At 38.0% G+C, this 117,460-nt stretch overlaps 5 protein-coding genes, 1 long non-coding RNA gene and 1 pseudogene across 14 annotated transcripts; 4 read left to right on the top strand and 3 right to left on the bottom strand.

Annotated features, from left to right (window-relative positions):
- The first annotated feature begins 10,376 nt into the window (after positions 1 to 10,376).
- LOC121263295 (pyrophosphate--fructose 6-phosphate 1-phosphotransferase subunit alpha-like) lies at positions 10,377 to 17,761 on the top strand. The gene is made up of 19 exons (XM_041166104.1): positions 10,377 to 10,566; positions 11,090 to 11,262; positions 11,356 to 11,468; positions 12,293 to 12,367; positions 12,461 to 12,574; positions 12,660 to 12,727; positions 12,917 to 13,000; positions 13,381 to 13,434; positions 13,636 to 13,716; positions 13,834 to 13,927; positions 14,012 to 14,085; positions 14,226 to 14,336; positions 14,438 to 14,482; positions 14,561 to 14,617; positions 15,271 to 15,375; positions 15,469 to 15,585; positions 15,769 to 15,872; positions 16,148 to 16,313; positions 17,365 to 17,761. The coding sequence occupies exons 1-19, from the start codon at positions 10,477 to 10,479 to the stop codon at positions 17,485 to 17,487; spliced, it is 1,848 nt and encodes a 615-aa protein (XP_041022038.1). The 5' UTR covers positions 10,377 to 10,476; the 3' UTR covers positions 17,488 to 17,761.
- Positions 17,762 to 26,238: 8,477 nt separating this feature from the next.
- Positions 26,239 to 28,576, top strand: LOC121262301 (UDP-glycosyltransferase 74E2-like). The gene is made up of 2 exons (XM_041164707.1): positions 26,239 to 26,970; positions 27,667 to 28,576. The coding sequence occupies exons 1-2, from the start codon at positions 26,326 to 26,328 to the stop codon at positions 28,393 to 28,395; spliced, it is 1,374 nt and encodes a 457-aa protein (XP_041020641.1). The 5' UTR covers positions 26,239 to 26,325; the 3' UTR covers positions 28,396 to 28,576.
- Positions 28,577 to 30,852: 2,276 nt separating this feature from the next.
- Positions 30,853 to 68,255, top strand: LOC121262244 (annotated as a pseudogene).
- LOC121262245 lies at positions 41,659 to 43,281 on the top strand. Its single transcript, XR_005940071.1, has 2 exons — positions 41,659 to 41,759; positions 43,154 to 43,281. It is a non-coding gene; the product is annotated as an uncharacterized LOC121262245 (long non-coding RNA).
- A 4,691-nt stretch (positions 68,256 to 72,946) lies between the features above and the next one.
- Positions 72,947 to 78,571, bottom strand: LOC121263531 (protein PIN-LIKES 3-like). 9 transcript variants are annotated; one of them, XM_041166474.1, is made up of 11 exons: positions 78,436 to 78,571; positions 77,703 to 77,868; positions 77,532 to 77,611; positions 77,126 to 77,250; positions 76,373 to 76,494; positions 75,637 to 75,897; positions 74,897 to 74,989; positions 74,253 to 74,353; positions 73,740 to 73,792; positions 73,449 to 73,634; positions 72,947 to 73,268 (listed from the first exon to the last, which is right to left on the bottom strand). In XM_041166474.1, exons 2-11 carry the CDS (start codon positions 77,835 to 77,837, stop codon positions 73,144 to 73,146), a joined length of 1,281 nt encoding a protein of 426 aa, XP_041022408.1. In that variant the 5' UTR covers positions 77,838 to 77,868; positions 78,436 to 78,571; the 3' UTR covers positions 72,947 to 73,143. The 9 variants fall into 9 exon arrangements, with proteins under 9 accessions (XP_041022408.1, XP_041022409.1, XP_041022406.1 ...); XM_041166475.1 differs by having other exon boundaries at positions 77,703 to 77,873; positions 78,465 to 78,547; XM_041166472.1 differs by having other exon boundaries at positions 77,703 to 77,873; positions 78,436 to 78,545.
- A 9,012-nt stretch (positions 78,572 to 87,583) lies between these two features.
- On the bottom strand, positions 87,584 to 92,350 carry LOC121263530 (DEAD-box ATP-dependent RNA helicase 42-like). Its single transcript, XM_041166466.1, is given in 3 exon segments — positions 87,584 to 87,931; positions 88,642 to 88,834; positions 88,837 to 92,350. Coding segments are annotated over 2 exon segments (3,453 nt in total). The 5' UTR covers positions 92,099 to 92,350; the 3' UTR covers positions 87,584 to 87,931; positions 88,642 to 88,643.
- Positions 92,351 to 96,248: 3,898 nt separating this feature from the next.
- Positions 96,249 to 97,950, bottom strand: LOC121263533 (AT-hook motif nuclear-localized protein 25-like). Its single transcript, XM_041166477.1, has one exon. It carries the CDS (start codon positions 97,313 to 97,315, stop codon positions 96,425 to 96,427), a length of 891 nt encoding a protein of 296 aa, XP_041022411.1. The 5' UTR covers positions 97,316 to 97,950; the 3' UTR covers positions 96,249 to 96,424.
- Positions 97,951 to 117,460: the final 19,510 nt, after the last annotated feature.

The following is a 117,460-nucleotide window of genomic DNA, read 5'->3' as shown; positions in this document are numbered from 1 at the left end:
TTGATGCTACCGTTTGGACCAATTACGCCTTATCCTCCATCGAGTAATCAAGAAGAGTTCATATGAGTTCAAGATACTATTCATGTAGTATGTTATTATGTTTTAAAAATACTTCATGTACGTGCGTGCTTCTAAAGTCTTTCTAACACAGTGGGTAATTTCAGCATCCAACGATGCCATTGTTTGGATCAACAATGCCCTACCATCCGTCAAATAATTTGGAGGAGTTCAAGATACAATCCCGCTAGTATGTTATTATGTTAAAAATGTTTTCCTATATGTGCATGCATTCACACTTATGTTTTAAAAATATTTTCCTAACACAATGGGTAAATGTAGCATTCGAGGATGCCACCCTGCAGACCAACTATGCCCTAACCTCCGTCGAGTGCTCCAAAGGAGTTCAAATGAGGTGAAGATACGATCGAGGTAGTATGTTTTGATATTGTGGAAAAATATTGATGTTAGTATGTGCGTGCATTATGTTTAATTCTAACATAATGCGTAATTGCAGGATCCGACAATGACACCTTACGGACCAACTATGCCCTACCCACACCGCCCAAGTGATTCATCAATTATGCCATTTAGTGCTGAAAGAGATAAGAATGTTGGAGGTACGACACACACAGCTGATCAAACTTTGTCATATTACTAATGTAAATATAATAGAAATGCTAATCCCAATGTAAATATTATTGTTCGAAACTTCATTCGACGTAAATATAGAGCTGGATGGGGAGGGGACGAATGAAATATACTCTGATGATGATGAACAAGTTGAGCCTCCAAAATTTGGTATGGTGTTTGCCACTGATAAAAAGGTTCTAGCCTATTATAAACGATATGCCAAGCAAGAGGGTTTTGGTGTTATCACAAAGAGGATGAAGAGAGAGGTAGATGGGAGTGCGAAGTATGTGACGATTCTGTCATGGATGTGGAAGACGAGTGCAGAGTCAGAAATGTGTTTTGGGCTATGCAAGAAGTCAAGTGGACATACGAGTAGTTCAGAGATATTATTACATTCGATACGACATATCTAACAAATAGGTATGTGATGCGTTTTGCTCCATTTGTTTGTGTAAACCATTATGGACAGTCCATACTATTAGGGCAGACTTGATTTCAAGTAAGGATACAAGTACTTTTGTGTGGTTGTTTGAAACATAGTTGCAATGCATAAATGGACGGGTACCCAAATGCATCATAACAAACCAAGACCGGATAATGAAGAGTTCTGTTGTCATTATATTCCCAAACAGTCATCATAGATATTGTATATGACATATAATGAGGAAACTGCCCGAGAACTTGGGATCGCACTTGGAATTTAAAGTTATAACCCTAATGAAGTTTGGCATCTTTAACCTTCCATTATTATATTTTGAGCACTTTGTCTATGAAAAAATTGTGAAAAGACTTCTGAGCGAAAAAACCCACTAGAAAACACCGTGGTATGATTTTGTTGTTACTTGTTCAGAATGACAACCAATTAATAATTGTTCTCTCTATCAAAAAATGCCAATGGAAACCTAAAAGGAAACAATACGCATCCAAGAAGAGTCACAAATGGAGATACATCAACACATCATTTTTCTCTGATTAGAAGACAAAGATCGAGTCATTAACTACATATTTTTTATTCTTTTTTGGGGTCTAAAGCAATAGTTCAAGATATATATATATATATATATATATATATATATATATATATATATGAAGTATGTGAAAAACAATAGATATTTAGCTCAATAAAGTATTTGGGAAATGCATGCAGTTTATTATCTCACAGGAAATATTGATATCTATTACTTTTATATGCTAACAAAACTAGCATATAGTATTTAAGTAGTTGAAATACTATATATTTTCATTTAACATATTGCACTGTTAGGACCTTCTCATGACCATGGCCTTTGACTACACCCTTAGCCCACTTCATCTAACCATTTGGGCATGAAATATAGTGCAGCTAGCACACAAGTACTACAAACCCACATCTCATTATGAACGCACTTTAGTACTATATTAGTTATTTAATTACGCATGTCAAAACACACTTGATTGCCTGCACACTTCCATTATCCAGCCCAAAAAGTTAACAAAATCAGTGTTTAACAGTCGAAGTTAACTAAATCAGTATAAGAACAACAAAATAAAACCAAATCAGTATATAACAGCCAAAGTTAACCAAATCAGTGTATAACAATGAAACCAAATCAATGTATAAGAGCAACAAAATAAAATAAAATCAGTGTATAACAACCAAAGTTAACCAAATCAGTGTATAAGAGCATTCCCATTGGGTTCCCCATATCTACTCTATCCCTATAATTTAGGAAAAATTTTAGGGTTTTGAAGAAAAACATCTCTCCATCCCAATCCCCATTTTCTGGTTTGGATTTACGGTGTGTACAGTCGTTCCTCATATATGGGGAATGATTGTACATCCCATTGCATTCGGTTTGGCCTTCATCCCGCATCTTCTTCTCTCTCGGTTGGCCCCTTCTTCGCAACACCAACGATCGCAGCCCCTCTCCATTGGTAATTTTTGCAAGTTTGATTTCAGTTTCTTCAAAATCGTTACCGTTTCTCTCTTTCCTCATTTTCTTGTACTTTTCTTGGAATATTTCTCTCCTTATCTGTTTCTCTCTTCTCTTTTTTCTTCCTCCCGACGCCATAATCAAGGTAAGTATGCGATGGAGAGCACACAACTCTCTCTCTGCGTTGGCGATGTCTTCGTTGTTTGGCTGCCGAGAAAGCTTACAATGCTTTCACCAACTTCATGTTTTTTTTGTCACTCTCGTTTAGATTTTTTATTTTGGGCTTTGTTTGAGGAAATCACTTCTCATTTTTTCTTATATTGCCATTGATTTGTCTGTATTATTTTGGCTGTGTTGACTGTTTGGCTGGCGAGAAAGTGATGATGCTTTTATACTATTTTTTTAATTACTCTATTTCTCTCATTGCTGTCAACTGTTTTTCTTGATCGATCCATTCATTTAGGCTTGGGATTGTAAATTTTTGAGGATGATCTACGTTGAATTTTTGACTGTGTTGACTGTTTGGCTGCCAAGAAAGTGATGAGCAATTTCACAAGGATTTCTTTTTTTAAATCTGTTTCTCTCATTGCTGTCCAATCAATTTTCTTGATCGATTGTTTGTGGTTTGCGATTGTGGTTTTTTGAGGATACTCTGCGGTGGATTTTTGGCTATGTATGTGGTTGGCTGTGTTGACTGTTTGGCTGCCGAGAAATTGATGATGCTATCACACATATTTTTTTTATCTGTTTCTCTCATTGCTATCCAACTATTTTTCTTGCATGAGGAGAATTTGGTAGAGTCTGTGGTTATGAAATTTGTGGGGTTTTTGAGAAGAATTTAATGGAGTTTGTGGTTATGAAATTTGTGGGGTTTTTGGTTTTGAGGAGAATTTGGTGGAGTTTGTGGTTATAGAATGTGATTTATCATTGTCTGTGGTTATCAATGTCCATTCATTAAGTTTGTCTGTATGTTTTTGGCTGTGTTGGATGAATTTATTGCTTCCCAGCATTGGTTTTTTGATATCCAAAAAATGCATAGTCAATTCCTTAAACCAATTCAGTTTCATTGCTCTTTTCATGGGTAATTTGTTTTGTATTGTTGGGTCATTTGCAATGTTTTGTATCTCTCGGGGGAGGGGATTGTTATTAGGCTGTGATGATGGTATTATAGTGCTGGTTAAGTCACAAGTGTTAATAGGGCCCCATTGATATGGTGGGGTAATCCTCACATGGATGACCATATTATAGTTTGTGGTACTTTCCAGGAAAAGGCAATGGACGTTCGGGTGGGGTTTTGCAGCCACTCGATGTGAATGGCTCCTTGCTTACGCATGCTATCAATATTTCCACCATTCTGAACCCCATTTATTTATACATTCGATATAAATGCACTAGATGAGAATGCTATTTAACTTTATGGTGATTTGCATTGTTGTTTGGTTGTTGTTTTGTGTGAATATGTGAATTGGTCAGTTCTGTTACATTGCTTTCTATTGTATCATTGTTTGATAAAGTTATGTTGTGATAGAAAAGTAATGTGTAAATTAAACCCCCTCGGCTGTGATGATGACAAAGCCTGGTGGGAATACAAAAAATTTATAGTCATTTTCTCAATGGCTAGGTAACCCAGGCGACCAACAAGTAGTGGCAACCGGTTGTTACAGTAATGAGAGGGTGGCTAAATTTCGTAGATGTCACCATTTGGTTCCTGCGCCGGAAATGGAAAAACTCCAAACTTCATAGTTACATGTCTAACATTTCAATGCATTTTTAGAGATAGATTCACAAGACCCTGAACATATGTACTTCATCAACCTCCTAAGTGAAAATCATCAACTAGATCCCACTTATGGTGGGCAAAGTGGAAACTCTCCTATGATTGTTAATGACTCTCCACCCCTACCTCATAACGATCCTATCGGCATTAGGAAATCAATCAGGGGTGCGAATTTCACTCCCGAAGAAGACAAGTTACTTGTCTCCACATGGCTTAATTGTAGCCTTGATGTCGTCCAAGGAACAGACAAAAAACACTCCAAACTTTGGAAAATTTCTTTTGAATACTTCCAGCAATTTAAAGAAACCACAAATAACTGGACCATAAAGTCTTTAATACATCGGTGGTCGGTTATTCAAAAGGCGACAAACAAATTTTGTGCGAAACTAGCCTAGGTTGAAGAGTTGAATCAAACTGGCATGACCGAGCAAGACAATGTAGAATATCCATACTCTTACTTGTTTTATGAATAATTAATTTTTTTATACATTGGTTTAACATAAAGTTTTTTGCTTACATGCAAGTTTGACAAGGCCAAGGTTATATATCAATCGATAAAGAAATGCTCCTTCCAATTCGAGCATTGTTGGCACCTGTTAAAGGACCAACCTAAATGGATTTGGCGTTCAACAAAGGAGAATCCAAAGCGAAGGAAGACGATGTCCCTGTTCTCGACTGGATATTCGGGCGCTACAGTGGATTCAATTTTTGATCTCGAGGCAAATAATGTGATAGATAATGACGTGATCGAATTGGACCGACCAATGGGAAGGAAAGCTGAGAAAGGGAAATGAAAGGCCCAAGGCACGTCAACATAGGAGATTGTTGAGCTCAGCAAGCCAAAGTATACGCTTTTGGAGGAGTCACGTGCTCAGAAGAAAGAGTATTTTCGCCTCAAGGCTGAAAAGATTGAGTGTGAAAAGGAGAAAGAGCTAAATTTCATCCATCTTGAGGATGAAAGACTGATGTTAGACGCCGAGAAGATGGAAAATGAGAAAGAAAAAGAGTTAAATAAAATCTGTCAAGAGGACGAAAGATTTAGGTTGAAGGCGAAGAAACTAGAGCTCGCTAAAAAGAAAGCGGATTAGCACATTATAATGATGGACGTAAGTGCCATGCCGGGACTGCAACGGTTATATTTCCAGGAAATACTAAGGTTTATTTCTTTATTTTTTGTTTCAGACAATGATGGATGACAATATTATTGATACTAAGACAATTTAATTTTTATTTGAATTGTGTAAATTGATATTTTGAAATAAGGAAATTGGCTATTACAAGTTCAAAAACTATTATAGATTACCTCAAATATAGTCACTACTAACATGAAGGAAATACAAATATAAATTTAATTAACTCAAATATAGTTTATACTAACACGAAGGAAATACGAATAGAAATTTAATTAACTCAAATACAGTTTATACTAATATGAAGGAAATACAAATTGAAATTTGATTATCTCACATATAGTCACTATAACATGAAGGAAATACCAATCAATTATGCAACATGTCTACTGTTGGGAATATAATAACTATTGATGTTCAATTAGATTTGCTTGGAGCTGATGATGTGCTGAGCTGTCTCTAATATGATGATGACGCTAGATGAAGTTTGTAAGCTCAGTTGTATGATTGCACGACAGTTGTGGGACTTCATCATTAAGTTGATCATACTCAATGTTCGGACCCTCACTATTATTACGTTAGTCTTCAATGATCATATTATGTAGAATAACACATGCCTTCATTATATTTGTTAGTTCATTGACTTTGAACATTCAGGAAGGTTCACGAACTATTGCAAATCATTGTTGAAGTACCCTGAATGCACGCTCGACATATTTTCTTGCGGATTCTTGTGCTTTCACAAAATTTTTCTTTTTATTTCTTTGCGGTGATGGAATCGTTTTCACAAAAGTTCGCCACTTGGGATAAATACCATTCGCAAGGTAATACCCCATCTAGTAATGGTTGTCATTGATTATGTACTTGACTGGAGGAGCATGCTCTTGAGCAAGTTCGGTGAAAATAGAAGATCTCTCTAGCACATTAATGTTGTTATGTGAACTGGACATATCAAAAAATGCATGCCATATTCAGAGATCATATAAAGCAATTGCTTCTAAAATAATAATTGGTTTACAAATGTGGCCGGAGTACATAACTTTCTAAGCTGTGAGATAATTTTTTCACTTCCAATGCATGCAGTCAATGCTTCCCAGCATTTCTGGGAATCCTCGTTGTTTACTAACCGCAAGTAATCGAGCAATATTATTGGCATTTGGAGACCACAAATATTCATTTGAAAAAATACTTACTATTGTCTTAGAGAATTTTTTAAGACTCCATTGGGGTGCTTTCACCAATACATATGTATTCATCCATAAAATCTCCAGTAACTTCGTACGCCAGCATTCTAAGTGCTGCGGATATCTTTTGCATAGAAGATAAATTGAGTCTTCCAGCATTATCTCTTCTCTGGATGAAGTACGGCTCGTAAGACTCTATCTCATTTAGAATACGGAGAAATAGGGAACGACTCATCCAAATATCATTCGAAATAGATTCGAGGGATATACTGGATTTTCTGCGAAATAATCGCGAACTAGGCGCTCATGCCCTTGAATATGATCACGCCGAATAAAATTACGGCGTTGGCAATAGCCACGATACCTCGATGACTGTCCATCAGCCTCATTATTAAGAACAACATCTAATTCATCTTCAGAGGGTGAGTATGTGAGCAATTTGTGAAAGAATGTACAAGCCATTTGATGAAGGGAGTGGGAGATCAGGGGAGATAGTTAAATTTCGGTTCAAATGAGACTTGAGATAGTGAGAATGTGAATAAAAGGCAGAATGCGTATTTATAGAGGAAAAAGTTACCGTTACATATAGGACAAAAAATGTTACCGTTTGAGACTGGAGAAAAAAAGTTTCTATTGGAGAAAAGACAAAGAATGTTACCGTTGGAGGTAGGAGTTCAAAATGTTACCGTTTGATAAAGTCTTCAAAATCTTATCGTTAGAGAAAAGAGAAAAAATGTTACTGTTGCAGAAATGACAATTTTTTTTTTATCACCAATAAGTGGTATTACCATTAGAGAAACTGATAAATAGTAGATATTAAAAAAGACAATCACGTTAGAAAATGCACATATTAAAAAAATTTACTATTTTTATAATTCGGATTTCGGTTTGAAAAATAATACTGTATCCAGTAGTCAAAATCATATAAGTATTTAGTATAATGTGATATTTGAAAAGAAAATAATAAGACAAAAGAGTTAGTAGTTAAGATTGTAAATTGAAGTGAGAGAAAAAAGTAATAAAAAAAATTAGAGAAATATTATTTAATAGAATAGAGATAAAGATGAAGAATGAGATGTATGAGATTTTTAAAAGATGAATAAAATTTATGAAAACTTTTTAGAAAATGTGATTTTTAGTTAAATTATATGAAATTTATGGAGAATCTAATGTGAATGATCCAACAGAAACAAAATTAAACCAAATACAACAAAAAAATTTAACCAAATTTGTCTTAGCACGGGATCCTTACAAGGCTCGGTGAGAGAGAGAGAGAGGGGCTTGAAGGGGTTGAGGGAGGGGCTTGAAGCACTGAAGGGGGTGAGGGAGATAGTAATGGGGTCATCTAGGGTTTCAGAGTTAAAGACTAAATGGACTAGGTGAGGGTGGGGGGCTTCGTGCTTTGCAGAGAAGGGAGAGTGATGGGTTCTCGGCTTTGGGTTTCGTTTGAGTGAGAGAGAAAGACAAAACCATGACATGGGAGACGGACTGAGTTTGCCACGTCAGGTGTGTTGTGCAATAGGCAGATCGAAAGTTTAGTAGAGTTTTTGTAAAATTTAAGATGAACGATTAGTCTTCTAAAACAGAATCAGTAAAAAACATGAAAGTTTACTAGAAAATAACCTCATAAAGAGTGGGAGCCAAATTTATATGTATTTTCTTTTATTCATTTCTTTATGAATTGCTGTGTGTGTATATATATATATATATATATATATATATATATATATAATTATATAAAACAGGATTTACGACTTGTAGTTCAAAGTTGAAGGTGGAACGTTTGGTGAGGGATACGTGAAGTGTTTTTAAAGTTTACGCAGTCAAGTCAATTAGTTTGTTAAGTCCGTGGTCTTAGATTGGATTTACAAAGAACAATGTGCTTTGGAAATAGGAATAGGAAAACTACGTCCCTTCGAATCTTCTCCTTTCATTTTTTTTTTTTTTCCTTCCAGAAGTTTTCATCTTTCTTAATTGCTCTTACGATTTTTGGATTATTAAATTAATATATATCACATCATTTTAACGTGATTAAAGACGATAAAATTTCTCTCTCTCACTCAACAACCAAAAAAAAAAAAATAAAAAATAAAAAATCTCCAGATCTAAATTTTCTTCCCACCTTTCCCCTCCTCTTCCTCCATTTTATTCCCTCATTTCTTAATTTATTTTTCTTTGTTCAAGGTTAGAAAAGTCAGATTTATAATTTTTTCACAACTCTCGAAAGACACGCACAACACAAGAAGATTCTCAAGCCACAAATCGTTTGGAGAATAATGACAGTTTTGCAGAAATCACCGCGCGTGGTCCTCACACGCCATCCTTTCGGACAACTCTTCCCATCACACATGCTGGATCACTGGAATCACCACCACCAAATCTTTCAGATTTAACTTTTGTGACTGAAAATAGACAAATTTGTTACCTTCACGTGCCGTCAAAGTCTATCAAAATTAGTCAAAAACTATATCCATCCTTTTTCGTTCATATTTTCCTTTTTTATAGTAAAAATAAAAAATGAATTTGTCTTTTAGATCGTTTGTCCATAAAAGTTGAGTCATTCCTTTTTATAAAAGGTTAGTTGAATCTTTGTTTAGGTAGTATTGTCTTTTAGACGTTTGGTTGTAGATAACATCAACAACAGTAAAGTTCAGTCTAGTCCAGTAATGTACTAGTTGAGTACCAAATGGTTGATATGAGGATATCCTTGTATATATCCAATCATATATGTAAGTTTTTCTTGATGAATAATGATGATATTTTTCATCAAAGAAAAAAAAAAAAAAAAAAGAAAAATTTTGAAAATAACGAATAAAATTACTCTTACGTTAATACAACAAGTTTGAATATTTATTTCAACGAGTTGAATAAAGAAAGAAAAGTGCTGTTTGCTAGAGAATCTTGAATATTCTGTAATGGAAAGTAATTCTAATTTTTCAACCGTTCAATGCTTTATTTCAACAGGTTTAACGCGGTTGAACCGTTGAATGTTCAACCAACAGCATTAAAATGTTTCACACCTTTATGGCTTTATCTCTTTGTTCATTGGGATTTTATCATTATAATTTAAATAAATATCTGACAAAATGTTCTTCAAATCTAAACCCACAAGCATACTTATGCTATGATCGATAAGAAATAATAATATGAAATAAATAGTAATCCATCCACACCATTCTTCACCTCTTAACTTTGATTTGCTTCGGATAATTAAATTTAAGTAAATAAATATATTAAGAATTTTATTCGAGTGATTACAAAAAAAGGTAGGAGATGGTACTTTGAAGTAATTTTTCCATTCTAGAAATTCAAATCGAATTTGAATGAGACAAGTTCTATAATAACAAATAAATTTCATAAAAATAAACTTACAGACTTACATAATTTTATATGATATGTTAAATTTACTTTATAATAAAAGTAATTTTATAATAAAAGTAATTTACTTTATAATAAAAATAATTTTATAATTTAATATATTATATTAAGTCATGTGAAATTGTATGTTTATTCAACTTTCATCTCATCTTGTGTAACCAAATGAGGCCTAAAACTCTAATCTTACTAAAATATTTAATAAATTTTTAGATGATTATTAATTATATGATATGAACCCATATTAAATTGGAACTCAAATGAACAATTTTTTTTTTAAAAAAAAAAAAAACAAGAAAAGTCAAACAGTTAGTTATATCGTCCGAATGACCTTTACACCGCCCCTATAAAAACGGTCGTCTTCGAAGCACCTACCAACCTCACCCAAACCACTTTCAGTACCGTGTCGCTTCTGTTTCAGCAACAACTCCTACTCCACCAACACAGAGCCCCCTGAGCGTTTCTCCATGGATTCCGACTACGGCATTCCAAGAGAACTCTCCGAACTTCAAAAACTCCGATCTCTCTACCAACCCCAACTCCCTCCTTGTCTCCAGGTCTCCTCGCTTCGCTTCCCCCTATTAATACCTCTACACTTTAGACTTTTTTTTTTTTTTTTTTTTTTTTTTTTTTTTTTTTTTTTTTCTTGCGTTATCTTCGATTGATTTTCCGCAAATCTTGGTGAATGAATTTGAAATATTTTCTTTGTTCTTTGTGTCTTCCTCATCGTGTTCGACAAAACCTGTGTTCTGATTGCTGTCTAGATAGGCTATCGTTTCAAAGAACCGATGGAACTGCTCGATTGGATATATTGTTGTTAACTGCCACTCTGTTTTGGCTCCGTATTGTTTGCTTGTTAATCTGTTTGTATTTATTCATGAAATCCTCTTTTGATATCTTGATGCAAAAGAGGAGTTTTTAAGAAATAAAAAAACATCTTGTTGCTTGCTACTCAGTTAATATTTTTCACGCAATTAAGAATTTTTTTCTTTAAAATAAAAATACATGCTGTCGCTTGGGCATGGCTCATAAACGGGGTGGAAAATATTGCTGATGTAATCATGCATTGCCGTTGTACAGGGAACTACTGTCAGGGTTGAATTCGGCGATGCAACTACCGCGGTTGACCCCAGTGACTTCCAATGCATAAGCCGATGTTTTCCCCACACTTATGGTCAGCCAATTGCTCACTTTCTCAGGGCAACTGCAAAAGTCCCAGATGCTCAGATTATAACTGAGCACCCGACTATTAGGTCCATCTGACGATCATTTCGAAGACATCTCAGTTGTATAGTTTCTTATATTACAATTACATCTTACCTGTCAAATGCATTGTCTTCTAACAGGGTGGGAGTAGTCTTTTGTGGGAGACAATCTCCTGGAGGACATAATGTTATATGGGGTCTTCACAATGCTCTTAAAATCCACAACCCCAAGAGTACCTTACTTGGATTTCTTGGTAAGTTGAGTTTTCTATTAAGATCCCACTATCTATTTCTTTTGTTATATGAGTTCTTATGTGTGTTTTTGCGATACCCCATATGATAAGGCTAAGGGTAGGTGGTTTATGGGATCCTACATTGCTTGGGAAGGAGAAGTTCTTGCTCTTTATAAGGTTCCAATAGGGCTCCAATTGTATCATTAACTAGTTTTTTGGAGTATAGGCCATGTGGTTTGGGCCTCTATTGTGGCATTACAGATGGTATCAGAGCTTATCCCAACCAGAAATGTGGGACTTGAGCCATGCCACCTACGACAGATTGGCTTGACGAGGATGTCGGTAATTTAAGGAGGGTAGATTGTGATATCTCATATGATAAGACTAAGGGAAGGTGATGTATAAGATTTCACATTGCTTGGGAATGATAAGTTCTTGCTCTTTATAAGGTTCCAATGAGGCTCCAATTATATCATTGACTAGTCTTTTTAAAGTATAGGCCATGTGGTTTGGGTCTTCCATTGGAGCATTACAGTTTCCATTTTGTCAATGTATGTATTTTATAAACATGCATATACCTAGACGTGTATTTTATATACGCACACACATACACATATATCAACAGATAATTTAATCCGGCTCGATATACTTCATTTTCGTTCATTCTCTATGAATTTTTTATATGTTTGGTTGTGCAAGTGCTTCATACTAAAAATCTGTCTCAGAAAGCTGCATTCTATAAGATGTTTCTTTGTCATTTTGGTTGGCATATGAAAGGATGGTGTTTGGATTTCACAGCAAAATATGTTATTTACTTCAGCCAATTCCTTTTCAACTGCAAACAGGTGGTTCAGAAGGTTTATTTGCAAAGAAAACTCTAGAGATAACAGATGAAGTTCTTTCAACCTACAAAAATCAAGGTAGGTGGTCATATTAGGAAATTTTCGTGTAGCAATATTAAACTATCATGCATTAAAGCTTAAGAACTATTTGATTTGGTTGTGCTTCACTAGGTGGTTATGATTTGCTGGGACGAACAAAAGATCAAATTAGAACAACTGAGCAAGTTAATGCTGCCCTAATTTCTTGCAAAGATTTGAAATTGGATGGCCTTGTTATTGTTGGAGGTACAATGGACATGGTGGGGTTAAAGTTGGCAGGCATATATTTTTGATTTGAAATTATTGAACATGATATCTGGTGTTTTTGAAGGGGTTACATCAAACACAGATGCTGCTCAGCTTGCAGAAACATTTGCTGAAGAAAAATGCGCAACAAAGGTATTCTGCATGTAAATTTTCTATGATAGAATTATGAAATCCTCCAGTTGTATTTATAGGTGGTTTTCTAAAGATAATTGATTTTTCTTAAGCTTATGTTGTGATTCTATTGTGCATCTTGTGTAAATTTACTTAACTATAATTTTGAGCTACTGCAGTCTATAATTTTAAATCTTTTGGATTTTGCAGGTGGTTGGCGTTCCTGTTACTCTGAATGGAGATCTTAAAAACCAGTTTGTCGAAACTAATGTTGGTTTTGACACAATAACTAAGGTATCTGCTGAATGATGCTGATTGCGTACTTGTACGCTCAAGAAATTACTCCTATGTTCTTGGAGGAAGTCCCCTTATGTGTCAGCAGTCTAGAGATATTGTGCATGAAAATTTGATACTCACAGAAGATCAAGCCTATTACCTTTTCTTTTTGGTTTTGGTTCTTATTATGTTGATCACATGCAACTAGTGGCTGGGACGTGGTGTGTGTGCGCACATGCATGTCAACTTGGTTCATGTTAATAAAATTAGCATATCAATGTTTTTGTTTTGCCAACATCTGGGTACCATACGCTACTATACACTTGGCTACTAAATCATGTCATGAGATCATTTGTAATGGAAGAATCTTGATGTTGAGAATTAAATGCTCTTTTCAGGTCAATTCCCAGCTCATCAGTAATGTTTGCACTGATGCGCTCTCTGCAGAGAAGGTAATGGATTAATTCCCATAATTTGATTCCCTGTGAAACAGATGCTATTTTCAGTCTATGATTGTTGACCTTGCTGTTCCATAGTCCTCTTCTTCTTGGTTATAAATCTTTGGTATCTGTTTTCTTCCTTGTTCTTTTTCTTTTTTATTTTATTTTATCTTGTTCAATTGACAAGGCTACTTAACTTATTTTCTGTTCCAGTATTATTATTTTATTCGACTCATGGGTCGGAAGGCATCGCATGTTGCGCTGGAGTGCACCCTCCAGTCCCATCCAAACATGGTTGGTATTTGTTTTATTATATTATTTAATTTGATGTTCCAACTATGGACTTTTCAACATAGCTTCTACATTTTTATCAATCTCTTTTCTACGTGTAATCTGATACACTCTTTGCAGGTAATTCTTGGGGAGGAGGTAGCTGCATCAAAGCTTACACTTTTCGATATCACAAAGCAAATTTGTGATGCAGTCCAAGCGAGAGCAGGACAAGGTATCAAATAGTTTTAAATTTTTTTTTATGCCCTTGTTGGTGATAATTACCATCGTTATTATCTGATCTAGTCTAATATACCAGACAAGTACCATGGAGTTATCTTACTACCAGAAGGACTTATAGAAAGCATTCCTGAAGTTTATGCACTTTTGAAGGTAACTTAGGCAGTTTAATAATAATTCCTTTGAAAGAACCACTGTTGTGGTTGCTTTTATATTTCTTTTTGTATTTTCATGTGATATTAATGAGTAATCAATTCGCATTAATGCTCTAATATTTACATTTTGTGCCTCAGGAAATTCATGTTTTGCTCAGGCAAGGTGTTTCTGCTGATAACATTTATCCTCAACTTTCACCTTGGGCATCTGCTTTGTTTGAATTTTTGCCACCCTTTATTAAGAAACAGGTTCCAATTTTCCATAGAATTCTCCCTTCCAAAGACACATTCCTTTTAATCTAACTTTATGTATTATAGGGCCCATATAATTGAGATTTTGAATGTTACAGCTGCTCCTTTACCCTGAGTCAGATGACTCTGCACAATTATCCCAGGTAATGGGCTTTAGATACTTCCATTATGAAAAGAAACATTAAACTTTGAGATCTATAAGATACTACTTCATTTTGCAGATTGAGACAGAGAAACTTTTTGCACATCTTGTGGAGACTGAAATGAACAAGCGTCTGGTACACAGTTCTTCTTCGTATGCTGTTTCCTTTTTTTCGTAGTTTTTTCATGATTTTTTCTAAAGATGATGGTAATGGGATTTGTTTCTCTTTTTCTCAAATATTTTTCTGGGTGGGAAATCTCAGATGATGTTCCCTCTGTGTTTTTCTTTTTTGGTACATCAATATCTACTTAACATTAAAGGAAATTCTAATCACTTGTAAAGAGGAAAGTTATTTTTTTTCTTTAGGGCAAGGATAACTGATAAAAAAATCTTTAAGGCAAGGTTTTGGAATCCAGTTGGCCCAACCACTCCCCACAAAATCCGAAATTCAATTGAGTGCATTAGTTTTTTGCTGCTTGTCTCTTTTCTTTTACTCTAGTATGACATTTTGCTGTTATTCCTCAGAATTTTAATCCTTACTGAAGTCTACATTGTGTAATCATTAAATATGCCTCAGACTTCTTGCTTGCCTCTTGTTTTTTTTTTTTTTTTTTTAGTTTTGTTTTTTTTCCAATGAGTTTTAATTATGATTCTTGGCTAGAAGCTAATTGCTTTTCGGATAAGAAATTATAACCTACTAAGAATTGGTTTCACAGTTAACTAAGTAGGTTTAGTTATCTTTAATGCGACAAGAGCCTTAGCTTCTGATACCTTTCATGTTCTAAACAGAAAGAAGGCACATACAAAGGGAAGAAATTTAATGCTATCTGCCACTTCTTCGGTTATCAGGCTCGAGGATCCTTAGTGTCAAAGTTTGACTGTGACTATGCCTATGTATGTAAACACTAGGCTTTGCTTTGTTTCCTCATCCTTTTTTTGCTACTAATATTCTCCTCTTGTGTTAATACTGAGACGATGTTCATGCAGGTTCTTGGGCATATCTGCTATCATATTTTAGCAGCTGGTTTGAATGGTTACATGGCAACTGTAACTAACCTGAAACATCCTGTGAAGAATTGGCGTTGTGGTGCTGCTCCGATTACCGTAGGGGTTTCTCTCTTTAAATATTTTTATAGCCTTTCTACTCCATAAAACCTGGAAAATATTGATTTTAAAATTTTTTTAATGTCTTATTTTTCAAAGTATTGTCCAGAGATTTTCATTCATTGATAATGCTTGCAGTTGTGGAGAATGTTGACTCCATTGATTGTATTTGATGAACATTAGGCAATGATGACTGTGAAGCATTGGTCTCAAAATCCAGGGGCCTTATCAATAGGAAAACCTGCCATTCACCCAGCTACCGTGGACTTGAGGGGAAAAGCATATGAGTAAGTCTCCCAGCGATTGCATTTGAGTTGCCTCAATGATATGGTGTTGTGATTTTGGATAAAGGAAGCGAAGAACAGAATAAAAAATATAGAAGAAAATGTGACTAGCTTTGAATTGAGTTATTTTATTTTACATTTTTGGATGGGGCAATTATTTTTCTCTCTCTCTTCTCAATTTTGGCCCCCACAACTTTGCTTGAATAAAGCATTGAGTTTTGCTTCATGAGATCTTATTGTTATTCTGGTTCTGAACTGGTGGATAATTTTGGTTGTAGTCTGTTGAGGCACAATGCAGCAAAATTTTTGTTGGACGACATTTACAGAAATCCAGGACCCCTTCAGTTTGATGGTCCTGGAGCAGATTCTAAGGCTGTAACTCTCTGCATTGAAGATCAGGATTACATGGGCCGCATCAAGAAATTGCAGGAATACCTTGATAAGGTGCTTACAATTCTATTATCTCAATATTTTAGTTTTACTCAAATGTGTACTATGAACCTTGCTGTGAAAAAGAAGAAACACAGATAAAGACTCAGTTTCAAGGTTTTGTAATCCATCACTTCCTCCTGATGGATTTCTTCCTGTGGGATGTTCAAATGTGATGGCTAATGTTTTTTCATCGCAATCTACATTCTCATGCAATGCAATAATTCCTGATTTAATATAACCTATATTCCATTTATTCTCAATTTAATCTGTAATTTGATAATTTGGGGTCACATCACAGACTTGTTTTAACTTATACCTTCTATGCATCACATATTAGGCTTGTGTCGCGCAAACTGACACCGTAATAGCTGAAAATATTTTCCCTTTCTTTTTTCTTCATTCGATTGAAAGAATCACATCCATATACAATGACCACTACTTTCCCTAGTTATGATTGGTCTCAAAACTTCTTATATGGGAAATATCGCAACTTGACCTTTGGTGACAACAGAAATTCTGAAACTACATCAACACACCCCTAACAAGTTGAAGTTGTGCAACCATAAATAATACAAAACTGGCTTCTATTTTTGTAAAACACTGAAACTTTATAGAAAGACTCGAGAACCAATGAGCGTAGCCTATGGTGGATCTGGTCTAAACCTCATTCCATTTAACACCCTGCCAAGTCCCACATTGGATGGGTGAAGAATTATAGAAGTGAATGAGCAACATAAATTTCGGGCAAAAAAGAAAAAAGAATGAGCAAGATAAATGTGCATTGAGTGTCAAGTCTCACATTAGTTCCTTACTAGATAGAACTGGGTTTTATTATGGTTTCAATGAGTTCCAACTGTAACGTCAAGTAGTCCTTTTGGATTATAAGCTCATATGTAGGTAGAGCTTTCCTTAGGTCATTACATGCCCATTCCATAGCCTATCCCTTCTCTAGTTTGCACTTTTGCCAATCAATATCTTGTGGTTCAAATGAATATACTTATTTTTTTGCTTGCAATTTTCTTCATTTGTGAATTCGCTTATTGAATTCTTTTTTTCTTCCCAGGTACGAACCATCGTAAAGCCTGGATGTTCACAGGATGTTCTCAAAGCAGCTTTGAGTGTTATGGCTTCTGTGACAGAAGTTCTCTCTGTGATGGCGTCGCCTTCATCCAACTCATCTATCTAAATATAGTTATTCGCATCCAGATCTAATGACCATGATACTCGGATTCCAAAATATTAATATCCTGAAATTGTGGGTGTGCAACAGAGTTTGACTTTTTTATTCTAACATCTGCCAAATAATCAGGATTGTATTTCAAGCTCTGGAAGAGATGAAATTTTGTTTATGGTACGATATACGCTATGTTTTTTTGTAGTTTGAGGCGTCCACGGAGCAATGACATTGAGGCATTCTACAGAGTTTAATGCAGTTTCATGTGTCTGCAAATTGCATTGTTTGATGATTGCTAATTTGCTACATAGTTTATGTGCCTTACAGGTGCCATTGAAGCAACTGCATGCCTTTCTTAACTACACCTGCATTGTGCATTTGTGCTGGTGCAAAAGTTTTTCATGAATATGATATAAAATCTAACCCTTTTTCCACATATAGTTCAATAGCATCCTTGAGAAAGTTGGCGTGATTGATAAGAACTAATTTAATGGACCAGAAGCCGGTATATTACTTAGAGAAGTGCTACAGCCACAAAACGTTAGTTTGTGGGATTATTTTTGTAGAATTTCTTTGTTGCTAAAGCATTTCTCTATTAATAACAATCGCTAAAACAAACGAGTAAAAAAGAATCGCTAAAAAATCCAAAATCCGAATATTCGTTTAGCATTAAACAGGTTTGGAATCAAGTCAGCAAACATCTTTCAGCTTTTTATACCAGTGGCTACGAATGAACTGGTAAATTTTCAAGTCCATCCTTTTTAATACAATGAAAATCATTTTCTTAGACCAAACAAATGTAAAATATAGCATCATCAGGCATAATATCTAGGCTCGTTTAAAGCCTAAAAAGGGATCATCAAGGCACCAATTTCTATGCGTATCAGGGTGCGAGAGTGAGGGATCAGGAGATTCAGGACAGTTGGCTTGGCCGGCAAGTGGGTGCAGCAGCGGATTTTAGAAGCCAAATAAATACAAATATATAGACAACAGATTTATTATACGTGAAGCATAAGATAAGTGAATGCGTGGGGAATAAATCCAAGCTGAGTTAATACACGAAACTACATTCAAATGGCCGAGACCTCCTTTTACCTGTAATATTATGGCTGCTTTCTGCGCTGTAGTTTATGACAGGTTCCAAGTTCCAACTGGCCGCTGTGCCTGCTTTTTCAATGCCAAGACTTCCAAACTTGCCAGCACTTGGTTCAGATAAAGGTCGCTATCCTCCTCCTATGATCAGCAACATTGATAAGGCAGATTGGTTTCCTTTTCAAATTTCAACCCATGAGAGGTGAGTTTAGTTTTCATTTTTTTTGTGAATCTTCTCCTCTATTTCTTGGCATTGTCTCAGTCATTTCTATGGACTGGATCTGATCTGCACAAGCATGTATATATATGAAAAGCATTCAATTATTTATAAGTCCAATGATGTGTTATTAAATGATATAAGGTTCCATTAAATTGATATTAGATGCAATGAGTTAAAAGTTGATAAATGTTGTCAAAATTTAAATTGCTACATAAATATCTATCTATCCTAAATTCAATCTATTCGCATACCTAAGTTTTACATTCAAGTTTTATTATTGTCACTGTGTATTATCTTATGATTGTAAAAGGCATAGAGACAAAATTTAAATTTAGAAAGAAAACTCTGCTCTTATAGTATGTTAAATTATTCCTCGTTTTATAAAATTAAGTTAACCGGAATTTTCTAAACTATATTCTAACTACGGTTACCTTTACCTAGTGTATTATATAAAAATAATGTTAAATACAATTATGAGTTGTGAAAATGCCGCACACTCTTTTTGAAAAACAGTGAAGTCTACTATTAAAAAATTATTTTTTTATCCCATATTTACTTATTCTATGACTACAAATATCATTTTCATTATATAAACCATTCCCTACAACTTCTCATAATATTCTACCGTTCTTGAATCAAAACTATGCCAAATCTTCCCCTTAAGCAGTGTCTACTTGAGCATTTTACCAGATGAGTAAACAGAGAAACGCATGCAGTACCAATGTTTTGAATACCGTACCGGAAGCCGTACCGGTCAAGGTACTGGAACGAAATATTTCGGTATCGATACTGTTTCGTGTATCATTTCGAGATAGTCGATATATAAATAAATTATATATATAAATATATATAAATTATATTCCAAAATAATAGTCTATATATGAATAAATTATATATAAATACATATATATAAAAATTATAAATAGCTTAATCTAAATTGGGGGTCAAAAAATAAGTTTGTAGTTTGAAAAAAAAAAAAAAAAATAAAGGCCGAAATATCGGCCAGTACCGGCCGAAATTGAAGCCGGTACCAGCCGGTATTTGGGCCGGTACAAAACGTACATGGTACCTGTACCGGCCCAGCGGCCGGTATGGCAAATATCGACCGTATGGGCCGGTACGGTACAAAATTTCAAATAGTGTGCAGTACTCAAGGCACAGGTACGATATATAATCACATTATTGCAAATTCGAAATGATTGAATGATTGAATGGATTTTCCAATCAATTTAAGCCTTCATATAAAAGTAAAAAGAAAAATTTTACTTATAATCCCTATATCATACATCACACATAATTTTTTTATCATTTTTATTTCTTTTTCTTAGTAAATATGTAGTGCAGGGATGATGAGTAGAATACTCAATTAGTTTAGCAGTAATAAAATAATAAAAAAATAAAATAAAATACAAGTAAGTGTGGTGTGTGGAATGATGAATAGCAAAGCTCAAGCAAAAAACAAAGCTATGAATTACAATTGGGAAAAAAAAGAATAGTGCTACATGTACTTACATAGGGGTGTATAGGAACCGACCAAACTGGTCGTAACAGACTGGAATCGACCGGAATTGGTGAAGAACCGGCCTGCGTGCGGCAAATATTTACTCAAACCAAAGTTGGCCGATTCGGTCCCGATTTGAACCACTATCAAACCACCGAACCTGCCAATGGTATATGTAAGTTTCAGTTTTATATATGAAATGATGCAGTTCCACTTAAGTTTAAGTGAAACGGCATCGTTTATGCCTGTAGTTGTGTTTTAAATACAACTGAAACGACGCCGTTTGATTTGAAACCAAACGGCGTCGTTTTGATATTATATCGTCTTCTTCCTTCCCTTCTTCTTCCCCGATTGATTTTCAGTTTCTCTCATCCTTTTTCTCTCCTTTGAAACTCTCTATCTCTACTCTCTCAGACCACCATCGCCGCTAGCTTAAACTGAGAACCGACCGTGAACCGCTAGAGTTGATACGGCCGATTTTTATTCTCTCCATCAACCGGTTATGGTCAATTGCTCCTCCTTATTTCCTCTCGTCAGTCGGCGTTGATTTTGCCCAAAAATTGCACCGAAGGCGTTGGTTTTCACCCTTATATTTATATTTTTACTTACACGAGGATATGGCAAGAGGATGAAGGTCTTTGGTTGGGATTAAGTGAATTTAGGGATTTGATTTAGACGATGAGACGAGAATTCTTAAAATATAGGAATTTTCTTGTGGGACTCTAAGGTTTCTGCTAGGGCTAATTTGAATGAAGGGTGGTTAATTTTGGAAAGTGAAAATTATGGGAAATATGGGATTGGAAAGATGGAGGCTTAGGATGTGTTTGATATGCGAGAAAATATATGAACAAACTAGAAAATATAAGAACAACTCTGGATAATTTGGATATTGAATAGAGAATGGAAAATATGCAAAAGATAGATAAATGAATCAATACATATTCATGAATTGCAAGGTGATGAAACAAATATAGATAAATGGATAAATAAATGGAACAACACATATTCACGAATTGTAAGGTGATGATCCTCTCCTTGAGATTTATGAATTGCATCCACGTAGTCCAAGTGTAAAAGCACCGAAAGTGATCTCAACAACAAACAAACTGTCCACAAAGGAGAGTTGGCTAACTATCCACAAGACCGGTGTCCCTAACTGTCCACTAAGGCCCCCTTGTAAAATAGGTCTTGGGTGGATCCCATGATAGCCCGTGTCGCATGGTTGACATGGCTGGCATGGCTGCTAGCGTGTGGCTGGCATGACCCAGGCAAGGGGCTTGGGCGTTGGGGCTGCATGCTGGGGCTGCTGATGGCATAGCCCAGGCAAGATCCCTGGGCGCTGGGCGTGCGCTCTACTGGCCTGGTCACTATGTTAGGGATACCGGTCTTATCCCTAACACTAAAGATCACGAGCTTGCCTTGGTAAGGATGATGATGAGTGACCATGCCAACTTGCTTGGCCTTCCACAAAGGGTTGGTGTTTGGGTGATTGAATGATGAAAATGATGATGAACTTCGGTAGGCTAAGTGTTTAGGGAGGGCAAATAAATGTGGGCGGCTTGGGACTTGTCCTTGAGTGTGGCGCCAAGATGATGGGCTAGTGTTGGATAAGTGAGGTGAGGATAGGGTTTTAGATGATTTAAGTGATGATTATGAGTGTTTGAGGCAATGTGGACGGCTTGAAGGGTACCCTTGATGTTTGGGCCACTTGGATGGTAATTAGGATTTGTATAGTGAAGTGTAGCTAGGGTTGATTTCGAGATTGGGAAGAGTTGGCTTAGGGTTGAATTTTAGGATGATGCTAGGGTTTGAGAATGAGATGGAAGAGTAGGAAATTAGGGTTTTGGGTGTAAGGCAACTAGGGTTGCCGAAATGGGTATGGTAGGATTAGGGTTGACGTGGTCTTTGGAAGGTTGGCTAGATTTGAAAGTGGATATAGAATGTTTGCAAGACGGAGGGAATCTTTAAGAGAAAATGGGAATTTGAATTTGGACTAGGATGACAAATCAATAGTTGACTAGAGAGATTTTAAAATGAGTGATTTAAGGGATTGAATGTGATTGTCAATTTCTTAACTTAAGGGATTTGAAATGAGATTTGAAATTGAATGTGAGGAAGTCAAGACTCCTAAAAGGAATGAGTTACCTTATAGGGCTTGAGGTGGGTGGTTAGGATTTTGTGGAGGGAAGGATTTATGATGTCGCCAAATATAGATGGAAGCCAGATATGGGAAGTGGACTTTGGCTAGGGCAAGTTGGATGATAGGAAGAATTTATGGAAAGCGGCAAACACTTTAGTGGTCGAGAATGAGGGTATGAGAGGATCAAATGAGCAATGGAAGAATGAACACTAAGAACACAAAGATGAACACTCAAGAACAAAGTAAAATACTTAAGAACTTGAATGAACAAAAGGTAACAAATCAACTAATGATTCACGGATTGCACAATAGTTAAAATAAATCTCATGAATTGATAACTTGATAAAAACAAAGATAACAACAACTTGGATTCATGAATTGCACCAAGTTGCAAGAATAAGATAAATGAATCACACCTATTCACGAATTGCAAGGTGTGATTCTCTCTTTGAGATTCACGAATTGCACCCAAAAATCCCAAGTGCCTAACACCGATTGTTGATCTCTTAAACAAAATAATCATTCTCTAGGGAATTTGCCAAAAGATGTAAATGCAAAGACTGAAGGTCCTATTTATAAGGATTACAACTTGAAAACCCCTAATAGGTTCATTGGAAAATAAAAAATTAAATTAAAATAAACAATAAGCAATAACATAGTGAGCATGAGCCAAGTTGACCCATGGCATGCATGACCCCATGGGTAGGCTAGGCTGGCCCATTGGAGCCATAGGCATGGTTGACATTGCTGGCAAGATTGCTGGCATATGGCTGACATGGCTAGTGTCTTGGCCATGGGCCACAAAACATGGGGCCCTACCACACTAGCCTCGCTGCGCGTCCTGGATGTGCCATGGCATGCTTTCGGGGCTGTCATGGGCGTGCCATCGCGCTGCTAGCCTAGTCACTAGTCTCGTTGCGCGTCCGGGTTGTGCCATGGCATGCTTTCAGGGCTGTCATGGGCATGCCATGGCCCTATGGGCCTGTCCTGGGCATGTCATGGCAAGGGCCCTGTGGGGTTATCAAGGCATGTCAGCGACAGTGTCAAGGGCTGTCAAGACTTGTCAGCAACAGTGTCGAGGCTTGGCCTGTGTGGCTGTTGGGGCATGTCAGCGGCAATGTCGAGGCATAGGTCGTGCGGCTGTCTAGCCTTGTCAATGACAATGTCAGGGCATCAGCCATGACCCATCAAGGCTTGTCATGGCATGGTTGGCAACTTGGTTGTGGGCCACAAAACATGAGGTTTTGACAGGCTTGCTAGGGGTCACAGAGGGGACGACACAGGTTGGGGGGGGGGGAGAGAGAAAGAGAGAGATTATGATTTTTATCTCAAAACTACGTAGTTTAGAGTCTTTCCCTTTGGAGAGAAACTTATTGCCGCTGTAAAAGCTTAAAAATTGCCGCAATAAGTTTCGGCGACAATTCTATCACTGCAAAATTTGTTGTTATTTTTCGTCCCTTACCCAGCGGGTTCTGTGCAGCGACAAAAAATTGTCACAAAAAGTCGAATTTGTGGTGTTTTCCCTCTATCGTCGGAAAGAAAACACCACTATAGTAAAATTCACTTTTTGCGACTAAATTTCCATCTCCAGAAATGAATTTAGTCGCAAATACACTAAAATCGTCATAAAAGATCAAAATATCGACTCAAAAAGTTTGGGAGTTGTTTACAACGAAATAAAAACCAAATTTGCTATGGTGACTTTGCTTGCGCCGCAATAAAGTACTATTAACAATTATTTCTATTACGATGAATATGAAATCGCTAGAATAAACCTTATTTCTTGTAGTGAAAAAATATTACAAATTTGAGTTTTAAATGTTGTAGCGGTGTAAACACGTTGGAAATAAGAAAATGGTGGATACGGACTTACAATGTATCTCAAAGTTGGTATTTCATGCAACAAAATGGTGTACACATCCCACTCAACTTGGACCGAGTTGAGAGGGGTAGCCCGCAAGAAAATGATAAACCTTTTACAATTATTTTATCATTCTACTTAGAATGAAGGTAATTATGTAAAATTAAAATTAACTTTTTAATGAAGTATCATAATTATGGTAAAAGAATTGTACGTATATATATCCCGCCCTATATCTGAGTTTGCTCTACAACTAAAAGGGATGACAAATCACTCATATAAAGGAAAAATTATTCCAAAAATTAGAAAGGGTCAAGTCACAAGCGTCGCCCCAAACTCTCCTAAAGGAGCCACACCACTGTTTTTTAATTTTTTATATTATAAAATAATTATAAAAATTATAAATATATTATAAAAAATTCTATTTATTATCCTGCCCAAAATGGGATGACACAGCCACCATATAAAGGGAAAATTATTTCAAAAATTGGAAAGGGTCAAGACACAAGCGTCGCCCGCTCAACTCTCGGCCTCAAGGTGCCTCACCACCGTTTATTAGGGAGGGGCACTGCCCTCCACCTTCCACATCTGCCGGGAGGCCGGGGGACCCCACGACCCCTGCTTGGATATATGTTGAGGCTTTCTCGTGTGGGAGGGGCAACCCTTCTCCATATATCCTTCATATATATAAATAATATTTGATTTTTTTTAATTACGTAAGAGAGTGCCAGAAAAACAACAAAAAAATGACGTAAGAGGCTGCTGAAAATTCCTTCGTGGGGGGTGGTTGTGGGCAATAATATTATACGATCATGTATGCATAATAGATAATTCAATATTGGAATTAAGATGATGATCGTGTGGGGAGTTTCGTCGATGGCGATGGGAGCGTGGACTTTTTGGACTTTCAACAATATCCTCGTATATCATTCCGAAAATTAAAATGTCTTTTTTTTTTTTTTTTTGTGTATTTGTTATGGTAGATCTTGTTGCTTGTATTACATGCTTCGCTTTTATTTGTTGAAAGGGTTGGATATTCGTAGGGTGACAGGAATAATTCGCAGTAAATTCTAAATCTTAGGTCGTCACGGCATCTTGTATGATGGAATACATGAATGATAGAATGTTGATGTGCCGTGTCTCTCACTAATGGGGGTAATGATATATTTTTTTAACAAGAGGGACGCACTCTTACTTTTATTGTTAATTCTTTTTTATGACGGATAAATATTTTTTATAAAGAAAAAAAGAGTTTTAAAAATTATATAAAGAGTAATATTAAATACAGTTTTAGAGTATGTAAATTTCACTTACTCCCTTCAAAAAAGTAGAACTCACCATAAAAAATAATTATGGAGTAATGCTACTCATCAGAAATGAAGAATTATGAGTTCTAGAGAACCATAATTTATGGCTTTTAAATTTTGTTGGAATCAAAGACATTTTAAGAATTTTTTAAATTTCATTTTTATTTATTTATTTTTTAAATTTTGATAATTTTTCTAAAAATGGTTCGCCCTTAGAGGCTTGCCTCTATCATATAGAGAGAATCCAAAGAGGCCACTTCATTGATTCACACGACTGTATAAATGAAAATGAGTTGTACAGGTAGGTATTTTATGCATTACTCTTCTCATAAATTATTGTAAGGGAATCCTGGGGTCCAATGTATTGGTCGTTTTTGTACGTTAATCATACATTGTTATCGGACCAGATTACAGAATCGTGAAGATTGCAGTAATTAAAACGGAAAACACATGCACGCGCGGCCAGAAAGAGGAAAACAAAGTTCAGATTATTCTCTCTGGACTCGGTATTGTCGGAGTCGGATATGGCTCCGTTTTTCTCTTTTTTACTGACAGACAATCGCCCGCCCGAATATCTGGAATCTTAGAAGATCAATCCAAACCAACAGAAACGCTTAAAAACGGCATTTTTTTTTTTTATCCCTTCCTGTTCATTAATCGTTGTCTTGACAATCTTAAGCAGCTTAGGAAACAAAGGCAAGGAAAAGAACCTGAAAGTGTTGAAAACAAATGGAGGAAAAGAAATGCTACAGTTCTCACGTCGTGGTTCTTCCGTTTCCTGGACAAGGCCATATAAATCCAATGCTCCAATTTTCTAAACGTTTGGCCTCTAAAGGGATCAAAATCACGGTATCCACGACACTTTCTAGCGTCAAGTCCTTGCAATCTCGAGCTGAGTCAATTACACTAGAATCAATATATGATGACAACACTGAAGGAGGGATCACAGGACCAGCAGCGTTGATGGGGTTCCTCGAGAAGTTTGAAGTTGTTGGCGCACGTTGCTTAGGAGAACTCTTGAAGAAGCTAGAGAATTCTGAGTGCCCTGTGAAGGGACTGGTTTATGATGCTAATTTACCGTGGGCTCTGAACATAGCTAAGCAACTGGGTGTTGTCAGTGCTGCATTTTTCACTCAATCATGTGCTGCAATTGCCTGCTACTACCCCTTGTACGTGGAGATGTGTGGCAAACCACTATCGGTGCCTGCCTTTTCAATGCCTGGATTGCGACAGCCTGCACTTCCAAACCCTGCATCCTTTGGTTCGGAGACAGAACACTTTCCCCCCTTAATCAAACACATATTAAACCAATTCAGCAACATTGAGAAGGCCGATTGGATCCTGTTTAACTCATTCTATAAGTTGGAAGAGGAGGTGAACTTAGGTTTTTTTTTTTGCATTATATCTGTTCTTTTTTTCTATTATCAATTTCTTTTTCCTTTGGTTGTTCAATCTTTATGATTATTGCTATCACTTTTGTGAATTGGCACGACACAAGTTGAACCAAACATAGTAAGTAAACTTACTAGAGATTCATATATGGAAGTGGAAATAATGACACCAAGCATTAATCCGTGTTGCTGGCCAACCCTATCCTGTGTTTGTTTGCATTAAAAAAATGTGTAGGCATGTCGATATGTTTTATGGGTATGATATAGGTGTTATAATGGATGTAATGTATAGTACTGGTACATGGGGATATCGACAAAATAGAGAAAATTTCTCTGATTTAATTGCAGGCTCAAGTTTGAAAAGTTATAAAAAATTTGATTCTGCCCAAAATTTGAACTGTTTGCATATATAGCTAAGTTTTACATTCTCAGGTCATTTTCAATAGAGTAATGCTAGGGATTATTCCAAATGCTCAAATTTTACGAAAGTTGTTTTTGTAAAAAAGTGGTTCCACCATGAAAAAATGAGTTTTTTCACACTTTTTTTTGTAATGGAGCGACTTTTTTTTATAAAATATACATATGCAAAATTTATATATTTGAAATTTGTATATATCATTATTCTTGTCAACATTTAATCATACAATGGGTGACAAAGGTAAATGTGGCTAAGATGTAGGTTCTAAAGTGGATGACCAATCTCTACTCTACAGTTAGAACTATCGGACCAACTTTGCCATCTGTTTACCTCGACAAGAGGCTGGAAGATGACAAAGATTACGGTTTCAATCTCTATAAGCCAATCAGCGAGACATGCATGCAATGGCTAAACTCAAAGGAACCTGGTTCAGTGGTATATGTTTCATTTGGCAGTGCTGCAGCTTTGAGTGCTCCACAAATGACAGAAATGGCGCACGCCCTGAGACAAACCAGCAGCAACTTCTTGTGGGTGGTGAAGGCAACCGAAGAGAGCAATCTCCCCAACAAATTTGTGGAGGAGACGTCAGGGAAAGGATTGGTCGTGGCATGGAGCCCGCAGCTGGAGGTGCTGGCCCATCAAGCCATCGGATGCTTCATAACACATTGTGGATGGAACTCGACGGTGGAAGGAGTAAGCTTGGGAGTGCCAATGGTGGGAATGCCACAGTTTCTAGACCAAATGACGAATGCGTATTTACTGGAGAAAGTTTGGGAAGTGGGAGTTCAGCCAAAAGTAGACGAAAAAGGTCTTGCTAGTGGGGAAGAAATCGAGAGATGCATCAGCCAAGTCATGCAGGCCGGAGAAAGAGGGCAGGAGTTTAAGAAGAGAGCCATGCAGTGGAAACAGTTTGCAAAGGAGGCAGTGAATGAGGGTGGAAGTTCAGATAAGTGTATAGATGAGATTATTGCTCAACTAGTCTGCACCTAAAATTTTGTCTAGTTTTGGGAATGGGCTTCCAACTACTGTAAGAACTAAGAAGAAACCTCAACAACGGTTATTTCTTCCTAAAACTGCAGCAAATTCCTTCGTTGATTCTCGATTTGCAATGATGTTGTTTTGTTTTCTATACTTTTTTACATCATTGCGATTTATTAATAAAAAATTATATTTTTAAATCGATGTGCAGAGTACAGTTAGATTGTATTTGTATATTGAATTGAATTGATCAGTTGATTTGAGTTGAATTTTTTTATAAATAATAGTAAATTGAGATTGTGCAAAGAGTTATGTGAATGTTAAGATGTGTTTAAATATTAAGATAAATTTAAATATATTTATAAGAAATTAAAAAAGATCATAGATCCCACGTGTAAAGAGGTGTTCAGTTGAAATGAATTTAATAATTTAAAAATTAAGTGTTTGGATGTTAGAAAAAGTCTAAATTTGAATCAAACTCGACTCGGTTAAGGAATCAAACGCAACTTAAATAGCTTATATTGCATAATTTAATTTAAAAAATAAATCTTAAAATTTAAATATTACTAATCAAATTTTAATAAAATAATTTCTTATTAATTAAGAGGAAATAATAGATATTTGAAATGTTTCTGCTCATGGAACTGTGCCCCTCTTCTTGCATTAATTTATGATTCAACGAAACATTTTGCGTGTTTCGAATCCATGTATATAACATACGATCGATCAAGAAAAATGTGGGGTACGGACAATGTCACTTATTTTTACTATTTTTCTTTTTTTACAATTCTTTTGACAACTCTAATAAAATAAAAGATAACTATATATACAAAATCTAAAATTTAACTCAGATGAAGAATTTAAGAATTCAAAAACGAAATTAATAATTTTGATGAAGTATGTTATAAAATGAGTTATTATATAATTCTATCCACATTATTATTTGTAAATATTATTATATATAATATTCGAGTAATATTAGATATAGTTATGGGTTCTGCAAGCGTCACGATTCTTTTTGAATAAGAATGAGGTCCACTACTAAAAAATTAATTTTTATAGATGAGTTCTATATTTACTCATTTTTATAAATAAAAAAAGTACACGACATTGGAATAGTCTATGACAGTAAATATTATTTCTCATTTATAGAACATTAAAAATTTAGTAAAAATCATAAAGCCAAAATGATCATTTTGAAAGTAAATGTCTAAGTTTTACATAATTGACATTCACTTCATCAAATATTATAGAGTAATGTTACATTTAGTCATAATTTTATATATAAGACTCATTTTGTCATTTTTTTAAAAATTCAAATTTCATAACTTTCAATATATCAATAGTTGAAACGTGGAAAAATAAATTTTTTGTAAATCTTTTTAAGTACAAATAGCATTTTTCAATATTAACTCATTTCATCTCTCATTTTAAGTCTTAAATCTAAACTAGGTTTTTAGAAAATCTTGATCCTTCTTTTCTTTATTATTTCAATATGTAAGGATATTATCTTATTGTATTTATTTATATATTCTTTGCACAAGACTTTGGTATAAGAGAAATGTTTTAACCACAAAGAGATTTCATAAAAATAAATTTACAACTAACGTAGTTTGATGTGGTATGTTAGATTATAAAATAGATATAACTTATCATATGAAATCATGTCAGTTTGTGAACTTATTTTTATGAAATTTTTTTATGGTAATAACACTTCTATTCGTCCAATAGATAAAATTGCTATCATCAACAATTTTTGGATATTATATTTTTAAATAGAATATCATGTCATGACAATTGATCATCACAGGCTTTGGGCCAACAAGAACAAAATGAAATTAAGGCTGAATGTTATGAAAAATGATATTTGTTGTAACAAAATTCTAGCAACTGGACTAATTTGATTTTTTTTAAAAAAAGAAAGTTAAAGGTTTATTTAAAAAATATAGAGATTGTCTTTGCAAACATAAGTATGGTTTTTATATTAATTAAATGCAAACTCAATATCCAAATTTTTCCGTTTTACAAATTGATGCGTAGATTTTTAATTTTTAATTTTTACAGAATTAATATATAAACTTTAAAAAAATTTGTAATTAGTTGAAAACTTTATCAATTTTTTTAATAAGAGATTAATGTAATTAATTAATTTTGATTTTCTTAGAATTTAAATATTAATTTTATAAAAGTTGAAAATCTAGATTTTAATTTGTAAAAATACACACACACACACACATATATATAAAATCCGGGCACAATTAAACTTTTTTATTTTTTATTTACCTCTGGCATGAATTTGAATTTTAAATTCTTAGTCGTTGCCTCAACGGTAACAAAGAGCGGCTCTCGCCTACTCCCCGAGTCTTGTGTTTATTTCTCATTTTGGATTCATACCATCTTGCACACGACTAGCCATTTGAAAGAGAAACGGGAGAGAAAATGGAGGGAGTAGGAGGGGTAAGGACTGTAGTGTCTGCCATGGATGCATAACAGAAGCTAGAGAAGGTAGGAGAAGGGACGTACGGGAAGGTGTACAGGGCGAACGAGAAGGCGACCGGGAATATCGTGGCCCTGAAGAAGACTCGCCTCCACGAGGACGAGGAAGGCGTCCCTCCCACTACTCTCCGCGAGATTTCCATCCTCCGCATGCTCTCCCGCGATCCCCATGTCGCCAGGTATACTCTGTTTGTTTCTCCATTTTTTGACAATCCCGCTTCTCGGTTCCCTTTCAATCAATTCTTAATATATGGTTAATGTTAACTTTTTAAGTCCTGAGTTTTATTTCTGTGGTTCGTAAAATTGTTTATTATGATGGGGTTTCTAGCTGGTATCTAGCTTTTCATTTCCATGGAGATTTGATTGTTTTTAGGGGGTTTATTTCGTCAGTTAATTCTTTGGCTTGCAACTTCTTTGTTGCTGTGATTTGATCCTCTCTTCTTTGGGTTGTGTTTCCAAAATAGTTGTACCTGTTTCGTGTTGGTTTTCTAAAGTCGATCTTCTTTCTTGAGCATGGTCCTTGTAGCTTTTTACTCTTTTGTGCAAATATGTATAGACTTTTCCTCTTCCAATCTTATGTATCTTGAGCTTATTGTCTGTTTATTGATTTGTAATGGGTGTAGTCTAGAATTAGATTTATTTTTCTTATGCTATACAGGATCGGGTTCTTTCCAAATTACATTTTTTTTTTTTAATCTCTCTTCCATTTCTTTCTATTGCTTAAGAGGTCTTAGTTTTTGTTGAATGGAGGGGCGCCCACGTGGGGCTGACCCCCTCATCTCCTGTATATAACTTCCCTCAATTGTTTTTTAGAATTATCTAAAATACATAAAAGTATTCTCTCTTTTTGTTTTTTCTTGATAAGATATTTAGATTGTGAATTTATTAAGTATTACTCTAGTTTTATGTACTATTTATCAATCTGGAGAAACTTGTGTAGCAACTTTATAAGCTGAGGTTGATGTATTTTTCTGTTGTGTTTTCTTACATTGGTATCAGAACTTTTATAACTGCTTTCGGTTTATATATATTTTTTTCTTGCATATGCTTGAAATCTAGGTGCCATTTTTGTTGTCTTCTATTTTTTTTAAATTCCAGAAAAATTGTTTTATGAGTGCGTAGAGGTGTTGCTGAGTTTTTTTATTTTTTAAACCAATTTGGGACACCATGCGAGCACCACCGCAAGGTGCGGCACGCACCAACACAGTGGTGCTGTGGGCACCAACGCTGTGGACAGCACCATCGGGAGGTGCTACGCGCACCGTGGTGGCGCTGTAAGCACCGCTGAGGTGCTGTGCACACCAGTACCAATGTTGTGCCCACCAAGAAGGTGGTGCGAGTGTGGCGGCTTGTGGTGGTCTCTATCGGCGGCTGCATTTGCTAGTGCGTTAAGGCTACTGTTTTCACATAAACAGTAGCCATCTAGAGAAAGAAGATGACTTCTAAGTCATTTGGGTTTGGTTGGGCCCTTCGGCCCATTAGTTTTTTAAAAGAAAAAAAACAATGGGCTTGGGTCGAATAGGCCATTCTGTTAAAAAAAAAAAAAAATCAAAAGTCTATTTTTTACAGAACAACATTGTTTAAGCCCATTTTTTTTAACACAAATAAAAGGGGACAAAAAAGTGGCACACTTGGGTTTTGAAACCTGAACCACCTACAAATCCAAGGAGCGGGGCACACTAATGGGCTGCGAGTTTCCTTTGGTTTCGGTGTGGATTTTAAATGAATTTATTATACATTTATTTTCTTTTATAAAAAAAGAATTGCATGATCTTTTATTACATGTGATCTTTTATTTAATATTTTAGATTAAATGTGATTACAAGTGAATATATGGTTATATTCATGATTTTTTTTCCTAATTCCATAATTTTATATTACATGTAATCTTTTATTTAATATTTTAGATTAAATGTGATTACATGTATGTGTGAATTGAACACGTGGATATGTAATTATTTTATCATCCATGAATGCTAGGCTTGAATGTTTAGACATTAGTCTTCATTTCTTTTAATGATGAAATAGAAAAATTTCCACTAAGTAGTCTTAGTTAGAATTGTCAGTGTAAATGATAGGCTGAAAGAATTGCAGTGACCCTAGTAAAAACTGTAAATGCACTGTATAGCCAAAAGACCATGGTGGCCCCAGTAAGAACTGTAAATGCACTGATGGAACAAGAAAAATGGACTGTAATGGTCTTATATGAACTATCTTTGTAGACTGGCCCAACAGGTTACTATGGTTGGAGTAGCTGTCCTTCTAGACTAGCCTAAAAGGTTATTGCAATTTTAGTAAGATCTATCTTTACGCGTGACTAGGTAGGTGACTACTTAAGATAGTTGTAGTATGGTTGAGATTTATGGTGAATAATTCTCCCATATTTGTTTTAAATTTGCGCGGGAATTAGATTAGAAATTTAATAATTGGATATTGTGGCGCAAGAGATGATTCTGAAGCCTAGCTATTTTTCGATCTTGCGACATGTCTAAATTGTTCTTTTTCTAGCTTGGATGGACGCGGCTGAGTGTGTGTGTGTGTAATATCCATTCTTAGCGTGTTGTAGTGAAATGATATCCAAAAGTATAGTTGCCGATTTAAATAAATGGGAGAAATTGGATGAAGAGAACTACGACATTTGGTATCACAAGATCCAATATGTCTTAGATGAGCTAGAGAGGTATTAGAGACCTTATCTCACTCCCTTACTGGGCTCGGGGAAGAGGACTCAGAACAACACAAGATAGATCATCTAGCCTATACTCAATGAGCTAAGAAAAATCGTTGTGTGTGCATTATCATGTTAAGTAGGATGCACAATGATCTAATGTGTGAGTTCGAAACCTACGACACTACCCAAAGCATGTAGCAAGCTATGAAGATGAAGTTTGGGAGAACTTCAGCCAATAGGTTGCGTGGATTAACTATGAGGTTTGACTCATATAAAATGCGCTTTGACCACACGATGAAGCAGCATCTAAGGGCTATGTCGAACATGATCCGCGAGCTTAAGTCGGCAGGAAACAACCTGACTATTGAACAACAAGTCCAAGCAGTGATAAGATCACTATCGAATTCTTGGGAAAATATGAGTTAGAACCTGACGCATAACGAGAATATCAAAGACTTTGATGATGTCTCGCTGATGATGTCTCGCGTCACTTGGAATTGGAGGCCTAAGCCCAATCATATGTGATTGATTCTGGTTCGTGCAAGGCATCAAGGCCTAAGCGCAAGAAGTCCAACAATGAGATAGCTACTGGACAAATAAAGAATGTGTCAGAAACTTCTCAGTACAACAAGAGGGGCAAGTGCAGAGAGAATAAGTCAAAATTAGAGTGCTTTAATTGCGGAAAGAATGACCACTTCGCTCGTGACTGCACTGAACCGAAAAAGAAACACTTTGACTTTTCTCGCATTTTTTTTTAACTAGCCATGTAATGGTTGCTCACTCATATCTTGTGTGGACTGTTGATTCAGGAGCGACTGAACACATAGCGCGAGACATAGTCGGATTTGTGGAGTATTGCCTGATTTCAGCTGGGAGCCGTGATATCAAGGTAGGGAATGGAGTTAGCGTGGAGGTAATACTTGGTACCTACAATAGGAAGCTTTGAGAAGCTCGCCCGCCTCTTCATGATGCAATTCTTGGCCAGTCATAAGAGGAGGTGCCTGACAGCTTACCTCCTTATTGTCAAACAACAGGGCAGTGAGAGTCTGAAGTTGTATCTCTCACGGTTCAATCGAGAGCGCATGACCACAGACGACCAAGACGAAAAGATCACGTTAGCAGCACTCCTAGGAGGAATTTGGCCACTGAATCCGTTTATGTCCGAGATAGCATGAAAGACTTCTACCACTAAGGGATTTCATGGATCGGGCGGATGAGTTCATTAATGCTGAAGACACCCTCGAGGCCCTGACTGCCCTGCGAAGATCTGAGGTAGAGCAGGCTAGCCTGAAGCCGTCAGGGCAGCGACTTAAGCACGACCAAGGAGGTGAAAAGAAGGGAGCGTCGGACACTAAGAAAAAGAGAGAGGCGCCAGCTCGACCCCAAGGAGGGGGGCCATACCTATACAAACTTGGCAGTAGAAGGGAACCAACACTAGAGCCCCAAAAAGCAACAAACTCGAGAGGTGGAAAACCGTCCGTACTGTGAGTACCACATGAATAACCGACACATCACTTGGGACTACTATGCCCTGAAGAGAATAAAGGAAGAAGAGTAGAAGAATCGGGCGCACTGATCGGCGGATCAAACGGGCTGATGTGGAGGTAGACGAAGAAGCCCCTAAGTAGAGGACATACCGCTCGGGGAGATTAGTACAATCGTCAGAGAATAAGCGGGAGGTGGAGCCACGTCGTCGGCCTGAAAGGCACACGCCCGGAGGGCGCGCTACAAGGAAGTGTTCAGCATCGAAAGGGGTGCAGGCAGGGCGTCGTGCTGGAAGCACCGCGATAACCTTTGACAACAGGGATGAAGAAGGTGTCCTCCACCCACATAACAACCTTCGAGAATCCTGATCAACAAAGATTGTTCGACCAACATCCTATTTTGGGATGCCTTTGTCAAGATGGGCATCGACCTAGAGCGACTGCGCCAGGCTCTAATGCCACTCAAGGGCTTCACGGGAGACGTTGTCCAACTGATGGGGGTCATTACTCTCTCAGTCCTAGCAGGGAAGGCACCCAAGATCGCAACCACCATGACTGACTTCTTAGTCGTCAAGGCTCCATCCTCGTACTATGCCATACTAGGACGCCCACCGTGAACAGCTTTAAGACGGTGATGTCCACTTACCACCTCAAAATCAAGTTTCCCACGGACTCTGGGGTAGGCGAAATCTGCGATGAGCAGATCCTGGCACGGGAATGTTACGACTGGGAATTGAGGCACGAAGTCAAAGTTGTAGCATCAATAAAAAGGCCGGAAGAAACACTCAAGCCGAGTGCACCCCCCCCCGGCCCTGACCCAATGGGACAGAGAGTTTCGTGATGAACAGGCCCTCCGGCAGGCTGCACCCAACGAGCCTTTGGAACTGGCAACTGTCAATGAACAGGAACCAAGACGACAAGTCCGGATTGGGACTAAGCTAGACCCAGAAATGAGAGCAGCCCTGATATCTCTCCTCATCGAACACCGAGATGTATTTGCCTGGAGCCACGAGGACATGCTCGGGATCGACAATTCCATCATCGAGCACCGGTTCTGCGTCGACCCAACAACGAGGAAAGTTAAGTAGAAATGGCGTAGTTTCAATGTTGAGAAGTATGGGGTGACAGTCGAAGAGATAGATCGCCTCCTAGCGGCAGTGTTAATGTAGTTTTGGTAAAGAAGGCCAACGGGAAGTGATAGATGTGTGTCGACTTCACCGATCTGAATAAAGCATGCCCAAAAGTTAGCTTCCCTTTACCGCACATCGACCTAATAGTGGATTAGACGGCGGGGCATCCCCTGCTTAGCATTATGGACGCTTATTCCGGATAAAACCAGATTAGGATGAATCCGGACAATGAAGAAAAGATAGCGTTCATAACAGACTGAGGGCTCTACTGCTACAAAGCGACGCCATTCGGCCTGAAGAATGCAGGGGCCACCTACCAACGGTTAGTCACAACCGAATATTCAAACAGCAGATCGGTCGAAATATAGAAGTATACATAGTCAATCTATTGGTAAAAAGCAAATAGTTTGGAACACACTTAACAGATCTACGAGAAGCGTTCTCCATCCTCCGACAATATCGGATGAAGCTCAACCCGTTGAAATGCGTGTTTACTGTGGAGACAGGTAAGTTCCTGGGGTACATGGTCTCGGAGAGAGGGATCGAAGCGAATCCTTAGAAGGTAGAAGCAGTGATGGGAATGCCTTCCTCTGGTAACCTTCATGAAGTCTAGAGGCTGGCCAGACAAGTGGCAGCCTTGAACCAGTTCATCATTGGATCGATCAACCAACCAGTGCCTACCTTTCTTCAAAGCCCTGAGGAAGGCCCAAAATTGGGATGAGACTTGCGAAAAGGCCTTCACTGATTTGAAGTTGTACCTGAGTCACCCCCATTGCTAAGCAAGACGAGACTAGATGAGACCTTGACTATGTACTTGGCAGTGTCCCCACACGCTATATCAGTCGTACTGGACCGGGAAACGAAAGGATAGCAGCCCATTTACAACGTGAGCCGAGCTTTTCGAGGTGCAGAGGCAAGGTACCCCCCGAACGAAAATGCTGGTGTTCCCCCTGATTGTCGCAGCAAGGAGATTAAGGCCGTATTTTCAGGCCCACCCGATGAAAGTGCTTACCGACCTCCCCGTCAAGAAGGTGCTACAAAAACTGGACACATCGGGACGGCTCGCCAAATAGGCAATTGAGCTTAGCAAATTCGACAAGGAGTACCAGCCCCGAGCCACGATCAAAGGACAAGTATTAGCAGATTTCGTCGTCGAGTTCACTAGCTTCTTGGAGGAAGTACTGGATGCTTTCCAGGGAAAGCCCTGGTAGGTCTATGTGGATGGCTTGTCTTGTCGGGTTGGCAGAGGAGCCGAGGTGCACATCGTCACCGAGCAAAGATAAAAGCACAACTAGCGATCAAGCTAGCCTTTAAGGTAACAAACAAAGAAGCCGAGTATGAAGTGCTCTTAAAGGGGATGTTGATCGCGTGGGCACCAGGGGCTAAGGAAATAGAGGTGTGGGCTGATTCCCAAATTGAAGTCAGCCAGGAACTAGGGAAATTCGACACAGAAGGAGAAAGACTGAAGAGGTACCTCTAACTGGCTTGCAACGAGCGCGACCGCTTCCGCTACTTTAGCATTCAACAGGTGCCGAGGGAGGGAAATCAAAAGGTAGATCGCCTAGCGAGGGCTACGTGGGGGCTGGAGGAGGTCCCACTTCCAGAACACACCATGGTCCCGATGGTTGATGCCCCGTCCATTAGGGAGGAAGTGTCTGTTGCAGTTGCAGCACCTTCTGAATGGGCGATAGACATCCAGAGGATCTTGTAGAAAGGACAACTACCCAGTGACCCTGAAGAAGGACGGAAAGTCAGGAATAGGGCGGCATGGTTCACCCTGCTGGAAGGAGTGCTGTATAAAAGAGGTTTCTCTGAGCCGCTCCTTAGGTGCCTCTCACCGGAAGAAACCTACGTGCTAGCATAAATCCACGAAAGAATTTGCCAAAGCCACTTAGGAGGAAGGGCCTTAATTGCGAGAGTAACCTGGGTTGGATACTACTGGCCCCGTTCCCTTAGAGATGCGAAAGAATTCACCAAGAAATGCCCAAGATGTACGGAGCACAGACTGATTTCGCACTACCCGGCAGATGAGCTGACCTCAATCATGGCCCCATGACCTTTCTCCCAATGGGGCCTAGACCTGATTAGCCCCTTTCTGGTGTAGCCAGGGGGGAGCCAAGTTTGTCATGGTTACGGTTGATTACTTCACGAAGTGGGTTGAAGCAGAGGCACTCATGAGCATCACCTCTTGAACCTCACGAAGTTCCAGTGGAAGTCGATAGTCTGCCAATTTGGCATACCACAGAGTTTCGTATTAGACAACATGAGACATTTTGACTGCATGCACTGCCGGCAATGGTGCATAGAGCTCAAAATTAAGATAAAGTATTCATCGCTAGGACATCTTCAAGGTAATGGGAAGGTCAAGGCCACCATCAAAACCCTCCTCTCCATCGTCAAGAAAAAGATCAGGGCTCACAAAGGGGCATGGGTTGAAGAACTCTCGAGTGTGCTGTGGGCATACCGACCCACTGTCCGAACCCCACCGGTGAGACGCCTTTTGCTCTCACTTACAGGAGCAAAGCGGTAATTCCCATAAAAGTTGGAATGCCCACATTCTGTATCCAACACTTCAGCCCGGACACAAACTACGAAAGGCTAGTCAAGAACTTGGACATCTTGGAGGAAAGAAGGGAGGAAGTAGCGGCGAGTAACAAGTGTAAGGCAGAGCAATACGTTAACAAACGAGTCAGGCCACGATCCTTCAAGATAGGCGACATGGTGTTGCGACAGACGTGAATAACTACCCCGAAGGAAGGAAAGTTGGGGCCATGATGGGAAGGACCTTATGTAGTCACCACAAGCAACCGACTGCTCCTATCGCCACAAGGACAGCCAAGGACATGAGCTACCCCACCCTTGGAATGCCGAACACTTAACAAAGTACTATGTGCAGAAGCATAAGGCAGCAATTTGTATGGACAATTTGTACATCAGGATGTTTTTCTCAAATCTCCCACCGTCTCAACGAAACAAAGTCGAGTCCTTAGAAGATGAGTCTCTTGACTCGCAGCGTGATAAGGTTTCATGTCCCTAGACTCAGAACCGACCCCCCTCGATAAAAATCACACAGTGGGGTAAGGTTCCATGTCCTCGGACTCGGAACTGACCCCCTTGATAAAAGTTGAGTCCCAACACTCGCAAGAAGACATGACCCTTGACTTGATAAAAGTCAAGTCCCTACACTCGCAAGAAGACGGGTCACTTGACTTGATAAAACTCGTGCTGCAGGGTAAGGTTTCAAGTCCCAGAACTCAGAATCGACCCGCCATCCAATGAAGTCGAGTCCTAACACTCGCAAGAAGACGGGTCCATTGACTCGTTAAAAGTCGAGTCCTTACACTCGCAAGAACATGGGTCCCTCGATTCGATAAAAGTCGAGTCCTAACACTCTCGCAAGAAGACGGGTCCCTTGACTCGATAAAAGTTGCGCTGTGGGCTAAGGTTCCAAGTCCCAGAACTCGAAGGGGGAATCATGTACTTGAGCGGAACGCCCGAAGGTCAGTGCCGGACAAAGAGGAAACCCAATGTTTCCCACCAAAGTGTGAAGGAGCGAGGTCAGTTTTTGGAGCCATCGTAACAGTGGGAAAAACGACGCAAACTCAAATTAAAAAGAGCGCTACCGGAAGAGGAGTGGTCAGAGTAAAACGGTGGTCGAGAAACAAAAAGGACTCGAAGAGGAGAGAGTGCTGTCGAAAGAGGAACTCGAAGGAAACTGTAAGATACTAGAAGGAAGATTGTAAGAGAGGAAGAAAGGGGAGGAATGGGCTTTAAATAGCGGGGAAGGTTGGGCGGCGCATGAGAAATGAAGTAACACTGACAGTGATGATGCTGGCAAGGGCCACGCGGATAGCAGCAGCTGAGATGACGACCCGAAAGGTAGCCGTCCCAATAGGCGTGTGGGGGGCATGAACCAATGAAACCACAGGGGGCGTGAAGAGGGATGCAGACGGCACGTCCATTCAACCATCGGGAGATGGAGCGATCGCAGGGAACGAGGAGAAAATTTATTAAGCGTGTGAGTGGCATCGGAAAGTCCAATAGACAGGAACCGAATCAGCAGAAACCAAAAAGAGGGGGAAGCCACAAGAAACTTGAAGCCGAACGGACAAGCGTGATAGGAATTAACTTGCGCATAAAGGAGTGGTTCCGCAAGTTCTTCTTCGTGTAGGCCCAGACTGGGAATATCTTAAGGGGAAGCTGGCTCACAAGGAGTTCCTCATTCAGACGTGCTGGCGGTACCCCCCCCCCCCCAGTCTGTCGGGAGCCTGGAGCATACCCTCAATCGGAGGGAAGAGGCTTGGTACGAGTTGTCACAGCTTGGGTGAGGGCCCACTCGTACAAGTCGAAGATTGACATGGTTCCTTTTTATGAGAACATTCGTGACTACCAGACGACGCCAGACCAAAATTTCTTGGGTAGCGTGCCACCTCCCAAGGCCCGATCCCTCTCGCCGAAAATGCACCCCCAGCCTTCTACCCACCCGATCTAGAGACTGAAGGTACGCAACGATTCTCTCCCGCAAAGTGGTGAGGTCGGGTGTAATACACTAGTCTTGGATTTAGGGTATATAAGTAAATTTCCTAGTAAAACTTTTTATATTATTATTATGATTATAGTTTTATCAGATTTTTATATTCATTATTTTAATAATTTCTATTATAATTTTATTTGAATTTACTAGAGTTTTGTTTTAATAATTATTACTAAATTGTATCAGATTACGTTCACTAGAGTTTGGTTTGAATTTAAAGTTTATTTCTCCCTATCTCCACCGAACCTCATCTCTCGATTTTAGCCTCTATTTACACACTTTAAACCTCAAAACATGTACGTTTCTCAGTGTTAGTTGTTAACATTCTAGTGAAAACCGACTCTGTTGATGAGTAATTTTCTCCACTCCGCACATCTCCACTCCATGCACATGCACGTCTCTACTCCTGTAGGTTTCTTTTATTTTTTATTTTTATCTTCTACACTTATAAATTGTGCTTACCCCGTATTCGAGAGGAGAAACTCAAAGCTGTGAGCCATCCCACTGGAACTTCTCCATACAGTGAGCTTTCCCCCACTAGTAGTGCCGTCAACCTCGTTAGGCCAAGAGAAAGCACTACCCACCACACAATACATTAGCATTAGTGTTGCTCCTCCCTTTGCAGTAGCACCACCATCACCCACGTTCCTCCGCAGCGAATCCACGCTGCTCAGAACACACCGACGCCACCACCAGCCACCTTAGAAGACACCGGACCATCCCCAGCCACGAAGGCACGCCGCAGCAGCCACGGACGTGAAGGCCGAAGCCTCTATTTCGCTTCCACGGTAGCCACCTAGAGGGGCGTCGAACCACCTCCCGACCACCACAGAAAGTGCTGACCAGCCCAACCCCATCGTACCCACTCCCTTCTGATAAGACCTCGACCGCCGCCAGCCTCCTCTTGTTTTCGATAGTTTTTGGTTTAACAGATTTCTCTCTCGAACCCTCGCTTTCTCTCCCTCGGCGTTGAAACTCCTTACCCAGAGGACCACCCTGTCGCGCCGCCGTGACCCTTGCCAGCCACCCTGAGCCGTCGCAGTGGCCTTCTCCCTCTCTCGGTGAGTCCATCGCAGATCCTCTCCCTCTCTCTCCAACTCTGTATTTTTTTTGTTTGGCCGTGTATTATGTTTCTAGAAGAATCCTTAGGTTCTTAATGGGCCCTTGGGCCCTAGGCCCTTATGTGCGTGTGATGGGCTTATTTTGTTGGGCTCATGTAGTAATAATATTATGTTATGGGCCACATTGCGACTCTTACAAATTCTAATGATCTTTAAATAGACTTGTATTTTAAATTGGATTTAATCTTATTTTATTTCAACAACAGTTTTATTAATTTTATTTGGCTTAACATTTTAAAAGTCAGTTTTCTTAAAGGCTATTTTATAAGGTTATTTGTTAATATTCCTTTGTCTATTTAGTAAAATTTAATAAAATTATTATGTTAAGAATATTTAATAGAATTTATTTGATTTCTTATAAGATTTAATAATTATGTTAAGAAATGAAACTTAATTTAAGAATTTAAGTTTTATGAATTATTTTAAAATAGCTCGAGTATTCTATTAAATTATAGATTGGTATTTAAGTAATTTAGATACTAGGATTTATTGATTATAGTGTTAAACAAAAGATTTGTTTGATTATCTTTTAGATTGTGAATTTAATTAAGTAAGATATTAGTACTTATTTATTTCCAAACAAATTTAGTGATAGTTATTATTGCATATAGGTGTCAAGTTACAAAGTGTTATTCAAGAAGAAACGCAGCGAGGTAAGTAATTTGATTACAAATTAGGATCATCACAGTTCAGCTTATAAATAAGTATTATTCAAGCCAGTTCATTTTCAGCCAATTATTTTTGCACCACTTATGTCATATGAAAACATGTCATCCAGCACAGCATACGATTTTGTCATTCCGCATCATATTTAAATTCAGAAATTATGATTATGTATGTAATATGTCATGCATCTCATGTGTATAAGACACATAAGCCATCTTAAATTCAAGTGTAAGTAATAAGATCAGATTAGTCAATAAGATGGCTATTCAGATGCATGGAACCAATGCAGTTCAGTTTCAGGGTGGATGTGCAAGCCACAAACTCAGTCGTGGTCCACCATAGTATGCCACAATACTATGCCATAATACTATCAACGACTCCCCTTGTTGCAGCAGGACGTGGGGCCGGTGCACAACCTCGCACACAGGGTTAAGTGTGTTGGCCAGTCAGATAAATCAGTTAAATAAAATAAAACAGTCAGATCAATCAGTTAATTCAGTTAAATCAGTAATATATAACATAAGTATTAGTATGAACAATCATGAATTTAAACTCTCAGCATGAAATTTTTTTATGAAAACCTTATGTTTATTATGTTTACATTGTGATGGATTTCTTGCGGAGTCTTCGACTCATTTTAGTTTGTTTTCATGTTTTTAACCACTCAGGTGAGGATGATGAATACGAGTAGGCAGGCCAGGAATAGAAGGAACAGTTAATTTTTAGTTTAGACTTTCTAAAATAAAACATGCTTTTATGACGTGAATTTATTTAGTTTATTCATTTAATGTTTTTGAAAGACATTTTATTAGACATTTTTCTATAAAATAAATTTCTAATTTCATTTATGAAATTTGAGATCTTTTGCCGGATTTATTTTTATGAAAAATACGTGACACTCATTGCCTAAGGGAATGGGGTGTTACACCGGGGGCTCTACCTCTTCTGGTGTCTAGCCGGGGGATTTGGAAGTCGTTCCCAAAGGCCTCGAGTCCCCGTGGGTGTAGAGATTCCGATTTCCTCGACATGGGGGACGACGACGTCATTTCCTAGTGGTTCTGACCCTGTCAGTCCTCCCACTTTGACCAGTTCTCGGCCCGCCGAACCTTTCCAGGACCCAATGTTTCCTTCGACAGAGGAATTATAAGCTTATGATCTTCAAGCAACATTTTTCGCCTCACTGGCACACTCCTTCTCTCACGAGCCCTTCACTTCTTTTGTGGATACTCTTCAGGAGGAGACTGTCGGAAGGGTTGCACAAGCAGGTTCGTCAATAGGGCTCCGAGGTGCTGGACAACCCCTTTCGTCGATAGGGCTCTGAGGTGCTGAGGGCAAGCAAGGCAAGACAACTCCGGAGCACGGGTCCTAGGAGGAAGAGTCTTGCCCTTCCCGAGCCTCGACTCATGGAGACATCGGGACGACACCCGAGCCAAGCCCCTTTCTAGCCTCAAGTCACGGAGATGCTCATAGAGACACTATGGGCGATCGCTTGTCCCTCAACTTCCTCCAAGGCGGAGTGGATGGCGCCCCTGGCCTCGGCTCTGGACAAAGCTCAGGCTGATGCCATGGGTAACCTGGAGCTCGATACCTTGGGGAGGTTTGGGTATTTTAAATTAAAGCAGGTGGCCCGAAAGATAAAGGACCTAAAGACTGAGGGAAGGAATTGATCAATGAGATGGTATTCCTAAAGAAGCAAAACCAGCACCTGGAGATGGTCGTCGCGAGGCGTAAAGAGAAGAAGAAGGACTCTCAAGGACCTCTTAAGCAACGCCAATCAGGACTTTTTCCATTTAAAGAGGAAGTAGCTCGAAGAGGCTCACATTGCTTCCGAGTGGAGCTTGGTCACTCGGGAAGCAAAGCTGAGGGCCGCTCAGTTGCAGTTGGAGTCTGTTCAGGAGGAGTTGCAGAAGTCTAGGGAAGAGACGGAGTCTGCCCGAAGGGAGTTAGAGGAATCTTGACGGGGTCAGGCCCTAGCAGCTGGGTAGCGTTCGAGGCTGTTGTTTGGGAACTTTAGGCACTCTCTCATGAGGCCCAACACTTACAAGAACAACTACAGCTGGCGAAGGCGTGCATCGGTGAGCTCTCGCAGTCGGGGGTCAAAAAGAACATTGACCTCATGTCCCGTAACATGGAGATTGCAAATTTGAAGTCTCCTCGGACCAAGTTTTTCGAGGAGGTCCGATCCTGGATTGCGAACGCCAACGCCATCCAAGATGCGGCCTGGTCATACGGTTATAGTGGCGATCTCAAGATCTCCTTTCCCTCCAAGAGCGCCTTCTCGGGCTCCTTTCCCGCCTTCTTGCGTCCCTTCCTCCTGGTCTTGAGGAGCAGGCTTTTATAAAGAATTTCGAGAAGCCTGGGTACCCTCCCTTCCCTCCAAGAGCTCCTTCCCCTCCTTTGTCCCAGTGATAGGCTCGGGCCTCTACCCTTTCTTTTCTCTTTGGCATAACACCTTGTAATTTATATGTAAGGACTCAAATTGAATGAAAGTTTGTTTCTGGTGACCGTTGTGTTTTTTTTTTCTTTTCCCTTTTTCTCTCTTCCATCTCCCTCTTCTTTTGCGTGGTTCTGGCGAAGGCTTGGGGCCAGATGCCGAGCCCGAGACCTTACTTCTTTGGACGAGGGTTGGGACCAACTCCCTAGGCTTGGGCTTGTGTCCTTGTGAGTGTAAGGGCTCTCGAATTTGTTGGATGGGGGGTCGGTTCTGAGTTCTAGGACTTGGAACTTTACCCCCCCAGCGCAACGTTTATTGAGTCAAAGGACCCGTCTTCTTGCGAGTGTTATGACTCGACTTTTATTGAGTCAAGGGACCTGTCTTCTTGCAACTGTTAGGGCTCAACTTCATTGGATGGGGGTCGATTCCGAGTTCTTGCGAGGCTCTATTTTTATAGAGTTGAGGGACCCGTCTTCTTACGAGTTAGGACTCGATTTCGTTGCATGGGGGTCGGTTTCGAGTTCTGGGACTTTGAACCTTACCCCGTAGCGTGACTTTTATCGAAGTCAAGGGACCCGTCTTCTTGTGAGTGTAAGGGCTCGACTTTTATTGAGTTAAGGGACCCGTCTTCTTGCGAGAGTTAGGACTCGACTTTTATCAAGGGGTTGGTTCCATGTTCAGAAATATGAAGACGGGTGGTTCGGACAGTGGTTCGGTATGCCCACAGCACACTCGGGAGTTCTTCAACCCATGCCCCGCGTTCCTATCTTTTCCCTGAGGGTGGAGATGAGGGTTTTGTTGGTGACATCGGCTTGCCCATTAGCTTGAGGATGTCCTGGGAAAGAATACTTTACCTTAATTTCGAGCTCTGCACACCATTCCCGATAATGCGTGCAGTCAAACTGTCTCCCATTATCTAATACGAAGCTTAGTAATCTGTAGACTACCGACTTCCATAGGAACTTCATGATGGTTCGGGAGATGAAGCTCGCGAGTGCCTCCGCTTCGACCTAGTTGGTGAAGTAATCGACCACAACCATAACAAACTTGGCTCCTCCCCTGGCTACCAAAAATGGGCCAATCAGGTTTAGGCCAAAAGGTTTGATTGAGGTTAACTCCTCTGCAGGGCAGTGCGGAATCGGTCTATGCTCCCTACATCTTAAGCATTTCTTGGCAAATTCTTCCGCATCTTTGAGGGAACAAGGCCAGTAGTATCCGGCTCGGGTTACTCTCGCAGCTAAGGCCCTTCCTCCTAAGTGGCTTCTGCAAATTCCTTCGTGGATTTCTGCTAGCACGTACTGGGTTTCGTCCGGTGAGAAGCACCTAAAGAGCAGTTCGAAGAAACCTCTTTTATACAGCACTCCTTCTGCAGGGTGAACTGTGCCGCCCTATTCCTTACTTTCTATCCTTCTTCCGGGTCGCTGGGTAGTTGTCCTTCCTGCAACTTGTGGGGACACGGCCAAGTACACAGTCAAGGTCTCATTGGTCTCGTCTGGCTTAGCAATAGAGGGTGACTTAGCTACAACTTCAGATTGGTGAAGGCCTTTTCGCAAGTCTTATCCCAATTTTGGGCCTTCATCAAGGCTTTGAAGAAGGGTATAGGCATCGATTGTTTGATCAGACGATGAATCGGTCCAGGGCTGCCAGTTGTCTGGCCAGCCTTTGGACTTCATGAAGGTTACGAGAGGAAGACATTCCCATCACTGCATCTACCTTATCGAGATTCGCTTCGATCCCTCTCTCCGAGACCATGTACCCCATGAACTTACCTATCTCCACACTAAACGTGCATTTCAATGGATTGAGTTTCATCCGATATTCCCGGAGGATGAAAAACGCTTCTCGTAGATCTGTTAAGTGCTTTTCGGACTCTTTGCTTTTTACCAATAGATCGTTTACGTATAATTCCATATTTCGACTGATCTGCTATTTTAACATTCGGTTGACTAACCGTTGGTAGGTGGCCCCTGCATTCTTCATGCCGAATGGCATCGCTTTGTAGCAGTAGAGCCCTCAGTCTGTTATGAACGCTTTCTTTTGTTCGTTGTCGGAATAAGCATCCATAATGCTAAGCAGGGGATGCCCCGCCGTCGAATCCACTATTAGGTCAATGCGCGGTAAGGGGAAGCTGTCTTTTGGGCATGTTTTATTCAGATTGGTGAAGTCAACACACATCCGCCACTTCCTATTGGCCTTCTTTACCAAAACTACATTAGACAGTCATTCCAGGAAATGGACCTCCCAGATGAATCCTGCCACTAGGAGGCGATCTATCTTTACGGCTATCGCCCCATACTTCTAAGTGCTGAAACTACGTCGTTTCTACTTAACTTTCAATGCCGTTGGGTCGATGTAGAGTCGGTGCTCGATGATGTAATTTTCGATCTTGGGCATGTCCACGTGGCTCCAGGTGAATACATTTTGGTATTCGATGAGGAGAGATATCAGGGCTACTCTCATTTCTGGGACTAGTTAGTCCCAATTCGGACCTGTCGTCCTGGTTCCTGTTGATCAGCAATCGCTAGTTCCAAAGGCTCATTGGGTGCGACCTACTGGAGGGCCTGTTCATCACGGACTTCTCCATCCCATTCGGTCAAGGCTGAGGGTGAACCCGGCTTGAGTGCTTCTTCCAGCCTTTCGATCGATGCTACGACTTTGACTTTGTGCCTTAATTCCCGGTCGTAGCATTCCAGTGCCAGGACTTGCTCGCCGTAGATTTTGCCCACCCCGGAGTCGGTGGGAAACTTCATTTTGAGGTGGTAAGTGGACGTCACCACCTTCAAGCCGTTCAGGGTGGAGCGTCCTAGTATGGCATTGTACGAGGATGGAGCCTTGACGACTAAGAAGTCGGTCATGGTGGTCACGGTCCTGGGTGCCTTCCCTGATAGGATTGAGAGAGTAATGGCCCCCATCGGTTGGACAACATCTCCCATGAAGCCCTTGAGCAACATTAGAGTCGGGAGCAGTCTCTGGGTCGATGCCCTTCTTGACAAAAGCTTCCCAAAATAGGATATCAGCCGAACTGCCGTTGTTGATCAGGATCCTCTGTGTTCTGAAGTTTGCCACTTGCATCATTACCGCCAATGCATTGTCATGTGGGTGGAGGGTCTTCATCCCTGTTGTCGAAGGTTATCGCGGTGCACTACACTAGTCTAGTGCACTGTGACGACCTGCCTGCACCTCTTTTGACGTTGAACACTTCCTTGTAGCGTGCCCTCCGAGTGTGGCTCCACCTCTCACGTATCCTCCGACGATTGTGCTGATCTCCCCAAGCGGTCTGTCTTCTGCTGGGGGGCTTCTTCGCCTTCTGTCCTTAGCTTCCCGCCTTCTCGGGCTCCCTTCCTGCCGGAAGCCCAAGCGCCTACCTCCACATCGGTTTGTTTGATCTTTTGATCAGCGCGCCCGATTCTTCTGCTCTTCTTCCTTTATTCTCTTCAGGGCATAGCAGTCCTGAGTGCTATGTCGGTTAGTTATGTGGTACTCACAGTACGGACGGTTTTCCACCTCTCGAGTTTGTTCCTTTATGGGGCTCGAGTGTCGGTTCCCCTCTACTGCCAAGTTTGTGTAGGTGTGGCCCCCCCTCCTTGGGGCCGAGCTAGTGTCTCTCTCTTTTTCTTCGCATCCGACACTCCCCTCCTTTCCCCTCCTCGGTCGTGGTTGAGTCGCTGCCCTGACGGCTTCAGGCTGACCTGCTCTACCCCGGATCGTCGCGGGGCAGTCAGAGCCATGAGGGTGTCTTCAGCATTAATGAATTCGCCTGATCCATGAACTCCCTTAGAGTGGTAGGAGTCTTTCGTGCTATCTCGGATATAAACGGATTCAATGGCCAAATTCTTCCCGGGAGTGCTGCCAACGTGATCTTTTTCGTGTAGGTCGTCTATGGTCATGTGCTCTCGGTTGAACTGTGAGAAATAGGACTTCAGACTCTCGTTGTCCTGTTATTTAACAGTAAAGAGGTAAGCTGCCAGGCGACAATAACAACCCGAACCAGGTCCGAGCGGCTCCCTTCAGAGTTAGTGGGAAGGCTTGGCAGACAACCACTCTTGGGAAACCATGCAAGGTCATGTGGGCCTTGAATGTTTCTAGATGCTCTAGCGGATCTTTGGATCCGTCACAAGTTTTCATCTGGGGGACTTTGAACTTGGGGGGAAGCAGCACGACCATGACTTCCACGTTATACTAGAGGTCGGAGCTAACGAGTAGATAGTTTACGATTGATGGGGTATCTATCTTCTTCTCCATTTGTGCGTATTTGTCCCCTAGCTCTCGAATTTTGAGGTGCATCTCGTGCCTCCCTTCTTTCACCGCAGTGTCTGTCGGGGCCTTTCGCAAACCCTCATGCTCGATAGTGCTCGGTTCTGCTTCCCCCACTACTCCTCGTTGACAAACCTGAGGGCTACATTCTCCTGGCAGAGCGTCCCCGCTTCCTCCGTTAGTTTTCTTATGGTCTCCTCCATGCTCGCGAGTCGTGGTTCCATTCTTTATTCCTTGTGATCTTCCCTTCTTGTAGTATGGGACCGCGTCGCTGCCGACATGCGAAGTGTGAGGTCCCTATTTTTCATGGGTTTTTTAATTATTTGTTTGAATATGTTATTGTGTTATTTTATTTATGTTATTTTTAAGTGTGTTATTTTATTGTTATTTATTTTGGTATGTTGGGTTTTTATTTCCTTATTTATTATTTTTATATGTGTTATTATTTTTGTGTAATTTTATTTGTAGTGATTATTTATTTGTGGGCTATGTGTGAGTGTGTGTTTGTTTTTTGGGCCGTGTATTGTGTGAAGCCTGAATCCAGCCTTGTGATTGATCCAACCCGTGTGCATTAAAGGGCCCAGCCCGTGCGTTTTATGTGTAACCCAGCCCAGCCCCTTTTTATTTGAAACGTCGCCGTTTTGGGAGAGAATTTCTAGGGTTCTATCTTCTTCTTCCTTCGCCGCCCAATTCCTTTCTTCTTCTTCTTTCTTTCTTCTTCTTCTTCCTTCCAGCAGGTTCCTCTTCCTCCACGCAGCAGCTGCCGACGCCAACCGGACCTTAGTCACGCATTTCAGCCGTTTGTCGCCACCTCCATCTTGCTTCTTCCTCTCTGTGTCGTTCGATGGAGGCTCCGAAGCCTTGCTGTCAAGCTGTGACTTCACACGGCCACCACCACCTTCCACCTCGAGCTTCCATGGCTTCGCCGTGTCCATCATTCGTCTGCTATCAACTTGCACTGCCACGCACGGCTTGAGTTGCCGTTTTCTTTTCTTCCACCCGTGTGACATGCGGCCCCTCCAACCGCCCCCTCCAACCGCCACACTTGGCCTATTTAAAGGCCATGGCTTCTGCAGATTTAAGCCTGCCGAGTTCTTCATCTTCCCTCTCTCGTATAAACCCTTTTTCCTCTCTTGTGTTTAGTGTATTGTTCTAGGAAATTTGGTTGTTTAAAAACCCGAAAGCTAGTAGTTTGGCCGTGCCTGGTTTTGTTCTAAAAATGTATATTGCAATCGGTTTGGGTAAAATGTTGGTAATTGCCGCGAGTTGTTTTCCATCCTTTTTCATAAACTGAATTTTTCCTTGAGAGAAACTCACCCAAAAAGCCACCGTCTTATTCTTGAATCACTATTGCCGCCGTTGTGCCGCCACCTTAAGCAATGCCACTTTCGCACGATCTTCCAGATTTATTTCCTTTTTCCTTGTATGTAATTTTCCATCACGACTCAAGTGATTTAATTGGCATTATAACTTTTGTTTAAATTATAAACTACTGAAATGCATATTTATTATTTTTTATAAATTGTGCTGTGAAGTCACGTTGTCTGTTTGGAATTGAGACTGTTGTTATTAATCTTGTTAGTGTGTGTGTATTACGACCCCAAGCCGAGATGGGGCATTATCTCGGTGAAACTCCTCTAGTCACTCAAGAGCGTAACAGACTGACGTGACATCCCCTGAGTTATCGCAGGGCGACGACGGGAATGGAAGAGACGGTAACGTTCTCGTACCGATTCCGTGGCCTTTTTGCTAGCGGAACTGAGCATCGCTCGTTACGAAATTTCATGCACGAACGTTACCCGTGGTGTGACAATGAGAGTCAGGGTGTGCGGACGGTCCATAGGGGAGACCGTGGTGCATGCATAATAAAATAATGGTTATGATTGGGCCAAAAATTTTGGCGTGAGTGATTAAAAGTGCAATTTTGGAAAAAAAAAATGAAATGAGGTTTGGTTTTCTGCATATTTGTCCGTGTGGGGACGTGTGATTATATTAATGTATTTTAAATCTCTTGGATGTTGTTTTAATTAATTACTTGCTGAGATGTCATAATCTCATTGTGGTGTTTTACCCTACGGTTCTGTCTTATGGTGCCGTAGAGTTTGACGCAGAGCCCAAGTTTGAACCTGAGAGATCAGCTCCGCCGGAGGTTTGAGTTGCTGAGACGTTGATCAACGTTATGAGATTTTTTCCCTTATGTTATTTCTTGTCTTTAATTTATGTCGGATGACTGTAAAATTCTTGTAAAGTTATTTTACTTCTTTTTGAACAATTCTGGTACTTAATAAAGAAAGACCTTTTTATTTTCTCCGCTGCGAATATTATTGTGTACATTTATTACATGTTGTACACACTGTGAGCACTGATTGTTGGGGTGCATGATCCGTGTGGTCATCATCCCTATGTCACGAACTCCACAAAAATAATACGTGGGGGTTGAGGGCGCCACACGAAGTACACATTTTTATGGAAAAAAGAATCCCACAGACGCTGCCATATTTGATGTCATGTTTCGCAGCCTGAGCAATACCACGATGCTTAAGCTCCAAGTCACCTGCAACTAAGTGCAAGCTCTAGTGAATCTGGGATCACTCCAATGCCTAAGTCAGTGAAGAATTCTATGAAGAAAATACAGAATGATGGTAAGGGTTATCGGACAGAGAGCGAGAGAGATCCCTGTCGAAGGAATATCCCTTATTTACACCTGATCTTGGTTCCACTGTCAAGGGAGATCGTGGTGCGTCAGGTGACAGACCCGCCACCACCTACGTTTCTGTCACCCCAGTGGGTCGGTCCTTGGCCTAGCAGGAGATCGTGCCGTGTCAACCGTGTTGGGTTTGTCCCATAGCCACCTCCCTGCCAGGACAGTGTGTCAGGTCGTGGGCGAGCTGTCCTTTTAGGGCATGCTGTTACGTGTCGGGATCGTTAACACAGGCACAACTCACGACTTGCCCTCTGGGTCTATCGAATTTGCGATCGGGCATGTGCTGTCGTTCGCTTGCAGTTGGGCATCATGTCTGGTGCTTAGTGATAGGGTTCGGCAAGTTACCAAGCCCCGAGACGTTCCCTTGGCACCTCCGAACTTGGCGTCACTAGGCCTTCCTGGATGTGCCCTCCCTCATACTGATCCTTTGGCCTGGTGTTCCCAACTTCCTTCCTTGGGCTTAGGGCTCTACAACCCGATCTTCTTGGGCTCGAGCCCTTCCGAGATGGGCCCTCCCTCACATTGTGGAGTAAAAGGATGTGGCCACCTTGCAAGTCCAGCTTGTAGGTACCAAGTTCCAGTACATCCACGCTAACTCCATTCCATACCTTGATATCACGGCTTCCAGCTGGAATCCGGCGATACTCTACAAATCCGACTCTCGCGCTATGTGTTCAGTCGCTCCTGAATCAATAGTCTACATAGGATATGAGTGAGCAACCATTACATGGCTAGTTAAAAAAACAATGCGAGAAAAGTCAAAGTATACCTTCTTCGGCTCAGTGCAGTCACAAGCGAAGTGGCCATTCTTTTTGCAGTTGAAGCACTCTAATTTTGACTTTTTCTTCTCGTACTTGCCCCTCTTGCTGCCTAAAAAGTTCCTGACACATTCTTTATTTGTCCAGCAGTTATCCCATTGTTGGACTTCTTGCGCCTAGGCCTTGATGTCTTGTGCAAACCAGAATCAACCACATATGATTGGGCTTAGCCTACAATTCCAAGTGACGCGAGACATCATCAAAGTCTTTGATATTCTCGTTATGCGTCAGGTTCTAACTCATATTTTTCCAAGAATTCGATAGTGATCTTATCACTGCTTGGACTTGCTGTTCAATAGTCAGGTTGTTTCCTGCCGACTTAAGCTCGCGGATCATGTTCAACATAGCCCTTAGATACTGCTTCATCGTGTGGTCAGAGCGCATTTTATATGAGTCAAACCTCATAGTTAATCCACGTAACCTATTGGCTGAAGTTCCCCCAAATTTCATCTTCAAAGCTTGCTAGATGCTTTGGACAGTGTTGTAGGTTTCGAACTCACACATTAGATCATTGTGCATGCTACTTAACATGAAAATGCGCACACAACGATTTTTCTTAGCCCATTGAGTATAGGCTAAATGATCTATCTTGTGTTGTTCCGAGTCCTGGGCCCAATAAGGGAGTGAGATAAGGTCTCCAATACCTCTCTAGCTCATCTAAGATATATTGAATCTTGTGATACCAAATGTTGTAGTTCTCCCCATCCAATTTCTCCCCTTTGTTTAAATCGACAACTTTACTTTTGGATATCATTTCACTACAACACGCTAAGAATGGATATTACACACACACTCTGCCGCGTCCATCCAAGCTAGAAAAAGAATAATTTAGACACGTTGCAAGATTAAAAAATCGCTAGGCTTTAGAATCATCTCTTGCGCCACAATATCCAATTATTAAATTTTTAATCTAATTCCCGCACAAATTTAAAACAAATATGGGAGAATTAATCATCATAAATCTCAACTATACTACCACTATCTTAAGTAGTCACCTACCTAGTCACGTGTAAAGATAGATCCTACTAAAATTGCAATAACCTTTTGGGGTAGTCTAGAAGGACAGCTACTCCAACCATAGTAACATGTTGGGCCAGTCTACAAAGATAGTTCATATAAGACCATTACAGTCTATTTTTCTTGTTCCATCAGTGCATTTACAGTTCTTACTGGGGCCACCATGGTCTTTTGGCTATACAGTACATTTACAGTTTTTACTAGGGTCACTCCAATTTCTCCCATTTATTTAAATCGGTAACTATACTTTTGGATAACATTTCACTACAACACGCTAAGAATGGATATTACACACACACTCTGCCGCGTCCATCCAAGCTAGAAAAAAAATAATTTAGACATGACGCAAGATCGAAAAATAGCTATGCTTCAGAATCATCTCTTGCGCCACAATATGCAATTATTAAATTTCTAATCTAATTTCCGCGCAAATTCAAAACAAATATGAGAGAATTAATCATTATAAATCTCAACCATCAAGCGTAAAGATAGATCCTACTAAAATTGCAATAACCTTTTGGACTAGTCTAGAAGGACAGCTACACCAACCATAGTAACCTGTTGGGCCAGTCTACAAAGATAGTTCATATAAGACCATTACAGTCCATTTTTCTTGTTCCATCAGTGCATTTACAGTTCTTACTGGGGCCACCATGGTCTTTTGGCTATACAGTACATTTACAGTTTTTACTAGGGTCACTCCAATTTCTCCCATTTATTTAAATCGGTAACTATACTTTTGGATAACATTTCACTACAACACGCTAAGAATGGATATTACACACACACTCTGCCGCGTCCATCCAAGCTAGAAAAAAAATAATTTAGACATGACGCAAGATCGAAAAATAGCTATGCTTCAGAATCATATCTTGCGCCACAATATCCAATTATTAAATTTTTAATCTAATTCCAGCGCAAATTTAAAACAAATATGGGAGAATTAATCATCATAAATCTCAACCATACTACCATTATCTTAAGTAGTCACCTACCTAGTCACGAGTAAAGATAGATCCTACTAAAATTGTAATAACCTTTTGGGTTAGTCTAGAAGGACAGCTACTCCAACCATAGTAACCTGTTGGGCCAGTCTACAAAGATAGTTCATATAAGACCATTACAGTCCATTTTTCTTGTTCCATCAGTGCATTTACAGTTCTTACTGGGGCCACCATGGTCTTTTGGCTATACAGTGCATTTACAGTTTTTACTAGGGTCATTCCAATTTCTCCCATTTATTTAAATCGGTAACTATACTTTTGGATATCATTTCACTACAACACGCTAAGAATAGATATTACACACACACTCTGCCGCATCCATCCAAGCTAGAAAAAGAATAATTTAGACACGTTGCAAGATCGAAAAATCTCTAGGCTTCAGAATCATCTCTTGCGCCACAATATCCAATTATTAAATTTCTAATCTAATTTCCGCGCAAATTCAAAATAAATATGAGAGAATTAGTCATCATAAATCTCAACCATACTACCACTATCTTAAGTAGTCACCTACCTAGTCACGCGTAAAGATAGATCATACTAAAATTGCAATAACCTTTTGGGCTAGTCTAGAAAGACAGCTACTCCAACCATAGTAACCTGTTGGGCCAGTCTACAAAGATAGTTCATATAAGACCATTACAGTCCATTTTTCTTGTTCCATCAGTGCATTTACAGTTCTTACTGGGGCCACCATGGTCTTTTGGCTATACAGTGCATTTACAGTTTTTACTAGGGTCACTCCAATTTCTCCCATTTATTTAAATCGGTAACTATACTTTTGGATATCATTTCACAACAGCACGCTAAGAATGGATATTACACACACACTCTGTCGTGTCCATCCAAGGTAGAAAAAGAATAATTTAGACATGTCGTAAGATCAAAAAATAGCTAGGTTTCAAAATCATCTCTTGCGCCACAATATCCAATTATTAAATTTCTAATCTAATTTCCGCACAAATTTAAAACAAATATGGGAGAATTAATCATCATAAATCTCAATCATACTACCACTATCTTAAGTAGTCACCTTCCTAGTCACATGTAAAGATAGATCCTACTAAAATTGCAATAACCTTTTGGGCTAGTCTTGAAGGACAGCTACTCCAACCATAGTAACCTGTTGGGCCAGTCTACAAAGATAGTTCATATAAGACTATTACAGTCCATTTTTCTTGTTCCATCAGTGCATTTACAGTTCTTACTGGGGCTACCATGGTCTTTTGGCTATACAGTGCATTTACAGTTTTTACTAGGGTCACTCCAATTTCTCCCATTTATTTAAATCGGTAACTATACTTTTGGATATCATTTCAGTACAACACGCCAAGAATGGATATTACACACACACTCTGCCGCGTCCATCCAAGCTAGAAAAAGAATAATTTAGACATGTCGCAAGATCGAAAAATAGCTAGGTTTCAGAATGATCTCTTGCGCCACAATATCCAATTATTAAATTTTTAATCTAATTTCCGCACAAATTTAAAACAAATATGAGAGAATTAATCATCATAAATCTCAACCATACTACCGCTATCTTAAGTAGTCACCTACCTAGTCACGCGTAAAGATAGATCCTACTAAAATTACTATAACCTTTTGGGCTAGTCTAAAAGGACAGCTACTCCAACCATAGTAACCTGTTGGGCCAGTCTACAAAGATAGTTCATATAAGACCATTACAGTCTATTTTTCTTGTTCCATCAGTGCATTTACAGTTCTTACTGGGGCCACCATGGTCTTTTGGCTATACAGTGCATTTACAGCTTTTACTAGGGTCACTGCAATTCTTTCAGCCTATCATTTACACTGACAATTCTAGCTAAGACTACTTAGTGAGAATTTTTCTATTTCATCATTAAAAGAAATGAAGACTAATCTCTAAACATTCAAGCCTAGCATTCATGGATGATAAAATAATCACATATCCACATGTTCAATTCACATATACATGTAATCACATTTAATTTAAAATATTAAATAAAAGATTGCATGTAATATAAAATTATGGAATTAGAAAAAAAAAATCATGAATATAACCATATATTCACTTGTAATCACACTTAATCTAAAATATTAAATAAAAATCACATGTAATATAACAATGTATCTAAGCATATATTAAATCATGCAATTCATTTTTTTATAAAACAAAATAAATGTATAATAAATTCATTTAAAATCCACACCGAAACCAAAGGAAACTCGCAGCCCATTAGTGTGCCCCGCTCCTTGGATTTGTAGGTGGTTCAGGTTTCAAAACCCAAGTGTGCCACTTTTTTGTCCCCTTTTATTTGTGTTAAAAAAAATGGGCTTAAACAATGTTGTTCTGTAAAAAATGGACCTTTGAATTTTTTTTTTTTTTTTTTAACAGAATGGCCTATTCGACCCAAGCCCATTGTTTTTTTTCTTTTAAAAAACTAATGGGCCAAAGGGCCCAACCAAACCCAAATGACTTAGAAGTCATCTTCTTTCTCTAGATGGCTACTGTTCATGTGAAAATAGTAGCCTTAACGCACTAGCAAATGCAGCCGCCGATAGAGACCACCACAAGCCGCCACACTCGCATCTTCTTCCACACTCGCACCACCTTCTTAGTGGGCACAACATTGGTACTGGTGTGCACAGCACCTCAGCGGCGCTTACAGCGCCACCACGGTGCGCGTAGCACCTCCCGATGGTGCTGTCCACAGCGTTGGTGCCCACAGCACCACTGTGTTGGTGCGTGCCGCACCTTGCGGTGGTGCTCGCATGGTGTCCCAAATTGGTTTAAAAAATAAAAAAACTCAGCAACACCTCTACGCACTCATAAAACAATTTTTCTGGGATTTAAAAAAAAAAATAGAGGACAACAAAAATGGCACCCAGATTTCAAGCATATGCAAGAAAAAAATATATATAAACTGAAAGCAGTTATAAAAGCTCTAATACCAATGTAAGAAAACACAACAGAAAAATACCTCAACCTCAGCTTATAAAGTTGCTACACAAGTTTCTCCAGATTGATAAATAGTACATAAAACTAGAGTAACACTTAACAAATTCACAATCTAAATATCTTATCAAGAAAGAACAAAAAGAGAGAATACTTTTATGTATTTTAGATAATTCTAAAAAACAATTGAGGGAAGTTATATACAGGAGAGGAGGGGGTCAGCCCCACGTGGGCGCCCCTCCATTCAACAAAAACTAAGACCTCTTAAGCAATAGAAAGAAATGGAAGAGAGATTAAAAAAAAAAAATGTAATTTGGAAAGAACCCGATCCCGTATAGCATAAGAAAAATAAATCTAATTCTAGACTACACCCATTAGAAATCAATAAACAGACAATAAGCTCAAGATACATAAGATTGGAAGAGGAAAAGTCTATACATATTTGCACAAAAGAGTAAAAAGCTACAAGGACCATGCTCAAGAAAGAAGATCGACTTTAGAAAACCAACACGAAACAGGTACAACTATTTTGGAAACACAACCCAAAGAAGAGAGGATCAAATCACAGAAACAAAGAAGTTGCAAGCCAAAGAATTAACTGACGAAATAAACCCCCTAAAAACAATCAAATCTCCATGGAAATGAAAAGCTAGATACCAGCTAGAACCCCCATCATAATAAACAATTTTACGAACCACAGAAATAAAACTCAGGACTTAAAAAGTTAACATTAAACATATATTAAGAATTGATTGAAAGGGAACCGAGAAGCGGGATTGTCAAAAAATGGAGAAACAAACAGAGTATACCTGGCGACATGGGGATCGCGGGAGAGCATGCGGAGGATGGAAATCTCGCGGAGAGTAGTGGGAGGGACGCCTTCCTCGTCCTCGTGGAGGCGAGTCTTCTTCAGGGCCACGATATTCCCGGTCGCCTTCTCGTTCGCCCTGTACACCTTCCCGTACGTCCCTTCTCCTACCTTCTCTAGCTTCTGTTATGCATCCATGGCAGACACTACAGTCCTTACCCCTCCTACTCCCTCCATTTTCTCTCCCGTTTCTCTTTCAAATGGCTAGTCGTGTGCAAGAAGGTATGAATCCAAAATGAGAAATAAACACGAGACTCGGGGAGTAGGCGAGAGCCGCTCTTTGTTACCGTTGAGGCAACGACTAAGAATTTAAAATTCAAATTCATGCCAGAGGTAAATAAAAAATAAAAAAGTTTAATTGTGCCCGGATTTTATATATATATGTATATATATATGTGTGTGTGTGTGTGTGTGTGTATTTTTACAAATTAAAATCTAGATTTTCAACTTTTATAAAATTAATATTTAAATTCTAAGAAAATCAAAATTAATTAATTACATTAATCTCTTATTAAAAAAATTGATAAAGTTTTCAACTAATTACAAATTTTTTTAAAGTTTATATATTAATTTTGTAAAAATTAAAAATTAAAAATCTACGCATCAATTTGTAAAACGGAAAAATTTGGATATTGAGTTTGCATCTAATTAATATAAAAACCATACTTATGTTTGCAAAGACAATCTCTATATTTTTTAAATAAACCTTTAACTTTCTTTTTTTAAAAAAAATCAAATTAGTCCAGTTGCTAGAATTTTGTTACAACAAATATCATTTTTCATAACATTCAGCCTTAATTTCATTTTGTTCTTGTTGGCCCAAAGCCTGTGATGATCAATTGTCATGACATGATATTCTATTTAAAAATATAATATCCAAAAATTGTTGATGATAGCAATTTTATCTATTGGACGAATAGAAGTGTTATTACCATAAAAAAATTTCATAAAAATAAGTTCACAAACTAACATGATTTCATATGATAAGTTAAATCTATTTTATAATCTAACATACCACATCAAACTACGTTAATTGTAAATTTATTTTTATGGAATCTCTTTGTGGTTAAAACATTTCTCTTATACCAAAGTCTTGTGCAAAGAATATATAAATAAATACAATAAGATAATATCCTTACATATCGAAATAATAAAAAAAAAGAAGGATCAAGATTTTCTAAAAACCTAGTTTAGATTTAAGACTTAAAATGAGAGATGAAATGAGTTAATATTGAAAAATGCTATTTGTACTTAAAAAGTATTTGCAAAAAATTTATTTTTCCACGTGTTACTATTGAAATGTTGAAAGTTATGAAATTTGAATTTAAAAAAAAAAAAAACTAACAAAATGAGTTTTATATTTAAAATTATAACTGCATGCTGCATTACTCTATAATATTTGATGAAGTGAATGTCAATTATGTAAGATGAAATGAATGTCAATTATGTAAAACTTAAACATTTACTTTCAAAATGATCATTTTCGCTTTATGATTTTTACTAAATTTTTAATGTTCTATATATGAGAAATAATACTTACAGTCATAGAATGCGCAAATGCTGTGTATTTTTTTTTTTTTATCAAAGTGAGTAAATATAGAACCCATCTAAAATTAATTAATTTTTTAATAGTGGACATCACTCTTAATCAAAAAAATTACGTGACGCTTGCAAAATACATAACTATATCTAATATTACTTGAATGTGATATACAATCATATTTACAAATAGTAATGTGGATATAATTATATAATAACTCATTTTATAGCATACTTCATCAAAATTATTAATTTCGATTTCGAATTCTTAAATTCTTCATCTGATTTAAATTTTAGATTTTGTATATATAACTTTCTTTTATTTTAATAGAGTTGTTAAAAATAAAAAATAAAAAGGGCTAGGGCCTGATAGGCCATTCTGTTAAACAAAAAATCAAAGGACCATGTTTTGTGGCCGTTTAAACCTATTTTTTTTTTTAACACAAATAAAAGGAGACAAAAAAGTGTGCCTATAACTCATTTTATAACATACTTCATCAAAATTATTAATTTCAATTTTGAATTCTTAAATTCTTCATCTTATTTAAATTTTAGATTTTGTATATATAACTTTCTTTTATTTTAATAGAGTTGTAAAAAAAATAAAATTAAAATTAAAAATGGGCTAGGGCCGAATAGGCCATTCTGTTAAAAAAAAAATCAAAGGGCCATGTTTTGCAGCCCAATACTGTTTAAGCCCTTTTTTTAACACAAATAAAAGGGGACAAAAAAGTGGCACACTTGGGTTTTAAACCCGGACCACCTACTAAATCAAGGACTGAGGTGCACCAATGGACTACGAGTTTCCTTTGGTTTAGGTGGGACTTTTAAATGTATTTATTATACATTTATTTTCTTTTATAATAAAAATAAAATAAAATAAAATTTGCATGATTTAATATATACTTAGATATATTGTTATATTACATGTAATCTTTTATTTAATATTTTAGATTAAATGTGATTACATGTAAATATATGGTTATATTCATGCTATTCTTTTTTTTTTTTAATTTTGTAATTTTATATTACATGTGATCTTTTATTTAATATTTTAGATTAAATGTGATTACATGTATGTGTGAATTAAACATGTGGATATGTGATTATTTTATCATCCATGAATGTTAGGATTGAATGTTTAGACATTAGTCTTCATTTCTTTTAATGATGAAATAGAAAAATTCTCATTAAGTAGTCTTAGTTAAAATTGTCAGTGTAAATGATAGGCTAAAAGAATTGCAGTGACCCTAGTAAGAACTATAAATGCATTGTATAGCCAAAAGACCATGGTAGCCCCAGTAAGAACTGTAAATGCACTGAAGGAACAAGAAAAATGGACTGTAATAGTCTTATATGAACCATCTTTGTAGACTGGCCCAACAGGTTACTATGATTGGAGTAGCTATCCTTGTAGACTGGCCCAAAAGGTTATTTCGATTTTAGTAGGATCTGTCTTTACGCATGACTAGATAGGTGACTACTTAAGATAGTGAGAATATGGTTGAGATTTATGATGATTAATTCTCCCATATTTATTTTAAATTTATGCGAGAATTAGACTAGAAATTTAATAATTGGATATTGTAGCGCAATAGATGATTTTGAAGTCTAACGATTTTTCGATCTTGCGACATGTCTAAATTATTCTTTTTCTAGCTTGAATAGACGCGATAGATTTCTTAGGTGTGTGTGTAATATCCTTTCTTTGCGTGTTGTAGTGAAATGGAATCCAAGAGTATAATTGCTGATTTAAACAAAGTGGAGAGGACTCGAAATAACACAAGATAAATCATCTAGCCTATACTCAATAAGTTAAGAAAAATCGGTGCCCACGCGTAATAATGTTAAGCAGCATGCACAATGTCTAATGTATGAGTTTGAAACCTACGACACTGCCTAAAGCATGTAGCAAGCTTTGAAGATGAAGTTTGGGGGGAACTTCAACCACTAGGTTGCGTGGATTAACTATGAGGTTTGACTCCTATAAAATGCGCTCTGACCACACAATGAAGCTGTATCTTAGGGCTATGTCGATCATGATCTGCGAACTTAAGTCGGCAGAAAGCAACCTGACTGATGAATAGCAAGTCCAAGCAGTGATAAGATCACTACCAAATTCTTGAGAAAATATGAGCCAGAACCTGATGCATAACGAGAATATCAAACATTTTGATGATGTCTCGTGTCACTTGGATTGGAGGCTAAGCGCCTAAAGGCTACTAAGCCCAATCATACAGCTTATGTGGCTGATTCTATTTGGCGCAAGGCATCAAGGCCTAAGCGCAATAAGTCCAAGAATGGGGTAGCTGCTGGACAAATTAAGAAGATGTCAGGAACTTCTCAACTCAGCAAGAGGGGCAAGTGCAGGAAGAACAAGTCAAAATTAAAGTGTTTCAACTGCGGAAAGAATGACCACTTCGCTCTTGACTGCACTGAGCCGAAGAAGGTACACTTTGACTTTTCTCGCATTGTTTTTGTAACTTGTATCCTGTGTGGGCTGTTGATTCAAGAGCGACCAAACACATAGCGTGAGACAGAGTTAGATTTGTGGAGTATCACCGGATTCCAGCTGGGAGTCGTGATATCAAGGTGGGGAATGGAGCTAGCGTGGAAGTACCGGGACTTGGTACCTACAAGCTGGACTTGCAGGGTAGCCGCACTCTTTTCCTCCACAATGTGTTATACGCTCCTACGATCCAATAAGACTTACTTTCTGTAATTACTCTATTAAAACTTGGTTTTTGGATTGTATTTGAAAACAATTATGTTTTCTTTTATTTGGGTCATGTGTTTTATGGTAATACTTTTCTTCATGACGGTTTCATGATATTGGATTTGGATTATTCAAATATGAATAAGTCTATTACTTTTCTTTCTACATCTGATAATTTGGATTTATATAAATGGCATACTAGGCTTGGCCATATAAAGCAAGATAGAGTGCCTTGGTTAGCTAGAGAAGGCCTGATAGACAATCTCGATAAGTTCATCTTGCCCATATGTGAACATTGTCTAATGGGAAAAGTTAAGAAAAAACTATTTAAAAAAGCCACTAGGGCATCTTTTCCACTGTAGTTAGTCCACACAGACATCTGTGGTCCATTGAGTGTGAGGGCAAGACACAGAGGTGTCTACTTTATCACATTTATAGATGGTTTTTCACGTTACTGTTATGTCTACTTAATCTTCCATAAGTCTGAAGCATTTGAGTGTTTTAGGAGATATTTAAGAATGGTTGAGAATTAGTTAGACAAGAGTTTAAAAACTCTAAGAACTGATTGAGGATGAGAATCTCTTTAAGCAATTTAAAAGGCTCTGTAATGAAAAATGAATCAAAAAACAGTTGACGATGCCGAGTACGCTGCAACAAAATGGCGTGGCGGAAATGATAAATCGAACACTGCTTGAGATGGTTAGGTTAATGATGGCGCAAGCAAACATACTAATTGTTTTTTGGGGAGATGCACTTTTGATTCCTGCCTACATTATTAACCGACCGCCCTCCAAATCAGCAACTTCCACCCCATATGAATTATGGACCGACGAGAAATCCAAATTGAGTAACTTGCGACCATGGGGTTCAACGGGTTTTGTTCACGATCTTTCTCATAAGTATGGGAAGTTAGGCCCTAGAGGAAAGAAGTGAATCTTTATAAACTACTCAGAACACTCAAAAGGGTATATACTAATAGATGAACAATCTGATGGAACTATTATTGAGGATGAGTTTCCATCTAGGGGTGAGCCTGATAGAAGTTTGGAAATCCAATAGATTGTGGGTCGAGAGGAATGCGTTCCAAGTGGCTCAAGCTCCTACAAATTGTGAGAATGACTTGTCTCCGAGTAGGAGCACACCACTTGTGAACCATAACAGCCTCAGCTGTGAAGAAACACACATGAAAGTGTTCCCCATCATCGTTTTGAGATTTAAGGAGAAGCTTTTATGGTAGCTCCACAAGATGATGATAAGCCTAGAACAATTTAAGAGACCCTATCGTCTTCTACTAAAGATGAGTGGATGAAAGCATTAAAAGATGAGATAGAGTCTATAAGGACAAATCAGGTATGGGATCTGGTAGATCTACTGTCAGGACGCAAGGCTATTGGAAACAAATGGGTTTTAAATGTCAAGCGCAAGTCGGATGGATCAATAGAAAGGTACAAAGCTCACTTAGTGGAAAAAAGATATACCCAACAGGAGGGTATAGACTATGATGAAACTTTTTTACCAGTGGTGAGGTTTGCTTCAATTCGCCTGATTCTAGCTATAGTAACAAACATGGATTTGGAACTCTAACAGATGGACGTTAAGACAACATTTCTTAATGGAGAATTAGATGAGAAGATCTATATGGATCAACCAATGGGTTTTGTGGTCAAAGGTCAATAGCGTAAAGTGTGCAAGTTCAAACGATCTATATATGACCTAAAGCAATCATCTAGACAATGGTACCCCAGATTCCATCGAGCCATTCTCTTGAATGGGTTTACGATAATCATAGAGGATCATTGTGTTTATGTTAAAAGGTCCAAGAAGAGTTTCATTATGTTGTCAACATAACCATTCTTTTGTGGCGACTATCAACCCTTTATCATTTTCAGCTAGTATGGGTGAGACAGAATACATTCTAGGAGTTAAGATCTACAAAGATTACTCAAAGAGACTTTTGTGTTTCTCTCAACAAACTTACATAAATAAAGTTCTCGAGCGCTTCCTAATGAGTGGATGTAAACCCATTAACACCCATGTTGCAAGAAGCGAGAACTTGTCCAAAGAGTTGTGTCCTACGACTCAAAGAGAAAAGGAAAAGATGGCTCATGTCCCTTATGCTAATGTTGTGGGTAGTCTGATATACGCAATGATATGTACTTGACCTGACATATGCTATGCAATTGGCTCAGTGAGTAGATTCTAATCTAATCCCGGACTGGCTCACTGGAAATCAGTCAAGAGGATTATACGATATCTCAAGGCAACCGCGGACTATGTGCTGTGCTATCAGGGTTCAAATTTGTAGCTAAGAGGTTACAGTGATGCCGATTGGGGCAGTGACCTAGGTGAGCGCAAATCAACTATTGGATATGTCTTTCTGCTCAACAAAGGCGCCATTACATAGAGCAGCAAGAAACAACCATGTTTAACTTTATCCACCATTGAGGCAGAATGCATAACTTGTTCTGTAGCAGTTCAAGAAACTGTTTGATTACGGAGGTTCCTCAAGCATTTAGACATTGGCATGGATATTTCAGATCCGGTGATGATATTCTGCGATAGCATGGTAGCTCTCGCATATGCTAAGGACTCAAAGTATCATGGAAAAACCAAACACATAAATATCAGATATTACTACATCAGATACATGGTAGCGCAAAAGGAAATGGTTCTAAAACACATTTCTTCGAGTCGCATGGTTGCTTATCCCTTAATGAAACCTATAGTAAGAGATATCTTTTAGGCTCATGTTAGGAGTCTAGTACTGCATAAACTTAAATGTAATTTGTGTTTCAAATGACATTGAGATGTAACCTTTCATTTGGGATATTAATACAATATGATTTAATCCTTGTCTTTATCATATTATTTTTTCTAATGCACACAGACAAGATACGTCAACAGGCTTAGATCGGCTCACTCACACTAGCGATCACCTCTAGCGCTTGAGTAGCAAGTAGAAATGAGACATTGTGTCCCTAGGTACTTGTTCAAAGGGATAAGTTGGTTGACACAAAGATATGTCGCCTCAGTGGAAACTAAGATGAGCTTCATTGAGAGGACTATGCATGGGTTACCCCACCATCCATGTAGCATGAAGTTAGCCAGATGCGAGATCCTCTTTGACGCCTTGGAGGCGTGCAAATAGAGAAAATCAAGTTAGACGCTTAAGGAGTGACTAGACTAAGATCTGTACTGTGTTGATATAGACATATACTCTTTGAGAAAAAGAAATCCATCGTAGCATGTGTTTCATACTAGATGTGTTTATTCGACCATATGAGTAAGTGAGTAAAAGATTTCCCTTTTTCTCACTATGTGAGTCTTATTTTTTTAAAAAATATCATTTACTTTTGACTATGTCACGAGATAGAGGTTGTGATGTCTGCTACTTTGGCATGTTTTCTATGATCATAATTGATACGGTCTAAAGAAGTATTGTTGGAAAAGCGGTTCGACCAAAATTGAGTGATATAAGTGCAAAGGGAAGACTCTTCGATGTCGTATCTTCGATAGTATTTGCTGACATTAAACTATGATGCTACATCTTGGTAGCAGCTAAGGTTGTGAACACATTGAAATGATTTGGAGGTAGTCAAGTATTGTTCTAAGTTTTTTAACTCAAGAGGGTTCGAAAATGCTTGACCTTGATGTGTTACTTACTTGTAAAGGTCATGCGTTACAAGCAAGTAATGCAAAGGCATGACCTCAGGTCTGCATCTCTCTAATGTTCTCAATCTTGTTCATAAAAGTAAATAGGTCATGCGACCACCAAGCACATCTGTAAAAAGGTGGGAGTACATATGCCAAATCTCTCTCAGAGAAGACCAGCATAATAACATTCCTAAAATGTCTAGTCATGTCCTAGACACTTTAAGGATGTCCATTTAAATGGAAATTGAAGGCTTAAGGCTAGCCTTCAAGGGTGGGATATATATAGCCCCCCTCAATTGTTTTTTGGAACTATCTGACATATACAAAAACTCTCTCTTTTTGTTCTCTCTTGATAAGATATTTAGACTGTGAATTTTTTGTGTTACTCTAGTTTTACGTAGTACACTTCACCACTAAGAGGAAATGCTTGAGATTTATCAATCTGGAGGAACTTGTGGAGCAATTTTATAAGCTGAGCTTGAGGTATTTTTTTCGCTGTGTTTTCTTACAATCTTTTAATTAAACAACGCACCCAACAGGTTGATCGATGTCAAACAAGTCAGAACAAAGAAGGGAAGACGATACTCTACCTAGTATTCGAGTGCATGGAAACTGATAAAAAAAAATCATCTGGAGCTTCCGTCTGACCGGAGAGAACATTCCTGCCAAAACCGTCAAGGTAAATGAATGATTCCGAATCGCTGATTTATGGTTGTTTTCCCTCCATCATAGTTACAAATGTTTTTAGGGGATATTTATGCAGAGTTTGATGTTCCAACTTTGCAAGGGTGTTGCTTTTTGCCATGGTCATGGAATCCTACACAGGTAATTTTCCGACTTTATTTTTCCTTCAAAACGAATCTTTCTAAATGAGCAAACTAGAATTATCAACTCTCTCTCTTTACTGTTTTTATGTTAAAGGGATCTGAAACCTCATAATCTCTTGATGGACCCAAAGACAATGGTGCTTAAAATAGCAAACCTTGGACTAGCTCGAGCGTACATCGTGCCAATCAAGAAGTATACTCATGAGGTAAAATCATGTTTTCTCATGTATATCTTTATGTTTATCTCAAGTTCTCTTAACTAAATCATAAGAAAAAAATGTGCCTAATTGTTGTTCCAGATATTGACTCTTTGGTATAGCGCTCCAGAAGTCCTTATATGGTCTACCCATTACTCAACTGCAATAGATGTGTGGTCTGTTGGTTGTATATTTGGTAAAAGATCCTTATTTTAGTGAAACTAGTTTGATCCTCAATTAAATTTGTTCGTTACCATATTAGACATTTATTTTAGTTTATTTGTTTCATCTGAGTTGTAGCTGAGCTTGTCACTACGCAAGCATTGTTTCGAAGAGATTCTGAACTGCAACGGCTCTTTCACATATTCAAGTTTAGTGATGCAGCATCCACTCTCAATGTGTCACCCTGGCTTCTGTCTTCTGTATTTGTGTGCCACCGTAATTTGTTTTATCTAGATTTTTTATGTAGGTTATTAGGTACCCCAAACAATGAAATGTGGCATGGGGTAAGCAACCTAACACATTGGCATGAGTACCCCCAATGGAGACCCAAACATCTTTTAACAGTTGTTCCTAACTTGGATAAGGATGGACTGGATCTGTTATCTGTAAGTTGGACCTACTACCACTTCAATTGGCCATGCAATGGTTGCTCTAGACAAAAAGATGTAATAATTGACACACTTAAGACGATGTGTTTGGTAGCAAATGTTGCAATATGAACCCCCAGGCGGATCTCAGCAAAAAAAGCTATGGAACATCCTTACTTCAATGATTAGGATAAGGACTCACTTTGAACAGAAAGCTACCTGGATGGGAAATATTTCTGCTGGATATTAACAGAAATTCTATAGAAAACCAAATTTGTTTAATGTTACGAGCTCTAAAGACGGAATGTGTGATGGGTGGGTCGACTGGAAAAGACGCTGGATCGTGTTCGCGTGCTTTACCTATGTTGATCAATTTTGTGAAAGGATGAACATGGGTTTTTAGGAGGAACCTGCCTCTACAAACATTAGTTTGTGAATAATTGTCAGATAACTTTATTGATAGCATCATTACATACTTATAATCAACTTTTGCATACAAGGAAACATATGAAATAAATCCTAATTGATTTGTTCCGAAATAAGGCAAGTTTGCCTCTTTAAACAATTATTCTCTAGCCCAAAAATACCCTTAGTTGCCAAATAAGATCTTTCCATATCGTTCCTCCCTTCTTCAAAACTTTCCTTGTCCTCAAGGAAAAATTCCAGAAATTGCACCTTGATTGCTGCTTGGTTTTCCCAGGTGGCTTATGCTGGGTTGATGCCGCTCCAATGGATGAGGACTTCCACTCTATTCCCTTAGCCACGATATGATAGGATGGCTTGCGGTGTGATCGGTGGTGAGCTGAGCACTGATTCTGGAAGCTCCGTGGATGACATCGCCTTGTTGCCTAATTTTATGTTGAAGAGAGACATGTGAAACATAAGGTGGACGTGCGAGCCAAGAGGAAAATCTAGTCGATAGACCACTTGCCCAATATGTTCTAGAACCTTGAATGGCCCGTAGTACCTAGCGGAAAACTTCCTATTAGTCCTTCTCTCCACTGTGTTCAGCCTATACAGCTGTAGTCGCACGTAAACTAAGTCACTTGGTTGGAGGCTCCTTTCTTGATGCCCCCGATCATACTGAAGTTTCATTCGGCACCTCTTTGATGAGCTAATCTCTATCTGTAAGTGTTTGAACTACTGCCTCCACCTTGGTTGTTCCTTGCACATATGAAAGAAGGGTTAGGGGCTTTCGGCCATAAATCACTTTGTAAGGGGTCCGACCAGTGCTGGAGTGTGCTTTGGTATTATAGATGTACTCTACCCATGGTAGCCATTTAACCCACACCGTTGGGGTGTTGCTAATGAAGCATTGTAAGTACATATCTAGCATGCAGTTAACCACTTTGATTTGCCCGTCCATTTGCAGATGATAAGAAGAGCTAAAATTGAACTTGATGCCTTGTAGTTGGAAAAGCTCAAGCCAAAATTTGCTAGTAAAAGTTGGATCACAATCACACACAATGGATGTTGGTAGTCCATATAACTTGAACACATTTTTGAAAAAAATTTGAGCCACCATTGTTGCCGTAAATGGGGTGCTTGAGAGGCACAAAGTGAGTGAATTTCAACAATCGATCCACCACCACAAAAATAACATTTTTTCCATGTGAATTGGGAAGCCCAGTTATGAAATCCATGGATATGTCCAACCGTATAGCAACCGGAATGGACAATGGTTGGAGGAGACCTACAGATTTGGTGTGTTCACTCTTGTGCCATTGACATACATTGCTCTCTCATATGAACACCTTCACGTGAGTCCTTACCTTGGGCCAATAAAAAATTACTTTGAGCCCTGTCACATTTTGTGAAAACCCTCATGGGTGCCGGCATGGAACTCGCTGAGAATAGGTTGTATGAGGGGAGAGTTGGCCTTTAAGTAAATCCGATCCCTGTAAAAAATAAGTCCAGACTTGAAACTCCATGGTCCGATGGCTTCTCCAGCTTGGATTTTTTTCGCCAATGTTTTCAAGTCCGGTTTATTTATAACTTCCTCTTTTATGGCCTCCGTCCAATTGGGAATTGGCCTACTGACAGTAAAACTTCTCCTTGTTCCAGTGGTTTTTCCTCACATCGAGATAGGTTGTTCACTGCGGAGTTATCCCGTCCCTTTCTATATTCTATCACGAAGTCGTAGCCCATTAATTTAACGAGCCATTTTTGCTGGACCTTCGTGGCTATGGTTTGATTCCACAAGTACCTTAAACTTTTGTGATCCGTTCGGACGATGAATTTGCTATCGAGTAAATATGGCCTCCATTTTTGGATGGCTGCTACCAACGCCATGACTTCCTTCTCATAAGTGGACTGGCTCAAGTTTCGACCTTGGAGTGTCTTGCTGAAGTACGCCACATGCCTTCCCTCTTGCATGAGCACTATCCCCAAGCCAAATTTGGAGGTGTCACATTCTACCACAAATGGTATGGAGAAATTCGGAAGTGCCAAAACTGGGCCCATTGTCATGGCTTGCTTGAGTTGAAGGAAAGCAGATTCGGCTTGTTCATTCCACTTGAAGGCCTCTCTTTTAGCAGCTGTGTCAAGGGTCCCGCGATCTACCCATAGTTGTAGATAAATTTTCAATAGTAGCCTGTCAATCCAAGAAACCCGCGAAGAGCTTTACCAAAATTCGGCTGGGGCCATTTGATCATTGCCGCAACCTTCTCTGGGTCCATGGCAACCCCACGTTCGGATATCATGTGTCCCAAATAACTCACTTGTGCCTATCCAAACTGACATTTTTCCATCCTTACAAACAATTTGTTAGATTGTAACATGCCTAATACAACCTTGAGATGCGATAAATGGTCCTCCCAATTTCAACTATATATTAATATGTCGTCGAAAAAAACCAGCACATACCTTCGCAATACGGGCTTGAAAATTTCGTTCATGAGGGATTGAAAGGTTGATGGGGCATTGGTGAGTCCGAATGGCATAATGAGAAATTCGTAATGCCCATGGTGAGTGCGGAACGCCATTTTCTCTATGTCTGAAGTGTGCATATTAATCTGGCGATAGCTCGAGCAAAGATCCAACTTCAAAAAAGTTTTGGCCCCATTTAACTCATCCAACAGCTCATGAATGATGGGTATCAAAAATTTATCCTTTACCATGATTTGGTTGAGGGCCCTGTAGTCTACGCAAAGCCACCATGATCCATCATTTTTTTTACCATTAACACCGGCAATGAGTAAGGGCTGTTACTGGGCTGCACAGCTCCCGATTGCAGCAAGCTGGTGATCAGCTTTTCAATTTCTCCCTTGATATAGTGCGGATAGCGGTAGGGCCTCACATTCACTGGTCCTGAGCCTAGCTTCAATGGGATTTGATGGTTGTGGGATCGGTCAGGAGGGAGCCCCGTAGGCTCGGAAGAAACACCCTCGTACTCATGCAATAACAGGTCTAGATGGAATGGAATGGCTGTAGGACCTGCAAAATTAGCACCCAAATTAATTGAAAACATGGTAGCTGGTGCACTGATCTTCATGGGGTCGGGGGAAGTAACTGGCAGAGAAAGCCAGCCTTCTTCCGGATTAATTCCCTAGTTGCTACTCCCCCTTCAACCACCTTATGCGTCGGCCCTTAATCCCTTTCAACTCCAATCGACTTCCCTTGTATTCAAAACTCATCACAAGTTTTGTAAAATCCCACCATATTGGCCCCAATGTGCGCGATCACTAAGTGCCTAGGACAGCATCACACCCTTCAATGGCTAGCAAAATCAATGGGGAACATAGTATTACGGAAAATTATTTGGACCCCATCGCATTGACTGTTACAGTCTAACTTCTCCCCAATTGTAACCATTAACTTCATCCCACGCGTACGTTGAAGTGACAAGCCCATCGCCTCGGCGGAGGAGGCATTCAAGAAATTGTGGGAACTTCATGAGTCGAGAAGAACAATGATGCCATGTCCCTTGATTACTCCTATAATCCAAATGGTTTGTGGCGACGTGGTTCCCACAATGGCGCGCAGTGAGATCACAGGTTCCTCCTCGTAATTTGCCCACTCCACTTCCTCTTCTTCTCCCTCCATTCCTTCCTCATTCATATAAACTCCTTCGATCAAAAATAATTTTTTACAACGATGGTCGGGTACAAAGTTCTCATCGCAATCAAAGCAGAGTCCCTTCCTCCTCCTCTATTGTAACTCGCTAGGACTGAGGCGTCGAATTGGTGGCACTTTTGTTCTTAAAAAACTTGTTGAAGGTAGCATGGGTGGCATAGGTTCCATGGTCACCAATCGTTTGGCCTCCACTGTCAATGGCCTCTTCGTGTGCCTTGCTTCAAAAAGTCGGAACAGTCCTATAGCATCCGTGATGGACGCTAGTCGTGCAACTTACACATCTGTGCATATGGGCTCCTTGAGTCCGCTGATGAAACACCCTAGTTGGTGAGTGGATGCCAGACCTCCAACTCGACTAAGAAGTCGTGATCTTCAAACATGGTGGGTCCATAGCGAATTCGGAGTCCCCTTTTTAGCGTCTCCCAAGATATGATTTCTTTGGTGTTTTTGAATAATTGGTACCACATATGCACCTCTCCCTCCAAGTGATATGCTACTAACGGTAATTTTTCGATCTCGTCCGTTTGTTAGTAATTGAAAAGCTGCTCCACCATCCTCTCTCTCTCTCTCTCTCTATATATATATATATATATATATATATAATTGGTGGCAATGATTAGCTTTGGAGGCTATGGTCAGGTTCAATTTATATCCAGATCAGTTTGGCAATGATAAACTTCCGTATCATTTAATGACAGAATTTGTTCTAGACGTCATTGCACAGAATCCTCTTAAAACTTGTTTTAATGAAAATATGGTTTTCTTACGGCTGTGTTAAACCAAATTTAATTTCACTAGTCTGAATTCCACAACTGATCAGAATATCTATGAATCTAATTTCACTAGTCTGATATTTAATTTAATTTAATCTGGTCCGACCTTCTTATTCCAAATACTACAACAACGAAAAAAAGTGCATAACTTTCCAAAATCTGTTGTAAGCCGCACATTCCATTAGACCGGAGACGATTGACTGCAATAATAGACAAGATAGCGGATGTATTTAATAAAAGCTGAGACTTCAAGCCACTAGCCACATGAAGACGGCTGACCATAGAGTAAGTGAAATCGAAGCCAAGGCATAAGTCCACAACATGATCACAGAACATTCACTCTCTCCTGCTCCAAACAGTTGAGTGATGACTCCTGGCATTTGACATTAGAATTAAAAGGTATAACAATGTCCAGATGCAAGTCAATTGAATAAGACTTCAAACAAATTCCAACAAAGTTTTTTGGTTTACGAATTATCAAAACATTCAAGATATTTTAAAGAACTATGGCAAAAATTTTCAAGCCACTTTATATCTGAATGAACAGAATTACCTATGTTCATAGCAGGAGGAACTACATACTGGAGCAAGAGAATGAACCGGTACAATGGATCCGAGTGCACCAAACCAATTTGATGGGCACCTTTAATGATGAAAATCCCTGTCAAAGGCAGAGCAATATAACGAACGACTACAATGCCAATGATAAGGGATTTTCGAATTCCTCGGCCTTGCAAACCTGAAAGACATAAATCAGTTGCAACTTCCCTGTTGCAAATGTAGCAAAAGTCCAACAGAAAGTTGGGCTTTGATGTCAAAAGATGATCCTCATATCAGTTATTACCTTTGACAAGGTTTCCACCGATTATCAGAGTCATAGCTGGAATGGCTCCATCTCTGTAGTTGTGAAGAGAGTATTGGGAAACTTAGCAGCAAGGAGAAGTTGAACAACAAAAGATTCTCATTTTGTGATATGTAAGGATGCAAATAACATGGCCAAAAAATAAAATCCAATTTCTTGTTTGGCACTTCGTCTTTGGAGTAAAATTCTTATTTCAGCAATTCAAAAATAAGAGAAGCGTTTTTACTAATGAATCGATATCAAAATTATGCCATTCTGGATACCTTTCTATGTATGCCTTTGCATGATATGATGCAATAGTTTGTATAGGTCATGGAGTAAGTGCATTGTGCACTTTCAATATTTGAGGATTGAAAGTGCACATTCAGATATAAAATGTGCTGAATTCTATAAACTCATTCAATTAACCAACAAATACCTATTACCTACATCCTGAAAAAAGACAAATGACTGATATATCCAGAGTTTAACAGACTTTGGGCATGAGTTTTATACCCCAACAAGAGGACGGAGTCTTGGATAACACGAAGAGGAGCACCTTCACCGATCATTAACTTTCGGATCTCGGGGACGAGTCCAATTGCAAACCCAACAATCTACATGAGAAAAGAGCATGAGGTCAATGTGTCCATAACTAAGCAAAAGTTTGGATTAAGTACACCAGCCTCCCCACTAGCAAAGAAAAGCAGCACATTCCAAGTTAGAAAGAAGAAGTCATGGCTGGCTTGGACATACTTGGGAGTCTAACATTCTGATGGGGGGACATAGGGTGTACTCCAGATTGAAGGCACAGTGGCACCAGACATGAGACATGCTTTCACATAATAGGTTATAATCTGATCACCTAGTGCTATTTCAAAGCTCCAAATGAAGTTTATACATTCACCTAGGGCCAGGACGTAGCACATGGCATGTTATAGATGTGAAAAGTTATTCTATTTAGAAGTTGGAAACATAATATATCTCATTACAATAGTTGTATAACTCATTCTTCTGTAAAATGCAAAGTACATCCACCAAGGAGAATGAAATTAGTTTTGTTTAGGAAAGTGAATTTAGATACCAGATCTACCCAAGGAAACAGTGCTAAAAGAACACGAAAAGGGATTAGATGAAAACAAGCTGCTCAATGGTCATACCGCTGCAATAGTTGAAGGGGCAAGTATTGCGTTCAGATTAGTTTTTCTGAACATCATTGATATTTTTTGCTTTACTTTATCTGTAACTGAAACCTGAAATTGAGTTCAAGAAATAATGAAATCACAGAATACTTTCTCTGAATGTGAATACTACAATAAACCATAAACCAGTGCAAAGAATTTACTAGCTCTACCATAATGAATCATACAGAAAAAAAGTAAAATCTTAACTATTTGGGAATGAAACATTATAAAAGAAAGTCATGCTAAGACAACACTTTTTTCTGCAAAAATAGGTTTGTTCTTCAAGTGCAGCCAACGGGGCTCCAAGACTGAGTCAGGTTGTCTAATATCCCAATTGACACCATCAACTCAATACCAGAATACCCCAAAAAGAAAAAGAGAAGAGACATAATTTTCACATAATGTACCAATAAGAAGTAAAGCTCTCCGGTTGCTGCATGTCAAATAGAAGAAGAAATCGTCCCATAAGGGACCTTTAACATGATACCAGGTGAATCTCATTATCTGTATTTGCAATTATTTTGCCAAATGAATTGTAAGTTTCAAAATTGTACCTAAATACTGAAAGCCCCTTTCAGGCCTTTCCTAAGTTTGCAACAAGAATTCCTCAATTTGTTAGACAAGTGGGACAGTTTATAGCCAGGGTTGCAACTAGGATATGAAATAACGCCAAAGAATATTTAATGTAAGAAGTAATATACAGATAAAAAGCTAACCGGTTTGATGCTGTAGACAACCTCAGGTTTCTCTACAGATCTACTGCAGGGAACTGCACATTGATGATTTTCATTGTCCTCAGCTATCATATCCTTGGAGGAAGAAGGTAGCGGCTCTATGCAACTCTCTAGGACTGATGTGGAGGATTCTTTGGAAGGCATACTGATAGAGATTTCTCTTACTTCTGATCCTTTGGTGCTTCTCCTTGAAAATATCCGTATGATATTATACACGTAAGACCACAAGTAAATGCTTCCTATCTGAAGTGTCACAGCAAACAATTACAAGAGTAGAAATCTACTTGGAAATTGGCCAATCATAGTTAAACTGGGTAAGATGTACTGAAACAAATGCTCACATTACATGTAGTAGGACAACTAAATTCTAAACTGAAGGCGAAAAATGTACACCATATGATGATTTAAATCTCAATTGGATAAACTTTCTCTTGTATGAGATACCAACCATAGTCGAAAACATTCTCAATTTATTGGGCTAAAGCCTTACTCAGACGATTTGTTGATTACAGACCACCCAAGAGTTGGCATATATATACTAGAATTTGATGGTGGTTATTATATAGTAAAAGTGGTTATAAACACCTTAAAATTCACAAGAAGCAACTAGCAAGATCATCTGATATCATTCAAGGTTGGAATCCAAGCAAAATATTATAAATAACTTCAGAGTTCAGTCCAGAAAAAGAAATGAAATAAAAGGAAAGGGAAAATATACCGCCATTGAAAGTGAAACATAACCCATTCCATCTGTTTGACAGACATCAGGTGCTCCAAATGGCCCTCCTTTTTCTTTACAAACAGACGGGATTATAATCAACAGAATGTTCCCTAAATTTCCTGTTCACATAAGGAGAAAAAGTGTGTCAATGATTTATAACGTAGTACATATAGAATAATAGCACTTCATTGGATTACATCCTCCGATAAAATTAGAGTGTACTTTGAAGATGAAACGATACAGAATTTTTTTGGAAGTAATTACTTTAGCTATATGTTTTGCACCAAAGAAAATAAACAAACAAGTCATAAAAAATGTTGAGACAAAAAAATCCTGTTTATTGTTCCTTGTCAAGGTAATCAGCCTCTACAACCACAACGACTCTGATATGCATGGTTAAGTTAACCCACCATTGGTGCAATAAGTCAATGGTGAGTGAGGTTGATAAGCCTTCGAGGGTAATCCAGCTTTCGAAAGCCAGGACAGAACCTCCTCCAATGACTGATTAAACTTCTAATTGCAAAAGTGGGTAAGCAGGTGAAATAAAATCAAATCTTCCTTAAAAATTGCATTCTGTGTCCATCATCAATTTCTAAGATACTCTGGAACTTTTAATGAAAGGATTGCTACACTTCTGATCATCTAGTTATTTTGAACAATAAAGGAAAGGAAGTATCTATATCTATATCTTTATATAAACATATATCTTTATATATATATATATATATATATATATATATATATGTTTACCTGCAGCGCAGCAACCCAATATGAGGCCTCTCAGGTGTGGAGGAGCTCTTGTAACTAGGATAACTATCCATCCAAGAATAGAGCCAATAATAAATGTGATGAGGATATTGATTGGCATAAACCACCTACACACCCAACCAAATTCACTTCAAAATACTAGAATTGTAATACTAAAAAAAGAATTGAATTTTTTTCCAGTGAGCTTCGGCATAGATTAACAAAAACTCTATGTGCAGTCACTTTTGCGTATTCTTTGTGAATTCCACTAATGTGATTGGCTGCATCACTTTTTTTAATATAAAATAACTAATTTGGCCAATTATATTAGTGAAGTGTATAATGAGTACGCACAAGTGACTGTATATAGCTGAACTCGTAGGTTAAATGGAGTGAGAGCTGTAATCACATCTTAACCATGCTCTTGCTTGTTATTGTTTCGGCCAGGTAGGAGGCTACAAGGGCTGGACTGAATACATAGAAAACAACCTGTTAACAAACAAAGAATACTAAGAGACTGCACAGTGCATTTAATCAATAATGCTTGTGAAACAACATAGAATTGAATCAACGAACTAACAGTATTTAAATGCTTCCTAGCATCTTCCCCCAAAATATCGATACTATCTCGAGCAAGATAAGCCCCAAGTCCGGTAATCAAGAGTAGTTTCAAGACTGGAATTGATGCTGTGATGAAGAGATGCAAAAGCTTCATGTTGAGATTCCCTCGCAATCTTGAAAACGACCTTCACCAACCATACCAAAAGCCAATATTATGAAAAATAGAGAGTTCAGATTAATTGACTGCTGTCTGAAACACGACTGATTCGAACAATAAAACGGAAAAATACCCAAAATGGCTAAATCATTCATACATATAACAAAATGCCAACACCTGCAGCTCGCTCGAACAATAGGGGGTACAAAGGAATCACATGGAATTAATTACCCGATGGCTTATTTCAAAATTTTCTCGATTCTCGTAAGGAAAAATCCCAGCTTCTATTGAACAAAACTGCATATCTAGTTCAAGTATCACAGGAACATTTGCTTGGAATAGCTGTGGAGGATTCATTTCTTTGTAAGATGGTCTAAAGATTAAAAAGGAAAACGATTACAGGCATGCACAAATAGTTACGTATCCAGCTTCTAAATTTTGAATTAAATATCGACTAAACAAACCAAAAGCTGCAACTCCAAGTCGTTCTCAATCAAAACATTTATGGATTCCCAAACAGCATAAGTATTAACAAAGGTTGTATATATTGAGTATGAAACGAAACAGAAAACTTGAAACATGTCATGAGTCCAACCAGCTAACTCTTCTACGCGAGAGAGACACCTCAAAAGAACCTCCTTTTTCCCCGGCTCTATGTCATCCATGCAACGATCCCACGTGTGAAGAACTCAAAGAAGGCAATGGATCTCCAAAGGTTTTTATAAGAGAACTCACAGAACATGGGCAAAGAAACGACGGAGAAGCATATTGGTTTTGTTTTAACAAAACCAAACTCTCTAATCTCATCTCATGTAATAAATGCTAAAGAGAAATCATTGTAGCAGTGCACACTTTGTACTTACTGCATGGCTACTTCTAGTTGATGTTCTCAACACTCACTTGGGGAGATGTGTGGTCTAGATGATGCCACATCATGTGTGCAAAATGGATGCTCTCAATAGTGGCTTCTATCTATATTTATTCCTCATATAATCATTATAATTTTTTCAAACTTTCACATAAAATATAATAAACAATTCAACTTTTTCAAATCTAAAAATAAAAATAATATTAAAAATAATATTATAACAATATTTTATTCAACTTTCAATAAAACATATCATCTCATCTTATCTGAACTATGTAACCAAACAAAGTTGCCTAACTAGCAAATCAGACATGACTGAGTCTCGAACCATGTCATGTCTAGATTCTAGGGACCGTGAATGACTTTCGAAATGTTTTATTTTGTTGTGCGTACATACCTACTATAAAAAAAAAATGAGTATTTGTGAATGATTATTTACGATAAAAATGACTATTTGTGACGAAGTTAGACTCATTTTAATAAAAAATACTCATTTTTTCAAGAAATAGTTGTTATCTATCCATTACTACATAAAAGCAAGCAAATCTTTTTATAAAATATTGCACCTAATATTTTTTAAACCAATTTTATTATTCTTAATAATATTGTTAATTCTAATAAAAATCTCTCAACCTATCAGTTTTCTGCCATTGTTACCACCAGAACTCTAATTCTCTTTTCATCTATTCTCATATTGGCATTCAGGAACTTTCGAAAGTAATTCAGCAATTCTTAAAAAGTTTAGATATATGAGATAAACCAGAGCCTAATCCACATTATTATTACGAATAATGCTGCATGCAGGGTGCTATTTAGCTCTAAAAGATTGGAGAAAGAAACATATTTTCACTCACAAAAGAAGTTAAAAGAGTTTCATAAGCCTTGGGATTTAGGTTGGTGAAGGAGCTCGATCCCACTGTCTTTAATTCCAGCAGTCTTCCCTAGTCCAAATATCAGTTCTGCAAACCTCGGTGATGAGCAATGTTCGCTAGCTGAGATACATCACAAGAGTACTGCAATATATAAGAAGAAGAAGAAAATGCCACCCCATCCGCGCATATGTTCCAACTAATATCCGAGGATTCCGAGCATATATGTCTAAACCATCTCATGAGTTTATATTCCGACCATCCGAATAAATATTTCGATCTTCGGAGTATATGTGTTGAGCATCGGAACATATAATATTTCGATCATCTGAGCATATGTTCCGACCATTCGAACATCATGTATTTAGATTATCCAAGCATATTAATTATCAACTAAGTAAATGTTTTAACCATCTCAACATTGTATGCCAATCAAACATCCTCGTTGAAAATGCGTACGTGCACTTCATTCGAGCATATATATGTGTATCTTTTTTAATTAGTTTTATTATAGTTATCCAAATGAAAATTTCTACAAATTAATCCAGACGAGGTCTCATTGTTCATCAATCTTTGAGTTTCTTCTTTAAAAAAATAAGAGTAATGTTATACACTACACTATCATCCTATTTTAAAATTAATAATTGAAGAAGACCATGTTTAAATAATTTCACGTAATCAAGTTATAAGTAAAATTAAAGAAAATAAAACTAATAAATAATCATATTCTGGGTGATGCGCAGGTGCCATCACAATCGGCCGGAGAGAACTCCCCATCTTGAACGGTAAGAAAGAGGTGTGACATGGAAGTGAAAATATATATTTGAGTAATGTACATATAATGATAGAGTATGTAAGCGTCACATAATATATCCTTTTAAAATAATGAAGTTTATTATTAAAAAATTAATTTTTTTCATGCGGATCCGATTTGTAGTTATATATGTCAAGTATATTGCAGCTGGATTTGCTTATTGCGTTTAGATATTGAATTGAGTTGAATTGAGTTAAGATGATAAAATATTATTAGAATATTATTTTTTAATATTATTGTTATTTTGAGATTTGAAAAAATTGAATTATTTATTATATTTTATATTAAAATTTAAAAAAATTATAATGATGAGTTAAGATGAATTAATTAACCAAACGTATCCTTATCACACACTGAGATGCCTGAGCATTTTTTTCCAAATAACAGGAATATAGAAAAAAGAAATGGCACAGCTTTGCTATCTATACCTTGCTTTAGTATAAATATTGGAGAAAAAAGACAAAAAAGAAAATTCCTAAACAACGGTGTTTAAGTGCGGTACTAGATTAGGAGTCTAGGACATTATCTCAGCTGTGTTAATGTTGGTGCCACGTGCATGGATTATGGATTCCTGAGGTGGATCACCATGTTGTCATGTGTCAAGGTACCACGTTGTCATGTGTCCAGATACCACATTTTAAACTCAATCTAGATATAGAAATGGTATTTACAGTCATAAAATACATAAATTTTACGCATTTCTTTTAAAAAAAATGAATAAAAATAATTGCAACCACTTGGAATGGAAAAAGATTGTGAACTCTGTTTGTATTTGGCTGCTGAAATCATCTCAAACGAACTTCACTATTACTTACAAACAGTTCATTACTATTCACAACCCGTAGATTATTATTCACTACTAATTCATTAATATTTACAAATTATTTTACTATTATTTATAAATGATGTGAAATATTCTTATCCCTTTGCTTCGATTGGTTGCAAGGAAAGTCTTACAAGAAGTTAGCTCTCAGTCATAATCAACTAAAGAAATGTGCGAAAGGGTGTTTCCCCAAAACCATGATTTCTTAATAGGTGTGTGAATTATGTAGAGGAGTTCAATTTCTCATGATGGTGAGATGCATTAATATCCTATTAGAACCACAAATGAGTTTCCTCTCATGAAGTTGTTTTATTCTCAATGGAAGCTTAATCTCTAGACACCTGCGAAAGATTTTCTACATTCATGCACCACTCATGCATTCTCTAATTGAAATGAAAATAGCACTACCTATTAATTGAAGGTGAAATAGTAGAGTTTCTTTTTCAATGCAAGCACATATTGCGTTGATTCTGTCCATTTTGCTTCTACTATTTTTGGAAATTACAATCTGATGATGATAGTAATAATATCATCAGATGTTTATTAAGTTGGATCAATGGGCTCTGTAAAAAGTCAAGGCAGCTGTTTTCGGTGGACAGCTCCACTGGGGAGAGAGGCACCAAGAACAAAAAGGGACTCATAAGTCATCTGAGACGAGTTTCATAGTGGGCGGCGGCTTCCCGGTGGACGGTTCACGATAGTGGGCAGGAGTTTGGGAGGATGGGCGACTGGTTTTTTGGGAACAAAAAGGGCAGCTGAAGAATAAATCTATCTGACTTCAAAATTTTATTTTTATTTTTTATTTTTTAAAATGAGCCTATGTCAAGCTGCCACATCACCCAATTTTAAATGGTTTTTTTTTCTTAAGTCGAGGTCAAGGCATCTTATTATTAAAACACTCGTTGAGGTGGAGGAACAACTAAGATTATAACGTTCGCGAACCAAAATAAACCAAGATTACATCAATGTCAAAGAATCAAACATCCGAATTATCATTCTTCCCACATGCAATGAAATCCCCATATAAGTGCATGGCCATACACCTTCCTCAAAGCTAGAAATCCATTTCAAATCATTTCTCCTATCAAGCGAAATATTAAAGGAGAAAAACATAGAAGATTTATGCGGGCTTACCAACTGACTAGACATCACCTCATAATTGTGAATCACCTCCATAAGCTTATGAACAGAGGTTTTACCACTATTAGCAAAAATCAAGAGATCATCCACATACAACAAATGGCTAATCATAGTTCCCCCATTTGTGTTGAAAGGTTTTCTACCTCCCAACTGAAACTCCTTGTGCAACATTCGAGAAAGCACTTCCTCCGACAAAATAAACAAATAAGATGATGAAGGATCACATTGGCAAAGCCCACGAGAAGGCTTAAAAAAATCCCTATTACAACCATTCAAGATCACCAAAGAAAATGGAGAAGAGATAGAATTAAAGATAAGATTTCTCCATTTATCCAAAAAATCCAATCTACACAACACCTCTATTAAAAAATGACAATTCACCCGATCATAAGGTTTGGTCGTATCAATTTTCAACATAAACATTGCCTCCCTTAAGAACTTTTGTTAAAGATTTTTCCATTTTATCCTAAGGACTTTTGTTAAGGACTTTTCCATTTTATCCTCCCATGTGCTGCATATTTTTTCCTAAAGATTTTCAAGGACTTTTGTTAGAACAAGTTGCCTTTAAGAATCGCGAGCTTCTATGGAGGGATAAAATGTTAAAGCCTAGTATAAGGCACAGCCACTAAGCCACATTAAAAGATAAGACAAAATGATAGGTATGGGGAACAAGGAGAGACGTGAAGCAGACTGGTGGCAAGGGCTTCAGAGCAGAGGAAAGTAGGGGAGGAGCTGTCAGGGGGTCAGGAGGTAAGGAAGGGGCTATCAGGGGGTCTGGAGGTATGGGAGGCTATAAGAGGAAATGGGAAAAAGGGGGAGCTAACACACGCCAAGGGGTCCGGTCCCATCACTGCAGGCTGGATAAAAAGCCTTCAAACAGATGGTCAGCGGGATCTCTCTCAACTTTGTCTTCTTCCTCTTCTTTTTCTTCCCAAGAGCGGAGCACACCGATGGAATTTTCTTCTCCAATAAATAGATCTCCAGCTTTCTTTGTACAGTGAGATGTGAGGGACCATAAGTGACTGTAAACAAATATATTATAGTAGAAACTCCCCTCTCCAAACTCCATGGACGTAGGCCTCGTGCCGAATCACATAAATTTTTGTGTCTCTCTTTATTTTCTCTACAGTTATTTTCTATGGGCGTATGCATCGTCACCGTACAACCACACTGTAATACTTTTCGGGGCGCCAAACCACACTGATCAAGGCCCAATCAACCCAATGGGCCGAGAATGATTCTTTCTCTCCTTCCAGCATGTTGTGCGATTTTTACAACATAACACATATTATCAAAAATAGTTCTTCTCTGAATGAATGTCGCCTGCTCAGGAGGAGTAATACGATCAATAAGTGGTGCCAATCTAAAAACCATTATCTTAGTCATGATTTTATAGACACTGAACATAAAATAATTGGCCAAAATTGTCAAATCCCACAAGTTCATCAACCTTAGGAAAGAGCACTAAATTTGTAGCACAAAAAAAAGTCGATAAAGGTTTTCCCTCAAAAAATTCTTTAGCCATCTCCATAAGATCTTGCTTAACAATATTCCATGCTAGTATAAAGAAACTAGCAGAGAACTCATCCGAACCCAAGCTACCATCTGACGGAATTGACCAAAGAGCAGCTTTAACCTCTTCCATCTACGACATAGCACATAAATCCTTATTTTCTTGCACTGAAACCGATGGCAACAGCAATGATAGTGTCAACTCATCAAACTCCACACGGGACGATGTGAGCAACGCCTCAAAAAATTCACAACACCATTATGGACCTCCTCCAAGGATTCCAACATCTGTCCATTTTCAAGCATCATATGTTCTACCAGCGTATTTTTCTTCTTGGCTCTCATCACGGCATGAAAAAATGTCATATTGGAATCCCCTTCCGCTAGCCATTTAACACGAGACTTTTGACAACCCAACATTTTCTCATGGTGCAACCACTGCAAATGCTGTTACTTACACTTTAATAAATCACTTTTATTTTGTTAAGTGTAACCTGCCCTAACAGATTGCTCCAAACAAGAAATATGATCTTCAAGTGCATTTAATTCCACTTCCAATCTACCAAAGACCTCTAAATTCTATTTCCGCAAAACTCCTTTCAAAAGCTATAATTTCTTACTAATGCGAACCATTGGACAACCCTCCACACTGCTGCTCCACACTACTGCTCCACACCTCCTTCACTAACAGAAGAAACCCTTCATGAGTGTCCCACATACGCTGGAGACGGAAAGGCCTTGCCACAACTCTCTTATCACGATTAAAGCCTCATTTGGTTACGCAATTCTGATAAGATGAGATGTGATATTTTGAATAGTAGTGAAGTGTTTAAGTTAAGATGAGATAAAATATTTTGTAAAAAAATGTGTGTTTGGATAGTAAGATGAGATGAGATAGTTTTAAATTTTTAGGATTTGAAAAAGGTATGAGTTCAACTGTTGATTAGAAATCCGAAAAGTGCACTGTTTATGTATTGTTCACTGTCAGTTTTCACTGTTCATTCATTGTTCACGTATTGTTCATGTCAGTTTTGCACTGTTCATGCACTGTTTACTATCAGTATTCACTGTTCATTACTATTTATTTAAGTAGATGTTTTTAAATTTAGAGATGAAATATAGTGTGTTTGGATAGGAAAAACTACATCTCATATGTATTGTGTAGTACAAATGAGATGAAAACAAAACATCTCATATGTATTGTGTAACTAAACCGAGCCTAAAGGCCATCATCGGACAATGATTTGAAGATGTTCTTGGGAGATACACCACACGCACATCACCAAATAAATTAAGAAATTTCGTGTTTACCAAAACTCTATCTAACCTCACTCAAATCCGTCTCCCCCCTAGCTTTCCATTACACCATGACAAACACTGCGCCTCAAAAGGAAGATCGATCAAACCTTAGTCCTAAATACAATAGTTAAACTCAGCTTTCGCATGGGACGGCTGCATAATTCCACCCACCTTTTCATCATTGTTTCGATTAATATTAAAATCCCCCTATGAACTATGGAAAAATTCCAGAAACTTGCCCATTGCAAGGGTATAATTTTCGATTATTATTCCTTATATTCTTTCTAATCATGTGGATAATTAGACTTCAATATTGAATATCAAATAGGACCATAAATTTCTAAAGTGAAACTATCTTCAAAGGAATTCACAGCATGATAAAACTGGTTTTTGTAAATCCAAGGTTTTTTTATTAATCTAATCGTAGTGGGCTATCACAGTTTAAGGAGTTTCTAAAATTTGTTTATCCGAATAGAATTATTCATATTAAGTTGAAGTACACATTACGCACGTGTATCATTTAATGTAGTGGAATACAGGTTGTATTTATCTTTCTGCTATTTATAACAAGCATTTGAGTTTAAAATATTATAGAAAAGCTGAATCCCACTTGCATTATCGTACTTAAAAAAAAAAGTCGTTTGCTTTTGTCATGCAGCCTCAAACTCCGAATGGTCTTCATTGCCGTATGGGAGTCATAATGTCAGATAGCGGCAGACCCAAAATAGAAAAAAAGTACCCATTGATAAAAGGAAGAATCTTATATCCGGCCGGGTTTATCTTTTCTCAAAGGCAGTCCTTCAGTAATCTAATTTCACGTAAGTGTTTCAATACGAGTACAATGAGACCGCACTCAGGAAAAATTTCCAAGAGTCACACACATATTTGATCCTTTCATATCTCTTCTTCGATCGAAAAGCAAACCCCTCGGTCCCCCATTGTGTGTCGCAGCCCCGCAGCCCATCCCAGCCCATCAGCCACCTCTCGCCCACTACGTTCGTCAGCGAGCTCCCTCTCAACACTCAGATCTCCCCCTCTCTGCCCTCCAAATCTCACATTCACCTAAGTGTGAATTGAAGACAACGACAACAATAATACCCAGAAAGTGTTCCTTCAAGAGCCAGCAAAATCCATACATCTGGTTTCCTGAATATTCACTCTCTTCAATACCATCATGGTCACTCTCAAATTTTGTATTTTGTGGTTCCTTTGATCTGGGCATTTCAGCTGAGACGGAGTTGAGCTTTTGTGCTATATACGAGTGTTGCATTGGACAGTTTAATTTCTAGGTTTCCCCGGTTGGGTATTCTGGTGGTTTTTTCCTTTCCTTTTTAACGTCCAAAAACATCGGCGTCGGTGCTAAGAAACTGGAAGCACAGAGGATTGGAGTATCTCCTTTTGTTTCCCATGTGAATGAATGTATTGTAAATTTAGTGTAATTTTTGAGGTGGCAGCATATGTGTAGAAGGCTATTAAACAAAGAAAATCAGCCCAACCGCTTTGGAGCGGAACTCTTGATAAAAGCTAATAGCAATTCACAAAAGAAAGCGGAGGAAAACATCACAAAATGCAAATGCAATTACAAACATCCAGCTCATGGGCCACGAAATGCCGATCCAATTGGCATTCGCAAAACAGAGAGACGCATCCCATTGGCACCCGCTCGGCGTATAAGAGAAGAGACGTAACCCAGAACAAACGATGCCCCCCGCCCCCCGCCCCCCGCCCCCCCCCTTCTTTTGGAATATAGAGACAGATAGGCATCCCCTGCTATCTCCGTAATCTTGAATTGTTTTGGCCAATTAAAACAAAACCAGTATTATTATTAAACCATTATTTCCACTTTCTCCTTCCTCTAAAGGTCAAAATTTATAAAAAAAAAAAAAAAAATTATTAAACCATTATTTTAAGTAAATAATTCAAGTCCTGATTCCAAAGGGAGGAGCAGCAGCAGCAGCAGCCTTCTTCTGAAACAAGCGGATTAATTTATTGTAATATCAAAACCATGTGAATCCATTCCTCCATCACAATACAAATAACCCAACAAAAATCTTCTGCAGAAAGCATGCCAGATTGCCAATAATACATGCTGCCCCCCCTCCTCTACTACTTCTTCTGGACCTGCTTTCACATCTATCTCCCTCCCTCCTACGTTTCCAGAGCCTTTGGTTACCTGTGGCTGAACCAATTTCTGAGAGCTTAAATCAAACCTCAATGCATGTAAATTAAAATAACCATTAGAAATTTGTCCTGTCGGTAGCTTGGGCTGAAATAGAAAAACAAAGCATTAGCGAAACTTCAGTTGAAACTACCATACATAACAATCATTTCAATGAACAGAGAAACAGAAACCATTAACAATTTCATCACACCAATATCTCAATTGGAAACATTCCATCAGTCAGATAAGCATATCCATTTGCGAAAAGAGAACCAAACCAAAAGCATCTTCAACAATAGGGGTCACTCATTACATCCCTGAAGTTCACAAAAATAATGGTAACGTATTCTTGGCAATGAGGTGATTATTATTGTAAAGAGATTAGACAACTTTTTATAAAGTACGCATACGGTATAGGCTTCCATTCTAAGGTCAGCCAAGCCAATTCAATCTAAAGATCACTTTTATGGAACCCAAACCAACAAGTGGATATCTTCTTACTAGTACGCATCGTGACTAGGTTTAGTACTCCTGTTGATATATAACCATAACAAAGTTGCAAATATAGCAACAATTGGCTCCAGGAATGTTTCCCAACTGTAGACCTGAAAAAACAAGAACAACATAGTTAAATCTACAACATAATACCAGATATCCCAAAACATTTTATTTTTTAATGAGTATTGGAGATCCCAAAACTCATGCTCAAGAGAACAACACGAATGATACAAAAGCATAGTTCAAAACGCGTAACTCTATACTTAACAACGTGAACATGAGGAAAGTGTCGCACCATAACCTCCATCTCTTTCACAGCCACGATAGCAAAGGTAAGGGGCAGAGACAATATTGGACATGCGAGCATGGGCTTAAAACATCCCTCGTGCCATAAGAAAAGAAAAAATCAAACGGGTCGAAAACAATGTAGAAATCAGAAACAAATCTATAAATTTTATAGCACATCCAAGACACAAGATATGAGAATGGTCAGGGAGGGAGGAATGGAAATCGGGAAAACTATATGCTTTTGACTCATAATCCACAAGTCTACTTGAAGCTCTGAACCAAAAAGGAGGGAAGAAAAGTAGTATAGAAGATTGTATGAGCGATTTCGTTGTGTTGAGCCTGTGTCGTTACAGGTATTTCAAGTGGTTGATGACTCTGCATATCCCCGTCACATCGCGCTTAACCGAGAAAACAAAATTTGATTAAGTAACCGAGAAAAAAAAATAGAAGTTGGAACTCAACCTAGATTTAACATAAGCAGGTAAAGATATCTCTACAATGGTTGTACGAATTGCAATCATGTCCTCACCCTTACAGAACTTGGTATCTGCCAGGTTGAGCTCCACCAGGTAGTTGTAATGCCTGGTTAGTGATGTCTTCCAAAACGCGTTTTAATTCTGATTTAGCTCTCTTCACAGACTGTTCAGTAGGGCCCTCAATGAACAAGTAAAGCTTACGTTCTCCTGGTCCTGCTACCTTACCTGACGGGAAATACTGCCCCTGGTAGTAATAGCGGCTCCAGTCCACTCTGAAATAGGGCCCAAAGTTTCCTTGTGGGTAACCTTCCATCGGGCATTCTGAGGAAAATCGTTTATCTCCAATTCTGCCTCATAGTGTTCCGGCATAGCATCAGCTTGAATTTTTGCCAAATTTTGCTGCAAGTTGAGAGCAGCAGCAATGGCTGCTGCTCGAGCTGCCCCCGCAGCATCATTGGCAACAACAGGCAGGCCAGTCCCAGTCACAACTGCTGTTGTTCCAGGAATTGTTAGACCCATTACGCCTGGCAGTGTAACAGGCAGTCCACCATTGGGAAGCAGTTGGGCAGCAGAGACAGGCGTTGGCATAGAAGGTGTACTGACTTTGGAGGCAGCAGCGATTATCTGAGCTAAGGCAGCCTGCTGCGATATGTCACCACCTGCCTTCCTTATACCTTCATCTTCGTCTTCTGAGTCTGTCTTGTCCTCCTCAAAACCATATTCTTTGGCTTGTGCTTTCTTTGCTGCTCTCCTCACTTCATCTTCCTCTTCATTAAATTTAAAACCACTTCCACCATAACCAGTCCCATGGGCTTGCTCAAGTCCCTGATTTACTTTTGCCATAAAACTATAAGAAAGAGCTTTCAGGTCATCAGGAACAGCTTGCTCAGAGAGTTCCAATGCCTTTACAAGATCTGGTGCATATCTTGCATCGTCCTCGGAGATAAATGTGATAGCACAGCCTTTCCGACCAGCTCGACCTGTACGACCAACACGGTGGACATAGTCTTCATAGTGGTTTGGAACGTCAAAGTTGATCACCAATTCAAGCTCCTTCACGTCTAACCCCCTGGCAGCAATACTTGTTGCAATCAACAAATTGCAAACGTTGCTTTTAAAGTCAGAAATGGTGGATTCTCTATCTGTCTGATCCTTAGCCCCATGCAGTGAGAGGCAAGGATAACCATGCCTGAGGAGATCCTTGAACAAAGCATCACACTTCTCCTGTGAGTGGACAAAAATCAAAATTTTTCCTTTCTCATACCATTCACCGAGTATTTCCAACAATCTAAAGAACCTCTCATTTTCCGGCCTCACCTCAACCAACTGCGATATGTCCTTGTTCACAACACTTCTACCACCAACTTGTATCTCTACAGGCTTGTTTAACACTTTCCGCGCCAATACTTCAACTTGGCGGGGGAATGTGGCAGAGAAGAGTACTGTTTGGCGATCCGGCCGAATATTTTGCACAATTCGAGTAATTTGGGGTTCAAAACCCATGTCAAACATTCGATCAGCTTCATCCATGACCAAATAAGTGACTCTACGCAGATTTGTGATTTTCCCCCCACTGGTGCAAAGTATGTCAATCATCCTACCTGGAGTACATACAACGATATCAGTGCCCCGTTTTAAATCACTAATTTGTTGGGCAACACCAGAACCTCCATATACAGGCACACACCCGATGCCAAGCACTTTTGTAAACTTCCTTATATCACTGTGGATCTGCTGTACAAGCTCCCTTGTAGGGGCCATTATTAGCCCAATAGGTCCATCTCCAGCTACCACAGGCGGCTGGTCCTTGATATGCCTCAACATTGGCAGCACAAACGCAAGGGTTTTGCCCGAGCCAGTTTTGGCAATGCCAACGCAGTCTCGACCACTCATAATTATAGGCAGAGCCTGAGCTTGAATTGGCATTGGCTTTTCATAGTTAAGCTTCTTTATTGTCTCCAAGATTTTACCTGTAAGTCCAGTTTGGTGCCATGTTTTGACCGGCTTTGGCACATCCTTACCGTGTATCTTCAATTCCAATTGTTTCCGGTAAGCAGCAACGTCTTCAGAAGTCATCTTTGATATCTCTTTCACTTCAATGTAGAAATTTTTCCGGAATGGTTGATAATCAATCTTCGAGTGGTCAACTATTGAAAGCTTCTCCGCTTTTGTCTTCTTCACCCTTTTCATGAACTCATCATCGTCTTCATCTTCCAAAGTATCCTCATCATTATCAGGGTCACCATAATCTGACTCGGAATCTTCGCCCTGCATTATTCGACCCATAGATTTATTTGAAGCCTTCAGTGGCTGTTGACCGTTACTTCCTTCATGCTCCTTATCTTTGTTATTCAAGTCAACAATCTTATCATTAGCATTTGAAGGAGCCAAACTATCTTTTAGCTTCTCAACCTCAGGCAACACCATAGAATTCATGAAGGCATCCAATGGGTCGATTTCATCATCCTCGGCAGAAACATCAACCACCTCCTGTGAAGTGGATGTCACGTTTCCATTGTGAGAATCAACCAACACTGAATCACCAGCTTGTTCGGTTGTAGGCTTGGCATCTTCACCAACATCCATGTCCGTCTCCAATTTTCCCGGTGCTTCTTCATCGTCAGATTCCCCTTCAAGAGTCCAGGTCTTGCCAGACATAGGTTCATGAGCATCCGCTTCCCCACGTTTTTCTCTCTCAGCTTCTTCCTTCACTCTCCTCAACTCTTGCCACTCCTGCACTCTCCTCCTTCGCTTCTCCATTTCCTCATCCAATCTCTTCTGCTCGTCCTCTAACTCCTCTTCACGTGTCGCTTTCTTCTCTATCTTCTCCGAGTCATCATCACCGTTCTTTCTCCTTGGGATCTCTTCACTGTCGTCCCTGTGTTTGCGAGGCCTGCTGCTACTCCGTTCACGATCTCTCTCCCTGTGATCACCGTCATCTCTCCTATGCCGCTTCCTATCACGCTCCCTGTGCTCATCCTCGTCATTGCTGTGATCACTATCAGCCGCTCGCCGCTTCTCCCTGTCACGCATTCTCCTCTCCTTCTCTCTCTCTCTTTCACGCTCCCTCCTTTCCCTTTCCTTCTCTCTTTCCCTCTCCCTCTCCCTCTCCTCTCTATCACGTTCTCTCTTCTCTCGTTCCCTTTCCCTCTCCCTTTCTTTCTCCCTCGCCCTCTCCCTCTTCTCTTTCTCTCTCTCTTTCTCCCTCTCCCTCTCTCTATCTTCCCTCTCTCTTTCCCTCTTCTTCTCTCTCGCTCTTTCCTTCTCATCATCCCGACTCCGCGTTCTATGCTTCTCCCTCTCCCTCTCCCTCTCCCTATCATGCATTCCATCAGAATCACTACTCCTCTCTCTCTCGGATCGCCGACTATCACGGTTCCTCTTCTCCTTGTGCTTATCCCCGTTCCTCTCCTTATCTCTTTCTCTATCCCGGTCCCGGTGGCTCCGCTTCAAATCCTCCTCGCTCCTCTCCGAATCCTCCCTCCTAGACTTATGTTTCCCCTCATCCATTGCTTCTTCCTACTGAATTTACAGATCAAAACTCACAAACAAACAAACTAGAAATCATATAATTAGACCGAAAACTGTATGCTAAAAGCAATTACGAGTGGCTGAGTTTGTGAGAGACCTGAATCAAAGACCTGAAGGAGAAAATCTAGAAAACCCGCGAAATCAAACTCCCAAGCCTCGAAAAATTCGAAGGAGAGAGAATCAAGTAGAGCAATGAAACCAGATAGAAATTTTAGAAAGCCCTAATCCTTCCCGTTTTGGTCGAATAAATAAGTGGGCAGCGTAACCAGGGAGAATCACGATGGGACGGACCCCACTGGACTGATTGTTGGACTGCGTTAACTAAGAAGTGATGGGCCGTTTAGCGCAGCCCAATTCAAGTTTAGAATACTTGGACTCGTTATTTTATAACGAGGCATTATATTTATAGAAGAAAAATTTTATTCATTATTTTTACACATTATATACTATATACTTTTTTATTTTTTTTATTAAATGTGTGGTATATAGATTATAAGTAGAAAAATTTAATTAGTTTAAGAAGAATAAAACAAACAAAAACTTATAAAAAAAACTTTTTTAAAAAAAAAAGTGTTATGATGTGTGGAGATGATAAGTAGCAAAACTTGTTTATAAAAATATATAAAACTTAGAGAAATAATATTTGCAGTCGTGGAGTGCACAAGTGTCGCGTAATCTATTTAAAAAATTAAGTAAATAAGGAATCCACATAAAAAATTAATTTTTTAATAGTAGACCTCACTCTTTTTCAAAACAGTTTTGCAGCTCTTGCACACTCCACAACTATATGTAGCATTACTCTAAAACTTATGCAATGAATCTTGATAGAGTAAATCTACAAAGTAATATAGTTTGATGTGGTACATTAAATTGTAAAGTTATTTGTATCATAAAATAGATCTAACGGATTATATGAAGACACATTATTCTGTGAATTTAATTTTGTATAATTCTTTTATATCTGTAGCAATACTTCTCTAATATGGCTAAATTTGATATATCATATATATTTTATAACAAAGAAACCTTAATAACTTGATGTATCACGATAAATCACATTAATTTAGAAACTTTATTTATATAAGACCTCTTTGCGAAACAAACATTATATTCCTCGTAACACCTAAGTGTAGCAATTGACTAATATTGTTAATGTAATAGATAGATGATAATGACCCTACAACATCAACCATAAAAACAATTTATAAATCATTAGCACGAAAAGAATATTTCGTCTGAATTAAATGTTATAATTTAGCAAGATAATAAGGTACGTACGTATCAAGATAATAACACCCTAAATCGTCTGTAATATGTGATTGGTTAAATATAGCAAGATAATAAGGCACGTATCAAAATCCCCACCATATAATTAATATAAGATATATAGATCTTATTATAATTATTTCTCAAAATTCTGACTCGATCCCACCTTATTGTTCCTCGTCTTCGTCCCTGTTGGAGGTTGCTAGCTCCTGTCGAAGTGAGTTATTTTTAATGTATATGTCCTACTTTTTTTTTTTTTTTCTTTTTTATATGCATTGGCGGTTTAAACATGATGTAATGATATTGGTCGGCTGTTAATTAATTTGTACTAGAAAGCCTAGGTAGGTGATAAAATGGAGAACCGATCTCCTCGATCCGATATTATATGAAAATTAATTAATTGGTGAAATTAATTAAGCATTATCCATTAACTACTAATTAAATATTGATTAAACAGCTGGAAGAGTAGCGTTATATATATATATATATATATATATATATATATATATATATATAAGAATTGGTAGCACAAAATTGGTGGGCCGACCAGATCAAAACTTTGAGAAAATTCAATTAATTAGTACGGTACGGTCTATCAAACATTAATTCTATCTCATGCTCTCAGACACACACATATATTATATATAACAACAAACATTTTTCTACTAATATGCAGATAGCCCAGTGGACTCTCTCTCTCTCTCTCTCTCTCTCTCTTAAAATTATATATATACACACACGAGACAATTCATGATGTGCAGCACCACCACCACCACGACCACGACTTGGTGCGGTGCAAAATGGAAAAATGATCGGCCTGATCATGATTCCAACGTCAATCAACAGTAGTACTGCACCATGATCATCTTTTACATATAGTAATTCCTAGCTACTTCCTGCATGCTAGCTTGTTCATGATATTTCTTCCCCATATTCATAAATTGCTACATATGGAGAAAAAAAATGATAGAAGAAGAAGAAATAAATATAATAGAATTTTCTCCATACATTGGTCAAAGGATGATCTAATTCTCTTATAAATTCTAGAGATCATCAGAGAGATCAAAGAGAGCCCATGACTTAGGACTACTTAAATAGATTAATATTAGAGATTAATCGATCAAGCAAGCTATATATATAAATATTATATATATATATATAGATATAGAAAGAATATTTATATATATATAGATATAGAAAGCTTGATCGATCTACATCATGATTAATAGCCAAAGTACTTTATAATAACTAGCTTGGCATTTAAGGCAAAAATTTAGCCACTAGAGAAATATAGCTAGCTAGGGGCCAGGCTGCATGCATGTTTCATTAATACTGGCATGCAATTAATGCATCAAACGATCCAAATTAACCAATTGCCAAGCAAATTATAGCATCGTCGACCGATCTAATTTATGAATTGGTTAAAAAATTATTCATCCATCCCTAGTTAGTACTACTACTACTACTATAATTAATGCACAGATTGAAGCACATAATAAAGAAAACATGATGCATTAATAATCTTGTTAGTCTCTCGTCTCAGCAAATATATAATTAACTATATACTAAAATTAAAGAGCATCTGATCTATTCAAAGTACCTAGCAGCTAGCTGGAAAGTCCACGTGATCTTATCCTTTGGTATTAATTACGTGATACAAAAGTTTTTCAAAATGATCTATATACTAGCATTTAATTTATTCCAACTTGCAAAAAGAGATCTAAGAAATTAATTAGAAACTAAAATTTTTTATCAGTGCCTCTTTTTTCTCTGTAAACATATCATGATGTTTTGACATTTAATTTGCAACTGACAGCATGCAAGTAATTTACTACTGAACGTTAATTTTCTAGCTACTTTCTACCGCTCATGCATGTAACGTTTGATTGGTGATCAGCCAATTAATAGTACTCTAAGTTGGCAGAAGAGACTGGCAAGTTCAGATAGAGACACTTGGTGATCTTGCAACACTACAAATTGATCCTCAAACTTCAGATGGAAGAACAAGCTAGGGTTTTACGCTGTTGAGGAACAAGCTAATTTTGGGGTTCTTCACTGTGCTTTTTACATGTTGGTTAAGTAGAAAATCTACTGAATGTATAAAAAAGATGGGGGAGAACACATGAATATGGCTTCACGCATGCATGACGCAGGATAAGCGAAGAGTACTAGCTACCATTTGCAGCATGGGGATCGGAGGGGTCTTCAGCAGGTTCATGCATCTACCATATATATAATATAGACCATATATAGATGTACCCACCCACACACACAAATATATATATAGATATATATATATATATATATATAAATGAACAAATTAAGAGCTGATTGTTAAAAAGGAGGAGTATCAACAGTTTCATATATATTTGTGTAAATTAAAGAAACTATATATTAATAAACTTATTCTTATATTCAATCATTAAATTTATAAACAGGAAAAAGGCATTTGATGAAGTGCGCACGCAGCATCATAGAGATGGAATTAAAGACACTAATAAGCTAGCGCCCGGCCTAGCTGCCCTATATTTATATGCCATCATAGACATGATTAATTGCTGTATATATGTTTCCTCAATACATGCAATTCTAGCTAGCTGGCCCTCATATATATGTGAATAAACACCTAAAACTTGCTCAACTAAGCAGAGATATTAAGAAAGATCGAAAAAAAAAATGACATCGGAAAGATCAAGAGGGAGATCATGAAGGCCTAGAAAAAAGAAAATGGTTTCTCATGACTGACCTCCGAGAAGTCTGCAGATCAATCCTTAATTGGTTAATTTGCTTTTAACTGGAGAAACCCTTTCTTGTTCTTTGCCGAGAGACAAGTTGAGATCAGGACTAATATCACGTTGGATATATCACGAACAATTTTTAACTAAAAAGCTGAAGGAAACTTTACAGGGTGATCTCTTGATCTGACCATATATGATCTTCTTAATTCTCCTCCTAGCTAGCTTCTCCAATATCCCTGATAATTACTCAAGTCTAACATTTCCAGTATTATATATATATCTCACTTGGAATCAAGACCAATTAAAATGGAGGCCTTGGAGCAGTACTACTCCCAGTACCCCAGCCAAACAGATCACCCGAAAATGGAAAATTCCCCATATTCCCAGCTCCCATACTAGAAAGAGAAACAGTACCTCCACCCCCACCCTCCCCAAGGAGCCCCCCGCCTCCAGTCACTCCCGAAGGCTGTGATGCAGTGGGTCGGACTTGCACGGCCCCAGCTTCCTCCACATCCAAAGATAGACGTTCGAACACGGCGTTGGCAAACGACGCAGCCATCAAAACCACCGGACCCGAGGCCATTAAGGGTCCCACTACACTTCCCCCAACTACCTGTCCCTGTGCACCAGACAAAAATATTGACAACCCCCCAGCACCAGGAGGTGCCGGAGGTGGGAGCACGGTCCCCGAAAGAGACAGAATCTCGAACCTCCCGTGCAGCGTCACCACACTCCCCGGTGCCGGAGCCGCAGGTTGCCGCAGAGTAACGTTCGCCACCATCCCAGTTCCGCTGAGCACACAGACTCCTCTCCCTCTTCTCCTCGCAAAATTCGAAACGCTCTCCACGATATCGGCGGCATTCGACACCTCCAGGACGTGGGATCGGAGGGCGCTGGGGCTGTCCCGCGTTACGATAATCGGTGGCTTCGGCTTGTTCTTCGAGCCTTGAGGACGGCCGCGTGGTCTGCGAGTGGAAGTGGTGGCTGCACCGGAGCTACTAGTGGCTTGGGCATCGGCGTCGGGCATCTGGTCTCGATCAGAGGAGTTGTTGGAATCAGAGGTTTGCTGGGAGCTGGGTTGATGCTGAGGGTTAATAGTAGAAATGGGCGGTCTCCGGAGGTGCAGTTCGGGTATGAGCAAGTGATGAAAGTAGCCAGAACCAGTCTGATTTGCTTCATTGTAACCAGCCATGGCCACATCTACTCTCCCTCCCACCACTTTTTTCTGTAGCCGTGTGGCGGAACTCTCTCTGATCTTAGACTCAAAGCAAAGAGACAAAGCTCGATCGAGAACGTAAGAGAAGGAGCTACTGTTTTCTCACGCAGGACTATAAAATCCAAATCTTTATCCCAAAATGAAAATAATAAGTTGTGGAACTCACATACCAACAACGGAAAAAGTTTTTCCGGGATTTTAGATCTGACTTCCGATACGTCAATATATCGAGCCGTGGGAGGGCTATTATTGGGGAATAATCCGTTACGAGTTCTGAAACAACATAACCTGAAGGGATCTTCGCGCACAGTCTTCCGTACCAATCAACAAAAACTGAAACTTGCGCAGTTACATCAAATCCCCAGCCAAGTCTGTAATTCGAAGTACTATGCTTAATTCGTTCAGAGCTTTTGCACTTGGTATTTGTCGCCAATCAAACCCAGAACTTTCTTGTCCCTTTTTTTGGGCAGGGAATCAAATCCCAAAACCAGAAAGAGTTGGCTCCCGACAAGTCCTGCGCAGCTGTTTCTACCATTTAGATGAACCAGATCGTAGAGAGAAATGAGAAAGAAATTGCCGTAGTCAAAGATTAGAAGAAATTAAAGTCCGTTTGTACTGTTAAAAAATTAAGGTCTCCTTTATTTTCAGAAAACATCTCATCTCATTTCATTTTATTTCATTTTATTATTACAATTTTTTTAAATCTTCGTATAAAATAAAATAAATAATTCAATATTTTCAAATCTCAAAATAAAAATAATATTAAAAAATATATTCTAATAATATTTTATTCAACTTTTTAATTTTAATCTCATCTCATCTCTGAAAACAAACGAGTCCTAAAGTGTTGTATGAGTTGAGGTTAGAATTAAAAAATTAAATAAAATATTATTAAAATATATTTTTTAATATTAATTTTTATTTTAAATTTTAAAAAAATTAAATTATTTATTTTATTTTATATAAAAATTTCAAAAAATTATAATGGTAATATAGGAAGTGTTTAAAGTTCTCAAAACTTTGAGTTTTAGAGTTCATTTGTTTTCAGAGATGAGATGAGATGAGATTAAAGTTAAAAAGTTGAATAAAATATTGTTATAATATATTTTTTAATATTATTTTTGTTTTGAAATTTGAAAAAGTTGAATTGTTTATTTTATTTTATGTGGAGATTTGAGAAAGTTGTAATGATAAAGTGAGATGAGATGAGATGTTTTCTGAAAATAAAAGAGACTTTAATATTAAAAGCAAATCAGGCCTGATGTTGATTCGTACGATCGGAGATGAGACGAGAATAATTGAGATAAAATTTAAAAATAAAATAAAATATTATTTTTTAATATTATTATTATTTTAAAATTTAAAAAATAAATAAATTATTTATTATATTTTATATAAAATTATAAATTTTCCCAGATAGGTTTCACCGTCGAGCTGTGGAAAAGTGAAAGAAAAGGAATTTTAAAGAAGCAACCATGAAATTCTTCCGAGAAATTCACGCGGTCCGGTGACGGTGAAAGGAGTTATGAGTGGGAAGAGAAAATTATGCGAGAGCTTTGAGGAGAAAACAGTGAAAATGCGTGCGGTAAAATTAAAGAAGAATCCAAGCAAATATGAAGACAGAAAAAGGCTCTGCCCGCCGCCCGGTGAGAAAGACTTCCCCCACCCCTTTCTTTCCAGCGCGTTTATATTTTTGTTCGTACTTGTATTTTGTTTCTACGCGGGCCGAGAGCGATCCTTTCCTTCCTGTCTAGGGTTTATCCACCCACTCTTTCCGATACGAAATTTATTTGTTTTTACAACACATTTTATTTATCTCATCTCATTTAATTATTATAATTTTTAAATTTTTTTATAAAAATAAAATAAATAATTTAATTTTTTAAATCTCAAAATAATAATAATATTAACAAATATTTTATAACAATATTTTATTTAATTTTTAATTTTTATCTCAATTTCTCTCATCTGCAAAAATAAACAATACCTAATTTTCAAATTATCAAAAAAAATAAAAAATAAAAAAGTATCCTTTTCAAATATACTAAAGGAAATTATTTTTTCTCTTTTATAATTAATGATGACAATATTTAAGGCAAATAACATTATTGTTTAGAGAAAGATAACTATTTTAGTTATTAAAGGATTATACAAAAAGCTTTGTTCGTCACAAAATAATTCCACAAAAATAAACTTACGAATTGACAAGATTTCACGTGATATGTTAAATCTACTTTATATAATAAAAGTAGTTTACAATCTAATATACCATATTAAATAACGCCAATTTGTATATTTACTTTTGTGAATTCTCTTTATAACTAAAATATTTCTCTTACATAAAAAGTAAGTTAAATTGACGTATCTTGATATAATACGTTAAATTATAAAGTTACTTAATATATATATATACAATTAAGTTGAATTAGTATTAAAAAAAAAAAAAAGCTAATAAAGGTTTACAAAAGACCTTCTACCTACATAAATGTTGTTATAATTTATATTCCATATGGTAGACTGAGTAATAATATTTCTTGTGGTGATCATCAAGGACCTGCATTGGGATCTTGGGGTGTACCAAAATTCCATCTAAATTAAACTTGGGATACCATTCGGGACTAACATATATATATATATATATATATATATATATATATATATATATCTGATCGGTTTGGGTTTCATAAGTTCAAAGAAAACGTTAGTCTCCTACCTTAATTCACAACTAGTTAAGATGGTCGATCTCCATGCGCACATTAGATTATGAGCAGCTTGATATTGACAATGGAATTTCCTTTAAAAAAAAAAAATGGAATTTTAACATAGGAAGGATGGCCTAAGAGCACTCTCATTGGATTAGCTAAAGTTAAAGGACATTTTTTATGAATGTAAGAGAAATTTAACTTTTAGTTATTTCATTCACATAAATCTCCATATTGGAATAGTTATTTTTTCATTATATAATAATAAACAATATAAGATGAATTTAGTTTTAATTATTCACATTAAATCTCTACATTACATTATACATTTATTCATTTTATAGTACTGAATAACTAATAAATTCAAAAATATTTAATTTTTTTAATTATGAATTTATTTTATTTTATCATATTTTACTATTCTACCTATTATATATTAATTAATAATCATATTCTTATTAAATTAATATATCACTAACTCAAATTAATATATCAATTATGATAAAATATGTAATAGAAAGAAATAGAGAGAGAAATAATTAATAAAATATATATTTGATGTATGTACAATAACTTTTAAATTTAAAAAATTTTTTAAAAATTACTGTAACTAAATTCTAAATATTTAAAATTTGACTAATTTAATATAAATATATTTATTAAATTTAACTTTTAATTACTCCAATAAAAATACTCAAGGCAAAAAGAGAGAAATTAGAAATGCTGGCCAGGATTTATCCGTACAACTCAAATTTAAAAGATGATCTAGTACGTTAAAATATAAGTGGGACCCACAGATGGAGCAAATCGATCGGTGGTCGGTGGTCGGTGGTCGGACCACTTGGAAGCTGATGTCGGCTCATGGGAACTTGGTCAACCTTATCTCTACTTTCGATATTACACATCAATACTTATCGATTTAACTAAAACCTATATATATATATATATATATATATATATATATATATAATAAATAAGAAATGAAAGGTAATTTTGACGCTCCCAACTCCGCCGTCCACTTCCTGATCAGAAAATGGAAAAGGTAATTTTGTGCCCCCCCACCGCCCCCAAGTTAGTCCCCAACCACACGTAGACTTACTCATGAAGAGTGTTGATGATCTCCGTCACTTTAGATGTTGCATGGGCATATCCAAGAGATAGATTTATATAAATATATATATATATATACCCACTTACTTAGTTCCACATAATCATGACATGTCAGCATCCATCGTTTTACTTACTAATTGTGTGGCTCTCAAACTCCCCCTTCATCATTGGGATCATTTCTTCCCCACCCTAGCTCAACAATAATACCAACTATATTTTGCATACTTGCGTCATGTTAATGATGCGACACCATTATTTATTTTGTGGTAGATCAATCAATAAAATGTTACTAATTTTTTTCTAAAATAAAAAGAGCATGTATAATTCACTTTCTCAATATCTCATTTTATAGAAAAGCAAATTCAAAAGAGAGATTTTCATATTATTAATTTTGTGCAACTATCAATCTATAATTGCACATTTAAGCTCGACTATCACCTTGAGATTAGTTCAAGTGGTGAAAGTTTTGGTCTTGAGGTATCACTCCCTTCAAGATCTAAGGTTTAAACATCTTGTGGATACAAACAATCCTTTGGGATCATATCTCATAGTGAAAAATTAACAATTTCACCAATTCCGTGTAGAAAAATTTTAGAATATGCAATGCACAGGACCAAGATTTATTCTACAATGATGGGTCCAAAGGGCTCTTTTGGAGAGGTTCACCAACATAAAAAAAAAAAAAAAAAAAAAAAAAAAGAAAAAAAAAATTACACATTTAAGCTCGACAATAAAGATCAATGAAGTCGTCATTTCTCGTGGCATAACATCTGATATATTTGTCATCCATAAAACATGATATGGTTATAACATATATATATATATATATATATATTATGATATTACATTCTCATAAATAATAAAAGTATGTGTGTTTGCAGAAATGGCTAGAATGCCGTGGACAAAAAGAAATAAGATGCTGTTTGAAGACTATTTTGTAGCCCCTTCCATTTTGATGCAGAAAGCAAAACAAACGTGCATTGAGTTCCAACAGATGCAACACAAACAATGCACCTTGAGAAATCATGGTAATTTGGATCAGATAGACAATGCTCATTGGCATCCTCTTGAGTTAGATTGGATCAAGATAAATTGAGATATTGCAACAAGTGAAAGAGGCCATAAAATTGGAGTTAGGATTGCAGTTAGAGATTCTAAGGGGGATCTATTGGCTTCATGCATGCAACCACTAATTTTCTACACACAAGCTACTATGGTAGAGGCTAGAGGATTAATATCAGCTGTGAAGCTATGTAAAGAACTCGGTTTACAAAAAGTTATTTTTAAAGGAAATTCACTTTAGGTTGTTAATGCAGTAAGACATCATCTGCAAGAGAATGGTATGTTCCAATGCCTTGTGCAAGATGTTCACTCCATCATGGCAGATACAAGATGGGAGATTAGACATATACAAAGGAGGGCCAATCAAGTAGCTCATCAGCTACCCAACAAGCACTCCACCAAAGCTATGAGGTTATCAATATTGAGTTTATCAACCATTGTATTCGTGCTCTAGTTATGGCGGATAGAATTAGATTTGGTTTTTGTCCAAGTTTAGTAGATGTAAAACAATCTACTGTAAATGGTGAAGGTCTTGTAGTGTTTGATCATGTCATGAACAATGTAATGGCTGAATGCTACAGTAATTATTTTTGAAATGAAGTTTGAGGTTCAAAATATATATATATATATATATATGGTGTATAAAATTTTACATTATTTGAAAAGGATATATTCTTGATCAATTGAAATAAGTTTCCAATTATTTCATGTTTGTCTTTCTATCCCTATCCCGAATAATTATCTTTTAATATTAATGTGATGTCAATTATCAATGTCAGTATTAAATGAGTATGAATACGTGATGCAATGGAATCACAATTCGTGCATTAACTGTCTAAAAAAGTTGAACAGAACCGTAGAGACCTTGAATTGGAAAGATTCAAGAACCATCACGTGACATATCAGCATCAAAATTCATCATCTCAAAGAGATTAGGGGTCCCACTGCACACAAGTGGGGGAGTCGATGGAGATGTTTGAGTCTACAGCTGACGTGTGATTGTTATGCAAAAGTCCATCCATCACATCCCATTTTAGTCATTCCCCACACCCACTTTGTGTTAGTGTGTCTCCCATTATAGTCGACGCGCCGCCTTAACTAGTATTTTACACTTTCGTCTAAAGTAATGCTTGATAGGTTATATCAATATTTTGAATACGTACCGGACGTCGTATTGGTCAAGATATTAAAACGAAATATTTCAATATCAATATCATTTCGAGATAGCGTTTCAAAATAATATTTTGAGATAGTCGATATATGAATAAATTATATATATAAATATATATAAAAATTATATTTCAAAATAATAGTATATATATATAAATAAATTATATATAAATACATATATATATATAAATTATAAATAATATAGTCTGAATTAGAGGTTAAAAAATAAACTTATAATTTGAAAAAAAGAAAAGAAAAAAAAAAACACAGGTCGAAATATCGGCCGGTACCAGACGAAATATAGGTCGGTACAGGTCAAAATTTAGGCCGAAACGACCGGTACCGGCCGGTACGGCCGGTATTTTGGCCGGTACGGAACATATATAGTACCTGTACCGGCCGGACGGCCGAAACGAAAAATTTCGACCGTACCGGCCGGTACGATACGAAATTTAAAACTATGGATTATACTGCACGCATCTTTTGAAAAATAATTAAATTTATTATTAAAAAAATCATTTTATTTATTTATTTAACTTTCATATTTATTCATTTTAAAAAAAAAAAAATACAACACTTACACACTCTACAACTACAAATATTATTTCTCTTCATTTTTTTTATGATCATTTTGTTTCAAGTTAATTAAATTGATGCAATGCCGCCTGGTAACAAATTAGATAAATTTATTAATTTATAAATATTCCAAAATTTTTAAGATAGTTGGATATTAATTTAATTAAACCTTTTAATCCTCAAAAACATATCAATATACAAATGGTGGGTGATGCACAAAGGATCAAATACTGTACAATATTTAGTTATCAATTTGTTTGATTGAGTTCTTCTATTTACAAGTGTGTATAACGAACTATCAATGTCACTTATATGATAATATTTAATTTAAAATTTTTTTTTTCAAATCAAATTATGTTATGATAGCATTTTATTAGATGTACATATCATCTATACCAACTTATATATAGAATTTTCCTTGTTTAACTACATGTAGGGATTATTTTCTTTATGTTTATATACATGATCTTATGTATATAATAATAATTAATAGGTAAAGAATAAAATAGATTACATTTCTTTCAATGATATCTTCAAGTGAGGTTGACTGGCATATTATATTCCATATGAGTTTATATATCAAAGAGTCCTACATCTCCGATAGGTGTATTAGTTCATCTATTTAATTTTTAATTTCTTTTCTCATGTACTTTTTTAACACTTTTAAATATTAAAAAATATTTATTATATGATTAAAAAATATTTTCTTAATTATTAAGTAAAAAAAAAATCCAACAGGACCCACCATCGGAAGAATCCAACGGGACACATAGCATTTCTCTATATCAAAATTAATTTAATCTATTAATTAGTTCGACCGAGTTGGAAAGCTGATATTGTTCTTATTAAGCTTGGAGCCAATTATAAATATTGATATATAAACTTCTAACAATATTTAATTAGATTCTTATTTTAATTGATTATTAATTCAGATTAATTATAATAAAAAGCAAACTAGCTAGCCAGCTATTTCCAGCCAAAGTACTGACTGCGAAGCCGTCGTTTATTTTTACAATTCTTCTCAATTCATTTTATCTTATTTAATTATTATAATTTTTTTAAATTCTGATATAAAATAAAATAAATAATTCAAATTTTTAAATTTTAAAATAAAAATAATATTAAAAATATATATATTCTAACAATATTTTATTTAATTTTTAACTTTAATCTCAACTCATCTATAAAAATAAACTAGACAAAAGATCTCAATCAGAAACAATCACCTGATTACCTATGGAAATAATTATTTTTTCAAGGAATATTATAGGAATCATGACGTGAAAATTAATGAAAGTATGCATGCAGTATCACGGTTCAAACCTTAATTAAATGAGTATAATATTAATTAATACTCTATTGCCAACCAGTATTATCAATACATGCATATATATAATGGTATCTGAAAAGTTCGGTTCAACAACCACAATCTCTGTTAAATATAATTAAATATTTAAATATGGGGAACACAAAAATAAAAATCATAAAGGTACGTAACAAATGTATAAGCAGATTAAAATAAAATAATAATTAGCATGCATTATTATTTTAAGGGACATGAGCGGTCCACATTTCATTAAGGGAAAATCAAAGTTTGAATGCTTAATTTTAAAGTTTAATATAATAATAAAGAGTTTTGTTACAAATCAGCAATTGTTTACATCACACCCCGCACATGACGTGAAAATTTGTTTTTTTTTTTCGTATGGTGTGAAGATATTTTTCATAAGGTATGAGAAGAATTTTTTAATAATAAAAGGGAGAAATGATTTGTACAAGCTCTAAATAGATAAGTTTTATGCAAATCCTTATAAAAAAGTAGACTTTACCTTAAAAAATATATATATAAAAAAAAAAGTAACTTTTATTAATATGATCTATTTTTTAAAAAAATATTTATACGAGACTTGTCTATTTTAATATTATATCTACTATTACTTAATGAAAGGTGCAGATTAAGCTTGAAAAAAAAATTCCCATGCATCCTAAGGACCACTACTCGATTGTTTAAAAGGCATAATTATCAACGTAAAGAAGAATAATTAAGCATGTTGGCCAAGCCAAAGACTGCTTTATTTATAATATAATACTAATAATTTGAGTAGTTAGTGGAGAGGTTGGCACACGTACGACTGCCAGATCATCTTCCAGCTGCCAGATCACCAAACCCAGTTGTCGTCTTCTCTCTCTAGAGAACGATTATGGCCTTTTCATTGGGTCTTTTCAGCCCAATCCATTCTCCCCGACACTAGTCTAACTTGTGTTTGGAAGATTAATGTGTCTTTGGACTGCTATATGTATCCCTTATTTTTTTAACTTAATTATATCTTAATTGATCAGTCAATGTTAGGAAATGATCCAATGGTTGGATCATTGCAGATAGTTAGTAGTTACATGTTGACAGTAGGGAGCTTGATTAGAATTGCCATGCTGCTATGCATATTGCTTACGACGTGGGCTCACACATCTTTAATGCGCTTAGATACGTCCCACGCGTGCATTTTGCATTGATGATAGAAAAATAATTTGTACAAATTCAGAATATACAAGTTCTTTTCTTAAAAAAAAAGTCATGAAACTCATATGCAATTATCAACTTTATTTATAGGAAAATTCTATACACTATACTATTATTCTACTATATAATATGTAACATATTTATTATAATTAGATAATTCTTTATCATCTAATGATGATAAATGTGTCGCATCTTACATAATAGAATGAAAATGAAATGAGTCTGGTGTATGTGTGTGTTAATGCTAAAAATTGCACAACAGACTGAAAATGAGGAAAGAATTATCTTCGGCCCACGAGATGATTCGGGCTTCGATACGGTGCTCGTCGCATTATCCATAACATAAATAATAAATAAGCGAATAAAAGTAAATAAAAAGAGATACAAAAATTTACATAGTTCGGCATAATGCCTATGTCCACGGATTGTTTGGGGACGAAATCCACTATGATAGGTGAGTTTACAATCTCTTATGACTTCACATATCTCACAATACAATAGAAAAATTTAGAGAATATTCTTTTAAGTCACTATTTGTGGTGGAGCTTGGTCGTATGAAGCTTCTGTGTAGAGTCTATGGAGAGTTCATGTGTGTGGAGAGCTTGTGGGGGATTCCCTTATATATATAGAGATCTAAGTTGCCTTGTGGAGTCTTTTTTCTGTTAGAAGTCTAAGTCACTTTCCTTTTAAGAGTCTGCGTCCCTTTCCTTTGATGAGTCTGAGTCTACTTCTTTTTAGGTGTTTGAATCTCTTTCCTTTTAGGAATCTATGTGTCTTTCCTCTTAAGAGTCCGAGTCAACTTCTTCTATCCCTTCATGGTTTTATCTCTTAACTTGATTTTCGATCTTATCTCAAAGTTAAATTATAGACTGCTGATTTGACCCCTACAATATAGTTGATACCCTTACAATGATTAACCGGAATAGCACGTTCTAAGACTTGTAATCACTACAAGAAATCGTTGCAAAAAAAATCGCCACAAATAGACCTTATATTCGGCGATTTTCAAGTCACCGCTTAATTTTCAGTGCGAAGTTGGGAAACGACAATGGAGAATTTACACTTCACTTTTTGCGGTGACTTTTGTACCTTTTGTGGCAATTTTTGTCATCACAACAAAGTATTGTTAACTGTAGCGGCATTAAATTTCCCTCAATTAGAACAATCGCTGCAATATATACTATTTGTGGCAAACATTGTCACTGTAAAAACATATGCATCCAATTAAAGCTTATTAGCGGCGAATCAAAAGCACCAGAAAAGTTGATAAAATTTAAAATCCACGCGTTATGATTTCCTCTTATTTCTTTCCCTCCAGTCCCCCCATCGCCATTCTCTCCCCAATCCCTCTTCTCCCTCAAGCCTTAGCCGCGCACAACCCGTCGCCAATGACCCCACCACGCCACCTCATCTCAATGGCCACCCCCTCTTTCTCCCCCCAGCCCCACGCCGATCTCTTTCTGGCGTCACCTCTCTCTCTCTCTCTTGGATTTCTCTATATCACTACCACTAGAGGTGCAGTTCGCCAACACCCACACCTCGACGCCATCGCCAATCCTCCGTTGGAGCCCCCTTCTACTCCACACCTAGCCTAGCAACCCGAGGCCCTCCCTTTCTCCCTTGCTCTATTCACAACCCACGACCACCAGCTCTTCCTAGCGCCGTCGTGCTCCTCTTGAGCCACCACTCCATGCCAAGTTCTGTTCTCACAATCTCATAAAGAAATTTCTCCTTTATTTGGATTGAATGAACATATTTGATTGTATTTGGCTTGTTTTGTTATATGTTTCTTATCAAACTTTTTAAATCTTAGGTGAAAAGACTTCTTTATGATGAAACATTATTCCTTAATGACCCCATCACACCACCTCATAAAAGAAAGTTGAAGGAAGAATTTGGTAAGGACAAATAGCAATTGATTTTTTTCTCTTCCTCTGTTAGCTCAGATATACTTAAGCATGTGAACTTTTTGTTTGTTGTTTCAGATTCTGTGATCCCATTGTCTGTTTTTTGTAGAAGCAGACTTACTAATACAGAAATTTTGTCTTTGATCAAAAGCTTTTATGGTCTTAAAGAGTTAGAAACCAATTATATATGCAAAAGCATATACCAAGCTCTCTTTCTTTCTCTCTCTCACTCTCTCTCTAACATAATATTCCCACTTCTAATATTTTTATGTTAATGTGCATGATTAATGATCGGATTCAAGTACATCTAGTTTGTGAAAGACTATTTTTTACCAAGTGATCTGGCTATAATTCTGCTTATTTTTAAGTTCTATTTTATTTTATTTTATTTGGGTAAGTTATTGAGGAACCTGATTGTTTATGAAAATATTGCTCATCTTTTTTTCTAGTTCTTTTGCTGATAGTACAAAAAATCATTTGGTCTTGGTGTACTTTTGTGATGGTATTCTCATTCTGCCTTTTCTTTTCAATGAAAGAATTCATGCAGTCTACATTACACTTTACTTGATACTCATTATATTCTTATTTTTTAATGGTTGCAACAAAAGGGAGTTTCATTGTCTGGTGCAGTTGTAGAAGTCTCAGGTTTTCAAGAGCAAGTAAATGGGTATGAGACGTTTGAGTCTTATTCTTGGTCATGTGCTATTTCTTTTTATCGTTTTAATTTGGAGAAAAGTACATATGCCATGGTCTTTAGTTCACATGTATAACCAATCAATATGAATTTGTTGGTTATGACATCAAACTTAAAGTTCAGCTCTTTAGCATCAATTTTGTTGACAATCACTTTCCAAATTAATTTAGAGTTGAATAGACTGTCGTCAATCAAAATCCATCTCCAAGAAACGTTTGCTATGTGAAACCTAGTTATGCTCAAAGTCATAGTTTTGGTTGTGATATGTTCTACTTGCTTGACTATTTTCCAAGATTGAAACTGCAAAATAGTTTCTTCTCTTGAAAAAATTGCCATAAGACTTGAAAATCAAAATCGATGAATGTATTAGTGTTCAATATTTCTATATTGTCTTCATCTTAAGTTGAAAATGAATGGACCCTGATGTATTGTTTCTTTCCCAAACCTTGCTTGTATCTTACCACGTTAGTTTCTAGACCAAGCATTTCTCTTTATATAAACACATACAACTGCAGATAACCTTAGAACCTTAGCCGTTGTGTGTAAAAGCTTAGTTGGAAGCTCTCCAAAACAACTCTGGATAACCTTTTCTAAGTCATATTTTCTGGAAGTTGGTGAGAATAGGTTCTTATTGCCAGAGAACAGGTGTGGGTTGATAAAGGATCTTTGCTTTGTCAAGAGAATGGATAATTCAAATTGCAATAGTAGTTTTGACCCGTCTCCCGCAAATAATTGCTCAACAAAGTGGTGGTTCCTGAGATACAGTGACTCAAACATGATAGAAAAACTGAGTATATGTGCATACCACCTTTGATTTGCACCATGTAACCTGGCAACACGTATGAGAAAGTAATTGGAGTTTATGCTCCATGATCTTGAACCTGCACTCCAATGCTCATATCATCACCTGGGTACCATCATTTGCAGCGATGCCAGCGAATCAAATTTAAAAGAAATCATGTGAAAATTACTGTACAGTTTGATTTCGCAAGGCTTCATAGAATCTTCACATTCTTGGTACGATTCTTAATTACCATTATCAATTCATGACTTCTTTTATTATTTCAAGTCAATATAACGTTTACATCAATGAAGTTTCCTGCAAGCTAGTGCTTGTAGTAAATATTGCTAGCTAGGTCAATCATGCCAAGGATTTTTTCGCTGTCTTTTTTTTATGATTTAAAATTTTATTGTATTGCCACACTTTGTCTCCAACTTTTCAGTACTTTCCATATATATATATTAATATAATATATATATATGTATGATACAGTACATGTTTTTTGAAACTAATTTTTTACTTTTAATTTATTTTTTTAATTTCTTTGATTGTGATATGGATACTACACCTAGTGGAGACAATCATCCACAAAGGGATGTGGCGGACGCCAATGCTATTGCTCCTACACCGGTGGGTACTTTTACCCCTAGAGTCACATCTAAAGCAGCTACTTCCTGTGAGAGTAGTCAACTCCCAGTAGATATAGAAGATGAGAATATGTTCAAAGAAGAAGAAGAGATGTCCATTAAGCACGATCGACCACCACAACCTTCTAAAAAAAGGTCATAGACATGAGAACATTTCACCAAAATTCCTGGTGATCATGCGAACTCGCAAGCAAGATGTCATCACTGTGGGCAACTTTGAGGTTGTTATTCGAAGAAGCAAGGTACTAGTCTATTAATAGCACATCTTAATGATTGCTAGCGGTATAAGATCACAAAGGGATAGGGGGCCACTGATCAAACCAAGCTCAGTTACGAAACTTCTACGGCCATTGATGGTACACAAGTTAAGAATTTGGCCATCCCTCAATACAACGAGAAGATGTTGAGGGAAATTCTTGTAGAGATGATAATTACTGATGATATGCCTTTTACCATAGTCGACAAAAGAGGCTTCTGAAAGTTTGTAGAGACTATTGAGCCATGATTTCTCACTACATCACGGTATATGGTGATGCAAGATTGTATAAAGAGGCATGCGAAGAAGAAAGTGGAGATGAAGTAGGTGTTTATTACCACTAGCCAGAGAATGTCATTTTCGACTAACACATGGACGTCCATACAGAACGTTTTCTACATGTGGATCACAGCACACTACATTGACAGTGAGTGGAATTTGCATAAACAAATTATTGGGTTCAAAGAAATTGTTAGTCATAGGAGTGTATTCATTGGGGCTAAGATGGATGATTATATAAAAGATTGAAAAATTTGAAAAGTGTTGTGTATTGCAGTTGACAATGCCAGTGCCAATGACACTGCAATTGATTGGTTCAAGCAGAATACGACAGTGAAAGATGATGTCATTCGTCAGCAAGAGTTTATTCATGTTCGATTTTTTTTTTTGAAAATTATTTATATTCAATGTTGTGCTCATATCATCAACCTCATAATTGTTGAGGGGTTAAAAGATGTTGATGATTCTTATACTAGAGTCTACATCATTATGCAATATGTAAGGGCTTCCCCCCAAAGGCTTGCCAAGTTTAAGGCAATAACAGAACAACTTCAGATTGGATGTTCTAGTATGTTGTGCTTAGATGTTCTATGTGAGATCCCTAATTAGTGTATTTTTAATTATCTATTATAATTGGCTCTTTTATTTTTATTTTATTGGTATTTATTTTATTTCACATCTATTTCTTTCTTTTTGAGCTTTGGGCTTTTATGTTGGGATTTGTAGTGTTTTAATTTGTTTTGGGCCGTGTGTGTGTGTGTGATTGAGCCCAGCCCATGTGAAATAGAGGGCCCAGCCCGTGTGGATGAAGGGAGTACAGCCCCTTTAAGGAAACGACATCGTTTTTTGATGGCCATATGAGTGAGACTTCTCCCTAGCCGAAAACGACATCGTTTTGGCCAAAGCCCTTAGGGTTTCATTCTTTCTTCCTCCTGCGCTGCACGACTTCATCCTCTTCTTTCTTCTCCTTTGCTTTGTCTTCTTCCTCCTTCATGCCATGTCCTCTCTTGCGCCTCCGCCGCCCACCTTCTCCAATCAAACCATTGCCATGCAAAGCTTCTTCCGCCACCACCTCCTTCCTCCACCTCGAGCCTCCACGACCGTTTTCTTTGTTTATGATTTTTATCCATGCCGCTGCTCCACCCATCCATACCGCATCCACTTCTCCCCCACGGCTTGCACCACCGGCGTCTCCTCCTCTACTCGTGAGCCACGCAACTGTTCTCGCACCGCCCAAACCCTCCAATCACAGTGAAGCTTCAATGGCCATTTCGGTCTATAAATGGGATCGAATTCCTCATCTTTCAAATCATCTCAATCGGCATGTCCCTCTCTTAAATTCTAGTTTAATTGTTTGTCTCTTCAAATTATAGTCCTGAAACCCTAAGGAGTTTTTTTTGTAAAGCTCCGTTGTGTGCCGCTATGAGCTCCGCCATGCGTCGCCGTGTGCACTGCCACACCCCACCATAGTAAAAACTCTCCACCACCCATTTGCACTCAAATCCAAAGTTCCCTTGTGAAAAACTCACAAAAACCGCCACTGTCGCCACTGCACCCTCCACCTTTGGAAATACCACCACACGCACGATCTTCCAGAAATTACATGACTACGTTGTAAGTAATCTTCTGATACGACCGCCTTGGGATTTAAGTAATATTATTATAATTAACATTGTTTTGTATTCTGGTTGGTTTGAGATAGGCCTTGAGCCACATAAGTGTTCGGATTAAAATGTAGTTGATGTTGGATTTGGGCCTTGGGCCAGATTGGAGGATGGGATTACGCTTGTAGTTGGTTTTGAAACTGTGTATTTGTATTTATTGCGATTTTATTTCCTATGTCGTCCAATATCTGTTTGTCATACATATTTATCAATTTATAAATTGCTATGAAGTCATGTTGTCTGTTGAAAATTGAGACTGATTATTCTATAATATGTGGGTGCGTGTATATCACGACCCTAAATCAAGATGAGACATTATCTAGGTGGAGCTCCTCTGGTCACTCAGGAGCGTAATAAAATTGATATGGCATCCCCTAAGTTGTCCCTAAGTGACAACGGGAACGAACGAGACAGTAACGCTTTCGTACAGATTCCATGGCCTCTTGCTGGTGGGGTTAGAGGATGCTTGGTCATATACGCGCTGGGGGCGAAATTGGACATTGCTCGTTACGAAGTCATATGTATGGATGTTACTTGTGGTGTGGCGATAAGAGCCAGGGTGTGCGGATGGTTCATATGGAAGACCATGATACTTGCATAATAAAATAATATCCATGTTTGGGCCAATGAGATTTTTGGCGTGAGTGATTAATTTTTTTTTTATTTTTTATTTTTGGGAAAAGATGTAGATTTGTTCCTTCATATTTGACCGTATGTGGACATGCTGGTTGTATTAATATATTTTAAATATCTTGGATGTTTGTTTGGTTGATTACTTGTTGAGATGTCATAATCTCATTGTGGTGTTTTACCCTATGGTTTCATCTTATAGAATCGTAGACTTTGACGCAGAGACTGATTATGAGCCTGAAGGACGGTGGCATGACTTGCTGATATGTTGTTCAGCGATATGAGATTTGTTTCCTTTATGTTATGTTGTTTTCTTTAATTTATATGTCGAATGACTGTATAACTCTCCTAAAAAATATTTTACTATTTTTGAACTTTTTGGCACTTAATAAGAATGCCCTTTTCATTTTCCGCTATGATTATTATATTGTACACTTATTGCATGTTGTACACACTCTAAGCACTTGTCGTTGGAGTGCGTGATCCGTGTGATTATCATATCGGTGTCACGAACTCCACTAAAATAACACGTGGGGGTCGAGGGTGTCACATTCTGACTCGATGGAGCTCTACATACATGATGTTGGATGTAGTACAGAAGGAGCAAAGAGTGTTTGAGAGGATGAAGGTCGAGGATGGGGGCTTGAGGTATGTTTTGTTAAAGCTTGCAGGACAGGGGCTCGACGCGCTGGACGCATATGATTGGACTGATGTGAGGTACTTTGTTCTATTTTTGAAAACTTTTTATGACATAACTATGCGGATATCTGAATCCAAATATACGACTGCCAACTTGTACTTCTGCGAGCTCTCAGGGCTTCACTTCCACTTGAAAAATAGTTGTGTTGACTCTAGATGGTTATGAGGATGAAGACCAAATATCATAAATATTAAGGGAATATTGAGAAGATAAATAGATTACTATTTGTGGCTGTGATCATTGACCCCCAATATAAGTTGACCGTTATAGAATTTTTGGTAAATTTCATCATTGGGACAGTGAAGGCTGCACAGTTTATTAGAGTGCTCAAGAATGATAATGATGACTTATACATTCACTATAGCGATAGTGGTCAGTCTTCATTTGTAGTTGGTAGCTCCTCACACTCGAGACCGACAGGGTCGACATCTTCCTTAAATGATCTTGACCCATCTGGAAAGAGTACATGCCATCTTATTATGTTGCAGTATCATCAACTCATTGCAACGAGGAATATTATGCAATGTACATTTGAGGTTGAACGATATTATATAGAATCTATCGAGGCACCTAGTGGTGTATTTCAGTTATTAAGTTGGTAAAAGGTTAATTTTGCCATGTATCCAGTCCTTTCCCGTATAGCCCGAGATGTGTTAGACATTCATGTCACTTTGGTTGCCTCGGAATTGGCGTTTAGCACTGGACATAGGGTGTTGGATGTTTATCGAAGTTCATTGTCACCATTAATCGTGGAAGCCCTCGTTTGCACACAGAACTAGATAAGTGAAACGCCCATTGAACTAGATACCGTTGGCATTGATGCCGAGAGTTATAGGCTTGAATCGGGTAACTTTATATGCTTTTAAATGATTACTTAATTATTTTTAATGTCTCATTTGTTTAATTTCTACTTTATATGATTTTATAAACCTAATTGTAAACCCTAACATAATTGTCGATGACTGAAAGTCTGAGATGAACGTCCCTTGAGAGTTGGGATGGAGTTGAGGGAAAATAGACTATGGAGAACCTTTTTTAATGGTGAGAATCAAATTCTATTTTTACCGTATTTAATTTTTTATTATCAGTTTTTTTCCTTGTATTGATTGCAACTTTCTATTTTCATTTCAGGTATGACCATTGAGTGAAATCCTTGCTGCACAAGTGTCCATATTGTTAACTATTTACATTGTTTACTGTTTAGTGTTTATGTAGTTATCTCTAAGGTAGTTTAGTGTTGTAATAAACGAAACTGTTATAACTTATGGCTACATGTTATTTAGTTTTTGAACTATTATATTTAATTTTTTTTATTATTTGTTTAGTATTTTTCTTACAAGCTCAGAATTGGGTTTTGGTGAGCCCAGAAGACGAAAAGAGCTTTGAGTTAGCCCAATAAACAGTCAAAGCTCCAACCTCCATTCAGAGCTCCGACCTCCGATCGAAGTGGTCCAGAGTCGAAGTCGGATCAACAATTTTCCTCCCACTCCAACAGGAAATGACTACTCCGAAATGAAGTACAAAGGTTAGTTGGGAGGGTAGCCACCCTCAACAAATTCGTCTTGAGATCAACCGACAAATGCCTACCTTTTTTTAAAGTCTCGTGGAAAGTGAAGACATGTGATGATGAGAACGACTGGGCGTTCGAAGCCCTTAAAAAGTACCTCACGTGCCTGCCGCTGCTCAGCCAACCGTGGTGCGGAGAAACATTGACCATGTACTTGGCTGTCTCCCCCAGGCGGCTTCTACAGCATTGGTACGTGAAGAGGAGGGGGTCCAAAAGCCAATTTACTCCACCAGCCAGGCATATCAGGGAGCCGAGGCCCAGTACCCCTGCATGGAGCAGTTAACTTTTGCATTAGTGGTAACTACGCACAAGCTGTGCCTATACTTTAAGGCTCACCAGTACGAGTCCTCACAAAGACTCCTCTAAAGAAAGTATTGCACGACCGGACGCCTCAGGCCGACTTATGAATTGGGCAGTGGAGCTGCACCGTGAAGCACCATAAAGGGGCAGATATTAGTGGATTTCATTGATGAGTTCACCAGTTTCTCTGCAGAGAACGATGATGCACGTCTTGTAAAGCTCTAGCAAGTATTCTTTGACAGCTCGTCTTGCCGGGCTGGAGGAGGAGTGGGAGTGCATATCGTGGCATTCAAGGGAGAGAAGCACAATTACGCCATTAAGTTGGCATTCCAAACAACGATTAACAAAGTAGAGTACAAAGCGCTACTTTTATGATTACAGGTGGCCAGAGCTCTAGGAGCCATCGAAATTAAAGTATGTGCTGATTCTCAAGTGGTGGTGAATCAAGTGCAAGGGGAGTTTGTTGTAAAGAGCGAGAAGTTAAAGAGATATCTGGCATTGATAGAGGTTGAATGCCCTCACTTCAAATACTTTCAAATCCAGCGAGTGCGGAGGATAGAAACACTGAAAGCAGAAAAGTTGGCGCACGCCATGTCTGGACAAGAGAACTCCCCCTGCCAAAAAATACGGTAACTAGGATAGTGGAAGAACCCACTGTCGGAATTGATGTAATGGAAGTACGGCCTAGAGCCCCAAATTGGGCAGGAAACATGATCAGGTACTTGGAAACCAACGACGTACCCAATGACCGATAGGAGGCAGGGAAGATCAGAAATAGAGTTGTATGCTACACAATGATCGAGGGAGTCCTATATCTACGGGGTCACTCGATGCCTATTTTAAGGTGCATCTCTCAGAAGAATCACAATACGTGTTAGCATAAATACACGAGAGAATTTGCGGGAATCATTAGGGAGGACAAGTGCTAGCCAAAAAGGTGATGAAAGCTGGTTATTACTGGCCTCAAGCCCTATGAGATGCCAAGGATTATGCATGGAAGTGTCGAAAGTGCCAGGAGTACGCCATAGTTCCCCATTGCCCGCCAAAGAAGTTGATGTCGATCACATCGCCTTGGTCGTTTGCCTAGTGGGGAATCGATTTGGTTGGACCACTTCCCTCGGACAAAGGAGGATTCAAGTTCGTGGTGGCAGCCATGGATTACTTCACCAATTGGGTCGAAGCTGAGGCCCTAGCTACTATCACTGTGAGCAATATCTCGTGGTTCCTATGGAGGTCAGTAGTTTTCAGATTCGGCATCCCGCACACCATCATCTTAGATAACAAAAGGCAGTTCGATTCTGACCATTACAGAAATTAGTGTCAAAAATTGGGAGTTGAGTTCCGATACTCATCCCAGGGACATCCTCAGTCCAATGGACAAGTCGAGGCGACCAACAAGACGCTGATAGGAATGCTCAAAAAGTGACTCGACGACAGAAAGAGATCATGGGTAGAGGAGCTCCCCGCCATGCTGTGGGCATACCGGGTCACAATGAAAACGCCAACCGGGGAAACTCCTTTCACTCTCACGTGTTAGCACGAGGTAATGCCGCCAGTT

The sequence above is a fragment of the Juglans microcarpa x Juglans regia genome, chromosome 4S, assembly GCF_004785595.1.
Source record: "Juglans microcarpa x Juglans regia isolate MS1-56 chromosome 4S, Jm3101_v1.0, whole genome shotgun sequence".
In the NCBI taxonomy this organism is placed as follows: domain Eukaryota; kingdom Viridiplantae; phylum Streptophyta; class Magnoliopsida; order Fagales; family Juglandaceae; genus Juglans; species Juglans microcarpa x Juglans regia.
The sequence above is the reverse complement of the archived record's forward strand: the minus strand, read 5'-3'. Positions and strand labels throughout refer to the sequence as shown.

Coding starts and splice junctions, on each gene's coding strand:
- LOC121263295 (XM_041166104.1), top strand. CDS start 10,477: ATGGATTCCGACTACGGCATTCCAAGAGAACTCTCCGAACTTCAAAAA. Junction 11,469..12,292: donor TACCTTACTTGGATTTCTTG/GTAAGTTGAGTT, acceptor AACTGCAAACAG/GTGGTTCAGAAGGTTTATTT. Junction 12,368..12,460: donor TTCAACCTACAAAAATCAAG/GTAGGTGGTCAT, acceptor GTGCTTCACTAG/GTGGTTATGATTTGCTGGGA.
- LOC121262301 (XM_041164707.1), top strand. CDS start 26,326: ATGGAGGAAAAGAAATGCTACAGTTCTCACGTCGTGGTTCTTCCGTTT. Junction 26,971..27,666: donor TCTATAAGTTGGAAGAGGAG/GTGAACTTAGGT, acceptor GCTAAGATGTAG/GTTCTAAAGTGGATGACCAA.
- LOC121263531 (XM_041166467.1), bottom strand. CDS start 78,505: ATGGATGACATAGAGCCGGGGAAAAAGGAGGTTCTTTTGAG. Junction 77,869..78,464: donor AAAAAGGAGGTTCTTTTGAG/GTGTCTCTCTCG, acceptor TGGTTGGTGAAG/GTCGTTTTCAAGATTGCGAG. Junction 75,898..76,372: donor ATGTTTCACTTTCAATGGCG/GTATATTTTCCC, acceptor GTGACACTTCAG/ATAGGAAGCATTTACTTGTG.
- LOC121263533 (XM_041166477.1), bottom strand. CDS start 97,315: ATGGCTGGTTACAATGAAGCAAATCAGACTGGTTCTGGCTACTTTCAT.